General features: G+C 48.6%; 3 protein-coding genes and 2 long non-coding RNA genes across 5 annotated transcripts; 2 read left to right on the top strand and 3 right to left on the bottom strand.

The window, feature by feature from the left end:
* Nucleotides 1–60,995: 60,995 nt before the first annotated feature.
* On the bottom strand, nt 60,996–79,083 carry DOK2 (docking protein 2). Its single transcript, XM_083629504.1, has 5 exons — nt 78,534–79,083; nt 75,132–75,413; nt 70,989–71,103; nt 67,002–67,180; nt 60,996–64,583 (listed from the first exon to the last, which is right to left on the bottom strand). Exons 1-5 carry the CDS (start codon nt 78,594–78,596, stop codon nt 63,762–63,764), a joined length of 1,461 nt encoding a protein of 486 aa, XP_083485630.1. The 5' UTR covers nt 78,597–79,083; the 3' UTR covers nt 60,996–63,761.
* A 9,897-nt stretch (nt 79,084–88,980) lies between these two features.
* On the top strand, nt 88,981–136,405 carry XPO7 (exportin 7). Its single transcript, XM_083629316.1, has 28 exons — nt 88,981–89,265; nt 98,466–98,612; nt 99,787–99,880; nt 103,522–103,688; nt 104,072–104,137; nt 105,236–105,340; nt 106,951–107,116; nt 109,415–109,488; nt 109,746–109,865; nt 111,423–111,569; nt 112,609–112,781; nt 113,701–113,894; nt 115,154–115,259; nt 116,453–116,588; nt 118,017–118,090; nt 118,936–119,016; nt 120,292–120,355; nt 122,665–122,773; nt 123,064–123,170; nt 127,349–127,437; nt 128,336–128,443; nt 129,562–129,644; nt 130,551–130,765; nt 131,629–131,767; nt 132,236–132,396; nt 133,609–133,707; nt 133,838–133,965; nt 134,968–136,405. Exons 1-28 carry the CDS (start codon nt 89,248–89,250, stop codon nt 135,059–135,061), a joined length of 3,264 nt encoding a protein of 1,087 aa, XP_083485442.1. The 5' UTR covers nt 88,981–89,247; the 3' UTR covers nt 135,062–136,405.
* Nucleotides 101,281–101,676, top strand: LOC310769969. The gene is made up of 2 exons (XR_014551901.1): nt 101,281–101,494; nt 101,528–101,676. It is a non-coding gene; the product is annotated as an uncharacterized lncRNA (long non-coding RNA).
* On the bottom strand, nt 132,988–133,436 carry LOC310769966. Its single transcript, XR_014551898.1, has 2 exons — nt 133,125–133,436; nt 132,988–133,081 (listed from the first exon to the last, which is right to left on the bottom strand). It is a non-coding gene; the product is annotated as an uncharacterized lncRNA (long non-coding RNA).
* A 1,606-nt stretch (nt 136,406–138,011) lies between the features above and the next one.
* PBDC1 (polysaccharide biosynthesis domain containing 1) lies at nt 138,012–141,856 on the bottom strand. The gene is made up of 6 exons (XM_083629744.1): nt 141,804–141,856; nt 141,635–141,700; nt 141,472–141,531; nt 138,928–139,068; nt 138,732–138,843; nt 138,012–138,416 (listed from the first exon to the last, which is right to left on the bottom strand). The coding sequence occupies exons 1-6, from the start codon at nt 141,837–141,839 to the stop codon at nt 138,298–138,300; spliced, it is 534 nt and encodes a 177-aa protein (XP_083485870.1). The 5' UTR covers nt 141,840–141,856; the 3' UTR covers nt 138,012–138,297.
* Nucleotides 141,857–142,107: the final 251 nt, after the last annotated feature.

Genomic DNA, 142,107 nt, shown 5'->3' with positions numbered 1-142,107 from the left:
AAAATATTTACAGTGCAGAACCACAAGTTCATGTCTGCCTCAGTCACTAGCAGAATCCGGGAGTGGTTGTTTCTGGGTCCTCCCAACATAACATAACATAACATAACATAACAGCTTAGTCACCCCCAGCCTTTTCCTTCCTTCTTTGTGTTTACACCTCTGTGCAGGGTGGGCGACGGAAGAGGCGTGCTTCCCTCCTGGCCGGCTTGACAAGGAGCGGTGATGAGGCTCCCGGCAGCATCCTCTGGTCCCTTCCCCTCTTCCCCACTAGAGGTGTGGCTTTCCCCACCACAGGAAGAGGAACTGCTTTGAAAGATTTTTGGCGTTTCCCTGTAACCCAACTGCCCCTCTGTTTCCCTTCCCTATTCCGATGGTAGCCCCCTGACAGATGATATTGAATATTACCGTATTTTTCGCTCTATAAGACGCACCAGACCATAAGATGCACCTAATTTTTGGAGGAGGAAAACAAGAAAAAAAATATTCTGAATCCCAGAAGCCAGAACAGCAAGAGGGATCGCTGCACAGCAAAAGCAACAATCCCTCTTGCTGTTCTGGCTTCTGGGATAGCTGCGCAGCCTGCATTCGCTCCATAAGATGCACACACATTTCCCCTTACTTTTTAGGAGGGAAAAAGTGAGTCTTATAGAGCAAAAAATATGGTACTTTATTTGATATAAGTTGCTTATTTTCAAGTTATGTTTTATTATCGCATTTTTGTATTGGATTGGATTGCTATAAGTTGTACATTCTTTATTTCTTCAGCTTCAAATCAATCAATCAAAATGTTTATTTGGCTTTACGCCCATCATGAAACACAACACAACAAAACAAATCAAAACAAATCAAATAAAATAAAACAGTGGACTCGTACAAGCCACAAGTAGTATAACACAGTTCACAACTCACAAGGACAGATATTAGCCATTCATAAGAAAAGTTTAAGATTAAGATTAGAAATTTTAGGCACTACACTAAAATCAATATCTGATGTCATTATAGAAAATTCTTATAACTATCAATAATCAACTAACATTCCATTCCGTCTCTTGTACGAGAGGACGGCTGTTAGGAATTTAGCAACCTGTAGGGTAATATAAGGATCCTCATCTTGAAGAACCCAGGCAAGCTGTAGGTCTACTGATTTGTCAGCCATAGGCTGGATTATGGAGTTTAGTATACTAGCACGGGCTGAACTGTACAAAGGGCAGATAAACATAACATGATGTAGAGATTCAGATGTTTTCATTTCACACACACACATTGAAGGGACTTGGCCCTTAGTGAATCTATGTCTCAGCACGTTTGTTGGAAAGACATTAAACCTAGCTCTAATGAAGGCATATCGGTGAGACGCGGCCATAAGCGATGTTAAGTAGGACGGAGCGCGGTAGATAGGGGTTATGCCGATATTTAACGCTTCAGCTTGTAAACTGCCTTGGGTGTTGTAAAATAGAAAGACGGTATACAAATTAAAAGTGAATGAATGAATGAATAATAAGAGCCTGCTGAATCCATCTACTCCGACGTGCTTTTTTCACAGTAGCCAACCAGCTGCCTGTAGGAAACGTGCAAGCGGAATCTGAGGACCAGAACAAGACATCCCTCCTGTGGTTTCCAGCATTTGTTACTCAGAAGCATTACTGCTACCTCTGGCAGTGGGGGCAGATCATAGGTATCCTGCCTAGTAGCCATCAATAGCCCTCTCCTTCTCCATGAATTATTTGCAAGCCATCTAAGTTGGCACCCATCGCCGTGGGAGGGAGTGCCATAGTTTTAGCTATGTGCTGCATGATGCAGTGGCGTAGCGTGGGGGGTGCAGGGGGGGCCAGCCACACTGGGCGCAACATCTGAGGGGGGGAGCGCTAATCTAGTGGAAGAGTCTCGAGTGCTAAAATCCACGGGTTAGGGGGCGCAAATTACTTGCCTTGCCCCGGGTGCTGACAACCCACGCTACGCCACTGGCATGATACAAGCCTTTCTTTCATGTGTCCTGAATCTTCCAGCAGCAACACTGAGCAAATTGCTCATGGAAAGTATGGAGTGAATGACTAATAATAATAATAATAATAATAATAATAATAATAGTATTTTATTTATATCCCGCCCTCCCCAGCCGAAGCTGGGCTCAGAGCGGCTAACAACAGTAAAATAATACAGCATTCTAAAATCAATTCATTATAAAATCAGTTCAGATCAAATTGATGGCAACCATTGGGCTAGAGTTCTGTGAGGATTACCAAAGGAGGGAGTCAGGCTGTGCCTTGGCCAAAGGCCTGGTGGAACAGCTCCGTCTTGCAGGCCCTGCGGAAAGATGTCAAGTCCCGCAGGGCCCTAGTCTCTTGTTCCACCAGATCGGAGCCACAGTCAAAAAAGCTCTGGCTCTGGTTGAGGCCAGCCTAACCTCCCTGTGGCCCAGGACCTCCAATATGTTTTTGTTTGAAGACCATACCAGGAGAGGCAGTCCCGTAGGTACGTGGGTCCTAGGCCATATAGGGCTTTAAAGGTTAAAACCAGAACCTTAAATGTGATCCTGTACTCCACTGGGAGCCGGTGCAGCTGATATAGCACCGGGTTAATGTGATCTCGCAGCGAGGACCCCGTAAGGAGTCTCGCTGCGGCATTCTGCACCCACTGGAGTTTCTGGGTCAGTCTCAAGGGCAGCCCCACGTAGAGCAAGTTACAATAATCCAGTCTGGAGGTGACCGTCGCGTGGATCACAGTGGCTCTGTGAGCTTTCTGTTTCATGTTGAGAACCGAACCTGAGATGGCCTCACCCCATTTACTGAGTGAGATTGTAAGAGAACTGGCAACCTTGCCCAATCTGGCGCCCTTCAGATGTTTTGGACCACAACTCCCATTGGCCTCAGCCAGGATAAGTATTCTGGGATAGTCCAAAGTGTCTAGAGGGTGGGGGGAGGTCTCTTCTCCACATCCCTGGTCTGGCATTGTATCTCAAGCCCTTCCCAGAAGGAAGGGGTGAAACCAAAGAATGGGGAGGAGCAAGGCACATTCAGGGCCTGCCAACTGGAAAGACATCAGCCTGCTCGTTTCAGAGCCAGTTCCCGAAGGGAGGCTGCAAACTCAGGAGTGATTTTCCTGCTGACCCTGCCAGGAAATCTGATTCATGGTTTCATCAATATAGTGCATTTATACATCAGGAGGGAGTAATGGGGATGATGCAAAAGGGCCTCTTGCAAAACCAGCTTGCACAGGCTCCGCAGCCAGCTACATCCAGCCCCACAGGGCTCTTGGTTGCATGTGCCGCCCAGCCCATCCCTGCCCATGCACCCTTCATGAGTCAGAAGTCACCAAATTGCTCAGGCAGCAGATCTGAGCTTCCTTTTCACAGCTTGCGCCCAGCCGCTTCCCCCTCGCAGCAGCCACTCAGAAGCACTCCTTGCACGTTGGAATCAGCAAAAGCATAAGAAACATCTCCTTGAGCTTTGAACAAAGGCACCAGGGGGTAGTACCAGCTGTCAGGGCATGGGCCAGTAGCAGTGGGGAATTCTGCTAGCAGTCTAGGCAGCTTTCGGAAATATATTCCTGCCGCAGGGTAGCTTCAAGGGGGGCTGAGTGAGCAAGCAGGTGGAAGGCTGCCTGGTCAGAACCCAGTTTAAAGAGAAAGACCCCTAAGAAGGGTGAGTTTTGGAGCCAGCCATCCACAGACAGCAGTGATCAGGGAGTAAACGGAGCAGGCCTCCCAGCCACAATCTGTCTCGAGATGCATTTTGCCTCTAGCTAAACTGTAGTAAATATTTCTCAATTTGCATATTATTAGCATACACAGATTTTACGCGAACCACTGCCTTCGATGCATTTCCATAGGATGCCTCAGTGGCCTCCCCAAAGATTCACCTTCAGGGAGGAGAGATTGATGGCCGGAGGGGGAGGAACGCCACACGCGGCAATCTTTTCAGCAGCTGCAAGCCTCAGCCTCTGCTATATTTTAATGCACCAATATTTCTCCAGGATTATGCTCAGTCACTTCTTGGCCTGTTATCACTCAGCTGGGTATTTTATGTGGCTGCAACAAAGGCAGGCTGTTCCCACCACTTGGGCAGCCAAGAGCAGGAGGCATCTGGGCAGCGTTGGAAAAGGCTTCCAGCAATGAAGAAATAAGGCACGCTGCTTGCAGAGAATGTGTGAGGCTCGCCACCCAACTGGGCAAAATTCCTGCACCGGAGTGAACGGTTCTCACACATCATGTTTCTCCTCCCATGGAAGTTTGTTTGGCCAACCATGGATCCTCCTCAGGGAAATGCAGTCTGAAGCTAGATGGACCGATGGTCAGATTTGGTATAAGGCATAAAGGTAAAGGGACCCCTGATCATTAGGTCCAGTTGTGGCCGACTCTGGGGTTGCGGCGCTCATCTCGCTTTACTGGCCGCGGGAGCCAGCGTACAGCTTCTGTGTCATGTGGCCAGCATGACTAAGCCGCTACTAGTGAACCAGAGCAGCGCATGGAAACGCCGTTTACCTTCCCGTCGGAGTGGTACCTATTTATCTACTTGCACTTTGACGTGCTTTCGAACTGCTATGTTGGCAGGAGTAGGGACCGAGTAATGGGAGCTAACCCCGTTGCGGGGATTTGAACCGCCGACCTTCTGATTGGCAAGTCCTAGGTTCTGTGGTTTAACCCACAGCGCCACCAGCATCCCTTGCACCACCGAAAATAGGGATGTCCTATTCAATTACAACAACAACAACCCCAGCCACTCTGGGGAACTTCCAACATATATAAAAACATAATAAAACACCAAACATTAAACATTTCCCTACACAGGGCTGCCTTCAGTTGTCTTCTAAAGGTTGTATACTTATCTCCTTGGCTCAGGGGCTGCATGACTCCATACCCTCCAACATTTCCCTGATGAAAATACAGACGTCCTAAGGAAAACTGGGACATTTCAGGAACAAATCAGAAACCAGAACAGCTTCTGTAAATCCGGGGCTGTCCCTGGAAAATAGGGACACTTGGAGGGTCTCACAAGGCAGAGCCTATGCTCCTATTCCTTTAGTGTGGATTTCTTAGAAGAGGTCACAATGCCTCTCTCGGAAGACACCAAAATTAAGTCCCACAGAAGGTCTGATTGGGTGTCCCCAAATCCCTAGGCAAGTTGATACAGGTTTGCTTGAGGATATGTACACACTTGTGCATGCGCACAGACACACACACAGGCTTCTGGACTCTGCAATACCTTCTTGAAATATGAATCTAACCTCCCCTCCCCTTTTTTAAATTAAAGAGCGCCAACCTTTTCAAGGTGTTTGTCATTAAGCAGACTGATTTTCCATCTGCCTACTTTCAGACTGGTCCAGACAAGCTGATAAATTCGGCTTTAATACTAGGCCATGAAAAACGTCTAACTTTGCCAACATTTAAATAAATGATCAATGGCCAGCTTTTTGCTCCCTTGGAAAGGACAGCAAGCGCACCAGACGAAGCTCTTCCAGCTGGGCCTGGACTATACCTCGAAGTGAAGAACCAGGAATTGATGTCGGTCATCTCTAGCTAATGGCATATTCAGCCCCCGTTTCTGAAGAGGTTCCAGGTCTGAACTGTGATCTGCTGCGCTCATGCCAAAGTAATCCTAATTTAATGCACCCGGATTCACTCGCTGGAAATTTCAGCTGGTGTTCAGCTCAGCGTGTGACATGGTGTGCAAATCGCATGGCCAGAGAGGATGTGTGTCTTTGAGGACCCAAAGGATGCAGTGTTCAGATGGGCATCCCTAAAAGGGGGCCCAAGAGAAAACACAACAGATGCTTCCAGCACACAAAAAATAATACACACCTGCCACAGCCGTGACAAGCATCCTTGAGGCTCGCCGTTTCAAGGGGCACTTGGAGAAAGCTGAGAGGGGCGGCAGATTTGCGTTTTGTCCCCCAGTGGCGGGTTGGCACCAGCAATCAAAGCACCCTCTCCACCAGCAGATGTTGCAGGGGGAGAACTGAGGAGCTATGGAGCCTGGCACTCCCTGCCCCCAAGGGCTCTGCTGCTGCGCTTGGGCTGAGGTGCCTCAGGGACAGGCGGCCAAGCACCAGACTCCTCTCCCCTGCCGAGCCTGGGCCTGGAGGGCAAGGGGGACTCTGGCTCCAGAGCCAGCAGCAGAGACACCTGGAACCCAGAGCCAGCCCTCCTCTCCTCAGAGCTGCCTGGGGCTCCTTCTCTTACAGTGGGCCAGCCTGCAAGACCAAAGTAAGAAGGCAGGCACTGGAAAAATCTGGCCTTGGCTGGGCTCTGGACCAAGCCAGACCCATCTGGACCTCCACCCTCTCAGCCCCCTGATGGGGCAGGCAGGTCAGTGGGTGGACAAGCTCTTTGACTCTCCTCCATAAAGTGAGCACAGCACGGCGGAGGTCACAAGGAGCAGGAACTGCTCTCATCCCACAAGTGAAGCTGGGGGCAGGCAGACCCTCCAAGTGTCCTTATTTTCCAGGGACATCTCTGATTTAGAGAAACCGTCCCGGTTTCTGGTTTGATCCCAGAATGCCCCGCTTTTCCTTAGGATGTCCCTATTTTCATCAGAGAAATGTTGGAGGGTATGGAGTTATCCAACCCCTGAGCCATCTGAAGGAAATCCTGTATAGGGAAGGGGTTTTTTTAACGTTTAACTTTTTATTATGTTTCTATGTATGTTGGAAGCTGCCCAGAGTAGCTGGGGCAACCGAGTAAAATGTGTGGGGTAGAAATAGTAAAATTATCATCATGGAATGGGACTGTTGATGGCCTGGGACTCGGGCTCGGACTTGGAACTGGAGGAATCTCAGTTCGCACCGGATCCTTTGCCTCAGGTGGCATCTGAACCAAGTCTGGGGCCTGATCCTGAAGAGTCCCAGTCTGCACAGGTTCCCCTGCAACAAACACCAGCTGGGCCGAGTCAGGGGCCTGAGCCTGCCCTGGCTCCAGATGCGGGGATTACCTCGTTGCCTTCAGCTGGGCTATCACTTACAGCTGCTCCATTACCAGTTGGGTCAGGAGAAGCTGAGGCGGCCTCTGGGTCTAGTAACCCACCGATGTCTCCCGAGCTGCAAAGACTCAGGTCTGAGAGAAGAAGAGACCTAAGTACTCACAGGAGGAGTGCTTGCCTTCGGGCGAGACAGAGAGGTGAGTTACTGGGGGACCAGGACCGGCCATTACCCTGGCAAAGAGTAAAGGCTGGCGGACCCCGCCCCAGGTTGCAGGAGCAACATTGCTGTTTGCCAGAACCTGCCTGTGATCCTGTTCCTGACCTTGCCTGGTTTTCCACCTCGTGTCTTCCTTGGCCCTGCAGAACTGACTCCTCATGGAACCCCTGGATCCGGGACCAGACCTGGACCACGCTACTCGGGTTACCCCTGGGCCCAGCACAGGGACATCCCAATTTTCATCGGAGAAATGTTGGAGGGTATGGGCAGGCAAGAGGCTGCACCGTCTTCCAGCTGACCTCAAAATGTCTTGGACCAGCCCTGGATAAGTGGTCGCACAGCATCGACATGCGCCAGCCTCCTCTGGACAGAGCCCTTCCTGGGACAGGCGTGACCCGCCAGTTCCCCTGCCTCCTTGCAACCCCTCCCCGCTCAACAGCAGCAGTGCTGGGGCACATTCATCATTCCCCCTTCCACGTGGAGCCATCTGGCTGAGGCTGGCCCTCCTGCCACACCACGGAGGATTGTTAACACAAAGCATATGCCGCCTTTGAAATTAATAATAATTTTCACCCTCGCCAGCTGCTAGTAATTGGCTTCACTTTCGCACAGATAACGGAGAGCAGCAGTGTGGAAATCCAGCATCTCCTCTCATGACGCAACAGCCCATTCAGGGGAAGGCTGAGGCGCTCTTCCAAGGGAGGCCCAGCCGAGACAGGGCGATCCCTGGGCCACAAAACAAGAAGCCTCTGGCCGCACAGGCAGAAGCATCAGCCACTCAGGCAGCACACCAGGCCCCCTGACAAGTATGCAAACCTCCTCTGGGTTTCTTTCTTGCACTCAGGGTTAGCAAATTTATTTATTGCATTTCTATCTCACCTTTTTCTCCAAGGAGCTCACAATGGCTTCCTTCTCATTTAACTCCTGTAACAACCCTGTGAAGGGGGTTTAGACTGAGAGAGGCAGTGACTGGACCAAGGTCACCATCCAAGGAGCTTCATGGGCGAGTGGAGATTTGAACCGAGTGCTCTCCCAGGTCCTAGTCTGACACTCTGACCTCTACGCTGTGGGATGTAATCCGCCGGGAGCAGTCAAGTACAACATTCCTTGTAATGCTAGAGAAGACATGTCCAGCCAGCCAAAACCTCCTGTTCCTCCAGGCTGGCGCATCCTTCCTCTTGCATGTGACTAGAAGGTGGGTGTGACCTAACCTGTCCAGGTAACAAAAGGACGAGTCACGCAGCACACTTTCCTTCCCTTTCCTCTTTTCCATCTTCCTTTCATCATGTGAACTACAGGACTGGTAGCCTGCAGTCACTAGGTAAATCTCCCTTATGGGGTAAACCTGTTTGTATATATTTGAAACTTTAAGCCTGATTTGCTCTGCCTGATCGCGGGTAAACTTTATTTTTGTTACTTATGAATAAGAGTGTGGTGTCTTTATTCTTTTTGAAGGGATTCAAGGGAACTTACCAGGAACGTGTAATTCAATCTAAGACAGACTAAATTAAATAATAGACAGAGGCTCACACTAGCCTGCAACCAGCTATCTGCTGTGCATGTAAAAAGGGGAATATAAACTCTGGTAAGTAAAAGAACTTGCTAGTGCAAGTTAGGAAGGATATTAATAAATAATATATCCTCTCCTGCCTCCCTGAACATTCCCACATACACTACCACTGGCTCTCTGCTTTGGGCCAGCCTGAATGGACTGTGGCTTCTGACCATTTGCCCTTGCCAGCATTGGAGAATTATAGAAATCAGAGGCTGAAATTTTAAATGGGTGCAAGAGGGGTTGAGCAGCACGTGAAGCTTGGAATGTGAAGGTTGTGTTTGCAAGAGAACCACGAGAGGCACAGGAGCACTTTTTTTTAATAAATTTTTATTGATTTTCCAACATATATTAAAACACAATACAACTAACAACTAACAACACATAAACAAACAAACATATAAACACGTATAATTTCATAACCTCTTTTTCTTGAACCTTGTTTCAACGACTTCCCCATACCTCCCTTTTCTGCATCCCTGTTTTAAACTTTTCCAGCAACCCCTAATTTCAATACTTATAATTCAGTTTCTAATCTTTTTCCTCTTACCCAATTATTTATCACTGCAATTCTGTTTTACATTACCCATGACATTTTAGCACTCATTAATTTTACAACAGTTCTTAAGATAAACTTTAAATTTCTTCCAATCTTCTTCCACCGTCTCTTTCCCTTGGTCACGGATTCTGCCAGTCATCTCAGCCAGTCCCATATAGTCTATCACCTTCGTCTGCCACTCTTCCAGCGTGGGTAGTTCTTGTGTCTTCCAATACTTTGCTAAAAGAACTCTTGCTGCTGTTGTAGCATACATAAAAAACGTCCTAGCTTTCGTTGCCACCAATTGGCCCACCATGCCCAGGAGAAAGGCCTCTGGTTTCTTGTGAAAGGTACACTTAAGTACCTTCTTAATTTCATTATAGATCATTTCCCAGAAGACCTTGATCCTTGGGCACGTCCACCAAAGGTGGTAGAAAGTACCTTCAGTTTCATTACATTTCCAGCATTTATTATTGGGCGTATGATAGATTTTTGCAAGCTTGACTGGGGTCATGTACCACCTATAAATCATTTTCATAATGTTCTCTCTTAAGGCATTACATGCCGTAAACTTTATACCGGTAGTCCATAACTGTTCCCAGTCAGCAAACATAATGTCATGACCAATGTCTTGTGCCCATTTAATCATAGCTGATTTAACCGTCTCATCCTGTGTATTCCATTTCAACAGCAAGTTATACATTCTTGACAAATTCTTAGTATTGGGTTCCAACAGTTCTGTTTCTAGTTTTGATCTCTCCACCTGGAAACCAATTTTCGGCACAGGAGCACTTTTAGACTGGGGAAGGGCAGACTCTGGGTGCAAGCAACGCTAGGCACCCAGTATGGAGGGGGCAGAGACAGCCAAGGCTCTTTTGGCCTGCCCGGCTCCTGCCTCTGCCCACTTTGGATTTGGCGCCATCCTGGGTTTAACTGGTTGCTTTAGGGCCAAGGAAGAATGTCTGGCCTTGCAAGCAGTTTTTTGCCAAGAGGGAGCAGGTGGGTTATCTATTAAAGGTGTGAAGAACCTCGGGCAGGGGCGGACTTTGGTCTTTGAAATTTCAGTGGTGCCCTGTGCAAGGCCAACATTTGGTGCCCCCTGCTTCTCAACTTCTGTTCTGTATGTGCACTGTGGGTATGTTCAGGGATGCAGGAGAGGATATATTATTTGATTATAGCCTTTCCAACTTGTGTAAACAAGTTCTCAATTTAGCAGAGTAACATTCCCCTTTTTAAACTTGCAGCGGATGCGTTTGCTCAGGCTCGCTAAAGCCTCTATAATAACTGTTCTGGCATTTTCCCCTTGTTCCCTCATAAAAGCTAAGACACGACAGTCTTCTATAAAAGTATAAAAAGAGTTTACTCACATTCTGCTCACAATCGGATCCCAGAAGGCAGACTTAGCTTAGAAAGTTACATACACCTGGTAGCGATCTCATAAGGAGACAGTCCCTCTGTCCTCTCTTGGCTGGAAGCATCTTTGGCTAAGCAGGTGTTGCTTCTTCAACGAAAGTAGTCACAGAGAGAGAGATGGCTGCCTTGCCCTGTGCTTTTGTTGTTACCTGCACAGGTGAGGCCACGCCCACCTCTAGTCACATGCAGAGGAAGCTTGTCCCAGCCCAGAAGGAAACAGGAAATTTACCTGCTGGCTGGACAAACATTCCTCCCCATGTGTAAACATGTTCACTCTAAGAATGTTGTATTTGGCTGCTCTTGTGTTTCACATCCCACATGCTCCACATCATATTTTCAACACCCCAAGGTGTCCCCTCAACTCGACACCCAGTGCAGGGAAACCAGTCACGCTGCCCTAAATCCACCTATGTCTCAGGCCCAGGGGTCAGGTGAGCTGATTCTGAAAAAAGCTGGATTAGAGTTGCTGGAACATCAGCAAATGTCCCTATCTGTTTTGCTATTTATTCATTGTATTTAACCCCCCTTTTTCCCCTCCAAGGATCTCAAGGTGGCAAACATGGTTCTCCGCCTCCTCCCCTGTGAGGTTTCTGGCACTGGGCTTGTGGGTTCCTCTTTGAAAACTCTGCAGGAATCCACAAATGCATCACACAGGGCATGTCGTAATTTCTTTTTCAAAAATAGCTTTTATTATAAAGGAGATTATGAAACAACATGCAAGAATCTACATTGCCTTGACATTTTGCAATTTCAACTGCTGTAGCAATAGACGTTCCCAATTGACGGTCAAAGGATGACATTTGAGTATGACATACCTTGTTATCTGTCATACATTCTGCAATACTGTACTAGCTTCCAAGATTGTGGGAATATCTCCCCCCCACCCCCTAAAAATATGCACCAATAGCTGCTTTACATCGCCCCCGCCCTGCCAAATCTCATTTCCAGATATTGACAGGCGTATTCCTTCCAAGATCTTTCTTCTATGTCTTTTAGAAAGATTTGCTAGTGTTGCTTAGTAAATAATTCTCCTCCTCCTTCTTCATCCCACCTTTTGATACACACCTGTCAGGGGTTCAGGAGCAGAGGGAACGGATGGCGAGGAATCGGAAGGAGAGGTTAGCGATGATAGCCGTCCGAGATCTCTAAGTCTGTCCAGCGAATCGGAGGATTCACAGAAAGGGGCTCCCGTGGGCAGAGCTGGGGGGTTACCAAGAGGGGCACCCCAGGAAGAAGGGACCAGAGGGGATTCAGAGAGCAGCAGCTGGAAATCCGGACCAGCTACTCCACCAGAGAGCAGCAGGGGGGAGGAGTTCCAGGCACCAGCGACAGGCAGCTCTCCGGCAGCAGCCACGCCTGCGTCAGAGAGCGAGGAAACGGTAGAGAGGAGGGTCGGAGACAGCGCGCGCGCGCCAAGTTCAAATGTACCAGAGGGAGGCGCAATGAGCAGCCCGGAAAGGGAGCCAGGTCCTAAAGCCCGCCGAAGGGAGGGGGAGGAATCCGAAGGGTCCGCATCCGAGGCATCCAGGAAGGAAGGAACCCCGGGGGGTGGTAGGACCCAGAGGCGAAAGGAGAGACGCAAAAGGTGGAGCAAGGCTAGGGTCTTGAACTGGTGTACAGGAGGCGGAGATTCAGATGGGACTTCGCCGATCTAGGGAATAGACGTAGAGACGCACGCTAAGATGTGGAAATGGAAACTATACTTCAATAAAGACTTTATTCCGTTCTACCGGCTAGCGTTGGTCCTTTGTGAGCCGGGACCTAGAGGCAGTCTCTGACAGTAAGTCCCATCTCACAGAAGTTTTCATCAGTTCTCTTTGACTCAAGCGGCGTGTGGGGAGCGAAGCAGGGAGGAAAGAGGACTGGTGCCTTTGGAGCTCACAAAAGTCAAGCGACATGTCTACTGAAGAGCAAATTGCTTCCCTGCGAGAAGCGGTAACGCAGCTCAGCGCAGAGATAATCGCCTCCAGGAAAAGAGAGGATGAAGCGGCTGCTGCATGCCGAGATCTCCAAGCCAGGTTGGAAGTGCTTACTAAGCAGGCACAAACGGGTTCCAGATCCGAGGGAATCGGGTTGGGAAGGACTGGAGGCAGCATTGTATCTCACTTTGATGGGAATTTGCAGCAGTACCCCAATTTCCGAGCAGACGTGCAGTTTGCGCTGAAACTGCTGGAGAAAGAGTTTAGAGATGAGCAAGAAAAAGTGGGGTTTATCTTGTCTCATTTGCATGGAGAGGCGAAAGCATGTCTGCGCAATCTGTGGAGAGATATGGACCCAGCGCTCCAGAGTTCAGCTGCATTCATTAAAGCGATGGATTCTTGCTTTCTATCGAAAATAGACATTGACATTGCCCGTAAGGACATATTTGAGCTGAGACAAGGGAAAGCCAGCGTGAGGCAGTATCACTCCCGCTTTTTTGCATTGGTCAATGCCTTGGGGTGGGACAAGGATTCCCCCCCCGTTAGAGATCTTTATTGGGAAGGATTGAACCCCCAAATCAAGGATGAGATAGCGCGGGGGGAGAGACCCAAAAGCACCCAGGAAGTGGTGGACAGATCGCTTGCAGTGGGGGTGAGGCTGGAGGACCGCCCTTGGGACAGAGGAGAAGGGCGTTGGGGACGCACACCAGCCAGAGTGCCCTCCCTCTTGCCCAGGGATGTCGCGCGTGCGCAATCAACGCCTCCGCAAGCAGGGGGGGAGGAGCCGATGGAGATCGGCGGTGCTAGAGCTCATTCAGCCACCAGAGCCTTAACACCGGGAGCAGTCAAAACAAAGCAGCCTAGAGGGAACAGGAAGTGTTACATCTGTGACAGTTCGAAGCACATGGCGAAAGAGTGTCCCCAGAGGCTCCACAAGCACACTGCAGCTTCAATGACAGTAATGGGAGCAACTCAGCAAAGTGAACCACGGCAGGGAAACGGAAGCACTGGGGGCCAGCCAGGCGAGTCAGTGAAGAAGTCCCCAGAGATTTTGAAGCCCACGGATCCCCTCCCGCCCAAACCAGTGGTGCAGCTCACCGCATCGCTCCAGCTGCCCAGTGGTCTCACTTTAGAAGTGCCGATTACGATTGACTCTGGCAGTAATGCGGACTTTATCGCACTGGAATTCCTTCAACAACACAACATAGCGCTACTGCCAGCCACACTGCCCCTGAACGTGGTCACAGTGGATGGCAGGGAACTGCTAGGGGGGCAGGTGGTGCAGCAGACACCACCTATGGTGATGCAAATTGGGAATCACCGAGAAGTCATCAGCTTCAACGTCACCCAATTGTCGGACACGCCCATAGTGTTGGGCATGAGTTGGCTGGATAGGCACAGCCCGGCATTAGCGTGGTACCAGCGGCAATTGACCTTCTGCTCTTCCTACTGCGCAGCGCACTGCATCCAGACCTGCCAGGAAGGAGAGGGGCGAGAGGATGCACCGCAGCTACACCTAGGCATGGTGCAAGCGGTGCCCAACAAGTACAAGGAGTTTTTGGAGGTCTTCTGCGAGAAGGAGGCGGACAAACTGCCCCCCCACAGACCCTATGACTGCAAGATTGATCTCCTGCCGGGGGCAACGCTGCCAACAGGGAAACTGTATTCCATGTCTGAGGACGAACTGCAGGAACTTAGGGAGTTCATAGACCACAATTTGAAGCGCGGGTTCATTCGGGAGTCGAAAGCTGTAGGGGGCAGTCCAGTATTCTTTGTGAAGAAGCGAGACACGCCCCAGAAGAGGCTTGTAGTTGACTTTCGAATTTTGAACTCGAAAACCAAGCCCTCGTCCTTCCCCATGCCCAAAATAGACGACCTGCTCGCGACGGTAAGGAAAGGACGCGTTTTCACCAAGTTGGATCTGCGAGGCGCGTACAACCTGATTCGTGTGCGGGAGGGCGACGAGTGGAAGACGGCCATGTTCACACCACTGGGCACCTACGAATACAGAGTTATGCCCTTCGGATTACAAAATGGCTCTCACTGTTTTCAAGCCTTTATGCATCACGTGTTGGCGGGACTCCTTTACAAGAAATGCGTATGCTTCCTGGACGACATCCTGATATTTTCTGAGTCGCGAGAAGCGCACGAGAGGGATGTCAGGGAAGTTCTGCGGAGACTAAAGGAGCACAGGCTGTACGCCAAGCTGGAGAAGTGCCAGTTCGACGTGACGGAGGTGGATTTCCTGGGCTATAAACTGTCGGACAAGGGGCTCGCCATGGACAGCGCCAAGGTTCGCTCAGTATTGGACTGGAAAAGCCCGCGCAATAGGAAGGAAGTCCAGCGGTTTGTCGGCTTTGCCAACTTTTATCGCAAGTTCATCAAGGGGTTCGCTATGCAAACGGCGGCCATCACTGACACGCTCAGCTCCAAGAAGAAGAAGTTTATCTGGACGGAGGAAGCGGAGCAGTCCTTTCAGAAACTCAAGCGTCTCTTCGCTTCCGAGGAGCAGCTGCTGCATGTGAATCCCAGCAGACCGATGAGGGTGGAGACGGACGCCTCAGACAGAGCCGTGGGAGCTGTACTGTTGCAACAAGACCAGCAGGGGGACTGGAGGCCGTGCGCCTTCTACTCAAGGAAGCTCAGCAAGTCGGAGCAGAATTACACCATCTGGGACAGGGAGTTGCTAGCCATCCATGCAGCGTTCAAAGCGTGGCGGCACTTCCTTATCGGAGCCAGACACACAGTGCAGGTACGCACGGACCACAAGAATCTAGAGTACTGGCGCACGGCGAGGTTCCTGAATCAGAGGCACATTAGATGGGCAGAGTTCTTCGCGGACTTCGACTTCAAGATAGAGTACATCCCGGGTGACAACAACATCATGGCGGATGCCTTGTCCAGAAAGCCGCAATACCTCGAGGAGGAGGCACCGTCGGCAGCCAAGCACATTTTCGCACCGGAAGCGTGGGCTTGCGCCTCGGCGACCGTGGATCTGGACGCCGTACGTCGAGCGTTGCAGGAGGACCCCTTCGCGCTAGCCAAGATGGAGGAGGTGCACAAGGGCACGGTGAAGGACGACGAGTTCCAGATCAGAGACGGTTTGCTCATCCGCAAGGGAGCACTCTACGTGCCGGGGAATGACCTCCGCGCAAGGGTGCTGCAGCAGCTACACGACGCCCCCACTGCCGGGCACTTTGGCAGAGAAAAGACTGTAGAACTAGTGACCAGAGACTTTTGGTGGCCCAAGATGCGGGGGGAAGTAGCGGATTACGTCTCGAGATGCGACACCTGCCAAAGGGCCAAGTCAGTGCACAAACCGCCGGCGGGATTGCTGGAACCGTTGCAGACGCCGTCTGAGCCGTGGGAACGGGTGGCCCTGGACTTTGTCACGGATCTGCCCAGTTCGAGGGGAAAGACGGCAGTGCTTGTGGTGGTGGACATGTTTACCAAGATGGCACACTTCATTCCGTGTGCGAAGGTGGCCACGGCAGAACAGACCGCCAAACTGTTCATAGACCACGTGTTTAAGGTCCACGGTCTGCCACGATCTATTCTATCCGACCGGGGGCGGCAGTTCATCTCGAACTTCTGGCAAAAGTTGATGGGCATCCTGAACGTCAAGATCAATCTAGCGTCGGCGAGACACCCGCAGACCAACGGACAAGCGGAGAGGGTCAACGCCATCATGCAGCAGTACCTGAGATGCTACGCCAATCAGCAGCCTAACACGTGGGTGGACTACCTGCCCCTCGCAGAGTTCGCTTACAACAATACGAAGCACGTGTCGACGGGGGTGACGCCGTTCTTCGCCAACAACGGGAGGCATCCCAGAACCTTCCCAGGTTTAGAGAGAGTGGGGGAGGGGGAGCCGCAGGCAGCGGAAGAATTAGCGTCAGAGTTGCAGGAAGTCCACGAACAGCTTAGGAGGCAGTTGGAACTGGCAAAGCACGCATACAAACTGCAGGCTGACAGACACAGGAGAGTAGGGGAAGACATACAGGTGGGAGACTGGGTTTGGTTAGCAGCGCAAGCAGTGCCGACCAGATCGTTGGCCAAGAAGAAGCTAGGGCATAAGCAGCTAGGGCCTTACCAAGTCCAGGCACAGGTCAATCCAGTGGCCTTCCGGTTAGCGCTTCCGGAGGGTTCCAGAATGCATCCGGTCTTCCATAGATCGGTGCTCACGCCCTACAAAGCACCGCATAGATTTCACGAGCCAGGCACAGCACCAGATCCGCCCAGAGAAGGACCCAGGGAAAGGGGGTCGCCAAGAGGGGAGCGCATCAACGAAGCCACAGAGATTTTAGACTCGAGATGGGGGGAAGAGGGAGTAGAATACCTTCTTGCCAGAGAGGATACCCCGGCCAGCGCCAACAGTTGGGTGCCGGGCTATGCCTTGGACGAGCCTCTTCTCAAGGAAGAGTTCCATGCCATTTTCCCACACAGGCCCATGCCAGCCGAGTATTTCGATGACTGGCTCTTCACACCCACACTTTCAGGCAGCACGTTCCAGGGGTTCGACTCGGACGAGGAGACGGCACCACACATACGCTCTCCGGAAGGTTCACCCTCGGGTTCTGCCTCAGACCGCTCCTATTGGTGGGATAATCAACCAGAGGAGCAGTGGCGCAGGAAGTGGCTGGGGGGTCCCTGGCAGGCATCACCCTCAGAGGGGAACGGGGGAGAGAGGGACATGGACGTGTTGGGGGAGGACGTGGGATTTGAACACGAAGGCAGGGAGATGGAAGCAGAGGAGATCGACGTCGACGAGCGCACGGAGGACGAGCCAGACCTGCCCGATGTAATGTACGACACGAGGGAAGAACTGTATCCGGCACTCACCCCTGCCACGACGGAGCACCCAGAACCCACACCGGAAGGAGGGGAGGGGGGAAGGGGGGGCTTCGAGGGGGGGATGGATGTCAGGGGTTCAGGAGCAGAGGGAACGGATGGCGAGGAATCGGAAGGAGAGGTTAGCGATGATAGCCGTCCGAGATCTCTAAGTCTGTCCAGCGAATCGGAGGATTCACAGAAAGGGGCTCCCGTGGGCAGAGCTGGGGGGTTACCAAGAGGGGCACCCCAGGAAGAAGGGACCAGAGGGGATTCAGAGAGCAGCAGCTGGAAATCCGGACCAGCTACTCCACCAGAGAGCAGCAGGGGGGAGGAGTTCCAGGCACCAGCGACAGGCAGCTCTCCGGCAGCAGCCACGCCTGCGTCAGAGAGCGAGGAAACGGTAGAGAGGAGGGTCGGAGACAGCGCGCGCGCGCCAAGTTCAAATGTACCAGAGGGAGGCGCAATGAGCAGCCCGGAAAGGGAGCCAGGTCCTAAAGCCCGCCGAAGGGAGGGGGAGGAATCCGAAGGGTCCGCATCCGAGGCATCCAGGAAGGAAGGAACCCCGGGGGGTGGTAGGACCCAGAGGCGAAAGGAGAGACGCAAAAGGTGGAGCAAGGCTAGGGTCTTGAACTGGTGTACAGGAGGCGGAGATTCAGATGGGACTTCGCCGATCTAGGGAATAGACGTAGAGACGCACGCTAAGATGTGGAAATGGAAACTATACTTCAATAAAGACTTTATTCCGTTCTACCGGCTAGCGTTGGTCCTTTGTGAGCCGGGACCTAGAGGCAGTCTCTGACAACACCTCTTCAGGTTATCTCCATCGCTTTCTGTTGTTTGCTTCCTGCTTTCACGTCAGCCCTATTGTTAGTTTCCCAGTCAACCCACTGCAATTGGTGGTTGCTCCTTGGTCTTTTGAAACTGCGGAGTCTCCACACTAAGGACTCATCCACACTTTGCTTTGCTCCACATTTCTAGGAAGTTGTTGTTGTTTAGTCGTTTAGTCGTGTCCGACTCTTTGTGACCCCCTGGACCAGAGCACGCCAGGCACTCCTGTCTTCCACTGCCTCCTGCAGTTTGGTCAAACTCATGCTGGTAGCTTCGAGAACACTGTCCAACCATCTTGTCCTCTGTCGTCCCCTTCTCCTTGTGCCCTCCATCTTTCCCAACATCAGGGTCTTTTCCAGGGAGTACATTTCTAGGTACAGGTCCACGTTTTCCCAGTCTGCAGCTGACCCTTTTTTTTTAGCCCTGCACTTTCTCAGCGGAAAACCCAAATTGCTGTTTGTTCCAATTCAGCATGAAAGAGCAGGTTTCATGGGGAAAGCAGTGGAGCAAACAAATGTGCTTGGACACCAATCAGGAAAGGGAAGACCTGTGCCTAGAATGTGTATTTGCGAATAAGCCCCAACATTGCTTTATTCTATCAGTATGAGTCGTCCCTTGCTACAAATCCTGCATATTTCTGTTTTAACTTTGCAGCCTTTCCTACTATATCCACACTCAGGCTGTGGACAAACACGGTATCTCTCTCTTTTTCTCTCTCTCTCTCTCTCTCTCTCTCTCTCTCTCTCTCACACACACACACACACACACATATATTACACATATAATTTATTCATTTCTACAACAGCATTACATAAAACTGGTAGCAAGAACCACGAAACAAAATGAAAGGCAGAAACAAAACCATTCTTCCGTCGCAAGATTGGATTTGGGAGCTGCATGGTCAGGGAGAAAACAATGCTGTCCAGGGGTTGTAAAGACTGCAGAGAGAATAATTGGGTGCACTCTTCCCACCTTGGATCAAATCTATGCTTCCAGGTGCCATAAGAAAGCTGCAGAGGTAGCGCAGGATAGTGCACACCCCAGAAATTATCACTTTCAGCTTCTGCCTTCTGGAAGAAGGTCCAGGGTTATAAAGACTAGACGAGCCGCCTAAGAAACAGTTTTTATCCAAATGCGATTTTGGTTTTAAACGCAGTGTAAGGTAGTCCCTGTGGGAGTATATTGTATTTAATTATGGGGTATCAGAGTTTTAGGGGGTTAACCAGGCTGGGATAGCTGGGATAGCAGGCTTGTTGGTTTTTGAATGTCTGGTGTAGATTTTTTTCAATTTCGCTGTTCTGTATGGGACAATGACAATAAAGAGTGTCGTATCGTATCGTATCGGATGGAATGCATCCATAGGATGTTCTAGAAACCAATAAGATTTGGAGGGTGACAAATTCCTCCAAACAGATTTGTATTCAGATGTCAGAAACAAACAATATGGCTGTGTATTTGCAGGACACTGATAAAGGAGGATGAGTGGAAAGCCATGCAACTTGTCTACATGGGTGTGGAGCAGAGCTCTCAGAGGCAGGGAAAAACCAGCCCAAGCAGAATTTGGAAAGTTAAGAATTATAGGGGATTGGCAGTGGGGGGCAATGTACCAGCTAATTCTTTACTTGACCCAGAGAATACATGAACAGTTTAAGAACAGCGCAGCATGCCAGGGGATGTGCTCGCTGGTTTCCCACTGGGGCATGTGGCTGGCCACTGCAAGAACAGGGGGCTGGACTGGATGGGCCATTGGCCGAATCCAGCAGGCTCTTCTGGTGTTCTTAGAGTGTTGAACTAGGACCTGGGAGACCAGGGTTCAAATCCCCACTCAGCCATGAGGCTCTTTGGGTGACCTTGCACCAGACACTCACTCTCAGCCTACATCTCACAAGGATGTTGTGGAGATTGAAGAAGGATGGGGGAAATTTAAAAATTCTGGGAAATGATATATAATGAGTTGAAGAAAATGTTCCAATTAACATTTGTTTAAAAACCTGAAGCATTTCTGTTAGGGATTGTAGGAAAAGACTTGCCAAGGAAACTTAAGAACATTTTCATGTACAGTGGTACCTTGGGTTACATACGCTTCAGGTTACAGACTCCGCTAACCCAGAAATAATACCTCGGGTTAAGAACTTTGCTTCAGGATGAGAACAGAAATCATGCAGCAGCGGCACAGTGGCAGCAGGAGGCCCCATTAGCTAAAGTGGTACCTCAGGTTAAGAACAGTTTCAGGTTAAGAAAGGACCTCCGGAACAAATTAAGTACGTAACCAGAGGTACCACTGTATGCAACAACGGTGGCAAGAGTCTTGGTAGCACAAGGATGGAAGAATGAAGAAATCCCAACCAAAGAAGTGTGGCAAGAGAAACTGATGGATTATGCAGAATTGGCGAAACTGACACACAAACTGCGTGACAAGGACAACTGTTACGTCAAAAAAGAATGGGAACCTTTTACACAGTACTTAAAGAAACAACAAAATGAATTGGATTCCTTGGCAGGTTTTGAATAAACATACACAAATTTATTATTAATAACACATAGATAAATTAAGGATTTTTTATAACTTTATAATATGCTGAGAAGTACATGTATTGAAAAACCAGAGAGAGGAGCTGAGGGAAGTCTGGGGGGGAGGGGGGTTCTTTTTGGGGGGAGGGAAAATAGGGGGGTTAAGGATGATACGTCCTTTGATTAAATGTTATGTTGAAATTCCTAATAAAAAAACTTTTTTAAAAAAAGGACGGGGAGAACCATATACACCACCTTGGGTTCCTCAGAGGAAAACGGCTGGATATAAAGGCAATAAATAAATAAATATGAATCCATTGCCAACATTTCAACGAGTTGATTTAGTTACACAACCATAGCACCGGTTCTTGTGAGGCTCTGTTCAGGCGAAGGGATGCTCCCCTTTGGAAAAGCTGCTCTGAGGTGTAGCCCAGATCTTACTTTCCGTGGCAGATGAGCCCTGAGGGGGAGCACACGGAATGTCTCCATGCAACCACATCGCAGACTGTGGAGGTGGGTGTGAGTGGAGGCTGCTCAGAGACAATTGCATGATGTGGCTGACAGATTGTATATAAGAGGAATCTCTTCAATTTGCATAATTTGCCTTAGTTTTGCAAAACAGCGCAGAGCTTGAGAGCGGAAACAAGCAACCCAAACCAGGTACTACAGAGACAGGCCAGGGGTGCAGGGCTGCCATGTGGCTGCAGCTGTCTGCATGGGCAGAGGAAAGGGGTGCGGTGGGTGCAGTCTCCCCGGGTGTCACCACTGAGGGGTGTGACAAAATGCCGGGCGGCACTCACCACAGGGCCTGCAGCGCACCCAAGCCTCTCCCCCCCCCCAGCTGGAGGGAGGCTGAGTGTAAGGAGGGAGGCAGACTCCGTAGGCCCCACAGCGCACCCTGCCCCTATGGGTGCCTCGCACACCGCCCCAGGCACCCAAGCGGCTTCCTCTGCTGCTGGCTGTCTGGAAAAGTTGAAGACCCATTTATACTAGGGTTACCAGATGTCCCAGTTTCCCAGGGACAGTCCCCAGCTTTGCGAATAAGTCCCCGGACAAATTCCATCCCCGGATTTCATCTAATGTCCCCGGGAAACACAGCAGCGGCCGTCTCAGCAGCCCAGAGCAGTTGGCTCTGGCTGGCTTCAGGAGCTGCTCGGAAGTCCCCATGTGATGGTGGTACAGGGGCTCTAAGATGCAGCTTCTGGGCTGCCTCCACCTTCCCTGACCCCAGCAACTAAGCTGTGAAGGGAGGCTTTATGCTGCCTGTTGGAGCAGCCTCCCAACTCCTACTTGCGTGCAAGCAGGAGGGGGCAGGAATCTCTCAGCTGTGAAGGGAGGCTTCACGCTGCCTATCAGAGCTTGCTTGCAAGCAGGAGGGGGCAGGGGGCCGCTCCAATGGGAAGGGAGGCATTGCGCTGCCTGAGAGCTCCCTGCCCCCTCCTGCTTGCACGCAAGTAGAAGTTGGGATGGGGCTGCTCTGAAAGGCAGTGTGAAGCCTCCCTTCCCAGCTGAGGGATCCCCACCCCCTCCTGCTCACACGCAAGTAGGAATGGGATTGGGGCTGCTCCGATGGGAAGGGAGGCATCGCACTGCCTGAGCCTCACTGCCACCGCCACTCTCGGCCCTCCTTCTCCGCCTTCCCTGCCTGACCCACTGCACACCACTTCACCACCACCACCACCACCACCGAAGAACCAACAACTCAGGGGCTGCCCAGGCTCATGGAGAAAGGAGATAGAAGCCTCGGAGGAAGGGGAAACATGGCCGTTGAGGTCAAGGCCACCCCTCTGCCACCGCCATCGCTGCAGCATCACCGTCCCAAACATGTAGTAATTAATTAAAGTGTCCCCCGATTCATTGGGGGGAAAACTGGTAACCTTAATTTATACCCAACATTTCCAGAATTGTGAAGGATTCGTTGATTGCAGAGTAGGGCCCCATCCTCCTCCTACATCCTTAAAGAGTGTTGTAAGTTTGGGGAGGTGGCCACCTCATGAGAAGAGAAGACTCCCTGGAAAAGACCCTGATGTTGGGAAAGATTGAGGGCACAAGGAGAAGGGGACGACAGAGGACGAGATGGTTGGACAGTGTTCTCGAAGCTACCAGCATGAGTTTGACCAAACTGCAGGAGGCAGTGGAAGACAGGAGTGCCTGGCGTGCTCTGGTCCAGGGGGTCACAAAGAGTCGGACATGACTAAATGACTAAACAACAATAACAACAGACTGGACGACGACCTGAGTCCCTTCCAGCCCGGGGAATTTGCATGAGCTGAGCTTGGACGCAAACTGGAAACTGGAGACGTAGAGACCTACTTGGTCTGTGCTAGATCCAAAGCTATGACTAATGGAGAACTAAGATCTGTGGGGTATTAATGCTGTCGGCTCCTCCATCTTATGCTCAGGTTCATAGACTCCACTCGCCTTCATTCCAAGGAAACCAGAACTTGGTTAAGTGCCTGGAACCACTGGAATCTCATGCTGCTCAGAGATTGGGGTGACGTGGAACAAAGAGGCTCTGTTTGCAGAGGAGGGAAACGTGTCCTTTTGCCTGTCTCCTCACCGCTCCCCTGGTCTCCTCATTCCTCAGCATCCTCCCCCAGCCCTCCTCCCCCCCCCCCCCCGACTCAATCTTTTTCAGCAGTTCTTGTCTTTCCCTCTTAGTCATCATTAGGGTCAGGCTGATCCCGTTAATGGTATTTCCATAATTGAACAAGGAGGATGGCTGTGCAATATCTCGAGAGCTGAAATACTCTCCAGGGCTCCATCAGCTCAGCTTTAATGCAGTTTATTGTTATTTTAGCCTTCGTCAAGTATTCAGCAGGAGCTGGGGGGGAATATGCCAGGCTGACGGGCAGTGAAACGCGGAAACAATTAGCCAAAGAGCTCTTGCACTCGTGCAAGAGGGCAGCGGCGCAGCTGAACTGCCAGTCTAGGACTAGCTCCCTGCCCCTGATACGACCAAACAGCTCCAAGGCCCATGACCTCCCAGGCTCAGCACAAGGACGCACCTGCCACTCACCTGCAAGGGCTCTCTTGTCACATTCTATCTTCCAAGGCCATCTCGGCTCAGATTCAAGGAACCTGGCACCAAGCTGATCCAAGAGGAGGCCACAATCCAGATGCCAAGTGCATATTCAGTCATCTTGCAAGGCACAGATCTCTCTTGTCTTACCTGTGGGGAGTGAATGGTAACGTTGGATGGGATTCCCAAGGGTCATCTAGTCCCATAGCTAAAGAATCCCTGACAGTCACCCAACCTCTGTTCAGAAACCTCCAAGGAAGGAGAGTCCACCACCTTCTAAAGAAGTCTATTCCACGGTCAAATAGCTCTTACCATCACAAAGTTCTTCCTAATGTTTAGCTGGACTTTCCTTTCTTGTTATTTGAATCCAAATAACACAGGGTTTGGGATCACCACTGTTGAAGGGCGAGGGAGGTATGGTGGTGGGGGTAGATACTACAGGTGAAGCGTTATGAGATGTGGTGATGCTCGAACCCCTTCCAATCTATGCCCTATCCCAAGGGACGAGGGTAGGGTGAGCAGGGATTACCCACCTCCGTCACTGGTATTGTGCAATGCCAGGTCTATAGGCAATAAACCCGCCACCATGCAAGACTTTTTTATCTCTCTGGGGGTTGACCTGGCTTGTGTGATGGAGACCTGGGTGCGTGAAGGTGAAGTAGCCACCTCCCTATTTTTATATGCAACGGCTGCAGCTCGGACTTTGGGGGCAAAGGGGTGGAAGGAAGAAGAAGTCCCGACAATAATGGATTGGCATAACAAGCTACAAGAATTTGCTGAAATGGCGCAGTTGACAAATAGGCTGAGAGGCAATTCAAAACAAAAATTTATGGAAAAGTGGGATAGATAGAAGATATATGTTCAAAAATACAGTAAAGGTTCACTATCTATGCTAGCATTCGATTGACGTTGGAGAGATACTGAGTTGAGAAATAAGACCAAGGGTACATATTGATAGAGAGCCAGTGTGGTGTAGTGGTTAAGAGCGGTAGATTCGTAATCTGGGGAACCGGGTTCGCTTCCCCGCTCCTCCACATGCAGCTGCTGGGTGACCTTGGGCTAGTCACACTTCTCTGAAGTCTCTCAGCCCCACTCACCTCACAGAGTGTTTGTTGTGGGGGAGGAAGGGAAAGGAGAATGTTAGCCGCTTTGAGACTCCTTAAGGGGAGTGAAAGGCGGGATATCAAATCCAAACTCTTCTTCTTCTCTTCTTGATATAGGAATGTATGTACCCTTGGTCTTATTTCTCAACTCAGTCTCTCTAGGGAGGCAACCAGAACTGTACAAAGGCTGGATCTCCTGCAATTTTTTCAGGTGAAGAGAAGGACCAGAGACTTTCCTCCTGTTTCACACAGAGAGGTCCTTGGTGACATCACTTCCAGGGGGGAGGGCAGAGGGAAGAGACAGGCAGCCCTGCCCTCTAGAATTCCCTGGTGTGCTTTCCATCTCACATTTTGAGTCAGCATTTCACAATTCAGAACACAGTGGTAGCAAAGGCTGCAGATGACCCCTAACTTGAATTCCCAGCTTCAGTGGGCTGTTATCAGCTGCTACCTGGGCAGAAGCCAGAGTCCACCAGCAAAATATCCAGGGTTTTGCAATAGCAGAGATTGGGTGGCAGCAGGAGGTCACCCACCCACCCTCAAAATGAAACGGTTAGCAATAAAAGCAGGGATCCTTTCTCTTTCTGTTGTTATTTCTTCTGAAAAGCGTTTAGATCAGGGGTCAGCAAACTTTTTCAGGAGGGGGCCAGTTTGCTGTCCCTCAGACCTTGTGGGGGGTCGGACTATTTGGGGGGGGGGGGTAATGACGAATTCTTATGCCCCACAAATAACCCAGAGATGCATTTTAAATAAAAGCACACATTCTACTCATGCAAAAACACCAGGCAGGCCACACAAATAACCCAGAGATGCATTTTAAATAAAAGGACACATTCTACTCATGTAAAAATACGCTGATTCCTGAACCGTCCGCGGGCCGGATTTAGAAGGCGATTGGGCCGGATCCGGCCCCCGGGCCTTAGTTTGCCTACCCATGGTTTAGATGTTTAAAGTGCAACACATCTGCAGGTAAGACGAATGGGGCTGGGGTGATGGCTTCAACAGGGGTCAACTGAGTGCTGAAACTGGGCTGGGGGGTGATGACTGATGGGGCTCCAAGCTGAGGGGGTTTGTGGTGAGGAGCTGAATATCAAAACCAGATTTAGCCCAGGGTTGGGCGGCAGGCATTTCTGAGGCTTGAAAGGCCCTTGCCAGAGAGGAGGGATGAAGATCATAAGATCCCCCTGGAAGAAGGTTGAGGGGGGTTGCTGCTCAGGAGCAACCCCTGAGTAGGAATAAGCTCCAGGGGTGATGAACCCCAAAGCACCAGAGGGCGAGAATGGCAAGTGCCCGCCTATTATGGGGCGGCTTTCATGGAATCAGAGCAAAACCCCAGTGGTCGGGAGACCTCCTTGGATCAATAGGTGTTTGGGGTGACCGGCTAATGAGCTAAGAGGTGTTAAATGAGCAGAGGAGGCCAAGGGGATCGATGGTGAATGTGAAGGAAACGCAGCTGGGCCTTGGCAGCCCTCACAGGAAATACTTGTCTGGGTGTTTACGAAGCTCCAGTAATTGCCAATTAATTTCACTCAAGCGACGATAAAGAAGGGGCAGGAAATGGCTGCTTTCGGCAAGGACCTGGGCAAGAGCCCCAGAGGCGAGCTGACATCAGTGAGGTTTCTCTCCATCCCCTGACTCTGGAGAGGCCTGGGTCTCATGTAAATGGGAATAAGAGAGAGGGAGGGAGGGAGGGAAGATATTATCCCCTGCCAGTGAGTGGCACAGAAAGCAGGACCCTCTGAGAGGGATGAGGAGGTGTCGGGCCAACTGGCCCTTCTGCATATGATTTTTGCATTGGCTGGCATTCCTGCAATTCAAGGGGTTGGACTGGATGCCCTTTGGAGGTCCCTTCGAAAAACAATTCTAGGAGTCTGTGATTCCTTGGAGGTTTTTAAACATAGGTCATGTGGCCAGCATGACTAAGCTGCTTCTGGCGAACCAAAGCAGCGCACGGAAACGCCATTTACCTTCCCGCCAGAGCAGTACCTATTTATCTACTTGCACTTCGTGCTTTCGAACTGCTAGGTTGGCTGGAGCAGGGACCGAGCAATGGGAGCTCACCCTGTTGTGGGGATTCGAACCGCCTACCTTCTGATCAGCAAGCCCTAGGCTCTGTGGTTTAACCCACAGTGCAACCTGTGTCCCTTGAGAACCAAGGTACCACTGTACTATTTTTTCCAGTGTGGGGGTGGACAGGGAAGAGGCAGAGGAGAAAGGTCAGGTATGCTCGCTAGCAGCACCAACCTGATAGCTGCTGTTCCTCTGCAAGGAAAAGCTGGGAGGGGGGGCCTCCCTTACCTAACATTTGTCTCCCCTGGTATATGAACCCTGCGATCTGTCCATTTCAATTCTCTCCGTTTTTCCAGTCTGAAAATACTGACATTTCTGCAGGAAGATTGTGAGCTTTTTCAAAATCCTCTTTGCCATGGAGAGGTGCCGGCCTTCTCCATCCCTAGCTAGCCTGCCCTTTCTCTTGGTTTGAGGGGAGGGGTCAGATGGGTGGGGGTACGGGAGGCAGGCAAAGCCCTTCTGTACCCTACCGTTGCCCCCTTGCAATTGCCACGTCTCACTGCAGGGAGTGGGAAAACAAAGCTGTAATCTGCGTACGGGTGTCAGGGCACAGAGGTGGCTGGAAGGCCAAGGTGGATGAGAGAAAAAGTGAGGAAGAGGCGGCAGGATGGAAGATTATAAAACATGCACAGTGTTCTAAGAAAAACTGCTCCTTTTCCCTTATGGGGTACCCAAGAGCCCATATACAGTCCTTATGTAGGTTCTCTATCGGTAGGAGAATATAACAGAGGCCAACCAGAGAACATTGAGAAGCAAAGCAGCTAGTAAGCCTATTAAACTGTTGCAACAGGGTCCCACGCAGGGAGGGACTCACCCCACGCAGGGAGGGAGAAGACGAACGCAGAACATTGGTGTGCAAGCCCTTATATAGACTTGAAATTGCCCACCCTATAGCTCAAGAACCACCCCCCAATACATCATACATACATCACAGAAGGGGTGGTCTACAGCAGAATCCTGTCTGGCAGGAAACCTGTTAATGGTCACTGATTGCTCTACCTGGGCAGCCTGGCCATTCTTTTGTGATGAAAAATACTTTAGTTCCTGAGTCCAGGTCACAGGCTCACCCTGTTCATACACAAATGTGCCCTTAAGGCAGGATTTGTGAGCACAGAGACAATGGGGCGGCTTTCCCCATTTCCATCCAAACTGCAGAGGAATATTTGAGGTCACTGAAAGAGTCAAAATGGCTTCAGGACTGTTTTCCTGTACTTTTTCAGGCATGTGATTTATATATTTATGTATGTGTTTGCCTGCTACATTCATGAACATTTATTTTATATCTTAGACCTTATAATTCTCATAACACATGGAATGGACAAAGCACACAGAGAAAAGCCTTTTCCTCCCTCTTTCGCAACATCCAATGAAGCCAAATGTCGGAAGATTAGGGCTGATCGCCAAAGAATTGATGCTTTTGAATTATGGTGCTGGAGGAGACTCTTGAGAGTCCCATGGACTGCAAGAAGATCAAACCTATCCATTCTTAAGGAAATCAGCCCTGAGTGCTCACTGGAAGGACAGATCGTGAAGCTGAGGCTCCAATACTTTGGCCACCTCATGAGAAGAGAAGACTCCCTGGAAAAGACCCTGATATTGGGAAGATGGAGGGCACAAGGAGAAGGGGACAACAGAGGACAAGATGGTTGGACAGTGTTCTCGAAGCTACCAGCATGAGTTTGACCAAACTGCGGGAGGCAGTGGAAGACAGGAGTGCCTGGCGTGCTCTGGTCCATGGGGTCACGAAGAGGCGGACACGACTAAACGTCTAAACAACAACAACCAGTTGGAAGCAGTAATGTTTATGAATACCAGTTGCTGGAAACTGCTGGAGGGAAAAGGGCTCTTGCGCTCGAATCCTGATTGCAGGACAGTCATCTGTTTGGCCACTGTGAAAACAGGATCCTGGACCAGATGGGCCTGATCCAGCAGGCTCTTATGTTCTTATGGTACGTTCTTAGATTAAATTATTTTTCTTGTGGGAAATCAATCTTGGCTTTCAGAAATTGCCCTTATTCTTTGTTGACGAACATTCACAATTATCATGGCCTCTAAGAAAAGAAAAGAGCCACTTTGTCTCTTGCAAGAAAGGAGTAAGATCCTGCCTGGGGAAAGTGTTTTGCAGATGCTCATACATTAAATATGTAAAGAAGAATCCTAGCTCCTTCCTAAGATAGGAGGTGGAGTGGGAGGCGGCCCATCAAATCTTTTCCAAATGGTGATGAAGAAGAAAACTTGTTTTGCTTGTTTTGTTTGCTGGGGGGGTCACCTTTTTAACTGACTCCTACAGGGCAGACACCTCCTTTGAGTGGAAATATTTCAGCAAGCCATCACAATGCCCCCTTGAAACCTGAGGAGCACATGATGGTCACCACAGTAATTTGTGGTTCCATCTTGCTGAAGTCCAACACAGCGGTTCCCAATTAGGGGTCCGGGGACCCCTGGGAATCCGTGGAATGCATCCAGGAGGTCCATGGTCCCATCCCTTGCCTCCCGCTCCCCAACTAAATTTCTGCCATTTTTGCATGGTAAAACGTAAAGGTAAAGGACCCCTGACAGTTAAGTCCAGTCACAGATGACTCTGGGGTTGTGGCGCTCATCTCGCTTTACAGGCCAAGGGAGCCGGCATTTGTCCGCAGACAGTTTTTCTGGGTCATGTGGCCAACATGACTAAGCTGCTTCTGGCGCAACGGAATACCCAAACCAGAGCAGCACACGGAAACGCTGTCTACCTTCCCGCCAGAGTGGTACCTATTTATCTACTTGCACTTTTTGGCGTGCTTTCGAACTGCTAGGTTGGCAGGAGCAGGGACCGAGCAACGGGAGCTCACCCCGTCGCGGGGATTCAAACCGCCGACCTTCTGATCAGCAAGCCGAAGAGGCTCAGTCTGTTTTAGCGCAGTGTGATTTTCCAACAGACTGGCCAAAATCAGTTTTGAAATCGCACTGCGATAACGACTTTTACCCAGCAATATATTGCTCCTCATGCAAGGGAGAACAGAGCAGCCGATTTCAAGGCACTGCCAATACTGCACCATGATCTCAGCCAGTGCCAGATTTACCTATAAGCTAAACAAGCTATAGCTTAGAGCCCTACTCTCTTGGGGGTGCCCAAAAAAATGTAAAGGGGAAAAACGGGATGTACATTTCCAAAATATAAGATAAAAACAAATAAAATAAAACCTACATACAGCAACAGTGTTTTGTGTTGTGTAGGCTCCTATGATGTAAGTCATGGGCCCCGCCTGCTAGCCTGCTCCCTCAAATATCACTGGTTTACTCCTTTCTATATATAGGGTGCCTACATTCTGCATGGATTGGTTGCATGGCAGCATGTGCAAATGGCTTTAGATACCTACAGTATTAGGTCCATAAATTACCATATAGCAGGGGTCAGCAAACTTTTTCAGAAGGGAGCTGGTCCACTGTCCCTCAGAGCTTGTGGGGGGCCAGATTATATTTTGGAAAAAAATAATGAACAAATTCCTATGCCCCACAAATAACCCAGAGATGCATTTTAAATGAAAGCACACATTCTACTCATGTAAAAACACCAGGCAGGCCCCACAAATAACCCAGAGATGCATTTTAAATAAAAGCACACATTCTACTCATGTAAAAACATGCTGATTCCCGGACTGTCCACGGGCCGGATTTAGAAGGCGATTGGACCAGATCTGGCCCCCGGGCCTTAGGTTGCCTACCCATGCCATATAGCATATATTCAACAACAACATAAACAGCGACAATTTGTTGTTGACAAAGGACAGCTGGACATATAGAGGGCCCCATTACGTTCAGTAGCTTAGGGCCTCATCAAACCTAAATCCGGCCCTGATCTTGGCCAATAACGCAGCTGATCTGAGCTGCCTTCCCTCATGCTGAGGGAAAACAGGGCAGCTGATCACTCTCAATTCAAGGCAATTGGTGCTACCTTCCCCTGGCATGGAGGCAGTGCAGCTTTTCTCAGTTAGCAGGAAAGCAGCAGAAACCACAGTGGAGGTGCCTCTTCGCTGGCTGTCCCACTGAGGCCAGCTTGATGCATTCCCTATCCCCATCCTTTCCCACTCAACATACCGTGGAAGATGACTCTGCTTATTCTCCCTTCCCCATCCAATCTTCATGGCTCATCCCCACACCTGATCTCTAATTTCAGACATTGTGATATATCGGAATATCACGATGTTTGTTGTTGTTGTTGTTTAGTCGTTTAGTTGTGTCCGACTCTTAGTGACCCCATGGACCAGAGCACTCCAGGCACTCCTGTCTTCCACTGCCTCCCGCAGTTTGGTCAGACTCATGTTTGTAGCTTCGAGAACACTGTCCCACCATCTCGTCCTCTATCATCCCCTTCTCCTTGTGCCCTCCATCTTTCCCAACATCAGGGTCTTTTCCAGGGAGTCTTCTCTTCTCATAAGGTGGCCAAAGTATTGGAGCCTCAGCTTCAGGATCTGTCCTTCCAGTGAGCACTCAGGGCTGATTTCCTTCAGAATGGAGAGGTTTGATCTTCTTGCAGTCCATGGGACTCTCAAGAGTCTCCTCCAGCACCAGAATTCAAAAGCATCCATTCTTTGGCGATCAGCCTTCTTTATGGTCCAGCTCTCACTTCCATACATCACTACTGGGAAAACCATAGCTTTAACTATACGGTCCTTTGTTGGCAAGGTGATGTCTCTACTTTTTAAGATTCTGTCTAGGTTTGTCATTGCTTTTCTCCCAAGAAGCAGGCGTCTTTTAATTTTGTGGCTGCTGTCACCGTCTGCAGTGATCATGGAGCCCAAGAAAGTATAATCTCTCAGTGCCTCCATTTCTTCCCCTTCTATTTGCCAGGAGGTGATGGGACCAGTGGCCATGATCTTCGTTTTTTCGATGTTGAGCTTCAGACCTTATTTTGCGCTCACGATGTTTAGCTGCTGATATATCAGGATGTTGAAAACCAGATATCGCTCATCCTTAGCCTCTTTTTAAGCATACCTGACATCCTCTGCTTGTTAGGGGCTGCCCCCCGTTTCATTCAAAAAACTGCTTTGCAGAGGTAACTACCACATCGTTATCAAAATTTTCAAAAGAAGGGGGTCCGTGGCTTGGCCTTTGAAAAACAGGGGGTCCTCTGTAATTAGCTAATTGGGAACCACTGGTCTAGCCCTTAATAAGAGCAAGGTGGGAGCAGCCTCATTAGAATGCATTCGCTGAGATTCCCTGATTATTTTTCTTCCTAGTTCCACAAATGCAAAAAATATTTGGGAGGAAAATATACCAGATGTTTCCATCTTATTTTGGAACATAGGAAGCTGCCCTGAGCTGAGCCAGACCCCCTGGGTCCTCCAGCGCAGTAATGTCTCCCATGCCGGGGGGGGGGGTTCAGTAGGCCTGGCACAGGCCCCAATTGGCCCCAGCACCTTGTTTATTTATTTATTTCATAAAATTTATAAATCATTTGATTGTAAAACAAACAAAAAAAACTTCTTGAAGCTGTTTACAAAAAGAAATTAAAAATGAAATTATCAGTAAGAAAAATTAATTTGAGACTTTCATAAAGTTAAAAATTAGGATTTAATTAAGTAAGTTTGATTTAGAACGGTAAGGAAAGAGAATAAAATAGTTAATAGCTGGAAATATTTTTAGTTTAAGAATGATATTGGAAAGCTGTTACATGCAGATACAATGAAATTCAGAAGGGAGGGATTTGGGGAAGTCAATTAACAATGTAAATAAAATTGGGTTTTTAAGGGATATGGGATTAAGATTGCTTTTTTATTTTTGTTGTTGTTTTGTTTTTGTTTTTTAGTATTGTATTGTTTTTTCTTTGGTATGTTTTTTTCTCTTTTTCTATGTCATATTTGTTATAATTGTGGAAAATTTAATAAAAAAATTGGGGGGAATAAGACTTTCATAAAGTTAAAATAGCAAACTAAAAACAGATTTTAAATGCTTTTTGCAGGTGGCAAAAACAGTACAGTGAAGGTGTCTGCCTGGTGTTAACAGCATACCCTACAACATTTCTCTGATGAAAATAGGGATCTCCTACCATATCCTCCAACATTTTGGGATCAAATTAGCAAGTGGCGATAGCGACGGCAAAGAGGACATTCTTCACCACCTCTATTTGCACAGAAAACAGCAGCAGGAGACTCTTTCAGGTGGTTTGCAATTTAACGGAACCACCTGCACCATCGGGGCCTGGTAAGGCCCCCAGGACCTCTTGCAATGATTTTGCAAAGTTTTTTGCAGATAGTCGCTCAGATTCAGAAAGAGGTAGACTCCACCATAGGAGCAGCGCCGAGGCGAGAGTGTGCTAGAGTCCTGTCTAGTCAAGTTGCGTGGGATCAGTTCCAATCTGCTACCTCCGAGGATGTGGACAGGCTGCTAGGACGAGTGAAACCAACCACCTGTCTCCTGGATCCTTGCCCGTCCTGGCTAATAAAAGCAAGCCGGGAAGGGCAGGGCGATGGGCTTCGTGGTGTGGTGAATGCTTCCCTCTGTGAGGGAGCCTTCCCAGACCCACTGAAAGAGGCAGTCGTTAAACCGCTTCTTAAACATCCTGATTGTTGCTTGGCAAGGGAGGCTCAATGGACAGGAGGCTCATTGCTGTCAGCGAGCCGCACCTTCACCATTCACAGGTGCACCTTGATTTTGGATCATGCTACTAGCCATGACTGAGGCTCATTCTTCCTCCACAGTTGGAAGAATCAATGCTTCTGAATTAAGGTTACCAGATTTTTTTCAATGAACCCGGGGACACTTTTCAACTTCAATGGATTTTGTATGGGGGGTGGTTTGTAAATTCGGGGACTGTCCCTGGGAAACTGGGACGTCTAGTAATCTTATTCTGAATACCAAGTTGCTTGAAACCTGTGATGGCCTGGGATTCGGACTCAGATGCTGAACCTGAAGGGATCCCAGCCTGCACAGGATTCCCCGCCTCCAGAACCAGCTGAGCTGGAGCTGGGGCCTGAGCCTGAAGGGTCCTCACCTGTACTGGGTCCTCAGGTGCAGGCACCAGCTGAGTCTGCTCTGGCTCCTGAGGTGATGGAGGACCCATTGCCTGCAAGTGCTCCACTCTCAGCCCCGTCAGAGGAAGCTGAGGTTGCCTCTGGGTCCAGTAACCCTCCAGCCTCTCCTGAGCTGCAGAGGCTCAGGGCAGAGAGGCGGAGGGAACTAAGTTCCTGCAGGAGGAGTGCTCACCTCCAGGCCAGGAGAGGTGAGTCACCTGAGGATCAAGGCCACCCTATGCCTCGGGGCAGATAAAAGCCGGCCAGCCCCAGTCCCAAGTTGCGGGGGCAATATTGTTGGTTGCTAGTTCCTGCCTGGAACGCGGGTGGCGCTGTGGGTTAAACCACAGAGCCTAGGACTTGCCGATCAGAAGGTCGGCAGTTCGAATCCAAGCGACGGGGTGAGCTTCCGTTGCTCGGTTCCCAGCTCCTGCCAACCTAGCAGTTCAAAAGCTTGTCAAAGTGCAAATAGATAAATAGGTACCGCTCCGGCGGGAAGGTAAACGGAGTTTCCATGCGCTGCTCTGGTTTGCCAGAAGCGGCTTAGTCATGCTGGCCACATGACCCGGAAGCTGTACACCGGCTCCCTCAGCCAATAAAGCGAGATGAGCGCTGCAACCCCAGAGTCAGCCACGACTGGACCTAATGGTCAGGGGTCCCTTTACCTTTACCTAGTTCCTGCCTGAACCCTGTCCTGCTTTTCTGCCTGAGCTCCTGACCCGCCCTGGCTCCCTGCTTGCAAGCCTGTTCCCGACTTCACCCGGCTCCCTGCCCTGCACCCAGCTTCAGCTACTACGGACTGCCTCCACGTTGCACCTTTGACCACGGACCGGATTTGGACCTCGCCTTTCAGGTAACCCATGGGACGAGCACAAAATCATAGGAGGGGAATTGTGCTCAAATCCTGCTTGCTGGTTTCCCACAGGCATCAGGTTGGCGACTGCGAGAACCGGATATTGGACCAGATGGGTTCCCTTTGGCCTGATCCTGCAGGCTCTTGTTAGGTCCTTAGGGTTGCAGTGCTCTCGCCCTCCTTTTCTACCTGTGGCTGCAGCACCCATCAAGTTCTTTGTCCTGCTAGGAGTTCTTCCTCCCCTCCTCTTCAGCAACAGACAAACCTGAGTGTCAGGGAGGCAGAGCGAGAGGAAAACCAGGCCTCCCCAATTATGCAATTCTGTGAGTGGAGGCCTCTGTATTGCCTCGCCCTGTCAGTTTGACTGACATAAATCCCAGCATCAGGGATGGGGATTGTCATTTAGCACCTCTAATACCTCCTGGGTAATGTCATTACCGCCTCCTCCTCCAGCCACTAATGCAGTTTGGAGCTGCACCGTGGCGGCACCCGGGACTCGGCGCCCGCCCGGAGAGAGCATGTGGTAACAGAGTAGCTGCCTAATCTGAGGAGACAGCCGAGAAGGGGAGGGTGGGGAGGCCGGAGCCTCCGAGTGGGAAAGAGCAGTGGCCATGCACGGGCAGAATGAAACCCACCGGTTCACACTCAGAGGTCCCTTGTTTGCAAACCACTGCCCCATAGGTTGGCTCCCAGGGGCAAATGAAAGCACTCCCTCCCTTCCTCTCCTGGGACCACCAATGGTTTAAAGATGATCGAGGGGGCTGGAAACCAAGCCTTGTGAGGAATCATGCTTGAGGGAGTTGGTTAGGCTTAGCCTGGAGAGATGTTATGAGAGCCATCTTCAAATATCTGAAGGGCTGTCACTGTCACGGTCCGGTCTAGGGGCGATCGAAGTCCTGGCTGAGGACGTCGGGACAGGGGGCAAGATGGCGGGGTGGGAGCAGGAATGAGAGTCCAGAAGCCAAGGGTCAGGAAGCAAGGAGTCATGAAGTCAAGGGTCCGAGGATGAAGAAGCCGAGGTCCAAGGATCAGGAAGCAAGAAGCCAAAAGCAGCAAGGCAGGAAATGCGTTGCTGTGGCAAAGAGCCAAAGGGAAATGCTGACCTTATATCCCTTCCCGGCTCTTGCCACCAGGTGCTGTGAGTTACCAAGCGGCCTCACCTGTGCGGCCGCGCCTTGCCTCTCCAGGACAAACCTTCCTGCCCCAGTCCTGCAAAGCCCTACTGGTCAAAGGGCCCGGCTCCTGCACCTGGAGGAGAGGATCTGAACTAATAGATTTAAATTACAGGAGAGGAGATTCTGGCAAAACATTAGGAAGAATGGACTTCCTTGGGAGGTGGTGGACTCTCCTTTTTAACATAGGTTGGGTGGCCACCTTTGGGTGATCCTTTAGCTGTGATTCCTGCATTTCACGGGGTTGGACTAGATCAGGCACCCCCAAACTCGGCCCTTCAGATGTTTTGGGACTACAACTTCCATCATCCCTAGCTAACAGGACCAGTGGTCAGGGATGATGGGAACTGTAGTCCCAAAAACATATAGAGGGCCAAGTTTGGGGGTGCCTGAACTAGATGACTGGCAAGCCCAGTTAGTTCAGTTGCAGCGTGGTGCTGACAATGCAAGGTTGCGGGTTCAATCCCTGTAAGGGCCAGCTGCATATTCCTGCATTGCAATGGCTTGGTCTAGAACCCCTGGGATCCCTTCCAACTCTATGACTCTTAGGGTCCCTTCCAACTCTACAATTATATGCTTCTATGACCTGTGGTCTGCTTCTTAGATTGCGAGTTAACACCCATCATTGCCACCCTTCCCTTCATTCATATGCCAGAGTAACACGTTATGTCCTCCTCCTCCTCTGCCATTGGGGTTAGCTAAGGTTGAAAGAAGTGCTAAGGCAATATCTCTCCAAGATTCCCAGGCAGGGCCTTGACACACCCACAACTGACAAATCTGAGGTGGTTTGGGACCCTGTATTTCTCTGTATTTCGACAGTGCAGGTGGCGCTGTGGGTTAAACCACCTGTGCCGCTTGGGCTTCCCGATCGGAAGGTTGGCAGTTCGAATCCCCGCGACGGGGTGAGCTCCCGTTGCTCGGTCGCTGCTCCTGCCAACCTAGCAGTTTGAAAGCACGTCAAGTGCAAGTAGATAAATAGCTACCACTCCAGTGGGAAGGTAAACGGTGTTTTCCACGCGCTGCTCTGGTTTCACCAGAAGCGGCTTAGTCATGCTGGCCACATGACCCAGAAAAAATGTCTGCGGACAAATGCCGGTAAAGCGAGATGAGCACCGCAACCCCAGAGTCATCCACGACCGGACTTAATTGCGAGGGGTCCCTTTACCTTTATTTCCCTCTAAATGGTTGTTTGGCTTACCATTCACTTGCAAACCCAACTGTATTGTTCCCAAAACAATGAAAAATAGAAGAAGAAACTTAACCAACCAAAGTGTAAAGGTTATGAAGCACCTGTTGTTGTTGTTCCCCCTCCATTTACAAAACAGAACATAGCGAACTATGGAACTCGCCGCCACAGGAGGCAGTGATGCTCACAAATCTGGATGGCTTTAAAAGAGGATCGGATAGATTCATCGAGGGCTGTTGATGACTACCAGCCAGAATGACTTTGCTCTGCCTCCAAGGTCGGCGACAGCAATGCTCCTCAATTCTAGTTGCCGGAAACTGCAGGAGGGGAGAGTGTTGCTTTTGTGCTTGGGCTGAGAGTTTCCCACAGGCATCTGGTTGGCAACGATGAGAACAGGATGCTCCCCCAGATGGGCCATTGGCCTGATCCAACAGGCTCTTTGTATTGTTGCAGGAACACCCCCCCAATCATTCAGTTTGTAAAAACACGACATACACACACTCACACACGACATACGTGACGTTTCTGTTATAAATTCATAGTAAATCAACTGTACATCGGATTCACACCGGTCCACTTTTTTTTGCTCCATGAAGGAAGGACTATCAAAGGGGAATGGTTTGATACAGGATGGCCATAATCCCTTAACTGTACCAACAGGTACTCAGGAGCCCTGCCCATTTGGCATGGCAACCTTGATGGTGCCAGACAGAAGACCATCAAGGACACAACGGACTTGGATATGGGAGTGGATTCAACACGGACTGGAACAAAGGACAATGATCAGATCTTCCCTCTGGGGGCAGGAAACTGCAAACTCCCCTTTGTCCTCTGGAAATGACTCATGGGGAGGGGGAAAGGAGGAACCAGCCAGGTGACAAGATACTCAGGTTACTTCCACAACCCCTCCTTCAATCCCTCCTTTTTGTGATGTGTCAATGATGTAGTTGTGATGTAGTTCTAGGGGTGTAACTTGGGGGATTAGTAACTAATAAAAGTTGGGGTCTTCTTTTGTTCTGGGCTTCCATTTTGTTTCACCTGGTGGCAGGTGGGAGTCCTGTCGCGACAGTCTTCAATGAAGATCAAGCCTACTGGCTGCTGTTTTGCTCTGGTATTCCTGGCTGGTGTCCTTGTTTTTTTGTCCAAGGGAGCCCTCCGATTTCTCCGTTAACAGTGTGTTCTAATGCTCTCAACCCCTGTCCTCCTCCTCCTCCCTGCCTGGAATCATTTTCTGCCATTTCGATGGAGGAGGTGGCTCTCATTCAAGAGCAGCAGCGATAGCACTCTCCCCACAATCTGATCGAAGCCCTGGGCTTTGCTCTCTCACTCTCTCTCACATACACATTTGTTCCCCAGCTGAGTGGCTCTTGCCAAACAACAGCCTCTGGATGTGGAGCTGGGCTAAGTCTCTGTTTTGATGAGCCAAGCTCTGAAATGCATTAGGCTCAGTGTAACACAATCCGAGTGGGAACCCTCTAATCAGGTTAGGTTCCTCACCTGATGACAAGCAGCGCCTCTCTGAGGGCCTTTTCATTTGCAGGCTCCTGTTTGCTCTTCTGCCAGCCCCGGTTGCCTCTGCCTCATAGCCTCCAGGGGTGTCTCAGCAACACTTAGCATTCTGGGGCCCTTCCAGGCTGCTGCTTTTTTGCATTCGGTGACATTAATAGCAGCAAACTGATGCACAAAGTGGATCTGGCGCTTTTGCACAGCAAAACTGCTCCCCTCCCCCCCCCCAAAAAAGAACCCCATGCTTTTTCTAAGAAAGGAAGTGGTGGGAAAATGGCTGGACAATTGCTTGACACAGCACAATAAGACCTCCCCTCTTGAAGCATTCGAGGAACTTCAGTTGCAAGGTAAAGGTAAAGGTAAAGGGACCCCTGACCATTAGGTCCAGTCGCGGACGACTCTGGGGTTGCGCGCTCATCTCGCTCTATAAGCCAAGGGAGCTGGTGTTTGTCTGCAGACAGCTTCCGGGTCATGTGGCCAGCATGACTAAGCCGCTTCTGGTGAACCAGAGCAGCGCACGGAAACGCCGTTTACCTTCCTGCCGGAGCGGTACCTATTTATCTACTTGCACTTTGACATGCTTTCAAACTGCTAGGTGAGCAGGAGCTGGGACCGAACAACGGGAGCTCACCCCGTCGCTGGGATTCGAACCGCCAACCTTCTGATAGGCCAGCCCTAGGTAGATATAAGAAATTAGATATATTAAGAAAAAGTTTAATTATGATAAAAGTGTGTATTGGCAATAAGTAATATGAAATCAAAATATGGAATAGACGGGAGGTTGGGTCTTTAGTGTTAAGACCAATTTATGTTTTATTGTTTGTTAAGAAAATTATGTGTCTATGGTTATTCCTGTGTGTAATTTGGTATTTGTGTTTTTTCTTTCTTTTTTTCTTGCTGTATCAATAAATTATTTTTTTTAAAAAAAAGACCTCCCCTCTTGTAAACCAGAATGAATGCTCTGCAAACAGCCATCTGCAAACCGTTCAGGATGACAGCTCCAGGCTCCATAAAGATCCTTAATATGAACCTGCCCAGGTTTTGAGGTCTTCAGGAGAGTCCATTTTCTCGGTTCTGCCACTCTCCCAGGCGCACTTGGTGGGGACGCAGGAGAGGGCCTTCTCGGTGGCTGCTCCCAGACTTGGAACTCCCTCCCTAGAGAAGCCAGACTGGCCCCCTCCTTGCTGTCCTTCCACCAGCAAATGAAGACTTGCTTTTTCCAACAGGCTTTGGGAAGCGACTGCATTAAATGAAAGGGCTGGCGCTGTTCTGTTTTTATTGTAATTATTTGTATGTTTTTAATTCTTCTTCTTCCTTTGGTGATCACTCGTAACCAAGTAAGATTGTCTTCCATAAACACGGTTTTAACAATGAGTCCATAAGTGACTGTGGAGGCCAATTCTAGACCCACACATCCTTCCACAGTGGGGACATTGGTGTCCGGGCAGGAGTTGATCACTGTGTGGATTTGCCAAGCGTGCCTTCCTCTTAGCACGTTTCTGCCTTGTGTCCTGAGTTCGAGTGTCTTCAAAGCCCATGACACCTTTGGTAAAGGCTGTTCTCCAACTGGAGCGCTCACAGGCTAGTATTTCCCAGTTGTCAGTGTTTATACTACATTTTTTTAGATTTGCCTTGCCTTGTCTTTAAACCTCTTTCATTGATCACCAGCATTACACTTTCCATTTTTAAGTTGGGAATATTTATACCCCGCCCTCCCCAGCCAGGGCCAGTCTCAGAATAGAGTACAGAGGTACTTTAGGATGCAAACAGGATCCATTCCGGAGCCCCGTTCGCATCCAGAAACAAACGTAACTAGTGACGGCACGTCTGCGCACACGAGCGTCACTTTTCGCCGCTTCTGCACATGCATGTGATGTCATTTTGAGCGTCTGCGCATGCGCGAGCAGCGAAACCCAGAAGTAATGCACTCCATTACTTCCGGGTTGCTGCGGAGTGCAACTTGAACACGCTCAACATGAAGCATATTCAACCCGAGGTATGACTGGTCATTCAACCCGAGGTATTGCTTTGGAAGATGATCATCAGGCACCCGCACAACATGACCAGTCCAACGAAGTTGATGGTGAAGAATCATTGCTTCAACACTGGTAATCTTTGCTTCTTCCTGTACACTGATATTAGTTTGCCTGCCTTCCAAGTTTACACACACAAACACATATAATTATATTAATGTTTAATTGTTTTTTAATGAAGGGAGGACATGTAAACCCCCCCCCCTGCACACCCGACAGTTGGCTCAGAGTACTCTTGGGAGGCAAGACTGACCAACCCCCTACAGGAGACACCGGGATGCATTAATGAGAATGAATAGCTGCAAATGATGGATGTGAATGAATAGCAGCACATGGTGGCTATTAATTAACTATTGACGGTTTTTGACTGGCAGATCCTCATTCTGAAATGTTTTTATCTGCCACGTTTGTTTCCATTATTTTTTGCTCTCGCGTTGGTTTTCTTTTTATGGGATTCTTGCAGACCACACTTGCCTCAGAAGGGCGGGCTGGAAGTTTTCTGCATTAATGAACACATGATGAACAACAGCACCAAAGGTTGGCTTGGTTAAGAATTAGTGATTAATTGTTAACCATGAACACCTGCTCTCCTCCAAGTCAGCCAGACTTTCAGAGTTGACAGGGAGGGGGAGGAATGAGGAGGGCCTGCTCCGTGGGTAGGCAACCTAAGGCCCCGGGGCCAGATCTGACCCAATTGCTTTCTAAATCCAGCCCGCAGACGGTCCGGGAATCAGCATGTTTTTACATGAGTAGAATGTGTCCTTTTATTTAAAATGCATCTCTGGGTTATTTGTGAGGCATAGGAATTCGTTCATATTTTTTTTCAAAATATAGTCTGGCCCACCACAAGGTCTGAGGGACAGTGGACTGGCCCCCTGGCTGAAAAAGTTTGCTGACCCCTGGCCCTAGTCCTTTTTTGCGGCTTGTACTTCCTGTAATGTCTGTTCCCCCCTGTTATGTACTGAGTTGAATAGGATCCAAAATGCAGCAGTCTGATTGGTCTTAGAACAATAGGCTCCAGAATGCAGCAGTCTGATTGGTCCACAGGAGCCACCCAATCCAGCTCCAGGTGGAAGGGAATCCGCAACCTGACTGGCCTACAGGAGAATCCCGGAATTAGCCAATCACGTGGGGCCCATTGTGTAAATAATGTATATAAAGCAGACATTCTGGGGGAACATCCATTCCTCCTCACCACTATGAGCTGAATAAAGAGCATGAAATCCACTCTCGAATCCAAGTATATTTCTCCACCACCCCCAGGCAAACTTTGAGCACAGACAGCTCACTTGCTCCCCGTCACCCAGCTAAATGGCTTTAAAACTATGGATGGAGGCAGCAGTGCTTCTGAATGCCAGTTGTGGGAAACCACAGGAGGGGAGAGGGCTGTTCTCATGCTTGAATCCTGCTTCCTGGTTTCCCACAGGCATCTGGTTGGCCCCTGTGAGAATTGGATGCTGTCCTAGATGGCTTAATCCAGCAGGCTCTTAAATGATGGAACATGTTCACACAGGAAGCAGGGATGGCCACCAACCCCTGGGCAGCGACAGCCTCTGCACCCATCTTCCCCTAGAGTTTTTTTTCCTCTTCTGTGTTTTACCTCTTCTGGAGTGTTTTACCTCTTCTGGATTTAAATTTCTCCTCGCAATATACCAAGTCCACAAAATAAGCCGGGGGAAGTAATTAACATAGCTTATCCATGTTGTGGGATAACATGTTGTTGTTGTTCCGCTGCTTTCCCAGAGGAAATTTGTGTTTTACCACTTTGGGTTTATCCAGACTTCCTCATCTCCCGACGCTTCCGACTCTGTCGGAATAAACAGCAATTCAGGTTTTCCCTGATTGCCATTTGTTCCAATCTACTGCTAAAGAGCAGGTTTTCCCTGGAAGGAAGTCTGGATGAACCCCTTAGTCATCTCTGAAATGCACACTATCAAGATGTCAGCTGTCTGACAGTGGGAAGGACTTTGTCAGAAAATGGCGGCCTCTCCTTTGCTGGAGATTTTCAAGCAAAGGTTGGGTGACCATCCATCGCGGGTTCTTTAGCTATGATTCCTGCTTTGCAGGGGGTTGGACTAGATTACTTTTTGGGTTCCTTCTAACTCTACAATTCCTTGATTCTAAGATTCTGTCCCCATGCAAAGCATTCCGGGGAACACACACGACCACACAGAGATGTTAGTTGAAAATGTGCTAAGCGCAAGCAGTGAGCTTAGACCAGGAGTCAGCAAACTTTTTCAGCAGGGGGCCGGTCCACTGACCCTCAGACCTTGTGGGGGGCCGGACTATATTTTGAAGGGGGAAAATGAATGAATTCCTATGCCCCACAAATAACCCAGAGATGCATTTTATATAAAAGCACACATTCTACTCATGTAAAAACACGCTGATTCCCAGACTGTCCACAGGCCGGATTGAGAAGGCAGTTGGGCCGGATCCGGCCCCTGGGCCTTAGTTTCCCTACCCATGGCTTAGACCTTTGGTTCACCAAGCCCAGGTTCATCTATCTATATTCCATCTTGGCTCCTTCACAGACGTGGACCTGCCCGGACCTATTAAACTGCGTCTTCAGACCTTGCCCTGGTACCAGATTTGCCACTCAAGGCCTTACGTTTTCTTACGGAGTGTTTTGAAGAAAATTTGGGAATGACCTGAAAAGCAAATTGCCAGGGGTGCAGTTGTCCTCTAGTTTCAGTTTCTCTTAGTATCTGAACGTAAGTACAGTGGTACCTCGGGTTACATACGCTTCAGGTTACATATGCTTCAGGTTACAGACCCCGCTAACCCAGAAATAATACCTCGGGTTAAGAACTTTGCTTCAGGATGAGAACAGAAATCATGCTCCGGCAGCGCGGCAGCAGCGGGAGGCCCCATTAGCTAAAGTGGTACCTCAGGTTAAGAACAGTTTCAGGTTAAGAGCAGAACTCCAGAACAAATTAGGTTCTTAACCCGAGGTACCACTGTAATGAAACTGACGCAGAAGGTTGAAGAAACTGGCCCAGTCTATGATCAATATAATTGCAATCAGCTTTCTTTTACTAGCCCTTGAAAGCCTTCGCAATTTTTGATGAAAGTTTCAATGTAACATTTCCAGTATAAACATTCTAGTTATACAAGTTGCAGTGAAATAATTAAGTTAAAATAATTTGCTTATTTCCCAGTGCCATAGAATCCCAGATTAAACGAAGCTAAAAAAAATACCTGTGATCAGTGTTTTTCCTAGAAAAAAAGGTGCTGCTGCTGCGTACCAGTGTGTACCACCAGAAAAAAGCACTGCCTTTTAGACGTCTGCAGCAGTTTCTACCCCAATCTTTTCTGTTTCTTTCACAGTAAGTTTCCTTGCTGTTAAACTGATGCATTATAGGTCACAAAAGGACAAAATGCCTTTAACAAAAAACAGATGACTTCTTGATCAGAACAAAATGTTAATCTAGACAAAACGTTTCCCTGATTTTTTTTCTTCCTTTGGCCCATCATATAAGGGACATTTTTAATGCATAATATACATTCTCCGTCTGATTCAAGTTACAGATACAAAGGCGTATGGAGACAGGGACCTGCTTCTGCCTGCCGTCCAACATGGCAGAAATTCAAGAGGAGAGCAGTGTATGATGAAGAACATTGAATTGTCAAGGTCCCAAGATCTTGGATGGATTTTTTTTTAAGTCCAATGCTACTGAGAAAATTTAAATGCTTGCCACAGCCATGTGGAATTGTGGCTCCTTTGTGACTGTGGGCTGCATTCTAACTAGCTTCTATTCAGAGTAGGTTTACTGTAGGGTTACCAGACGTCCCTGGTTCCCGTATTTGCAAATCTGTCCCCGGACAAATCCCGTCGCTAGAATGTCCCCAGATTTGCAAATCTGTCCCCGGGAAATGTGGCAGCGACAGCCTCAGCAGCCTGGAGCCAGTCTGGTAGCACAGTTGGCTCTGGCTGACTTCAGGAGCTACTCACTGCTGCCGCCACTGCCGAGGGGGAACCGGGGACATCCAGCAGTACAGATCTCTTGCCCCCTTCCCCCTTTTATTTTGACAGATTGCGTGACGCTTGGGAGTCGTGGGCGGGTGGCCATTGCCCAGGAGGGGAGCAAGGTGTGCGGTTTCTCTGCCAGGCAAGGTGCAAAGCCATTCTTTCGCACCCTGTGAAACATAAATGTGCAGAGTTTTTTAAAAACTGGGCAACGGCCACCTGCCCGCTTCTCCCAAGCCTCTCCTGATCAGTCAAAACAAAGGGGGGAGGGGGCAGGAGATCAGGGAAGACTTGGGAGTCATGGGCGCGAGGCGCGCCATTGCCCAGTTTTTAAAAAACTCTGCGCATTTATGTTTCACAGGGTGTGAAAGAAGGCCTTTGCACCTGTTATGTACTGAGTTGAATAGGATCCAAAAGGCAGCAGTCTGATTGGTCCTAGAACAATACAATCCAGAATGCAGCAGTCTGATTGGTCCTAGAACAATACAATCCAGAATGCAGCAGTCTGATTGGTCCACAGGAGCCACCCAATCCAGCTCCAGGTGGAAGGGAATCCGCAACCTGATTGGCCTACAGGAGAATCCCGGAATTAGCCAATCACGTGGGGCCCACTGCGTAAATAACGTATATAAGGCAGACATTCTGGGGGAACTTCCATTCCTCCTCACCACTATGAGCTGAATAAAGAGCATGAAATCCACTCTCGACTCCAAGTATATTTCAGCACCTTTATACAATATGCATGTGTGCTTGGGCCCGGGGTCTTTTGCCTCACCATCCCCACTACTGACTCCCTGTTGCTACTCAGCTTCCCCTCCCCCCCCCAAAAAAAAGTGTCATTGAAAAAAATCTGGTAACCATAAATTCTACTGACATTAATGAAACCTAAATAACCCACATCTATTAACTTCAGTGGGTCAACTCTGAGTATGACTAGTGATATAGCAAAGGAGGGGAGATTGCAGGACTCATGAGGCTTTACCAGTTAGGAATGTTTGGAACCCAAGGTCCATTGATGGCATGAAGACGGGTATTTGTTTACCTTTCCGGGTGGACACATCTTGCCCCATAACTTTCTTTCTCAGAGGGGCAGAGACTTACAGTGGTACCTCAGGTTACATACGCTTCAAGTTACAGACGCTTCAGGTTACAGACTCCGCTAACCCAGAAATAGTACCTCGGGTTAAGAACTTTGCTTCAGGATGAGAACAGAAATTGTGCGGCAGTGGCAGCGGGAGGCCCCATTAGCTAAAGTGGTGCTTCAGGTTAAGAACAGTTTCAGGTTAAGAACGGACCTCTGGAACGAATTAAGTACTTAACCCAAGGTACCACTGTACATTTTAAAAAATGAAAGCTCTGAGTCTTTACTGCCCATACTGCCCATAGGCGCAGGATTAGTGCCACCTGGCCTAAATTGTTGGTGCATCATGAATGCACCACAGTAGCAAGCAAACAAGATGTGCAAAGTGAAATGACAAGGATTGTGTGGGTGGAGAAATCAGCTGAAGAAAAGAGGGAAATGGCATGGAACAAGAGACAGGTCGAAAACTGAAGAGGATGACGGACAAGGGAAAAAGAGGTGGTGGTGATGCTCCAATCATTTGATTGTATAGCTCAGCTTACCCCAACCTGGTGGCCTTCTGGAGATTTTGGTTTTGTTTTTCTTCCAATTTTTCAAATATTTTATTCACTATATAAGTACTTAGGGACGCGGGTGGTGCTGTGGGTTAAACCACAGAGCCTAGGACTTGCCAATCAGAAGGTCGGCGGTTCGAATCCCTGTGACGGGGTGAGCTCCCCTTGCTCGGTCCCTGCTCCTGCCAACCTAGCAATTCAAAAGCACCTCAAAGTGCAAGTAGATAAATAGGTACCGCTCCGGCGGGAAGGTGAACGGCGTTTCCGTGAGCTGCTCTGGTTCGCCAGAAGCAGCTTAGTCATGCTGGCCACATGACCTGGAAGCTGTACGCCGGCTCCCTCGGCCAATAAAGCGAGATGAGCGCCGCAACCCCAGAGTCGGCCACGATTGGACCTAATGGTCAGGGGTCCCTTTACCTTTATATAAGTACTTAGCAGCCTAATCCCATGCATCTTTGCTTGGAAGTAGGTATTGATGAGCTCAGCGGGACTTACTTTCTTTTCTTTTTTAAATAAATTTTTATTGTTTTCCTTATACATACTTTTATAATACAATACAGTAAATCACTTAAATACTTCTAGCTCTGCCGAGCTTGCGACTTCCCTCCCTCCCTCCAGCGAGTATCCCTTATTTTCTTATATCGCGTATTCTATTTTTTGACTTGTATCTGTCATACATTGTAAGAGCTATTTCAGTCCTGCCAGTGTTTTTAAAGTTTTACAATTATCCTTTATATACACCATAAATTTACTCCAACTTTCTGGAAACCTCTGATCATCCTGATCCCGGATTCTTCCCATCAGTTTCGCTAGCTCTGCATAACTCATCATTTTCGTCTGCCACTCCGCAATAGTAGGAATTTCTTGTGATTTCCAGTTTGGGGCGCGAGCATGCTTCTTGCTGCTGCTGTGGCGTACGTAAAAAGTATTTGATCAACTTTCTTAATTTCTTTCACCATCAAACCTAACAAAAACGCTTCTGGTTTTTTGGGGAAGGTATACTTAAATATTTTCTGGAGATTTTGAACTACAATTCCCATCAGCCCCAGCCAACAGAGCCCCATCAAGCTAGGGCTGATGGGAGTTGTAGTCCAAGCCATTTGGAGAGCACCAGGGTGGGGAAAACCTGGCTTAGGCAATCTTAAACAAACATAACACATAGATTCTGCTCTGTGTTTGTTCCTCTTGCCCGTGATCTCCTGGAAGCACTGGGATGCTATTTGATTGTTTGTGGTGATTTCTGGGTAACAAACACATTGATGGAAAGAGATGCTGCGATATGGCACCTCCAGCTCATTTCCAGGCTAGAAACCCCTATGCCATAGCTGTCAACCGTCCCTTATTTGGCGGGAAAGTCCCTTATCCCAGCGCCGTGTCCCACTGCTGTCACTTATTGATGATGTCCCTTAAATTTCCTGGGTTTCAAAGGAAGCAGCTCCTCTTCCTCCCTCCCTCCCTCCCTCCCTGCTGGCCAGGGAGGAGGGAGGCTCCAACTGTGTTGCTTGGCTGCGTTGCTCCCCCAATAAGGAGTCTAAGAACGACTAGGGGGTGAAGCTTGCATGCCTTGTGCCGTTCAAATAGGCCACGTTGCCTGGGGACTTGCCTTTGCTCAGCGCTTCCCAGCGGAGAGGTGACGGTGGTTTTCCCTGCTGCATCCCCTTTGCCGGGTTGCTGCGCTGTGGGAACCACCGCTTGAGGCTTCGTTTGGCTGCTGGCTGGGCTTTCTGCCTTTGGCTCGGAGGAGCTCAGAAGTTGAACATACCTGTGCTCTGAAAATCCCTTATTTGGGCTGCTGATCCCTTATTTTCGAGGCTGCTGGTCCCTTATTTTCAAATCTGTAAGTTGACAGCTATGCCCTGTGCTGTCTGGGATGGTAACAGGACCACCTTGGAAGTGGCTGGATGTGGAGAGGCAATTTCACCTGCCCTCCTTGACTTGTGAGGGGCCATCTCCGTACTTCTTCTACCCCTCTGCATTAATGGTGCCCCTGTGCCAAGATACACCGTGAACACAATATAACTTCGGCCCCCGGTGACTCTCGACAAACATCCAACCAAACGAAGTGCCCTCATTTGACTGTGAAATGAGAAAAAGAAATGAGAACATCATTTCAGACCAAAACCTCTGAGGATTATTATCGCAGCAATTTTTTCAAAAAGTGACCAGCAGCAACAGACCTCCGGTTTGGACCAGAAAATGCCTTTCTCTAATTTGTGGTCCCTGGAAGAGAACTGCAAGCTCCATCCTCATCTGCACAGGGACGAGGAGAAGCCCAGGGCTCAACAAAATGGACATTTGCTTCCACCAGCCCTCCTTTCTCCTCTAATCTTGGAGTGAGGACCATTCACTCGGGGGGGGGAGGTGTTAATTTTGGTTCTGGGGAGGAAGTAGCATCCAGTCCATCTGAAATATACTCGGAGTCGAGAGTGGATTTCATGCTCTTTATTCAGCTCATAGTAGTGAGGAGTGCCAGTTCCCCCGAGATGTCTGCTTTATATACATTATTTACACAATGCGCCCCATGTGATTGGCTAATTCCGGGTTTCTCCTGTAGGCCAATCAGGTTGTGGATTCACTTCCACCTGGCGTTGGATTGGGTAGCTCCTGCGGACCAATTAGACTGCTGCATTCTGGAGCCTATTGTTCTGGGACCAATCAGACTGCTGCATTCTGGACCCTGTTCAACTCAGTACATTACACCATCCCTCTCACATTCCTCAGAAGAGCAAGGGGACTTCTCTTCCCATTCAAAATCCCACTGACACACACACAGCAGGGTAAATGTCAATAATCCTCCACACACACACACACACACACACACACACACACACACGTCTGGACACATGAGCAGGATATGTCCAGATGAGTCTGACACAAACACACACAAAGACCCCAACAACCGTTTTAAGAAATTTTATGTAAAGGAAGGCTTCAGCCGGCAGGAAGGGGAAAGGTGCATGAATGTTTTTGTCGCTAAGTTCAGAAAAAGGCCAAAGAGCTTCAGGCCTTCGCAGAAGTCCATTGCCTTCTGGGTGCACCTGAATGTTCTTGGCCTCCCAGAGGAAGGTGCCACTCATCCACATGGAATCTATTCCCCCTAAGTTCTGAGTTGCGACGACAAAATCTGCATCAATCATTTGGTTTCCCATAGCATTCTTTTTCTTAAAAAAATCATCTCTTTCTCTTGCAACATCTCCTTTGGTGGCAGTGTGTCAATCAACTCAGCGTAATTGTCCCAAGCTAATGTTGCATATAGAGTTGAAATTCCTATTTGAGAAAGCAACAGGCTCATTCTCTTATCAACACTGCGCTCTCCCTCTCTCTCCCTCTCTCTCTCTTTGGTACATTGTCTTCGGCTAAATGTAATTTTCAAAGCAAATGTTTGTTCTGTTCTCCTTTTCTTTTTCCTCGTTCGGCCATAGAATAAATCTGTGCAAGCTTGGAGACCCTCTGGATACGGACGTCTCGGGATTCTGAACAGCCTCCTTGTCTCCATGCACACGCCCAGATGTACACAGGAACCCAGCTGGCAAGCACTTGGGTCCCTCACTCAGAGTCATGCTGCATAATTGGGCAAATGCCACTTACAGCGGGAAATTAACAATCAAGCAGCATACCAGGGCTTAGTGGGAAAGAGGGTGCAGTTTATTACAAGAGCAGAAGAATCCATTAATTACCTAGGCTGTACTCAGACTGCACTGACAATTGCTTGTTTATTTCTAAGGGGTGGTAAAAAAAGAGGAGCAAATAAAGGGAAGGGGAGGGAGAGTCAAAGGAAGAATAGAAATAGGCGTCAGATTCCAAACAAGCCTTGGCAGCAGCGAAGTGGCTCCTTGTTGAAGAAGGTAAAAGTGTAGACTTGCACACTTTATCATAAAAATATTAGAAAGACCTGCTGGATCAGGTAAGTGCTCCATCTGTTTTGGGGGGACAGGAGGCGGGTGGGTGTGGGGGACTCCCTGGTCCTGAATGGGGTAACTGTGCCCCTGAAAGACCAGGTGCGCAGCCTGGGAGACATTTTGGACTCACAGCTGTCCATGGAGGCACAGGTTAATTCTGTGTCCAGGGCAGCTCCATCTGGTACGCAGGATGAGACCCTACCTGCCCGCAGACTGTCTCGCCAGAGTGGTGCATGCTCTAGTTATCTCCCGCTTGGACTACTGCAATGCGCTCTACGTGGGGCTACCTTTGAAGGTGACCCGGAAACTGCAATTAATCCAGAAGGTGGCAGTTAGACTGGTGACTGGGAGTGGCCACTGAGACCATATAACACCGGTCCTGAAAAACCTATATTGGCTCCCAGTATGTTTCTGAGCACAATTCAAAGTGTCAGTGCATTTAAAGCCCTACACAGCCTCGGTCCTGTATACCTGAAGAAGTGTCTCCACCCCCATCATTCAGCCCGGACACTGAGGTCCAGCACCAAGGGCCTTCTGGCGGTTCCCTCACTGCGAGAAACAAGGTTGCAGGGAACCAGGCAGAGGGCTTTCTCAGCATGACTAAGCCGCTTTCTGGCGAACCAGAGCAGCACACAGAAATGCTGTTTACCTTCCCCCCAGAGCGCTACCTGTTTATCTACTTGCACTTTGACGTGCTTTTGAACTCCTAGGTTGGCAGGAGCAGGGACCGAGCAATGGGAGCTCACCCCGTCACGGGGATTCGAACCGCCGACCTTCTGATCGGCAAGTCCTAGGCTCAGTGGTTTAGACCACAGCGCCACCCCTGTCCCTGTTATGGGGGTTAGATCCTCCTAAATGTGTTATGAGTTGGGGAGCAGATCTCCCTAATTCTTAGATTTAGTCAATGTCAGGAATAAACCAATGCTTGCAGTATTAAGGGAAGTTGCTATACTGTACGCTAAATCTAGCTGGGTCAGAATAAGGCAGGCCAAACCGGTATGGCTGGCTGGAGAGGGGTGGATCCCTCCCCACCACATACACACCTGAGTGAGTAGCAGAGGCAAAGGCCAATGGCAGCAGATGAAGGGCAGGTTTAGGATTTCAAGTTTGAGTGACTTAGGCTGGCGGGAGGCCCTTAGAGTGGGTTAACAAGAAGGAGAAACAGGGGCAGAGCTCCATGTGAGTTGGGGATGATGGGGTGGAGGAAATAAATTACAAAGGGTGGCTTTTTGCTGTCCTTGGAGTCCAATGCTGCGCTCCCGCAGGAAGCCAGCCCCTCTTGAGTTGTGAATGCTCTGAACTCTCTCAATCTAGACGTAGGTTGTAAATATGTGAAATCAACCATATTTCATAAAGACACTGCAGTCTCCGCTGAGCCTCATTGTCTCAAAAGGGAACACAAACCCTGGTAAGCGTTTCTGCAGCCCCTGGAATCTCACACCTCCCAGCAGACATTGGGGTGGCATGTCACAATATATAAAGCACCTATTTGAATGCTTTTGAGTAATGCTTGCACATTACTTAAGAAACCATAACCATTACTCAAAAGCATCCAAATAGGTGGCTGACATATAGAATTGCACATTGTCACAGAGTGTGTGTGTGTATGTGTTTTAAGTTACAGTGAAAGTCACGAAATTGCAGTGAACGACAGAGAGATGATCACTTGCAACAGTAGAATGGGAGGGAGAAAGCTCCCTTCAAATAATTTTGCCCTCCTGTGCAAAACAAATGAAAAAATGTCCAGCTTAACTTCTGGATTGTTGCATCAGCAATTGGGCCCATATGGCATAAGAGAGTCTGATTGTTTTACTTACTTTATTTCATAAAATTTATATACTGCATGATTGTTAAAAATCCCAAAATCCTCAAAGCGGTTTACAAAGGGAATAAAACAATACAATTGTTAGTAAAGAAACCCCATCAATAACTTAAAACATAAAATCAACAATAAGCCAAAAACAGATGCATCCACACTCTACGTGCCTGGGTAGGCTTGTCTAAACAAAAATGTTTTTAGCAGGCTTCCAAAAGAGTACAGTGGTACCTATGGTTGCGAACGGGATCCTTTTCAGAGCCCCGTTCGCAACATGAGCAGAATGCAATCCGCGTCTGCGCATCTGCGCATGAATGGGTCACGATTCACCGCTTCTGCGCATGCGCGTGATGTCATTTTGAGCATCTGCGCATACGCGAGCAGCGAAACCCGGAAGTAACCGTTTCCGGTACTTCTGGGTCGCCGTGGGACACAACCTGAAAAGATTTAATCCGAAGCGTCTTTAACCCAAGGTATGACTATACAGCGAAGGCGCTTGCCCAATGTAAATAGGCAGGGAGTTCCAGAGTTCAGGTGCCGCCACACTAAAAGATTGAGTTCTTAGAAATGTAGGACGGGTGTTATGTGACAACTGTAGCAGTTCCAGTTCCACCAATTGAAGCAGTTGAGGTGGTGTACATACCAATAGTATGACTTGGCCCAATAGCAAATTGGCAACCAGTGCAGTTTGTCAAACGCAATGAGATACACGTTTACCATCGTAATGCTGGAACTTTTGCTAATTAACCTGACGGCAGTCTTGTACACACTTAAGTGAGCTCTAGCTCAATGGATGGCGCTGTGGGTTAAACCACAGAGCCTAGGACTTGCCGATCAGAAGGTCGGTGGTTCAAATCCCCGCGACAGGGTGAGCTCCCGTTGCTGGGTCCCTGCTCCTGCCAACCTAGCAGTTCGAAAGCACATCAAAGAGCAAATAGATAAATAGGTACCGCTCTGGCGGGAAGGTAAACGGCGTTTCCATGCGCTGCTCTGGTTTGCCAGAAGCGGCTTAGTCATGCTGGCCACATGACCCAGAAGCTGTATGCCGGCTCCCTCGGCCAATAAAGCGAGATGAGCGCCACAACCCCAGAGTCGGCCACAACTGGACCTAATTGTCAGGGGTCCCTTTACCTGTAGCTCAATGGGACACATTTCTGAGAAGATGTGTATAGAACTGTGCTGTAAATAAAGCGGCAGAGCCAGGAGGGATACTTTCCCAGACCATCCAAAAGCGTTCCTTTCGCTGTCAGTCACATATCCACACACCGGAGCCCTTGGAATCAGGAACGCGTCCATCTCTGCTCCCCTGTGCTGCCGCCCCGCCGGCACCTGACATTTCAGGAGCGCAGAGTCTGGATCTCGCCGGCAACCAACTGCCATCTCAGCAGCCAACGAGGCCCATGGGTGGTGCAGGACAGCTGATACCTGCCTCTTTCCCCCGCTGCAGCAAAACCCCAAGTCCCCAGAGAGTTGTTTCGTTTTTATGGTGAAAGCTTTCGGCTCCAGCAGCATCCAGGAAGGAAATTCAAGCTCTCAGCACGACAGGAGCCCCCGCTTCAGTATTGCTGCGTTAATTGCTTAAAACAAAAATCCCCTCAAAACTATAACCTGAACTTAAAAGCGAGCTTGGGGGCGGGCGGGGGGGGTGCGGTTTGAATCCTTCTCCTTCTGCAAAAGAGCCCTTGATGCCAAACCCGGTTGGTCCACAGCGAGGCCCCCTGCTGCTCTGCTCTGCCAAGGAAGCCACTGGAATCAGGATGACAATAAAGCAAAGTGTTTCATTTATAATTCAGAGGCAGCTGGAAAGTGGTTTTTAAAAACGGGCTGAGGCAGTCAAAACTCTGGTCTCTTGACATGCTTTCCAGAAGAGGCCCCTTGGGGAGGACGGTGACTTTCAGAAGAGTCACTCGGCCCCCTACACGACCCATCGCCAAGGCCTCAGCCCTTGAGAGGTTCTCCCCTAGGACAGGCCCTCCTGGGGTCAAAATGCCAAGCAGCGCTCTGGCCTGGGCTTGCCAGAGGTCATCTGGTCCTTTGGGGTGAAAGGGGCGCTGGCCCACTAGCCACAGGCAGCCCTCAGCCGGCCCCCACCTGCCTGCCCGTCAGGGATGGAGACAGGTGCGCAGGTCAGCACAAAACAATGAATCACCCAGTGAAGGTAACTCTTCATTCAAGGAAATAAACCACAGCTCAGGCCTAGTGGGCTCAGCAATTCTTTCTAGGAGGTCTCGCCCCAGTGAAGCAGCTGCAAGGACCAACGGTCGTCCCCCCTTCATGGTTTCTACTAGGACTCCTCCTCTCCAGGGTCTTTCCCACGCAATCTGAGGCTGCATCTGCATGCAGCCACCCTTTCCTCTGCCCATTTCATTTCTCCGTGTGTTCTAGGAGAAAGGAGGGGAGGGGAGCTGGTCGCAGCAGGATGGGGAGTGTTATGTACTGAGTTGAATAGGATCCAAAATGCAGCAGTCTGATTGGTCCTAGAACAATAGGATTCAGAATGCAGCAGTCTGATTGGTCCTAGAACAATGCAGCAGTATGATTGGTCCGCAGGAGCCACCCAATCCAGCTCCAGGTGGAGGTGAATCCACAACCGGATTGGCCTACAGGAGAATCCCGGAATTAGCCAATTACGTGCGGCCCATTGTGTAAATAATATATAAAAAGCAGATATTTTGGGGAAATTTCCATTCCTCCTCACCACTATGAGCTGAATAAAGAGCATGAAATCCACACTCGACTCTGAGTGTCGCCTATCTCCACCTCCTCTCCAGCCCCAACAACCACCTGGGAGTCTGAATTGTGCTCTGCTACAGCCTCTTCCTGATCACTAAACCCTGTTACCTCTTCTTTTTCTTTCTCCTCCCAATCTGCTCCTTCTTCTGCCTCTGACCACTCACTGTCTGACCACCAATCCCTTGGCTCGGAGCCTTCTTCCCATGGGGGTTCCCCAGGGGCGGTGCCTTCTTCCCAGAGACGGCAGTTTCTGAAGGAGAATGCAGGGGTCGACGTTGCGCGGTGCATGCCAACGTCATGCACGTGGTGTCAGGACGTCGGAGGAGCCTCTGAGGCATCCGGTTGGCCACTGTGAAAATAGGATGCTGAGTGGTGCCCATTGGCCCGATTCAACAGGCTCATGTTCCTCTGTTCTTAAAAAAGTGCAGGGTGGTATAATTTGAGGGTGGGCACTATAGAACAGGGCAGCAGCGCCCACACTCTACCTGGCCCACTCTGGGTGCCCCTGCTCAAACTGAGGGTGCAAGAGCTGGCTTAACTCTAGCTTGCCCCTTCTCTCTCTGGTCAGATCGCACCCAGGAAATCAGCTCAGTCCCAGCTGGGCGGGCACAGCCTCCTCTGGCAGTGCCCGAGGCAGAGGAATCCGACATGGGTGGCCCAGCTTTCCAAGATGCTCTGCTGGGCTCCTAGGATCAAAGATTCCTGCTTGGGCGAGTGCTTCGTTCAGGAGCAACTCCTGAGCTGGCAGTGGGGCAATGCTGCCCTCCTGTGGCAGGACTGCTGCACTCCACCAGCCTCCTGGCACACACTTTCTCAGCTGAAACTAGCCGTGGAGCAGACCTGTCTGCCTGCTCAGAGGTCACTTGGGGCTGGGATATGTGGTACTTACATTTGCCAGTGGCCAACCAGTGCCAAGGCAGAAGGGAAACCGAATGAGACCCTGTTTCGTTTTTCTCTTTTAATCTTTAATATTATTACATTCAATTGAATCTCCTTAATACATCAGTAGGGACATGGGTGGCGCTGTGGGTTAAACCACAGAGCCTAGGACTTGCCAATCAGAAGGTCGGTGGTTCGAATCCCCGCAACGGGGTGAGCTTCCGTTGCTCGGTCCCAGCTTCTGCCAACCTAGCAGTTCGAAAGCACGTCAAAGTGCAAGTTTGTACTGTTCCAGCGGGAAGGTAAGCAGCGTTTCCATGCACTGCTCTGGTTCGCCAGAAGCAGCTTAGTCATGCTGGCCACATGACCCAGAAGCTGTACGCCGGCTCCCTCGGCCAATAAAGCAAGCTGAGCGCCGCAACCCCAGAGTCGGCCATGACTGGACCTAATTGTCCAGTTAATACTTCATTGACATAAGAACAGGAGTCTGCTGGAAGAAGCCAAGGGCCTGTTCCAGCCAGATGCACAAGGGGAATTTGCTCTCCTTCAGTGGTTTCCAGCAGAAGGACATTCAGAAGCACTTCTGCCTTCAACAGTGAAGGTAGACTATAGCCGTCATGCCTAGTAGTCATCAATAACCTTCTCCACTCCATGAATTTGTCCACTCCCCTTTAAACGTCATCTCAGTAAGTGACTGTCACTGCCTCCTTTGGCAGTGGGTTCCATTAACTCTGTGCTGCACAAATAAATACTTCCTTTTCTCTGCCCTGAACCTTCCAACATTCAGCTTCACTGGAGTCCAGGAGTTCTAGTGCTATGTGAGAGGAAGGGGGGGGGGATCTCTCCACTTTCTCCATGTCATACATGATTTTTTAAAGAAAAAAATCTATCGTGTCACTTCTTTCTGCCAGAGTGGTGTATGCTCTGGTTATCTCCCGCTTGTGCTCTACGTGGGGCTACCTTTGAAGGTGACCCGGAAACTACAATTAATCCATAATGCGACAGCTAGACTGGTGACTGGGAGCGGCCGCCGAGACCACATAACACCAGTCTTGAAAGACCTACATTGGCTCCCAGTACGTTTCCGAGCGTGCTGACCTTTAAAGCCCTAAACGGCCTTGGCCCAGTATACCTGAAGGAGCGTCTCCACCCCCCATCGTTCCACCTGGACACTGAGGTCCAGCACCGAGGGCCTTCTGGTTCCCTCATTGCGAGAAGTGAGGTTACAGGGAACCAGGCAGAGGGCCTTCTTGGTAGTGGCGCCTGCCCTGTGGAACGCCCTCCCATCAGATGTCAAGGAAATAAGCAACTATCTTACTTCAGGTTACATATGCTTCAGGTTACAAACTCCGCTAACCCAGAAATAGTACCTCGGGTTAAGAACTTTGCTTCAGGATGAGAACAGAAATCGTGCTCCGGCGGCGCAGCAGCAGCAGGAGGCCCCATTAGCTAAAGTAGTGCTTCAGGTTAAGAACAGTTTCAGGTTAAGAACGGACCTCCGGAACGAATTAAGTACTTAACCCGAGATACCACTTTATTATTATTATTATTATTATTATTATTATTATTATTATTATCCTTGCCTTATCTCTAAACTAAAAAGTCCCAAATGAGGGGACTCACTCCATCCATAACTTGACTCTATGACTCCAAAATTTAACCCTCTCAGGTTCCAGGTATTTTGGTTCTGGATGTTCCGCGTTGCCCCTGAGTCACCAAGCATATTTGGCTACCACCAACCGTGTCCGAGCAGTTGTGTGGTTTTTTTTGGTCCTTCCACTTTCCCTGGGAAAACTCAGTTTACTGCCAAATCTGAACAAACGGCAATTGGGTTTTCTGTGGATTGCTATTGTTTCTGATTCAGTGGTGGGCGGTGGATATTCCTACGGAAAGTAGCAGGACACACAGAAAAAAGAGAGACCTGGAAAGTGTGGGGCAAAGGGTCAGTTTGGATAAGCCCTAGATGATCCCCGAAAGCTTTCTGCTTCTCCATGAAACGGTCCAATCCCCTTTTAAAGCCATCCAAATTGGTGGCCATCACTATTACCAGTGGGAGCAAATCCCAGAGTTTGTGCACTTGTGGGATCTCTCGTACTCTGGAAGCTCACAGTTTGAATGGCAGCACAGAAGATACCCAACAACGCAAGAGCATAATTGTAACTGCTCTGGTCTGCCACAAAGATTTTTCCTCGAGTCTGCTTAGTTAACGAACCATGATAATTTCCCCAAGAAATATGTCACTGTATTGGGGACGGATGCTTATATATGCTTCCTTTAATTTGCACTGAAATTGCTAAGTACTGGGACTCCCAGATTTTATCCAACCTAGTTTTTTGGTTTTGATTTGGCTGCGACTGAAAATTCTCTGCCACCATCAGTGGGTGTGAGACTAGTTCTCTCCAGGTTTGTAGGACCTCTTTGATGAACAAGCTCCCAACTGGGTCCCGGGGCCGGATTTAGGTTTGATGAGGCCCTAAGCTACTGAAGGTAATGGGGCCCTTTATATGTCCAGCTGTCCTTTGTCAACAACAAATTGTCGCTGTTTTTTTTGTGTTGAATAGATATGCTATATGGTAATTTATGGACCTAATAGGTATCTAAAGCCATTTGCGCGTAACAAAATATGTATTTTATCAAAGTAAAACTGAGTAAACAAAGTAAAACAAAGTGAACTGAAATACAATTAAGAGTACAGTGGTAGTAAAGGTAAAGGGACCCCTGACCATTAGGTCCAGTCGTGGCCGACTCTGGGGTTGCGGTGCTCATCTCGCTTTATTGGCTGAGGGAGCCAGCGTACAGCTTCTGGGTCATGTGGCCAGCATGACTAAGCCGCTTCTGGCGAACCAGAGCAGCACACGGAAATGCTGTTTAGCTTCCCGCCAGAGCGGTACCTATTTATCTACTTGCACTGGTGTGCTTTCGAACTGCTAGGTTGGGAGGAGCAGGGACCAAGCAACTGGAGCTCACCCCGTCACGGGGATTCGAACCGCTGCCCTTCTGATCGGCAAGTCCTAGGCTCTGTGGTTTAACCCACAGTGCCACCCGCGTCCCTTAGTACAGTGGTACCTCGGGTTAAGTACTTAATTCGTTCCGGAGGTCTGTACTTAACCTGAAACTGTTCTTAACCTGAAGCACCACTTTAGCTAACATGGCCTCCTGCTGCCGCTGCACCACCGGAGCACAATTTCTGTTCTCATCCTGAAGCAAAGTTCTTAACCTGAAGCACTATTTCTGGGTTAGCAGAGTCTGTAACCTGAAGCGTATGTAACCTGAAGCGTATGTAACCTGAGGTACCACTGTATATTAATAGTGAAATTTGGGGGAGGGGCAAGAGAGTAGGGCCCTAAGCTATAGCTTGTTTAGCTTATATGTAAATCCGGCACTGCTGGGTCCAGTGGTGCTGAATGTTTAAATCCCATTTCCACAAATTGCCGACAAAACATGGGGCGCTCAGTGCCATCATCAAGGCTGAGCCATAAGCAGCAGGTAAAGATAAGCCAGGCAGCAGAAGTTGCACCAGGTCAACTTGGTACCCTCAAGGTATAGTGGAGATCAGCTTCTGTTGGTAATGGAATCAGAGGTCAGGGCCAAAGAGCAGGCAAAGGATGCAGGGGCACCCCACAGCTCTGCAAGATCTTTGCACTCCTGGAACAGGAAGTCTTCTTTACCCTTTCCTGTCCAGCAGGATCCAGTGGTCAGCCGGGGAGTGGGTGCAAAGTCACTCCAGGGCCTGCAGCTCCTTCACTGCCTCGGATGGTAATGTTAGAATTCCTGCTCCATGATTGCAGTCATCGGATTTTTGTCTATCACATGACAGTAGAATGGTACCTCGGTTGAGAACTTAATTCGTTCTGGAGGTCTGTTCTTAACCTGAAACTGTTCTTAACCTGAGGTACCACTTTAGCTAATGGGGCCTCCCACCGCCGCCACGCCGCCGCCACGTGATTTCTGTTTTCATCCTGAAGCAAAGTTCTTACCCCGAGGTACTTTTTCTGGGTCAGCGGAGTCTGTAACCTGAAGCACCTGTAACCCGAGGTACCACTGTATATGTTTTGACTCCAGAGTGGGAAGTGACGGAGACAGAATGTTTGTGTTACTGTGTTCCATAAAGTGGGACTATTGTCCTTTGTACTTTTTTCTCTTTGCTGTCTGATGCTAGAGAGAGAGGGAGCCATGTTGCAGTGCTCCATGTGTGTTTATATGTAAATAAAGTAGATTAGCAAAAATGCTGAGTTGCTGAGGTCTGTTATGCAACTGCGCAGACTCTGCGGATCCCTAAGTATGCTGGTGTCTGTTGGCATTGGTCGCTGTGATGTTCGGGCTGAAGAAAGCTTTTGAAGCTCCTGAACGATCACCCAGGAGGGAGGGAACATGCCAGTCTGGCATGTGTCTCTGCCAGGGTCCTACTCGAGTGTAGGCTGAACTCCTGACAGGTAAATGCAGCATCCTGCAGACCTGCAGCTCACCACCAGGGACACACATATGCCAGGCTATGGGTTCAAGTCCTACTAGCTCCTGACAGCCACCTGGCCATAATCTTGAAAAGTACTTTCCATAGAAAGAACTGGGATTGGAGCTCAGATTTAATATGCAATAGCTAAAGTGTGCAAGGATACAAGATGATATCATAATATATGCGAAACAATAAATACAACTTTAATTAACACAACGAGAAACAATATTATGTAGAGAAGATCGCACATGGGTGAAGGGAAGCAATGGGTCGGGGTGAGGGAGGCATAGGGCAATACTTGGAAAATTGTTAAGGATACATAGGTGATTTAAGAGGCTAAGAACAAGGAGTTAAAAGAAGAAGACTAACATTAAAGAGTAGAAAAACAAGGGAATTTGAGAAGAATTTGGTACAAATGAAAATATGTGAGTCATGTTTTTGCTTGTATTGTGGTTTATTTTGGATGTAAAGTCTTCTGTTGAAGGGACTGTACATAAAATAAAATAAAAATAATCTTGAAAAGTATTTCCTGAATTGTTAGGTTTATGGAAGAGGAAGTAGAAGTGGCAAAGACTGTCAGGTGTGAGTCCAAGTTTCCAAAGTGGTTGTTACCTAGGTCAGGAGTCACCAGCATAATACTCCATAGCTGTCAACATTTCCCTTTTTTTAAGGGAAATTCCCTATTCCGAATAGGATTCCTTGCAAGAAAAGGGAAAAGTTGACAGCTATTTAATACTCAGTGGGTGGGATGTGCATGCAGAGCCCCTCCCTGGTGCCCTTGGGGCCTCCCCCCCCCCTTGAAATGAGGCTTTAAAGAACCATTCTACTGTAGATGTAGTGAGTTTGCAATATTAATTTTCTCGTTAATCATTTAGTATTTATTGATGATTTAAACTATGTTTTATGGGTGCTTTTGGCTGATTTGTATATATATGAACACTGCCTTGATTTTGTTTTTTAATGAAAATGTGAATTATGAATGCGTAAGTAAATAAACAATGACATCGGAGGATTGGGTGCTTTGAAGACCCAAAGTCGGAACTTCAAAGCACCTCGCAGGCCCTGCTAAAACAGAGGGAGGAAACCTTTGTTTTAGCAACTGTTTAAACCTGTTTTGCTCAGGAAGGAGTTTGCATTGAATCCTGCCAAACTGAGTAGGATTTAACCCCTGGGTGGACAATCACTGAGTGCAGCCAACAAATAACTGAGCCTCGCTCATCAGCTGATATCCCTGACCTATCAAAGTGACATCAGCTGACTGACAGCTGGATGGTGGCTTTCAGAAAATGGTCTCATGTGCCTAATTTGAGTTCCTTGGCCCATGGATCATACATTTCCCACCCTTCACTTACTTCTTTATTAGTTGCTCTCCACAAGATCCTCTTTAAAGCTCCAGGTGGCTTGGGGCCAAAATTTCTGAACCAACACAAGGGCCTTTTCTTTGAATTTGACTCTTACAGGACGATTGTTGACATGGGACGGAGACTTTCTATGGTGGCCCGTTTGTGTAATGCCAACATGACTGTCCTTTCAACAACAAGTGAAGACGTAAAGGTAAAGGGACTCTGACCATTAGGTCCAGTCGTGACCGACTCTGGGGTTGCGGCACTCATCTCGCTTTACTGGCCGAGGGGGCCGGCGTACAGCTTCCGGGTAATGTGGCCAGCATGACTAAGCCGCTTCTGGCGAACCAGAGCAGCACACGGAAACGCCGTTTACCTTCCTGCCGGAGCGGTACCTATTTCTCTACTTGCACTTTGACGTGCTTTCAAACTGCTAGGTTGGCAGGAGCAGGGACCGAGCAACGGGAGCTCACCCCGTCGCGTGGATTCGAACAGCCAACCTTCTGATCGGCAAGTCCTAGGCTCTGTGGTTTAACCCACAGCGCCACCCGCGTCCCAAGTGAAGACATACCTGTTTACTTAAAGACTTTTTATAGGTGTTTAATGCTTTTTAGCTTTCTCTGCTCTTTTTAGCAGTCTCTTTCGAGAGTTAGGAACTCCACAGAGATCCCCAGAAACACCACTCCAGAGGGGGAGAAAGAGCGACATGCTAAGCCATCAGAGTGGGAGCAGCTCAGAAGAGTGGAAGAGAGACCAAGGCCTCTTGGTGGCTCAAGGCAGAACTTGGCTTCACCTCAGGTCAGCTGAGCCACAAGTGGAAGGCAAGCGCGGCCAAGGAAGGGCTTGCAGAATGAAAAACCTTATGTGTGTTTGCAGAGCAGCTATATATCTTAGTCTTCACCCTTTAATATATTTCATATAGGAAAGCCGTACTGGCGCATAATGCATCACATGGCACACAGCCTTCAAAATTGCAGCAAGCCTGCTCTCTCTCACTCAGTTGGATCTTCTTGCAATAATGATGGCCAGAATACTTCCTTTTTAAAAAATGTTTAAAATTTTTATTTTTTTACCAACAACCAAACCAGAAACAATGAGCCCCCCCCCCCCCAAGGCGGCTGATACATTGGGTATACATAATCAATAATAACATATCCAAATCAACCATATGTACAATTTTATATACGTTAATACTCCTCCATCCACAAGGTTTATTTGACTTTTAACATTTTAATTGCCCCAAATTGTTCAAACCTACCCAAATAATTCAATATCTTCTCAAACCAATCCTCCTCTTTCTCACTGACCTTAAACTCTTTCATTCTGTGTATCTTCACAGTTAGATATGCTAAAATTATAATATTCAGTTTTTTCCTCCATTGGTTCACCCCTAACTCTTCTGCATTTTTCCCATTACTCGCTATAACCTGTCTGGCTGCAGTTACCATCCATTTTACCCATTTACATTCCTCTTTTGTTTTTAACTCGGTGCAACTCAGACTAATAAGAACCATTAATTTATATATTCCCACCTTCCTACCCAGAATTCCCAATATTTCTATACCAATCTGTTTCCAAAATTCATTAACTAACGGACAATCCCACCACATATGACTGTACGTTCCCATCACTCCACATTTCCTCCAACAATTCTTACTTCCAGATTTTGTAATATGATATAACCTTACAGGTGCATAATACCATTTTTGTACCAACTTCAACCCCTGTTCCTGGATTATCCTAGAGGTCGCAACAAAGGGTCAGCATACTTCCCCTATAAACATGCCGTATTTTTTGCTCTGTAAGACACACCAGACCATTAGACGCACCTAGTTTTTGGAAGAGGAAAACAAGAAAAAAATATTCTGAATCCCAGAAGCCAGGATAGCTGTTCAGCGATCCCGCTTGCTGTCCTGGCTTATGGGATAGCCGTGCGCAGCCTCTCCCGGGCAGCAGGATGAAGGCTCCCCTTGCCCAGGAGAGGCTGCGTGCGGCTAAGTCTCCCCCAAGAGCCGCACTCCCTTTAAAGAGCGTGCAGAGTGTGTGTGCGGCTCCTGGGGGCTTTTCCCTGAGGAGGGAGAAGGGCAGCCCTTCTCCCCAAAGAGCCGCACACACGCTCCGCGCGGCTCTTTAAAGTGCGCACTGAGCAGAGCCTCCCGTCTGCATTCGCTCCGTAAGACGCACACCCATTTCCCCTTACTTTTTAGGAGGGGAAAAGTGCGTCTTATAGAGTGAAAAATACGGTGCTTGAGCTCTGAGAGGAGGGCAGGCAGGGAGGCTGCACCCTGGCTCATCTCCCACAACAAATGAAACAAAGCGATCCTCTCATTTCCCATCCACCCCCTTCATTTATTCCATCCATCCTCTCCTTTCACTGTGCATTTTTCTTGTTCTTGAGGCTCAAGATCACCTGCTCATATGCACTTTCTCCAAGCCCATTTTGATCTTGCACGGGGGCATATGCTGCCGCCATCTTAGGCACAGAGTAGTCATCCAAGCTTGGGTTGTAGGGGTATTCATGGCCGATAGGGTCCTCGGGAGTGGCCTGCACCTTCCAGGCGTCCCCTGTGAACTCCTGGGGCTCATCGTACACCAGGTGGGCCAGAGCCTCTGGGTCATCATAGATGTGGTGCAGCCCCAGAGAGGCAGGGGACAGGCCCAACCCTCTGGTCCTGCCATGCAGGCCCGCTGCCCCCGGTGGCTCCTCGGTGCTAGGCAGGGGGAAACAGCTGCCACCTGAGCTTCCCAACGACTTGGAGATGGCATCAAATGGCTCCGAGTACTCAGACATTGATTCCTGCTGGGGTTCTCGCCTGGGGTGGGCATCAGACCCCTCCATGTAGGGGCAGTTGGTGCTGGAGAGAGGGCAGCTGGCCGTGGGCTTGACTAACCTGCCCTTCGCTGGTCTTCCTTGCCAGGTGGACTCGAAGGAGAGGGATTTGGTGCCCGCAGTACGGAATGACTGCCCTTCTACCAGCACAGTGGCTTTCCCTCCCTGGGCACCTTCGACAGGCTTGGCAGGACTGGCTGCGCCGGCAAGAAGGGTGGCACCTGAAGATGCACAGGTGGAGTTCCTCTGAGCATTGATGGCGCCTTCAATGACCTGGATGATCTCGCTGCCCTGCTTGGTGGCAAATTCAAAGCTGCCTTCTCCAGAGGCACATCTCCGCCCAGCTTCAAAGGAGAAGATGGCCTAGGAGAAGAAACACAAGGTCTCCTGGGGTCAGTCTGTAGGGAGGGACAAGTGGACCAGCAGCTTGAAATGCTCCTCTCTGCTGGGCAAAGTCAGGTGAGACCTAGGCCCATCAAGGTAAGCAGAGAGTCAATGGGACCAGGAGGCTGGGAGCTGGGAGCTCCCATAACAATTCTCCATCTTCTAAGAACTTAGGAAGAGCCTTCTGGATCAGGCCAGGGACCCATCTAGTCCAGCATCCCCTTCTCACAGTGGTCAACCAGATACCTCTATTAGGAAACCAGCAAGCAGGATTTGAGCCCAAGAACCACACCACCTGTGGTTTCTGGCAACTAGTATTCATCAGCATTGCTGCCTCCAATTGAGGAGGCAGAACAGAGCCACCATGGCTGGTAGCCATTGATAGCCCTCTCCTCCAATGAATTTATCCAATGCTCTTTAAAAGCTATGCAAGTTGGTGGCCCTCACTGCTTCCCGTGGGACTTAAAATGCTCCTGTCTGCTAGGCAAAGCCAGGTGAGACTTAGGACCGCCAAGGTTGGGTGGCAGATATTAGGTAGGACCAGAAAACTGTGAGATGAGAGTTCCCATCACAGTTGTGCTGGTCCAGGGGGGAGGTTACCGTGGGGCGAGGTCCAGGACCTGAGTTGAGGGTCAGCAGACAGTCCTCCTCGGGCGAAGTGGGGTCCACAGCGGGAAGCCGGGCAAGGACAGGAACTCTGGGGGAAACAGGACTGGATGCTGGCCGAAACAGCTCATCAACGACGTTGCTCCCACAACCTGGGACCGGGCTGACTGGCCTTTATCTTCTCTGAGGCCAGGGGCGGTCCCGGCCCCCAGGAGACCCGCCTCTCCTGGCCTTAAGGTGAGCACTCCTCCTGGGAGAAACCAGTTCCCTTCGCCTCTCTGCCCTGAGCCTCTGCAGTTCAGGAGAGGCTGAAGGGTTACTGGGCCCAGGGGGAGACTCACCTGTAGGCACTGAGTCCTCAACCACCTCTGGAGCCAGAGTGGATTCACCTGGTGCCTGCTCCTGAGGATCCGGCACAGGTGCAGGCGCTTCAGAATCAAGGCCCTGCCCCAGTTCAGCCGGCCCTGGAGGCGGGGACTCCTGTGCAGGCTGGGATTCCTCAGGTTCAGCCTCTGAATCGGATTCCCAGGCCATCACAACAGCCCTCCATCTTCACATCTGGTTCAGCCCCAAGACATCACCCTAAAGAACTCAAACACAGAATTGTAGAGCTGGAAGAGGCCCAACAGGTCATCTAATCCAAACCTCTGCAATACAAGACTTACTTCCTCTGCATGGTTCCTTCCCTGGGATTTGGGAAGCGAAAAACTCAGGGCATCCTGCAGGAGGCAGAGTGGAGGGGGGCAGGAAAGCCCCACCCAGCTGACACAAAACTTCCTCCAAAGACAGGAAATGTTTCTGCAAAATCATGTGTGATGGCCTGGGATTCGGACTCGGATGCTGAACCTGAGGGATCCCAGCCTGCACAGGATTCCCCGCCTCCAGAACCAGCTGAGCCGGGGCTGGGGCTTGAGCCTGAAGGGTCCTCACCTGTGCTGGGTCCTCAGGTGCAGGCATCAGCTGAGTCTGGCTCCTGAGGTGATGGAGGACCCATTGCCTGCAGGTGCTCCAATTTCAGCCCCGTCAGAGGAAGCTGAGGTTGCCTCTGAGTCCGGTAACCCTCCAGCCTCTCCTGAGCTGCAGAGGCTCAAGGCAGAGAGGCGGAGGGAACTAAGTTCCCGCAGGAGGAGTGCTCATCTCCAGGCCAGGAGAGGCAAGTCACCAGAGAATTGGGGCGCCCTATGCCTCGGGGCAGATAAAAGCCAGCCAGCCCATTCCCAGGTTGCGGGAGCAACATTGTTGGTTGCTAGTTCCTGCCTGAACCCTGTCCTGCTTTCTTGCCTGAGCTCCTGACCCGCCCTGGCTCCCTGCTTGCAAGCCTGTTCACCCGACTCCCTGCCCTGCACCCAGCTTCAGCTACTATGGACTGCCTCCACGTTGCACCTTTGACCATGGACCTCGCCTCTCGGGTAACCCACGGAACCAGCACATCATGATTCCCCCACTACCACCCATTTCCCAGACTTGGGTCCCATCTCAGCTGCCTCCTGCGCTTCTCCAGGGGCGTAGCATCTCCTACTGCCGCCCGAGGCGGGAGCACACTGTCAGTGGAAAAGCAGGTGAGCAGGACATCCCCCCCTAAACAACCAGGAAGGGGCAGCAAGGAGGCAGGCAATGGAAACACATCTGGAAAGGAGGCACATCTGGGAGGCATGGTCAGTGGAAAGGAGGCAATACCAGGCCAGTGGCAACTTCCTATCCACACCACGAAGTCTGCTTAGGAACAGCAACTGTCTGGCATTGCACACCTGAAATGTGCTGCGCCGGAGACAAACACCCCACAGCCATTACCTTGTCATGACCGAATCTCCGCAGGAACTTGTACGGCCAGGTGTAGATCACTTCCCCCGCTTGCTTGTCCCGCAGCTCCAAGGCATCTGCTTTGGCACAGAGAAAGAACGTGCCCCAGATCCGACAGCGCTCAGAAGCCTCGGTTGCCCTCACGGCCACAGGAAACTGCCTCTCAGCAGCTGGAAGGGAACATAAGAACTTAAAAAGATCTTGGCTGCGGTATCAGGCCAATGGCCCATCTAGTCCAGCATCCTGTTCTTACGGTGGCCAACCAGATGCCCTAATGCAGGCATAGGCAAACTCAGCCCTCCAGATGTTTTGAGACTACAATTCCCATCATCCCTGACCACTGGTCCTGTTAGCTAGGGATGGTGGGAGTTGTAGTCCCAAAACATCTGGAGGGCCGAGTTTGCCTATGCCTGCCCTAGTGGGACACATGCAACTGGTATTCAGAAGCACTACTGCCTCGGACAAGGGAGGTAGGCATAGGCATCGTGGCAAGTGGCCCCCATTCTTTCCCTGTGGCAGCACCCAAACTTTGGAACTCCCTGCCTATTTACACGGGGCAGGTGCCTTCTCTGTGCTCCTTCTTGGCGCCTGCTAAAAATTTTTTTGTTTAGAGAAGCCTGCCCAGACATGTAGTATTCTGCTATATGTTTTAGTTAACTGCTGAGTTTATCTTCTGAATGTTTTAAATAGGTTTTTTTTTTATTGCTTTATTCTATTTGCAAATCTGCTTTGAAATGCTTTCTCCGTCTTTTTTACAATTGAGCAGGGCATAAATTTAATGAAATAAAATGGCATTCCGTGTCATCGCAGGCTTCTTTCCAATGTCCTGCCCCCAGCCCGCTTTCTAAGGTGCAGGTTCCGCCCAAGGACACTGAAGGTGTTGTCAACAAAAATTGGACTTATTCCCTTATGGGGTACACAAGAGCTCTTATAGAGTCCTTTGTAGGTTCTCCATCGGTAGGAGAAAATAACAGAGGCCAGCCAGAGAATATTGAGAAGCTAGTAAGCCTGATCTTTATTAAAGCTGTTGCAACAGAGTGCTCCCCTCACATGCAGGAGGATGGAGAAGGACCCAGAACAAAGGTGTGCCCGCCCTTATATAGACTTTTGGAATTGCCCACCCTCAATTGCCCACCCTCAAACTCCACATCACCCCCAGAAACATCATACATACATCACAGAAGGGGGCGGTCTAAAACAGAATCCTGAGTGTGTTGTTTATCTCCTGTCTGGCAGGTTACTAAAGGTAAAGGGACCCCTGACCGTTACGTCCAGTCATGGACGACTCTGGGGTTGCGGCGCTCATCTCGCTTTATTGGCCGAGGGAGCCGGCATACAGCTTCCGGGTCATGTGGCCAGCATGACTAAGCCGCTTCTGGCGAACCAGAGCAGTGCACGGAAACGCTGTTTACCTTCCCGCTGGAGCAGTACCTATTTATCTACTTGCACTTTAACGTGCTTTCAAACTGCTAGGTTGACAGGAGCAGGGACCGAGCAATGGGAGCTTCTGTCGCTGGGATTCGAACCTTATAACTACTTAATTTCTGAATCCAGGTCACAGGTCTCAGGCTCACCCTATTCACACCTTAAATGTGCCCTTAAAGCAGGATCTGTGAGCACAGAGGGAGGTTTTTTTCAGTTCTTCCCTGCTTGCAGAGAAACATTTGGTCAGTTTGGGAGAGTCAAAATGGTTTCAGGACTGTCTTCCTGTACTGTTTCAGACATGTGGTTTATGTATTTATGTACGTGTTTGCCTTGTACATTTAATTTATATATTTGAGGCCTTAAATTCTTATAACAAGGACAAGTGGGGGGAGGGAGGAGGGCAGGAAATGGGGAAGGGACGATAAGTGCCTGGCGAGCATCAGGCAGCCGTATCGGTGTGAGCCCTGCACGGCCCACAAAACCACAGTCAGGAAGAGGGCGAGCGAGAGCTAAGGCGAAGGCAGATTTTCCATGACGCCACCTCGGCCAGAGTGAGCACTGTACATGCCAGTTCTTGGAAGACAGGCTCCACTGTGGTGCACGCTGCACACATGCCTGTTGTTGTTGTCGTTTAGTCGTGTCCGACTCTTCGTGACCCCCTGGACCAGAGCACGCCAGGCACTCCTGTCTTCCACTGCCTCCCGCAATTTGGTCAAACTCATGCTGGTAGCTTCGAGAACACTGTCCCACCATCTCATCCTCTGTCATCCCCTTCTCCTTGTGCCCTCAATCTTTCCCAACATCAGGGTCTTTCCCAGAGAGTCTTTCCAGGGAGATGGCCAAAGTATTGGAGCCTCAGCTTCAGGATCTGTCCTTCCAGTGAGCACTCAGGGCTGATTTCCTTCAGAATAGATCGGTTTGACCTTCTTGCAGTCCATGGGACTCTCAAGAGTCTCCTCCAGCACCATAATTCAAAAGCATCAATTCTTCGGTGATCAGCCTTCTTTATGGTCCAGCTCTCACTTCCATACATCACTAGCATGCATGCCTAGCCCCCACCTTTGAGCACAGAGCCCCAAGGAGAACACAACATCGTCTTGGTTCAAATTCTGGAGCTCTAAGAGTAGTGTTGGGCAGCTGGAGATGGAGAGCTTGTCCTTTCGGTCTTTCCCCCGACACAGAATCATGGAATTGTAGAAGTGGAAAGGACCGCCCCCCCCCAAAGGGCCATGTAGTCCAACCTCCTGCAATGCAGGAATCTCAGCTAAACTTAAATCTGCTTGCAAGTGTTGTAAACAATTTGTTTACAAGGCCTCTCCTCCTCCCAGAGGGGAGGGGTTGTGAGCGGGAGCAGCTTCCCACTGGGGCAGGGAGGCGTGCTCAGTTCCCTGCTCCTGATTGCTTCTGCTGCCGCGGTCAAGCCTTCCAGCCGACCAATAGGGCCAGCTGGTGGGCGGGGCTAGCCGCATTTAAACAGCACTCAGCTCCCAGTCTGTTCCTGCTTTCTTCGGATCTCCCGCCCTCCCTCCCTCTTAGGTCAGCTTCTTCTTTTGCGTATTGACCTTGCCATGGACTTCAGTTGGTTGCCTTGGTTGCCCAAGGGGCCTGGTAGGACTCTTTTATCCATTTGGCAAATTGGCACCAGCCTCTTGGATTTTTCGCCTACCTCGTAGCAATTCGTCACAACTTTCTAGTATTGGCGGTTAGGCATTGGAATATGTGTGCTGTGTTGGAGGATTGGGTATGGGCCATCATCTACCCCTCCTCTTCTGGGTATTCTGTTAAAGGAATCTGGTGGTTGTGGATCCTGTCCGATGCCCGGCTGGTGGCCAGGGCCATGGCACGACCCCCGGTGACGTCATTGGGGAGCTTCCAGTTGTATTTGCATCAACAAGCTCCTCCCATTGGTCCTGTATACCTGAAGGAGCGTCTCCACCCCCATCATTCAGCCCAGACACTGAGGTCCAGCGCGAGGGCCTTCTGGAGGTTCCCTCATTGCGAGAAGTGAGCTTACAGGGAACCAGACAGAGGGCCTTCTCGGTAGTGGCACCCATCCTGTGGAACGCCCTCCCCTCAGATGTGAAGGAAATAAGCAGCTATCTTATCTTTAAAAGACATCTGAAGGCAGCCCTGTTTAGGGAAGCTTTTAATACTTAATGCTGTATTGTTTTTAATACTCGATTGGAAGCCACCCAGAGTGGCTGGGGAAACTCAGCCAGATGGGCAGAGTATAAATAATAAATTATTATTATTATTATTATTATTATTATTATTATTATTATTAACCCTGATATGACTTCCGGCTGTTCGGGGTGGAGTCTGGTATTGCTGTTTCATCCAGTGCCTAAGCCAATACTACTCACATGCTGTAACCAATAAATGTTGTGGCCTAATTTTGCCCATTAACCTAAAATAATGTGTCTTTGTGTCTTATTATACTCCTATGCAGGTGGCGGGTCCTCGACTCACAACACAAGCACCATCTCTCGATGGTGGCAGCCCCTTCCTCTTTGCTCCCTGCCCAACTCGGGGTCTCCTGCTCTCCTCTCCTACCTTTGCAGGTGGTGCTGTACAGGGAATTCTCTGCCATGGAGAGAGCAGTGGGAGGCGTGGCCTTGCCCTTCAGGAGTTCCTTCTCCAGCATCACTTTCCAGTCTTCAGTGCTTCTCTAAAACCCAAAGAGAACATATTGTTACCAGAAAACAGTGGTGTGTGTGGTTTCTACAGCCCAGCTCCCCATTAAGGGACTCAAGGGTCCCCAAAGTTCCATATCAGAGGAACCTCAGAGAAGCATCAGCTGAGACAGGATCCTGTGAAAGCAAGGCAGATCTTTATTTTCCTGTTACAACAAAAGTCTCCTCCACACCTTAGGTAGGAGGCGAGGACCCTGAACAAAGGTGTGAAAGAACTTTTAAAGGCTTCAGAAATTTCCCAGCCCCTTAGTCAAGGACCACCCAAAAGCATCCTACACGGATCACAGAAATAGTTACAGATAGGTAGCCGTGTTGGTCTGCCATAGTCAAAACAAAAAAATTTTTTTCCTTCCAGTAGCACCTTAAAGACCAACTAAGTTCTTGGTATGAGCTTTCGTGTGCATACACACTTCTTCAGATACCTCTTCAGATACCTCTATCTGAAGAAGTGTGCATGCACACGAAAGCTCATACCAAGAACTAACTTAGTTGGTCTTTAAGGTGCTACTGGAAGGATCACAGAAAGAGGCAGTCTACAACAGAAATTTGAGAGTGGCTTGTCTCCTGTCTGTCAGGATATCTGATGATGTTTTTTAGCTGATGGCCCTATCTTGATCAGACTGGGCCATCCTTTTGAAATGGTAAATATCCCGAATCCTTTCACAAATTCACACCTATTGATACAAAGGAGATGCTCTGTTGGCTGGTCTGCTCTGCTTAATAGATACTTGCCAGGCCAGTTTTGCAGAGGGATAAGCCCCTTCATTCCAAGCAGTTAGTTGTTTTTCACTTGTAAATCCTGTAAATAAACAATCTGGAAAGGCGTTTTCCTGCTACCAAAGAGAAATACTTGAGGTGAGAGTCCAAATGGCTCCGGGATTGTTCTCCTGCACCATTTCAAACTCTGGCTTATGTACCTATGTGTATGCACCCACCCTGTGTATTTATGAACATTTATTTTATTGTTTTGACACCTTAGAATTAGAGAGGTTTGTTTTTGTTTTTGTTTTTGTTTTTGTTTTTTAATAATTTTTATTAACTGGCCAATCACATCAAATTAAATCACATCACATAAATTCCAAATTACAAAGCCAAATTTTTAAATTTTGTTTAGGGAACCCATACTTCAAGATCCAAAGGGGGATTCAGATCATCTTCTTATTACTGCGTTAATGTCCAAATCAGTCCCAATCAGTCCAAACAAAATTCATAATTCTATCCAGTCTTATCTTGGTGTTTCCACATCATATCTTGTTCATATAATTTCTATTTTTCCTTTACGATCTCTTCTGTTAGTCTCCTTAAGCCGATAAGCAAAATAATAATCCTGTGTGGATTATTACACCCACATAGAATTAGAGGGGTTTGTGCATGCTTTGGTTGTTTCTCACAAATATAAGAAGAGCCCTCTGCTGGATGGAGCCAAAGGGGGCCCATCTAGTCTGGCATCCTGTCCTCGTGGTGGGGTGTTCCCTCAGCCTCCTCCCCTCTCATTGGGAGTCCTCCAGGCAGCCACTGCTGCCATCCTGGTCTCTGGGCTATATCCCCTGCCCCAGAGAGAGGTACCCCACAGGGGCCTGGGCCAGCCCCAGAGGCACCATTTGCCTGGGGAGCTTATAGCCAGGGCTGCTGCAAAAAACAGTTGTGCAAGCCTTTGGGAGGCAGAGACGCCAGAGGACATCTGAGGAAGGAGGGAAGGAAAGAGGGACAGAGGCCAGTGTTGCCCACTGCACCCCTGACCATCATTCAAGGCGCCCCAGGGTACCACAGCACACTGGTTAAAAACCATTGGTTTAGACTAACAGCGGTTCTCAACCTGTGGGTCCCCAGATGTTGTTGGACTACAACTCCCATCATCCCTGAGCTCTGGCCTTGCTACCAAGGGATGATGGGAGTTGTAGTCCAACAACATCGGGGACCCACAGGTTGAGAACCGCTGCACCTCAAAGGGAATCCCGGAAGCAGGATATGAACACAACAACAGCCCTCTCCCCTCCTGCAGTTTCCAGCAGCTGGTGTCCAGAAGCATTGCTGCCTCCGACTGTGGAGGGCAAAGCACAGCCATTGTGGCTAGGAGCCATCCATATTATTATAAGAATTCTAAGGTCTCAAATATAAAATAAATATTCTTAAATGCACACATATCTACAGTAAATATATGAACTAAGTGTCTCAAATAGTAAGGGAGAGCAATCCTGAAGCCATTTTGATTCTTCCAATGACCTCAAATATTCCTCTGCAGTAAGGGAGGCAAATGAGGAAAGCCTTCTCATTCTCTTTTTGCTTGCAAATCCTGTCTTTAGGGCGTATTTGTGTCTGAATAGGGTGAGCCTGTGACCTGGACTCGGGAACTAAAGTATTCACAAAAGAATGGCCAGGCTGCCCTGGTAAAGCAATCAGCGACCATTATCAGGTATCCTGCCAGAAAGGATTTCTGCTGTAGACCACCTCCTTCTGTGATGTATGTATGATGTTTTGGGGGGTGGTCTTGGGCTACAGGGTGGGCAATTTCAAAAGTCTATATAAGGGCTTGGGCACCATTGTTCAGGGTTCTCCTCCCTCTTGTGTGGGGTGAGCGGGGGATCCTGTTGCAACAGTTTAATAAAGTTGAAGCTTACTAGCCGCTTTGCTTCTCAATATACTCTGGTTGGCCTCTGTTATTTTCTCCTACCGGGCTATACGGGCTCTTGGAAACCCCATAGGGGAAAAGGAGTAGTTTTTGCCTTTTAACAATAGCCTCCTCCATGAATTTGACTAATCCTCTGTTAAAGCCATCTCTGGTTTCCAGTCAGAATTCCTAACAAGTGTTTTCCCTATTTTCCCTAACATAATGTCGCAATGTATGGTTGCATAAGTTTTGTTTAAATCAGTTCTCCGGAGCTTTTGCTTTAGTTTAAACAAAACTCGATACATTCCCTAGTTCATTTTGCTTTCTTCTTACTCTTGCAAAAAACACAACCCTCCCCCGCAATCTTTCCCTTTAACTGACTAACTTTGTTCTTTATGACATTGTCTGTTGCTGTACACCTGTATTGAAGCTACTGCATGGAACTGTACTAAAAGCTGGTAAGATAAAGGTAAAGGGACCCCTGACCATTAGGTCCAGTCGCAGACGACTCTGGGGTTGCAGCGCTCATCTCGCTTTATTGGCCGAGGGAGCTGGCGTACAGCTTCCGGGTCATGTGGCCAGCATGACTAAGCCACTTCTGGCGAACCAGAGCAGCGCACGGAAACGCCGTTTACCTTCCTGCTGGAGTGCTACCTATTTATCTATTTGCACTTTGACGTGCTTTCGAACTGCTAGGTTGGCAGGAGCACGGACCGAACAACGGGAGCTCACCCCATTGCGGGGATTTGAACCGCCGACCTTCTGATCGGCAAGCCCTGGGCCTGACCATTAGGTCCAGTCGCAGACAACTTTGGGGTTGTGGCGCTCATCTCGCTTTATTGGCCGAGGGAGCCGGCATACAGCTTCCGGGTCATGTGGCCAGCATGACTAAGCCGCTTCTGGAGAACCAGAGCAGCGCACGGAAATGCTGTTTACCTTCCCGCTGGAGCAGTACCTATTTATCTACTTGCACATGACGTGCTTTCAAACTGCTAGGTTGGCAGGAGCTGGGACCGAGCAATGGGAGCTCACCCCATCATGGGGATTCAAACCGCCGACCTTCTGATCAGCAAGTCCTAGGCTCTGTGGTTTAACCCACAGCGCCACCCGCGTCCCTAAAAGCTGGTAGTTTTTTAAAATTAATAAAAACTGTGCTCTAATGAAGACAAAAAAGCCAACTCTGATTGGGGGTCATCACCACTGCCTCCTGCGATAAGGCGTTCCACAGTTTAGCTATCTGTAAAGAAGGATATCATTTCGTCAGTCCTCTGACAGACCATGGGCCAGTGAAAGGCAGTTTCTAAACTGCTACTCACACGGGATATTGAGGTGCAGCTTTCCACACCTCCCTCTACATGAGACATGACCTGTACTACTGAGTGCCATTTTCCTCACAGTGAAAGCATGTTTGCACAGCTCCAGGATCCAGGCTTCTGCCTCGGCCTTCTCAGCAGCCAGCAGGTAGCATTTCTCGGTGGTCTCCAAGAAGAAAGGCGCTGTCTCCTTGGGGCTGCCGGTCTCTCCACCTGCCTCAGCCACCTGCACACAGTCCTCCAACTTGATGAGGCGCCTGCTGCTCTCCCCTTTCTTGGCTTTCTCCGCCGACTCCAGGAGCTCAAGGCGGGCCGGGGCACACGCGCTTTCCCTGTACAGGACAGCCCAGAACTTCCGCCATTTCTGAGGGGGAGAAAAAACGCACACGAAGGCGTGTTTCTCTAGTCATAAAAAAACCTTTGTATACTGCAAAAGCAGAGACATCACCTTGCCAACAAAGGTCCGTATAGTTAAAGCTATGGTTTTCCCAGTAGTGATGTATGGAAGTGAGAGCTGGACCATAAAGAAGGCTGATCCCTGAAGAATTGATGCTTTTGAATTCTGGTGCTGGAGGAGACTCTTGAGAGTCCCATGGACTGCAAGAAGGTCAAACCGATCCATTCTGAAGGAAATCAGCCCTGAGCGCTCACTGGAAGGACAGATCCTGAAGCTGAGGCTCCAATACTTTGGCCACCTCCTGAGAAGAGAAGACTCCCTAGAAAAGACCCTGATGTTGGGAAAGATGGAGGGCACAAGGAGAAGGGGACAACAGAGGACGAGATAGTTGGATAGGGTTCTCAAAGCTACGAACATGAGTTTGACCAAACTGCGGGAAGCAGTGGAAGACAGGAGTGCCTGGCGTGCTCTGGTCCATGGGGTCAAAAAGAGTCAGACACGACTAAACGACTAAACAACAACAACAACAAAGTTTGAAAGAAGTGCTAAGGCGATATCTCTCCAAGATTTCCAGGCAGGGCCTTGACACGCCCACAACTGACAATTCTGAGGTGGTTTGGGACCCTGTATTTCCCCTGTATTTCCCCATGGTTTACACATTTATTTTATATATATATAAGACCTTAAAATTCTTATAACAATAGCAAGGGTGAAAAAGAGCAAATGTGAAAGTTCATGGGGAGAAGTAAACTGGGGTCTCTCTCTCTCTCTCTCTCTTTCTCTCTCTCTCTCTCTCTCTCTGTGTGTGTGTGTGTGTGTGTGTGTGTGTTTAATCCCTGTGTTCAGCTCCTGCCTATGGAAAGGCTGGGCTCTATCTAGCCTGATCCTTAAAAGACTCAGGGCGCAGCCTGCGCCTTGAAGAAATTCGCCTGTTTTCTTTCTCTTCGTTAAGAGTATTTTTCATTTGCCCTTTATCAAGCAATTCCCTGGGTGAGTTACAATAATTTATACATTCGGAGGCAAAGTGGGGCCAAATTTCAGAGGGAGCAGAGCAATTTTTAAAGGGTTTACAAAGGACGGGAGAGGCAAGATATCTGGTGCCTGGTGGAAGTGATCCCTGAGTTTCTAGCATAAAGCAAAAAAGGAGGTTCGAGGCTGGAGAAGGACTAGCCGCTCTTTTTTTTTGCTAAATTGTATTAATTTATTAACAACAACAACAACAAGAAGAAGAAGAAGTGTAAGCATAACAAAAACAAAAAGGAACACAAAATGTAAACCATAAAGCATCACAGCCTGTAAGGACAAAAATACACAGATCCAGCAGAGCTCCAAAGGAATAATAAAGTATTAACTCATACAAAGGTCCCATTTACAAATCATAAATATGTATAAATATAAAAGCATTCCCCACTTGTGAGTTCCATCATTATTGAGAAGAAAGGTTCTAGTCTTAAATGTCTGAGCCAGACATTTACATACACTGGTGGCAGTGCCGAAGTTACGTATAAGCTAAACAGGCTATAGCTTAGGGCCCCATTCTCTCGGGGGCCCCCAAAAAATTAAAGGAAAAACAACAACTGGATGTACATTTCCAAAATATAAGATTTAAAACAAATGAAATAAAACCTACATACAGCAACAGTGTTTTGTGTTGTGTAGGCTCCTATGATGTAAGTAATGGGCCCCTCCTGCTCCCTAAAATATCACTGGTTTGCTCATTTCTATATCAATTACTTTGAGAAAATACATATTTTGTTATGTGCAAATGGCTTTAGATACCTATTAGGTCCATAAATTACCATATAAGCATATATTCAAAACAGCGACAATTTGTTGTTGACAAAGGACAGCTGGATATATAAAGGGCCCCATTACCTTCAATAGCTTAGAGCCTCATCTAATCTAAATCCGGCCCTGACTGGTGGCAATGAATGACCTCAACTCTCAGAATTGGCATAAGAAATGAAATAATGCTCTCTGTCTCTTTCTATATATATTTTCACACTCTGCCCTTTAGATACTTTTAGTTTATGATGTATCTATTCAAGAAGGGCAATTTGCCAAACCCTTGAACACCAGCAATCCAAATTCTTAAGATGAAAGGCCTTATAGAGTTTGTCAATTCAGCGCTGAGCTGCTGCTAAGAGAGATGAGAAATCAGTTCTTTGCTTTTCAAATCCTGTTCAGTTTCCATAGACAGGTTCAACAGAGCCAGGAGCAAAGATGGAACAATAATTTGTTTGGGTATCTCGGACTCGAAAAAAGGCTTTGCTAAAGAGAATTCATTAATGCATGAAACATTATTTAAAAACAACAAAAAATTACGATCTAAAATGTATAACCTTTTGCTAGATTTGGACATGATTGACGTGGAAGTGAAAGAGACAATGATTAAATGGGTACGACTTCAGCCACACAATGTATTTAGAGCAAAGGGAGAAACTTTGGCAAGAAGATATAAGGTTTACCGCCTGTAGTACAATAAAAGAAAATTTCATCAAAATGTTCTACAGGTGGTATTTAACACCAGTCAAATTAGCAAACATCTATAAACTGAAATCCAACCTCTGTTGGAAATGCAACAAGGAAGCTGGTACAACACTGCATATGTGGTGGAGCTGCACCCCAATTAAGTACTTCTGGGGAGAAATACATGAGGAGTTGAAAAAAATGCTTAAAATCCCATTAACGAAAAAACCAGAGGCTTACCTACTGGGCCTTTTAGGAAAAGAAATACCAAAATCGAAAAAAAGGATTTTCTTATATGCGACCACCACAGCCAGGATTGCAATAGCATCTAAATGGAAAGCTAAAGAACTACCTACCAAGGAGGAATGGAGTCTCAAATTAAATGAATATTTAAAATTGGCTAAATTAATAGCATCCATACGACAGCAATCAAATCAAAAACTAAAAAATGAATGGGAATGCTTTGATGATTATGTGACAAAATATTGCTCTCAAAAAGACATGCTAATATGCTCAGATTAAGAATGTAAATGCAGCAAAACAATAATTTGTTTGGGTATCAAAGAGATCTTAGCGAACACCTTGTTCCAACATTCAGCGAGGAGAAGCCAGTCTTACCTTCCCAAAGGTCTGGTGCTGGAGCAGGTAGAGCAAGCCTTTCTTCACCACTGTCTCTTCCATAGTCAAGGAGGAGCAGCGGCAGCGGCAGGTGGGGACTCACAACATCTCCTTGGTGCCACTCCTGGCCTCTCTGTGGGTGCACTGCACGCTCAACACTGCTCAACAAGGCTCCGTTTTCCTTCCTCCACCACCCTTTCTCTCTCTCTCTTTCTAAAAAGCGTTTTTACGTCAGCTTCCTGTGGTTGCGGTCTCATCAAGAAGGACAGAAGCTGAAGACACAGATCACTGTGCCATATGTACACAGAGAAAAGTATTTCTCCCTCTCGCTCAGCAGCAGAACTCCTAGACACCCAATGAAGCTGAAGGTTGTAAAATTCAAGGCAGATGGAAGGTAGTACGTCTTCATGCAGTGCATACATGTGGCTTAGGGTTTTCGTATCTATGGGACTGCCTCTCCTGGTCTGCCCCGCAGAGGACCTTAAGGTCCATGAATAACCATAGTTTAGAGGTCCCGGGCCCTAAGGAAGTCAGACTATCCTCCACCAGGGCCAGGTCCTCTTCAGTGATGGCTCCAACCTGTTGGAATGCTCTGTCCCATGAGACTAGGGCCCTTCAGGATTTAACCTCCTACCGTCGGGCCTGTAAGAGAGTGCTATTCCACCTGGCCTTTAATTTGAATTCAGCCTGATCTTTTATTTCCTTTCTCTTCCCTCCCCCTCCCCTTTTATGAAGATCACCCGCTCTGAGACCCCACAGCTAATTCTCCCCTGGCCTCCTTGCTGGCCCGACTAGGACCAATTCAGCCAGATAGCCCTGTGGATTATCTGATTGATTTTTGGTTTTTATTGTTATTCATGTTTTTATACTGTATTTTATGCTGCTTTTATAATTAAGTGTTTTGAATTTGTTGTTAGCTGTCCTGAGCCTGGTTTTTGAACCGGGAAGGGCAGGATATAAAATAATAATAATAATAATAATAATAATAATAATAATAATAATAATAATGGAACTCACACCCACATGAGGAAGTGGTGGCTTCCAACTTGAATAGCTATAAAAGAGGATGAGGCAAATAGGCAAATTCATGGAGGAGAGACCTATGGACTAGCCATGACAGCTGTGCTCTGTGTCTACAGTTGGAGGCAGCAATGCTTCTGAAGGCCAGTTGCTGGAAACCACAGGAAGGGAGGGGGGCCACTAGGTGGCGCATCGGAAGATGGCTGACAATAACATCTCTCCGACCCACACGAGGTAATTTGGAGGCTATGATGGGGGTTATTAGCCTCCTTAACCCCCCCAGGATTGTGGGGGGGACGGCCCTTGCCTGCTGTGCCCTATACCACCCCCGAATTTGTGGGGGTGGGGGCACTAGGCACAAAGCCCTCCTGTGGGATTCCGGCACTCCTGGACGCCGTCCCTGATTCGCGCCGCTAGTTGCAAGCATCTTCAAAAGAAACAATTTGGACGAGATAAATTGCACATGCTTCAAGGAAAAAGGGGAGTAAAGACTGCTGACAGAAGAGATCTCTGATAACAAGACAAGAATAAAATATGAGAAGATACGTCAAGATACGGTATGACTGAGGGGGAAGGGGGGAAAAAACCTGCCTTCCTTTTTCTTATGTGATTTAACAAGAATCCCCTCCCCTAATGAGTCAGAAACTAAGGACTTAAGCAGTGGATTTAAGGCTGTGTGGAGATAAACTTTCGAACCAAAGCAATGTTTCAAGATGAAGCTGGAAAGCTAAGAGTTTTGGAATGACGCAGTTAAAAATGCCGTCGCCATTTTGGGAGGCATTGTTGGAGCTCTTGGGTCTGGGAGGAGAAAGAGAGAAATAGAGTTGTTTACATATCGTGGATCAACTTCTCAGTGGGACTTAAGAGCGACAAATGCCAAATTTATGATGGAAAGAGCGATGTTATCTACAAAGGAGATATATGGAAACCATCTGGACTTAGTGGAGGAACGGGAAATCCACACAGGATTATTATTTTGCTTATCGGCTTAAGGAGACTAACAGAAGAGATCGTAAAGGAAAAATAGAAATTATATGAACAAGATATGATGTGGAAACACCAAGATAAGACTGGATAGAATTATGAATTTTGTTTGGACTGATTGGGACTGATTTGGACATTAACGCAGTAATAAGAAGATGATCTGAATCCCCCTTTGGATCTTGAAGTATGGGTTCCCCCAACAAAATTTAAAAATTTGGCTTTGTAATTTGGAATTTATGTGATGTGATATAATTTGATGTGATTGGCCAGTTAATAAAAATTATTAAAAAAAAAAAAACCACAGGAAGGGAGATTGTTCTTGTGCTCGAATCCTGCTTGCTGGTTTCCCACAAGCACCTAGTTGTTCACTGTGAGAACAGGATGCTGGACGAAATGGGCCATTAGCATGATGCAGCTGGCTCTTCTGATGTCCTTACGTTAGTCCTCTAAAAGACAGGGGGCTGGGCTGGAGGGTCCGTGGGATCCCTTCCAATTGTACTCACGGATCCTCCTCCGTCCACAGCGCCAAGGGATTCTGGCCGACTCCACAGGCAACGCTGATCTCCGTACCCCGAGAAATTCACACAGGAGTATTTCAGTTGACGCAGAAGAGCCCTGCAGCTGCATCAGATCCAAGATTTCCACAACGGTGAACCAGGAGCCACAATGGGAAACCCACCAGTGGATCCCAACACAAGATCCCTCTCTGACAGTTGCTCCAAAACGACTGGTATTCAGGGGCAGATTGTCTCAAGAAATTAAGACATAATGTAGCCATCATGGTTGGTAGCCACCAACAGCCTTATTTATTGTTGTTGTTTAGTCATTTAGTCATGTCCGACTCTTCGCAACCCCATGAACCAGAGCACGCCAGGCACTCCTGTCTTCCACCGCCTCCCACAGTTTGGTCAGACTCATGTTTGTAGTTTTGAGAACACTGTCCAACCATCTCGCCTCTGTCGTCCCCTTCTCCTTGTGCCCTCCATCTTTCCCAACATCAGGGTCTTTTCCAGGGAGTCTTCTCTTCTCATGAGGTGGCCAAAGTATTGGAACCTTAGCTTCAGGATCTGACCTGCCAGTGAGCACTCAGGGCTGATTTCCTTAAGAATGGAGAGGTTTGATCTTCTTACAGTCCATGGGACTCTCAAGAGTCTCCTCCAGCACCATAATTCAAAAGCATCAATATGGAAGTGAAAGCTGGACCATAAAGAAGGCTGATCGCCAAAGAATTGATGCTTTTGAATTGATGCCTTATTACCCTCCCTGAAATTGTCTAATTCCCTTTTAAAGCCATCACCACATACAGTGGTACCTCGGGTTACAGACGCTTCAGGTTACATACGCTTCAGGTTACAGGCTCCGCTAACCCAGAAATAGCACCTCAGGCTAAGAACTTTGCTTCAGGATGAGAACAGAAATCGCACGGCGGCAGCAGGAGGCCCCATTAGCTAAAGTGGTGCTTCAGGTTAAGAACAGTTTCATGTTGAGAACGGACCTTCAGAACGAATTAAGTTCTTAACCCAAGGTACCACTGTATAATAATAATAATAATAATAATAATAATAATAATAATAATAATAATATACCCCAGCCAGCCACTCTGAGCAGCTTTCAAGTTCCAACCTAATATAAAAACACAACTTAGTGAACAGGGGGCCTGTACACTTAAAAAAAACACAAAACACCAATCCGTGCCCCCAACTCAGCATCTAAAAGACACAACACAAATAGGAAAGGGAGTGGGATGGAAAGCTAGCGAAATCAGCCCCCCAGTTAAGAAAGATATGGAGTTCTTCTCCTGTCCTTGAAGCTTTTAGAACGTAAACAGAGGAGGGAGGTGACAAATGTGATCTGCTGGCCTATACGCAGTGCCCTGCTGCTTTCCCTCTGCTGCAGAGTCATTGCTGACCCTCAGTCTAAATAGTTTTATTTGAATTCATGATGCCTGTCTGACTACTACACGCAGTGCTGTCAAATTCCCCAAATATTTTTCTGCAGGCTTCTATATATCCATGGACTGCTGCCTTGCCTTGGTAATGGACTGGATGAGAGCCAACAAACTGAAGCTCAATCCAGATAAGACGGAGGCACTGTTAGCGGGCGGTTCCTTAGACCCGATGGATGGGAGGTTGCCTTGATATGGTTACACTGCCTTTGAAGGAATGGGTGTGCAGCTTGTGAGAACTTCTGGAATCCTTTGCTGTCACTTTGAGTCCCCGTGGCAAAAAAAGAGTGACCAATAAATAATAATAATAATAATAATAATAATAATAATAATAATGCACAAGCTGTAAGGCAAATTGCAGCAGGCATTGCTCCCTGTGTACAGATGACAAGGGGGCACTGCATAATTTCCTGAGCTTCACAAAGAGAATTTCTAAATATATATATATTTAGATGTATAATCTTAGCATATAGCTTCTGATGTTAACTGGGGGAGGCGGGAGGCTTGGAGAATGATATTATTATTATTATTATTATTATTATTATTATTATTATTATTTATACTCCGCCCTCCCCAGCCAAGGCCGGGCTCAGAGCAGCTTACAAGCAATAATAAAAACAAGATGAATGATCACAACTTAAAAATAAAATACAACATTAAAATAATGGAACATTAAAATATTAAAATGTAGCCTCATCGCAGGAGGAGAAGGAAAAGAAAAAAGAGAGGGAGAGAGGGAATCAAATTGGCTCCAAGCCAAAGGCCAGGCGGAACAACTCTTTCTTACAGGCCATGCGGAAAGAAATCAGATCCTGCAGGGCCCTGGTCTCATGAGGCAGAGCGTCATACCTCAGGTTACAGACGCTTCAGGTTGCATTTTTTCGGGTTACGGACCGCCAAAACCTGGAAGTACCGGAACAGGTTACTTCCGGGTTTTGGCAGTTGCGCATGCACAGAAGCGCTAAATTGAGTTTGCGCATGCACAGAAGTGCTAAATCGCAACCCACGCGCCGCTGCAGGTTGCGGACGCTGCGAGTTGCGAACGTGCATCCCGCACGGATCACGTTCGCAGCCCAAGCGTCCACTGTACTTGGTTTTCTTCACCAGCTGAATCGAAAACATGTTAAAGGGTGGATTGGCTGTTTGAGCCCTGGGCCTGTGAAATGGCCTGGTGGGAAGCCAGGAGGTCAGAAAGGGATCAACGGAAGCAGCTAGTGGGGGCATCTGGAAGGAGGAGTGGGGGGGCTCTCTGAGAGAGGGGGTCCCACTCAAGGGTCATAGAATCGTAGAACTGTAGAGTTGGAAGAGACCAAAAAAATTGTCTAGTCCAGCTCCTGCAATGCCGGAATCCAGAAACTACAAAGCTTAGAGGTGACATTGCCATACCAGAACACACACACCCCAGTACTGCTCCCTGGCTCCAGACCGCCCCCCACTCTATCTTTATCCTAGAGGTGGCCAGCATGTTGCAGCTGCCCAATGTTGTTGCACTACAACTCCCAGACTGCCTGGTGCGGATGGGAGTTGTAGTCCAAGGGCATCTAGAGAGCACCAGGCTGGCAAAGGCTTTAAGGATCTCCTAGAACACACACAAGATGATGGCATTTCTCTGCCCAGAAACAGCCTCTTATTTATACCCGCCAAGTGGATAGGACAGAAAGTGTTACAGGTCTCCCAGGAAGAATATTTAATAGCTGGTTGTTTTCATTCCCTGCTCGCTCATAAAGCAAATGCAGCCCACACTTCACTGGAAAGGCAAGCCTTTCTCCTCCGCCCTGCTTTACTCATGCCCTCCCCTTCCCGCACTTCCGCCTTCGCAACCAAGAGAGGTGTCCTGCCAGGAGGACCCAGAGGGCCAACCCACTTCTGTCATGCTCAGGCCTCAAAAGAAGGGTGGGGCATCCCTAAAGGGACTGGGTGGCGCTGTGGTCTAAACCAGTGTTTCCCAAGCTTGGGCCTCCAGCTGTTTTTGGACTACAACTCCCATCATCCCTAGCTAGCAGGACCAGTGGTCAGGGATGATGGGAATTGTAGTCTGAAAAACAGCTGAAGACCAAAGGTTGGGAAACACTGGTCTAAAGCACTGAGCCTCTTGGGTTTGCCAATCAGAAGGTCAGCAGTTCGAATCCGCACAATGGGGTGAGCTCCCACTGCTCTGTCCCAGCTTCTGCCAACCTAGCAGTTTGAAAGCATACCAGTGTGAGTGGATAAATAGGTACTTCTGTGGCGGAAAGGTAAATGGTGTTTCCATGTGCTCTGGCACTCATCATGGTGTCCCATCGCACCAGAAGCTGTTCAATCATGCTGGCCACATGACCCGGAAAGCTGTCTGTGGACAAACGCCAGCTCCCTCGGCCTGAAGCGAGATGAATGCTGCACCCCATAGTTGCCTTTGACTGGACTTAACCATCCAGGGGTCTTTTACTTTTTCTAGAACATCCCTCCTCTGTCCCATAGCCAATGCAGTGGTACCTCGGGTTAAGTACTTAATTCGTACCGGAGGTCCGTTCTTAACCTGAAACTGTTCTTAACCTGAAGCACCACTTTAGCTAATGGGGCCTCCTGCTGCTGCCGCGCCGCCGGAGCACAATTTCTGTTCTCATCCTGAAGCAAAGTTCTTAACCCGAAGTTCTATTTCTGGGTTAGCAGAGTCTGTAACCTGAAGTGTATGTAACCCGAGGTACCACTGTAGGTGCTTTATAGCTATAGTTTGGAGCGGGGGTCAGCAAGGTTTACCTTGCCTGGGCCGGTTCACTCCAGCAGAGATCACTGCGTGGGCCAGATCACACACATGCATGAGTGCGCGCGCCAGTGATTTTCGGCATCTGCGTCAGTGCAGATGCGATTTTCGGTGTCTGTGCAGACGCAGACGTGATTTCCGACGCCACGGAAGCAAGTCCCCGTGCCACGCTGCACCGGTTTAGCGCAGCGGGTGGGGACTCGCAGAGCAGGCAGCTTGGTTTGGGGCATCTCGTGGGCCAGTTAAACGACCCCCATGGGCCGCTTGTGGCCCATGGGCCTTAGGTTGCCGACCCCTGGTTGGGAGGGTAGGGATCCCCCCTATTTAATGCAGATGTGTAACATGATAGTCCAGACCAAAATTAGAGGGGAATGGCCTCTGACACTTATTTTACACTGGGACAAATTTCTGAAATTGTGTGTGGCATGGAGAAAGTGATAGAGAAAAGTTCCCACCCCCTCTCTCACAGCAATAGAACTTGTGTTTAATGAAGCTGGAGGATTCAGGACAGATAAAATTAAGTTCAAGAGTAAAATCTTCTTGTCTGGGCAGCCCAAGACCTTCATACACGCTGCCCAGGCTTGCGCCCCAGGGAGGTCGCTTTGATGCTGCTAATGCAGCAGTTGGATTTCACTTCTGGAGGCGCACTCCATTGTCTTTTGAGACAGATGGATGTCAGCCAGCACATAGTGAAACTTAACTCGCTCTGCAGGAGGCAGTGATGGGCACCAACCTAGACAGCTTTAAAAGGGGATTAGACAAATTCATAGGGAGGGCTCTCAATGGCTACTCAGCATGGTGGCAATGCTCTGCCTCCACAGTTGAAGCCAGCAAAGCTTCCAAATACCGGTTGCTGGAAACAACTAGAGGGGAGAGTGTTTTTGTGCTTGAATACTGCTTGCAGGTTTCCCATTGGGACAGCTGGTTAGCTACTATGAGAACAAGGTAAAGGTAGAGGGACCCCTGACCATTAGGTCCAGTCGGGGCCGACTCTGGGGTTGCGGCGCTCATTTCGCTTTACTGGCTAAGGGAGCCGGCGTACAGCTTCCAGGTCATGTGGCCAGCATGACTAAGCTGCTTCTGGCGAACCAGAGCAGCGCACGGAAACGCCGTTTACCTTCCCGCCGGAGCGGTACCTATTTATCTACTTGCACTTTGACGTGCTTTCAAACTGCTAAGTTGGCAGGAGCTGGGACTGAGCAACGGGAGCTCACCCCATCACGGGGATTCGAACCGCCGACCTTCTGATCGGCAAGTCCTAGGCTCTGTGGTTTAACCCACAGCGCCACCTGCGTCCCTATGAGAACAAGATGCTGGAATAAATGGGCTGTTGACCCGATCCCGCAAGCTCTTCTCATGTTCTTATACACAAAGTGATCCTGTTGTCAGTTTATAACTACAGATGGAGAAAGGATTGCTCCTAAAACTTTTTACTGCACTTGGCAGGAAAGAAAATACATGCTAGGGTAGCAATGCCATTATGTTAGTAGGACCCCTGCTGGTGCAAGCGGGAGAGGAAGGGAGGGGTTGTGAGGTGGTGAGTTGACCCTGCCTGACCCCTTAGGGTTGCTCAACTGCCTCCTGTTCAATCTCCTCCACCCCACAGCCAGTCAAGGCCCACCACCATGTAGGACCTAGCCAGGAAGCTTTGATCCTATATACAGTGGTACCTTGAGTTACAAACACCTCTGGTTACAAATGCTTCAGGTTACAAACTCCACAAACCTGGAAGAGGTAGGTAGCTGTGTTGGTCTGCTGTAGTCAAAACAAAATTAAAAAATTCCTTCCAGTAGCTCCTTAGAGACCAACTAAGTTTGTTATTGGTATGAGCTTTCGTGTGCATCCACACTTCTTCAGATACTTCTGTTTCAGTGTATCTCAAGAAGTGTGCATGCACATGAAAGCTCATACCAATAACAAACTTAGTTGGTCTCTAAGGTGCTACTGGAAGGAATTTTTTTTTGTTTGTTTTAACCTGGAAGAGTTACCTCGAGTTGAGAACTTTGTCCCAGGATGAGAACGGAAATTGTGTGCCGGCAGGACATTGGCAGCAAGAGGCCCCATTAGCAAAAGCTTGCCTCTAGTTAAGAACAGTTTCAGGTTAAGAATGGACCTCCGAAACAAATTAAGTTCGTAACTAGAGGTACCACTGTACTGTACATCTCTCCTGTCCCCATGGACTTACCCACACTTAGCTTTTGCCCTGCCTGTTTCCAGGCAAGCTTTTTTGTCTTGTTCCAGGGCTTTCCCCACAAGAACCCATTCTTTAAAGCCAAAGCAAACGTCAATTTGGGTTTTCCACACATTGGCATTTGCTCTTATTGAGCTTTAAAGAGTGGGGTTCTGCAGGAAAAGCTCCAGAGAAGGGGGGAAAGGGTGCTTGGACACAGAGGTTTTACATTGCAGATTGTGCCTGGGAAGAGTGAAGAAAGGTAAGTGTGGATAAGCCCCATGTCTACAGAGTTTTAGAGAGAAGGAGCAAGAGCCAGTGGGGTGTAGTGGTTAAAGTGTCAGACTAGTATCTGGGAGAGATCCCGTTTCAAATCCCCATTCAGCCATGAAGCTCACTGTGTGAACTTGGAAGATCACTACCTCTCAGCCTCAAGTACCTCACAATGGGAACCACATATGCAGGGGCAGACTTTTGTAATATGGCCCCCCAAAATGGATCTTCTCCATTTTGTACCCCCTCAGTTCAGTGCACCCTGCGCACAGGAACCACCCACACCGCCCTAAATCTGGTGCTGACGTACTCCACTGCAAACTCCTTAAAGGTAAAGGGACCATTAGGTCCAGTTGGAGCCGACTCTGGGGTTGCGGCGCTCATCTCGCTTTATTGGCCGAGGGAGCCGGCGTACAGCTTCCGGGTCATGTGGCCAGCATGACTAAGCTGCTTGCGCACGGAAACACTGTTTACCTTCCCGCCAGAGCGGTATCTATTTATCTACTTGCACTTTGATGTGCTTTCGAATTTGTAGGTTGGCAGGAGCAGGGACCAAGCAATGGGAGCTCACCCCGTCGCGGGGATTCAAACTGCCGATCTTCTGATCGGCAAGTCCTAGGCTCTGTGGTTTAACCCACAGCGCCACCCATGTCCCTTGAACTCCTTAGGATGTGGTATAAATGCAATAAATAAATACGACTTGGGGTACTGTGGGAAATGCCCTTGGCACAAACAAGAACAAGCCAAGGGTAAGGGGTAAAATGGGAAGTGGTGCTTCTGAATACCGGTTGCTTGCAACCACGGAAGGGGAGAGTTCTCTTGGGATCAGATCCTGCTTGTGGGTTTCCAACAAGAGGCCCCTATCTGATGGGCCCCTTGTGAAAAGAGGAGGCTGGGCTCCTTGATGGATGCTCTTTTTATGTTCGTATTTCGAATCTGACCGGCCCCTGTCAAAAGAGGCTGCCTGGTCTGACCCGCTTGACTACAACTCCCATCAGCCCCTGCCAGCGCGGCCGTACGACGCTAAGGATGACGGGAGATGTAGTCCAAAAATACCTGAAGGGCGCCCGGTTGGAGAAGGCTCCCTCAGACGCCTCCTCCCTGTCCCCACACCGCCTGCCCCTCAGAGGCTGGCTGTTTCACACTAGCTCCCTACCCCGCGCCCTCCATGGAGGAGCCCTGCCCCGCGCCACGACGCGCGGCCCCTTTAAGAAGCCATGTAAACAAAGTCCGATTCCACCCCGCGCATTCCCCCGCCTCGGCGCGCGCGCGCGCAACAGTTTCCCCCGCCCCCCTCGCTCCTGCGCGGTGACGTCACTGCGGCGCGACCGGCGGCTCCCTCCTCTACGCCGCCGCAGAGCAGCCGAGCCATTCCGAAAGCCCGCGCGGCGGCCGCAGCGGCGGCGGCGTCCCTGGTTCGTTCGCAGAACCTCGAGGCCCCCGCTTGACGCCGAGTGCGTGAGGAGGGCCGGCGCCAGTGCGCAGGCGCGGCAGCCCTGGCTGGGTCGCCTGCGGTGGGAGGGGGCGAGAAGCGGCGGCGGCGGCGAGAGCGGCGGCGAGAGCGGAACATGAATGGAGCAAAATGGCGGATCATGTGCAGGTGAGGGGATGCGCGAGGGAGAGCGGGGCTCGGCGGGCAGGCCGCGCCGCCGGGCCAGAGACCTGAGGGGGCTCTCGGGGCCTAGCCTGGCGGGGGCCACCCGGGGGCCGGGCCTAGCCTGCCGGGGGCCGTGAGAGAGAGCGCGCGCGGGCCGAGCTCGGCGGGCGCCTCCTGGGCCTGCGCCGGAATGGAGGAGGAGGAGGAGGACGGGCGCCCGGGAGAAGTTCGCGGCCGGCCCTTCAGCACCCGCTTCTGCCCGGTTCGAGGCGCGTGGCTCCCCGGTCACGGCCCGGAGCCCTGGGCCCGTCTAGCTCAGGGCCGCCTGCACTGGCTGGCAGGCAGCGGCTCTCCAGGGTTTCCAGGAGGGCTTCCCACCTGGAGATGCCGGCGGGGGCTGAGACCGGGGGCTTCCCGCATGCAAGGCAGGTGGTGTGGCTCGTGGCCAGGCGGAGGGAGAGGCGCGGGCGAGAGAAGCGGGGTCGGATCCGGTCCGGGGGTACTTCAGCGGGGTTTGATGCTGAGGAGTCGGAAAGGGCTCCGGCTCCCTCGGATCCAGCTTTCTGGGTTTGGGAAGGGGGCCAAAGGATAGAGCACTTCTTAGGCACTTGCCTCGGCTGCACTTGCTTCCACGGAAGGGATAGCAAAAGCAACCTTCTGCCCTGTCTCTAGTCCCAGGTAGCGCAGCGTTATGCCGGGGTTTTTATTCTTCTTTTGCAAACTCTGCTTTGGTCAGTCCAGCCTCCTTGCTGCCCTTTTTGCCAGGACTGTGCTGTGGTTTAGGAAGAATGGAGAACTTGCAGGAGTTGCTCGGAGGGGGATGTGGACCTTGGGCTCCTCCAGGGTAGTGGCTCTAGGCATAACATCCCCCAGCCTGCTCCTTCTGGATTTGGTACCTCCAAGTGCCACAAGGGTGAGCTGTTCATTTGCTGGTAACTTGGCTGTGCAAGTTCTTGGAGATGAAATGCTTTGGAGTCACTTCTGCAGAGAAAAATGGCTCCCCGCTCCTCCACCCCCCCATCATAGGTTGACATGTCTTTTTTGAAAGGCATTTGTGTAACTCCTTATATTTATGCCCCCAGGAAGAGCAGCAGACTGGGCCTCCTTTGGGGGAGGCATGTGTGTACCATCTCCCCTCAGATTTACAAGTGGCTATGGTTGACACCAAGTGGGAATGCGAGGGCCTGTCTGTTGGAATGCATGAAGTGCCCCAAGTGTTTCCCAGATAGATTTCTTTTCTTTTTTCCATTTTCCTTAGTTTTGCCATTAAAAAGAATTAGTAATGGTCTGATTAAATGTGAACTTCGGCTGTATGTAGATCATTCTTTCTAGCAGAATAGTTAAGCTATAGAACTCACTCCCACAGGAGGCGATGATGGCCACCAAACTGGATGGCTTTAAAAGAAGATAAGACGAAACAGCTATTGATGGCCACTGGCTATGAGGTCTATACTGTGCCTTCACAGTTGGCGCAGCAGTGCTTCAGAATACACTATAGGAGGCAAGAGTGCTCCCTGTGCTTGGGTCCTGCTTGCAGGCTTTCCTTTGGAGCATCTGATTGTCCGCTCTGAGAAGAAGACACAATGGACAATTGGCCAGATCCAACAGGCTCTTTATACGTTCTTACGTTAATCTTTGGATATATTCACTAGTCATTTGTTTTAACACACCATATGCGCAAATGTAAAATAAGCTTCTCAAGTTTCATAATGGCAAAATATCCAGTTTTCTGTTAGGTTTGTTCAGGCTGCTTTTATACCAGGTGCGCTTTCTTGTCCATTGAGCCCAGGATTGTCTACTCTAGCTTGCTGCAGCTCTCCAGTCTTCAGTTCCACCACCTGATTCCCTAACTAGAGATTGAACTTCGCTCTACTATCAAAAGTTTTGAGTTACTGTCAACTGGGATGATAATTTAAATTCATTCCAATGAATGTATTTATTTATTGCATATATATCTCACCTTTTCTCAAAGGAGCTCAAGGTGACATACATGTTTCTCCCCTTCCTCTTTTTTTTTAATAATTTTTATTAACTGGCCAATCACATCAAATTAAATCACATCACATAAATTCCAAATTACAAAGCCAAATTTTTAAATTTTGTTGGGGGAACCCATACTTCAAGATCCAAAGGGGGATTCAGATCATCTTCTTATTACTGCGTTAATGTCCAAATCAGTCCCAATCAGTCCAAACAAAATTCATAATTCTATCCAGTCTTATCTTGGTGTTTCCACATCATATCTTGTTCATATAATTTCTATTTTTCCTTTACGATCTCTTCTGTTAGTCTCCTTAAGCCGATAAGCAAAATAATAATCCTGTGTGGATTTCCCGTTCCTCCACTGTCCAGATGGTTTCCATATATCTCCTTCGTAGATAACATCGCTCTTTCCATCATAAATTTGGCATTTGTCGCTCTTAAGTCCCACCGAGAAGTTGATCCACGATATGTGAACAACTCTATTTCTCTCTTTCTCCTCCCAGACCCAAGAGCTCCAACAATGCCTCCCAAAATAGCGACGGCATTTTTAACTGCGTCATTCCAAAACTCTTAGCTTTCCAGCTTCATCTTGAAACATTGCTTTGGTTCGAAAGTTTATCTCCACACAGCCTTAAATCCACAGCTTAAGTCCTTAGTTTCTGACTCATTAGGGGAGGGGATTCTTGTTAAATCACATAAGAAAAAGGAAGGCAGGTTTTTTCCCCCCTCCCCCCTCAGTCATACCGTATCTTGACGTATCTTCTCATATTTTATTCTTGTCTTGTTATCAGAGATCTCTTCTGTCAGCAGTCTTTACTCCCCTTTTTCCTTGAAGCATGTGCAATTTATCTCGTCCAAATTGTTTCTTTTGAAGATGCTTGCAACTAGCGGCGCGAATCAGGGACGGCGTCCAGGAATGCCGGAATCCCACAGGAGGGCTTTGTGCCTAGTGCCCCCACCCCCACAAATTCGGGGGTGGTATAGGGCACAGCAGGCAAGGGCCGTCCCCCCCACAATCCTGGGGGGGTTAAGGAGGCTAATTACCCCCATCATAGCCTCCAAATTACCTCGTGTGGGTTGGAGAGATGTTATTGTCAGCCATCTTCCGATGCGCCACCTAGTGGCCCCCTCCCCCCCCCGGTGTACAGCTTTCCGGGTCATGTGGCTAGCATGACTAAGCCGCTTCTGGCGAACCAGAGCAGCGCACGTAAACGCCGTTTACCTTCCCGCTGCAGCGGTACCTATTTATCTACTTGCACTTGATGTGCTTTTGAACTGCTAGGTTGGCAGGAGCAGGGACCGAACAATGGGAGCTCACCCCGTCGCAGGGATTCGAACCGCTGACCTTCTGATCGGCAAGTCCTAGGCTCTGTGGTTTAACCCACAGCGCCACCCGCGTCCCTACAATATGTATAGGGCCTTCTGAAACCAAAGGCGAATAAGAGGTGACATGATAGAAGTTCATAAAATGGCTCAGCTCTGCCTCCACAGTTGGAGAAAGCAATGCTCCTGACTACCAGTTGCTGGAAACCATAGGAGTGGAGATTGCTCTGGCGCTTGCAGGTTTCCCACAGGCATCTAGTTATCCACTGTGTGAACAGGTCAAGATGCTGGACTAGATGGGCCCCCTTTAGCCTGATCCAGCAGACTCTTGTAGTGTTATTATGAAAGAGGAGGTGGAGTGCTTGCTACATCTTGTTTTGATATTTACCTTGGAAAAAACTCCAGCTAGTGCTTCTTCAGTGCTCTCCTGCTCGCTGTCTCATGCTTCCATCCTTATCTAGTGTGCACAGGGCTCCTTCACTGCATCGCTGCTATGCTCAATACTACTTTATCTAGGTTCAAAGGCCTGATATTGTCCAGCCATAGTAAGGAATAATCCCCACCCTTGGGTTGGCCGAACACATGCCTTCATTGGCTGGCAGCTGGGAAATGAGCGTTTGGCAAGTCTGAACAGGATGGTGTACAGTCTTCTGTAGCTGGAGGGGTAGACACAGAATGGGGCACCAAGGGGATTGAAATGTTCTGAACTCTTGTCATTTGGAAAGGAGAACAGCCATCCCTAAGAATCTCCAAAAGCCATCTTAGGGTGTGTTTGAATGAATCAGTCTTTTTAAGTGGCCACATACTGAGTTTTTCTGTGGCTCTCAACATTGCAGTTTGTTCTGTATGGTTTCATTGGGGTTTTTAATAGTGTGATCTGGCCATCTAGCGTTAAGTAGTTTATTTTAGAACTTTTTGTGTAGATGTACATAAGCCACGGGACGCGGGTGGCACTGTGGGTTAAACCACAGAGCCTAGGACTTGCCGATCAGAAGTTCGGCGGTTCGAATCCCTGCGATGGGGTGAGCTCCTGTTGCTCGGTCCCTGCTCCTGCCTATCTAGCAGTTTGAAAGCACGTCAAGTGCAAGTAGATAAATAGTTACCGCTCCGGTGGGAAGGTAAACGGCGTTTCCATGCGCTGCTCTGGTTCGCCAGAAGCGGTTTAGTCATGCTGGCCACATGACTCGGAAGCTGTACGCCGGCTCCCTCGGCCAATAAAGCGAGATGAGCGTCGCAACCCCAGAGTCGGCCAGGACTGGACCTAATGGTCAGGGGTCCCTCTACCTTTACATAAGCCACACTGTGATTGTTATACCTAAAAGGCAGTCTAAGAATTCCTCAATAATAATAATAAATAGAGTTTCATATCCGCTGCCCTCATTCTTCAAATAATGAATGCAGAAAGATGGAGAGGGTTTTTGCAACCGAGAGATTTATTCAACTTGGGAAATACAGGAAGACTCCAAGAAGCTGGGCTGCGTTAGCACAACCTGCACTTTACCTACGCTGCTGTCTAGCCTTCCAAGCTTGAGGTTGCACCTTCCAGAGAGGAAGGTGAAATAGCAGAGCTATTATTAGTTGCTACTCACTCTATTGTCTGCTGGCTTCCTAGACCAGGATGAGGTTGCATCACTATGTCCTTTTTGCCTCCAGCTCAGTCCACGCTGGCTGTGGCCGCCACACTCAGGCACCAGTTATTCCATCCCCTTATAAGAGCATACGAAGAGCCCAACCAAATAAGGCCCATCTAGTCTAGCGTCCTGTTCTCACAGTGGCCAACCAGATGCCCCAATGGGAAATTTGTAAGCAGGACCTGACCACAAGAGCACCTTCTTGCTGTTGCAGTTTTCAGCAGCTGGTGTGCAGAAGTATAGTTGCCTCCAACTGTTGCTCTGGATCACAGGCCCCAAGGAGTGGTTTGATGCAGGGACACCAAAGAAGGATGTCAAAAACACCAGGATGGCCAGTTATAGTTCTTTATTAAAGAAATTTGTAAGCTTCATAAAATTTGTAAACAGTGTGCAAAGCCTCACAGTGAGATTTTGTCATGACTTCTTTGCACCCAAGCAAACATGTATACATCTTTTATTCACAAAGCAGCTTACATCAGTTTACCCAGAACCTCCCATCACACCTGGTCCATGAGGCCATAGGTGGCAGCTATACAAAGCTTCTCCCCTGTCTGGGCCTAGAGCCCAGCATCCCAAGTCCTACAGATAAGTACAGCATCAAAACAAGCCAATTAGCATATATCAAAGCAAGTGAATACATGAGCTCATTCTTACAACAACCACCAATTATTTTGGGGTTATCTTGACTACCAAGATGGCACTTGCAGGCCTTCTGGAACCTTTCACCTTTGGTTCAACACATCTGTGAAGGCAAAACATAGCCATTATAGACCAGTAGCTATGGATAGCTCTCTTCTCCAGTATGAGTCTCTGCCCATTCCTTGTTCCTACACCCCAGTTTGATCCTTCTCTTGCACTCCATTCTCTTCTTCTGACCTTTAGACAAGAGGAGAGCCTGCTAGATCAGCCCAGTGGCTCATCTTGCCCAGGATCCTGTTCTCACAGTGGCTGGCCAGATGCCCGTGGGAAGCCAGAAGCAGGATTCTCCCACAAGAGCACTCTCCTTTCCTGTGGTTGCCGGCAACTGGTATTTGGAAGCATTGCTGCCTCCAGCTGTTGAACATCTGGAGGCTGCAGTGCTTCTGAATACCAGTGGCATGCCATCTGAAGCCTAAGTTATTAATTGGTTCGTGGCAGCATCAGCATATTCCCTCTCCCGCTGTTTTCCGTGTCTTGCTTTGCTTCTAGACCTGGCTTCTAGCTGTCTATCTCAACTCTCAACTGGTGGAATCCCAGAGTTCATTTTGCTGCCTGTGTGGAGATTCCACATTCCAACGCACATGCAGTCTTGAAGGCTTCTCCAGCCGTCCTTCCCAGAATGAGGCATTGACCTTTTTCTGTGCTGTTAGTTCCTCAAAATCCTCCTGAGCACAGCTACTTGTCTCAAGATGTGACAGACCTGCTGAGTCTGCCATGTTTTGGGATGTCAATACAAAATAAATAGTGGGCAGGGCACAGGGGAGACTTCTAGCCCTGCCTGTTGATGCCTTGGAACAAAAACTGGTTGACATCTGCATAAAACCCCAGACAATACAAGACATTTGGTTTTTCATCCCCTGGCTTTCAGAACCAGCATTTCAGAAATAAATGTATGCTGTGCAGCTTTGAGAATTGAGCATTTTTTGAAAAAAATGTCTAGACTTTTAAAGTGTCAGGCTCCTGGGAATTAACTTTGAGGATTGCTGTTACAAATGAAATGTAAGCACATAATGAGGATGGGTGTTAGAGAGTGAAATAGACCCAAATGCTGGTGCATATATAGAAACAACATACGCCCTTTTTCTCTGTAGCAGACAACCCTGTATAATGTACCAATCATTCTTGGCACTCTTGATGTTTAATGTACAGAACCAACGTGTGTTGGAAATTCTCATCTGTTGATATCAACTGATGTTAGAATTCCTCAGTCATAGTAAATCTTGGCATGTTTGAAGTACTTTTGCATTCCAGGCTGTTGATCTTCAGTGGTGTCCAAACTTTTTTCAAAGAGGGCCAGATTTGATGAAATGAAGGGCTATGAGGGCCGACCAAAGGGCCTTTTTTTTAGGATTGAAGTTGTTATTTCCAGATTAAACCAACCGACGGGCTGAATTAGGCCCCCGAAACGGACTTTGCCCATGCCTGCCTTAGATGATTTATTTCCTCATGGGCATAAAGTTTATAAATAGTATTGTGCAACATAATGTGAATTAGATTTTGGGAATCACTAAGGAAACTGTATTCCACAACATACATGGAGAAGAGAACCACGTTGATTCCATTGCTAATCATTTCCTTAAAGGTAGAGAACTTGTCTCTTTTATACACTCTTTGTTGTTTTCTCACATTTTTTCTTTTAAACCTGTTTGGGAGACAGATCTTAGAAGAGTAGTGGATAATGTGTAGTGGGGGGAACCATGCCTTGCTCCCCCATTTAAATCAGCCTCCACAAATATCCAAGAAAACGCTTTTAAAAATAGCCCATCAATGGTTCTTTACATATAACTAGAATCAGTTCTCCTGTGTGTTGGAGGAGATGTAACAAAAGTAGACCCTGTTCACACATGTGGCAGTCTTACAAGTGTGTGCACAACTTTTGGGTTAGAGGTCATGAAGGACATTTCTGAAATAATAGGTGTACTAGTGCCTTTAGACCCCAAACTGTGTCTTCTATCAATTTCTGATAAATCAAATATGGACTTAATATATACAACACTTTTTTTTTTGTTCATAACTGCTTGTTTGGCCATATTGCAGGGCTGGAAGGAATCCTGGTTTTTCTTTAATCATTTGATTCAACAAAGTAATGTTTATTTTCATTTCTGAGAAATGAAGTTATAAATTGAGGGTATCTTGGGGTTCAGCTAAGCCTATGGATTTTGCCTCTGTTAGGTGGCCATTTGTTATTTAATAGGACAGGCCGATCATGGCGGTGGCAAATCTTGATGAAATGTTGCTTTGTTTGGTATTCATAACATTTGTCTTGTACTCTCTCTGTATCAGGTTGGCTTTTGGTGTAACATCTAAATCATTGTGTACTTGAGAATGTACCTTATTTTATCAGGTAATGGCTGTGAACCCTGGATGTGTGGGGAGGTTGGTACTTTCCTCCCCTTTATATAATTTCATATTTTCTACTGGATTGTTACTTCACTGTCATGATAAAGTCTTGAAAAATTAAATGGTAAATGGCTATCTAAAAATGGTCAAATGCAGTAAATTAGTAGAATGAGAACTGTGAAGCCTCAGTAAAGGTAAAGGGACCCCTGACCACTAGGTCCAGTCGTGACCAACTCTGGGGTTGTGGCGCTCATCTTGCTTTATTGGCCGAGGGAGCCGGCGTACAGCTTCCGGGTCATGTGGCCAGCATGACGAAGCCGCTTCTGGTGAACCAGAGCAGCGCATGGAAACGCCATTTACCTTCCCACCAGAGTGGTACCTGTTTATCTACTTGCACTTTGACATGCTTTCGAACTGCTAGGTGGGCAGGAGCAGGGACTGAGCAACAGGAGCTCACCCCGTTGCAGGGATTCGAACCGCTGACATTCTGATCGGCAAGTCCTAGGCTCTGTGGTTTAACCCACAGCGCCACCTGCGTCCTGTGAAGCCTCAGTAATTAGACACAATTGTCCATTTTTTAAACAACTTGCACAAATTAAATATTTGGCTTATTCAGGTTCACATTGTGTATCCAGGCCTACAAACATGGTTGGCAGAACTACCTAAAGGAGCCCACTGAACTGGAGGCCTTGAAAGTCCTGATCTCAGGACGGAGCTGGTATTTAATGTGGTGGTGGTATTTAAAAGGTTCCTTGCAGGTTTCCCTTTGAATTGCTATTACAGTGGTACCTCCGGTTGCAGACAGAATCTGTTCTGGAGCTCAAGTTGGATCCCAAGGTTTCCGCAACCGGAGGGACTGTTTCTGCACATGTGCGCACGGCGGTAGAGTGCCTTTGTGCATGCGCGTGCAGAGAACCTGGAAAAATATTTCCAGGTTTGCCACATATGTATCCCGAAGGATACGTAACCAGAGGTGAACGTAAGTAGAGGTACCACTGTACTTTCAAAGGGCTGGAATAGGGGAATGAAAATCTGGTGTTTGCTTCCCATAAGGTGGCAACACAGTTCTTTTAGAGTGTGGTTTTCACCCCCAAGCAAAATGTCAGGGTTTCAAGATTAGTGTTTCGCTTCCCCATGGCTGCATTTTTCCTAGCAGTTGCCCTTAAAGGAAGTCCCACCAGAAATATAAAATAAAATAATCAAGCTCTCCTGTTTGGTTTGTTACAGAGTCTAGCCCAGCTAGAGAACCTGTGCAAGCAACTGTATGAGACAACCGACACCACAACACGGCTCCAGGCGGAGAAAGCCTTGGTTGAGTTTACCAACAGTCCGGACTGCTTGAACAAGTGCCAGCTTCTCCTTGAAAGAGGGAGTGTACGTAGGCAGAGAAACCCACCACCCTGCTTTCAAACCACCTAAAGTGTTCTCTTGGTATTTGCCTGTGCTCATGGCTTGGTACAGAAAAGTACTGCAGGGGTCCTGCTGGTGTAGTCTCTCCTCTGCTCTGCTTACAGCCATGAACTTGAGAACTGATCCCTATTGGGTCTCCATTGGGTCTCCTTCTGCTTTCATTTGGAGTAATTTACACAGAACCCTTTCTCAGGGCTTTCTATTTAAAATACTTCTAAAGCACTATAAAGGAAGTTGAGTGGAACTATTTCAGAATTAATGTGGTCCACTCTTGAATGATAGTTCATAAGATTCATTGCAGACCAGCATGAGAATTCAGACACCTCCAGCAGACTTCCACAGTTCCTAGCCTTGAACACCTCCTGTGATAAATCCTTGTGCTCTTCTTACACACTCTTTCCTCCAGTATACACGACAGTCTTTCCTGTGAATGCATCAGAGGATCAGACCCTCCTGTCTGCCATGGACTGGCTGAATGCAGAGGAATGGTGGAAGGCACCAGCTGGGGTACACCCAAGGAAAGAGAGGGCTCAGAGACGCGGGATTGGTGGTGGGATGACATTGAATGGTCAGAGGGAGCGGACTAGGAGGAGGAGGTGTCAGAAGCTGAAGTGGTAATGGTTTAGTGAACAGGAAGAAGCTGTGGCAGAGAGCAGTCCAGAATCGGGCAGAAGCAGAGGCTGGAGAGGAGGGGGACTAAGACACACAGTTGAGGCAGGGAGTCTTCCGCCCAGGTCTCCTAGAACCCATAGAGGTATGAAGAGGCTGGAGCAAAGACAGACAAGGCGAATAAGTCTCAAGTTGCTTGGGAAGGACATGGGGGGGGGGGAGAGGAGATTTAGAGAGCTGTGGAAAGGTGGGGACCTGCAGTCCTCACTACTGCCTCATTGGGACAAGGCCTACTGGGAAGATTTGCTGTGTTCACTAGGCCAGAGCTGCTTTCATTTCTTTGAATACAGAGTTTACTTCACTGACATATTGTAAATTATTGCTGACCGGCTCCCAGTTCATGCCTTAACACTGCCTCACCATTGTGAACATACTTACATCCTTGACCTTTGACAATCACTTGGGAAGCTTTGTCCTGTCCTGTTTTTGCCTACAATTTAACCATTTGCTTTCTGTTTGTGTTTTACAGTCGTCTTACTCCCAGTTATTGGCAGCTACATGCCTTACGAAACTGGTGTCACGCACAAACAACCCTTTGCCCTTGGAACAGCGAATAGATATACGTAAGTAGAAGAAGAGAGCCAGCATGCCCAAGACCGAAATCAATTACATGAGGAGTTTATAAGATGTCCATGGTATTAAAAGAGGGTGCCAAAATCTACAGTTGGGCAAACCAAAATATCAAAAACGTGCAGCAAGCTTTTGAGTTCTCCCAAGCTTTTCATCAAACAAGATGTTACACAGGGGAGAAAAGTGAGGAGAAAAAGGGTACAAGCACAAGACATTGTGTACAAGGTACAAGCATTAAGATCAGCTTGTAGGCCCAGGTCCAAGATAGTGGTGACTAGCTGAATAAGTCTCTCCCAGGTGTTGCAGATACTAGGTTGCACACCTAGGATTCTGGGATAAAGAAACAATGGCTGCTCCTCATCACTAAGAAACTGACGTTGGGCGTGTAATCCAAACCAGTGGTGATAAACCTTTGGCCCTCCATATGTTCTTGTACTGCAGTTCCCATCAGCTCCATTGATCCCAATGGTCAGGGATGATGGGGTTTGTTGTAGTATAGCAGCATCTGGAAGGCTGCAGGTTCCCCCTCCCAAATCTTAAATGAAGCACACATGTTCCCAAGCAGAACATCTAAACTTCAATTTATCTGAGAGAGAGGGGTCAGCCAATGTTACATCATCCCCAAATCTGAAGTGTGTAACCTGCTAAGTGTAGCACTTGGGAGGGACTTATTCAGCCTTAATTTCTGGCTTGGGGCTGAGAAAGCAAGCTGACATTAATGTCTCAACAAATGCCTGATTTTTGCATTTTATTTTTCTTGTCCCCCCCTTATCCCGTGATCTGTGTAGCATCTTAGCTGATGAAGAGTTCTGGAGAGTTGTTCATGGAGTTCAGTCGATTATGCTTGGCACAGTCCTGTGACAACTGGCTGGTCCTAGTAACAGTATTGCCAAACTGGATTTTGGAGTTTTTCTTAGAGACCAATGCAGCTACTTTTTGCTTTTTAAACTTTTGAGAGTGCTCTGTACCTTTCCTGAATGCTAGCCTTCAGTAATTGTAACAACTATTCAGTCATTTAGTGGCACGATGCTTAATCACCATGCTACTAGTATGTGACTTTTTTGGCAAAGTTTTTTTTTTTAAAAAAAAATATCATTTTTTAATGTATATTAAACAGAGAGAACAATTATAACAACAGATAAAAATTAAAAGATGGAAAACAAAGCTATAAAATAGGCACATAGAATGTGTACAGTAGCACATGGGTTAAAATAACAAAGTAAGTAAAGAATATCAGCCTTCTCAGTATTATCAAGTATAGTTCCAGATATGTTAGGCTTGTGACAAGCGTCTTGAAAATGACAATTTCCCTGTATATGTCATAAAAAATGCCAAATTATATCATAAGTGTCTGGAGGTTCTAGTCCTTATCGGAATCTCAAATTATGCATTACAGTGGTGCCTCGCAAGACGAAAAGAATCCGTTCCGCGAGTCTCTTCGTCTTGCGGTTTTTTCGTCTTGCGAAGCAAGCCCATTAGCGGCTATTAGCGGCTTAGCGGATCAGCTGTTAAGCGGCTTAGCGGATCAGCTGTTAAGCGGCTTAGTGGATCAGCTGATAAGCAGCTTAGCGATCAGCTGTTAAGCGGCTTAGCGGATCAGCTGTTTAGTGGCTTAGCGGATCAGCTGATAAGCGGCTTAGCGGCTTGGGAAAAGGGGGGGGGAGGAAAAAACCCCCGCAGGAACTCGCAAGTCATTTTCGTCTTGCGAAGCAAGCCCATAGGAAATTTGTTTTGCAAAGCACCTCCAAAACGGAAAACCCTTTCGTCTAGCGGGTTTTCCGTCTTGCGAGGCATTCGTCTTGCGGGGCACCACTGTATAGCTATATTCCAGAGTGAGTGGTACCAAGTGTTCACTGGGAAAAAAAATGGGCTGTTTTCCATTGAGTTGCAATTACCATTTGTGCTTCCAAGATCATATATAAGGCCAATTCTTTTAAATCTTCCATTCTTCAGGATGCATTTTGTCAAAACTACAGTTGCATGTGGCATGTTTTCCCAGGGGAGTTATGGGTTGGCTTTGTCATATGACATAATTATTTAAAACATGTTTACCTTTCCTTTCCTTAAGAAGTCCAATGCAACCTGCTAATGTAAACTGAAACAATCGCTTGTCAGACTTTTTAAAATGGTTAACTATTATTAAGTCCAATAAGCCACCCATAAAGTGTTAAAACAGCCTAGAAACACAAGCAGCCATTCAAAAATAATTTAACCACAACAATTATGTACAGTACAATTGCATCTTACGTGGAGGCTCAATTCCTAGGGTTCCACATATACTAAAATACCCAAGCCCTTGAAACCCTTAGCCCCACAAGCACATAGTGACCCAAGTGGACCTGGCAGAAAAATAGCTTTTAAACTCTCTTCCTTGCTTGGAGGGCAAGGGCTACTTAGTGCACTAACTCCAGCAGGCTAAAGATGCTTGCACAAAATCTCGTAGGAACTCTGATGTCCCCATGAGATCTCGCAAGAGCATCATCCCAGAACCAGTGTGCCAAGAGGGCCTTACCCCACAAGCAAGGGGGACAGCTTAAAATCTCTGCTTGGAAACCCCAAGTGGACCCAGCACTAAAAAGCGCTTTAAAGCTCTCTACCCTTGCTTGCATTTAACTTGCTAAGTTTCAACCAGGCAGCCTTCAACTATGTGAGGTTGAAATCACACAAGTTAAATATGCACAAGTACAGTCATATCTTGGTTTTCGAACAGCTTAGTTCTCTAACGTTTTGGCTCCTGAACGCCGCAAACCCAGATGTGAGTGTTCCTGTTTGCGAACTATTTTTGGAAGCCGAACGTCCGACGGGACTTCCGAGCTTCCTGCAGCCAATCAGAAGCCATGCTTTGGTTTCGGAACGTTTTTGGAAGTCAAATGGGCTTTCGGAATGGATTCTGTTCGACTTCCAAGGTACAACTGTACAGTGGATGCTCGGGTTGCGAACGTGATCTGTGCAGGAGGCACGTTTGCAACCTTCAGCATTCGCAACCCGCGACCCACGCATCTGCACACGCAAGGGACCCCTGACCATTAGGTCCAGTCGTGGCCAACTCTGGGGTTGCGGTGCTCATCTCGCTTTATTGGCCGAGGGAGCCGGCGTACAGCTTCCGGGTCATGACTAAGCCGCTTCTGGCGAACCAGAGCAGTGCAAGGAAACGCCGTTTACCTTCCTGCTGGAGCAGTACCTATTTATCTACTTGCAATTTGACGTGCTTTCAAACTGGTAGGTTGGCAGGAGCAGGGACCGAGCAACGGGAGCTCACCCCGTCGCAGGGATTCAAACCGTCGACCTACTGATCGGCAAATCCTAGGCTCTTGTGGTTTAACCCACAGCGCCACCCGCGTCCCTCATGCCTGTGTAGAAATTACAATAAATGTCCCGCTTACTCCTTGGTTTGATATTATGTAGTCACCAGGGACACCCAACAGGCACAGCTATAGAAGCATAGAATTGCAGAGTGGGAATGGACATCAAGGGCCATCTAGTCCAAGCCCCTGTGGTGGCTTTTCTGTGTTGCTGCAGCGGGGGGGGGGGGGGAGTTGTTTCAAAAGGTCAGCTTCAGGAGATGCTTTATTTATCAGTTTTTGGCTCCTGCCTTTGCCATTCTTCTTCATCTGGATGTTTCCGTGTCTTTCAGGAAACTACGTGCTCAACTACCTTGCCACCAGACCCAAGCTGGCAACTTTCGTTACGCAGGCACTAATTCAGCTCTACGCCAGGATCACAAAGCTGGGCTGGTTTGACTGTCAGAAAGATGAATATGTTTTCAGAAACGTCATCACTGACGTCACAAGGTTTTTACAGGTTGGCCGTTTCCTCCACCCCACCCGTCCCACTTGGCGTATGTAGTGGTTTCACCAAGAGGCTTCCCGGGATGCCATCAGACAGTCGTCACCAACCTAATGCTCTCTAGCTGTACTGTAACTCCCAGCCAGCAAGGCTATTTGGCACTGGGGCTGATGGAAAACCCTTCAAGGTGGTTTGCAACAATAAATTAAAATAATGAAACACAATAATAGAGAGTACCCAAAATGTTAAAACCAAAAACCATCAATGCACAGTACAACATCACTTCTGCCCAAGGGATCTTAATTGTCTCTCTCTCTCTGTATGTGCAGTAACATTTGTCATCTTGCTGCTTTGACCTCCCTTGTCATTCAGTCTGACTCTGCCTGTTCCTTCTCCAGGACAGTGTAGAACACTGCATCATAGGAGTGACAATCCTGTCTCAGCTAACAAATGAAATTAATCAAGTAAGTGCCTCAGCCTTCGCCAGTAAACTCAGTGTCAACGCTTCTCCTTTGGATTGCTGCTGTATGTTATGCACCGATTTCATGTCCTTTGGTGGTAAGAAATTGAGCACTCCCTCCAGAGATTAGTCTCTGCTATCTCAGGCTTCGTTTACACCTCTTCCCTATCCAGAGACTCAGAAGGGCACTGCTTTCTATGAAAAGCATTAAGTGATGGTGACCCAGAGTTCTTCCTCAGCCAAAAGTCCTCATTTCTTCAGTAAGAATGGCAAAGCCACTCTTTGCAAAATTGCAAATAATCACCCTCTTCCTCCAGCTTCTCCTTTCCAGGCATTTAGATGGCTCAGCCTGCACCCCATGCAAAGGAGACAGTCAACCTCCGTCGGGAAACTTGGGCATTCCCTGAATGCTGCCAGGCTGTCACAGTTTTGTTCTGCAGAACTGTAAATCTTTGAACGGTCTTCTAAATTCTTAGCTGGGATTCCTGCGTTGCAGGCTGTTAGACTAGATGGCCTTTGGGTTCCATTCAAACCCTAGAGTTCTATGAAATTAGTGCTCTAGGTGGTTAAAGGGTAAAGGGACACCTGACCATTAGGTCCAGTCGTGGCTGACTCTGGGGTTGCGGCGCTCATCTCGCTTTATTGGACGAGGGAGCCGGCGTACAGCTTCCGGGTCATGTGGCCAGCATGACTAAGCCGCTTCTGGCGAACCAGAGCTGCGCACAGAAACGCTGTTTACCTTCCTGCCGGAGTGGTACCTATTTATCTACTTGCACTTTGATGTGCTTTTGAACTGCTAGGTTGGCAGGAGCAGGGACCGAGCAACAGGAGCTCACCCCATCGCAGGGATTCGAACCGCCGACTTTCTGATCGGCAAGTCCTAGGCTCTGTGGTTTAACCCACAGCGCCACCCGCATCCCCCTCTAGGTGGTTAGCATGCTTTATTTACTGGCAGAGGGCAGTATATGGAGTGTTCTGCTGTTTCGTGTTTTTCCTTTATTGAGATGGTTACTTTGACTCTGCACTCTTTAACAGACACTTGAGTTCTAATGATCTCTTTCTCTCTCTCTATCTCTCTTTCTCTGCTCCCCACCCCACCCAGGCAGACACTACACACCCACTGACCAAGCACAGGAAAATAGCCTCTTCATTCCGAGATTCATCTTTGTTTGATATTTTCACTCTCTCGTGCAATTTACTAAAACAGGTGATGTGAGAACAACTTTTTTTGGTGGGGGGTGGAACTTTGGACAGTGTTTTCTTCTAGCTGTGGGTTTAGGACCCTGAAATTGCTTCTGTGAAGAATGCTCTGTCAAGCAAACACCTGTGTGGTTTTAAATTAGCTGAGCTGTATCGATGAGAAATTTAGTTGTCCTGAAAAGGGAACTAAATAATACTAATACCTTTATTGTCAATGTACAACCTGTGTACAATGAAATTAACCAAGCCTCCCCCCCCCAAAACACTCGATCTCATTGCACTCTGTGTGCTTGTCGCACAACACACCAACCCCGAAAGTCAGTTGCACTATTATTATTTTCTGTTCAGCAGCGTAACAGCCCACGGATAGAAACTGTTTGTTAGCCTCTTGGTACAACAGATTATACTTCTGTATCTCCTGCCCGAGGGTAGAAGATTAAAGAGGAGATGCCCGGGGTGTGAATCATCCCTGAGAATTTTTCTCGCTCTCCTAAGGCAACAATCCCATGCGATGTCATCTAACGGGCTCAGGGAACAGCCCATGATATCATGTGCTGTGTTCACCACCCTCTGTAAAGACTTTCTGTCCGTGGCTGTCAAGCCAGCATACCACACTGTGATACAATACGAGAGGACAAGAAGCAGTGTTGGGTTCAAATCCCCACTCAGCCATGAAGCTCACTTTCGGCCAGTCACTCACTCTCAGCCTCACCTACCTCACTGGCTTGTTGTGGGGGTTAAATGAGGAAGGGGAGAATCGTGTACACCACCTTGGAGAAAAATGTGATGTGTGAATGCAATACAGTGGTACCTCGGGTTAAGAACTTAATTCATTCTGGAGGTCCGTTCTTAACCTGAAACTATTCTTAACCTGAGGTACCACTTTAGCTAATGGGGCCTTGCGCTGCTGCGTGCGATTTCTGTTCTCATCCTGAAGCAAAGTTCTTAACCCGAGGTACTATTTCTGGGTTAGCGGAGTCTGTAACCTGAAGCGTTTGTAACCCAAGGTACCACTGTAAATAACAAAAATAAAGCAGCAGAAAATTGAGGGTAGGCACTGAATAAAAGTCATGTCTTTTTACATGGTTTTGTATGTTTTGTAGTATTTTATGCACTGAGACTTGCCAATGTTTTTGTTTATTATAGATTAGTAATTCTTTATTGTAATTGATAAGTGTAAACTGTCTATTATTTGCTGATGTTTAATTTTACTGTTTACTATGAAATTCTAATGCATTATTGACTATTGCTTTATTTAAGTTGTTTATTTTAAAGTTATTGTGACTTTTTATATTGGATCAGATTGTTATTATTAGTGTTGAGTGTTTTATTATGTTTTTATATGTGTTGGATATAAAACCCAACCAGATGGGCAGGGTATAAATAAATAAAAGCATTATTATTACTTATTAAAACTGAGCTCCACAGGAAATAAAGCTCCACTTTTTCTTTTACTGTAAGATTGGGACATTCCAGTGTTTCTGGTAGGGGAGCCCTGAGATGAAACCTTTTTGCTTTCCCACTCCAGGATTCCCTTTTCCTTTAGGCTTGGCAGCTGTCTTGAACTCTGCCCATTAACAGATGTGGTTTTTCATTCTATTTTTCTTCTTTTGGTAGGCTTCAGGGAAAAACCTGAACCTGAACGATGAAAGCCAGCACGGCCTCCTCATGCAGCTTCTCAAGCTCACACACAACTGCCTAAACTTCGACTTCATTGGTACATCCACAGATGAGTCCTCAGATGACCTTTGCACCGTGCAGATCCCCACCAGCTGGAGATCAGGTAAAGGGCCTTTCTTCCCTGCTCTGGCCCAGCCGTGAGAGGCCTTGGGAAGTGAGCTGTGTGAGGGGAACGTGATCAGTAGCAGGTGTGACTTTGCAAGCTGTGCGCAGCCTTCCCATCCTCTTTGAGTGACCAGAGTGCTGACAGATCCCCAATTCAAGTATTCCTGTTTTGGGGCTATTGAGAGTTTTACAGTGGTACCTCGGGTTAAGTACATAATTCGTTCTGGAGGACTGTTCTTAACTTGAAGCTGTTCTTAACCTGAAGCACCACTTTAGCTAATGGGGCCTCCTGCTGCTGTCGCACCGCCGGAACATGATTTCTGTTCTCATCCTGAGGCAGAGTTCTTAATCTGAGGTAATATTTCTGGGTTAGCGGAGTCTGTAACCTGAAGTGTATGTACCCTGAAGCGTATGTAACTCGAGGTACCACTGTGTCCAAAACATCCAGAGGGCCCCAGGTTGGCACAAGTGAAGTTCTTTGAATGCTCCACACTGTAGCTTGTATGGATAAAGATGAGTATGGAGCTGTAAAATGCCTAGAAATTGGTGCCTGAGTTTTGATTTTTTTAAATACAGTCATACCTCGGGTTGAAGTTGCTTCAGGTTGAGTGCTTTTGGGTTGCGCTCCGCGGCGACCCAGAAGTAACGGAACGCATTGCTTACGGGTTTCTCCTCTCGCGCATGCGCAGACAGTCAAAATGACGTCATGCGCGGAAACAGCAACACGCGCAGACACGGGTTGTGTTTACTTCAGGATGCGAACGGGGCTCTGGAACGGATCCCATTCATATCCAGAGGTACCACTGTACTTACTTTCCTATTCCCTCCCTGTCCCCTTTCCCTTCCATGTGGTGAATGAATGGATGGATGTTTAGTGCAACTTTTACCATCCTAGTGCCTCCTCTAGGTTTTGGACTGACACTCGCATTGACCGCAACTGGCCAGCAATGTAGTGGGGGCAGTGTTGGGAGCACAGACCCACATGCTGAGGTTGATGGGAATTGTAGTCCAAAACTTACTGAGTGCACCAGGTTGAAGAGGGCTAGTTTAGTAGAAGCTTCGAAAACAAGAAGCGTAAGACGGCACTTTTAAACAAGGCTGTACTTGATAGTTGCTACTCGGTTCATGCCAATTGAAAAAAATTCTCTCCAGAATGACTGCCTCCCTCAATGGGGAACCAGCATGGGGTGGGGGGAACCTTTCAGCAGAAGCATTCTGCAAATAGCATTGGTTTTCTTTTTGTTGTTGTCTTAGAAAACAGTTTGCTTCTGCATGCTAGTTTCATTCAGCAGCAGCGGCTGAATATTAGAGAATTTTCTTAATGTTTGTACAGTGGTACCTCTGGTTGCGAACGGGATCCGTTCCGGAGGCCCGTTCGCAACATGAAAAGCCCGCAACTTGAAGCGCCATATCTACGCAGGTGCGCAACGTGATTTGGTGCTTGTGCGCATACGCAAAGCGCGATTTAGCACTACTGCGCATGTGCGAGCAGTGAAACCCGGAAGTAACCCTTTCTGGTACTTCTGGGTCGCCGCGGGACGCAACCTGAAAAAACGTAACATGAAGCAAACATAACATGAGGTACGACTGTATTGAAGTCTGAAAGCTCTGTGTTTCCAGTCTCAGCTCTGGGTGGGTGGTGATGTTTAAAATTTCTATACCGCCTTCATCTGAGGATCACAGGGCAGTTTACAACAGAAAAACACAGAAATACACCCCACAGTAACAAACAAACACACACACAGTTTAAAAGGCCATGGTTTGTTTAATTAGGCAAAGGTCTGGGAGTAGAGGAATGTTTTTGCCTGGCGCCTGAAGCTACGTAACAAAGATGGCAGGTGAGCCTCCCTAGGGAATGCATTCCACATGCAGGGAACCACTTTTTATGTATGGATAACTGCTTCCTTGTGACACATCAGCTTTAAGTCATGCGCATTTCACACTGAATTTAAGCCAATCTATATGTGACATGAGAAGAACCACTCATGGATCTCCTGAGGTCTTTCAGCATCTTTAAAAGCAGTTAAGAGGGGGGATTAGGGCCGTGGTGCTGCAGATTGGCCTCCAGTTTTAGAATCACGTTGGAAGGGACCATGAGGGCCATCTAATCCAACACCCTGTAATGCAGGAGTCTTATAATGATCATAATGATGATGAAAGACCCGTCAGTGCCGAGGGCGTTGGTAGGGATGCTGCGCTGAGCAAAGCTGAAGGCTTGAGATAGTCACGAGTGCTGGGTTGAACCACTTTGCCAGAGTTTGGGTATCCACAGTGATGTGTTGTTTGTTTCTTCCAGCCTTTCTAGATTCCTCAACTTTACAGCTGTTTTTTGACCTGTACCATTCCATCCCTCCTACGTTTTCACCTCTGGTGAGTGTGGCATTCCTGATTTAGTGGGCAGGGGCATACGTTCCAGGGGCATACGTGCCCTTGAGAAGATTCACAGGGTGGGTTTGATCACCCTGTTGGGAGATCAGGAGGAAGTTTTCCTCCCTCCCTCCGCAAAATGGTAACCTGCTTGTTTGCATTGTCTTTCCGCAACCTATTCCAATGCAAGTGTGTATTTGGTTTCTATTTTATTGCAGACAACTTATGGTTCTCCCTCTTATTCACCCTCCTACCTTTAGGTCTTATCGTGTCTAGTGCAAATCGCCTCTGTACGTAGGTCCCTATTTAACAATGCAGAAAGAGCAAAGTTCCTGTCTCATCTCGTTGATGGTGTCAAGCGAATACTGGAAAACCCTCAGGTGAGTCTGTCAGAACTCTGGGTGGGAGTCAACTGTGTGTGTGTGTGTGTGTGTGTGTGTGTGTGTGTGTTGTCGCAAACTGCCTCTTGAAGCTTGGAAACAGTGGAGATCCAGAGGCCCATGGAACTGAGCAGCAGGTGGTAAACTAGCTGGCAACCAGGGCAAAGCTTAAGAGGGTGAATAAACAGAAAGCTTCATCGTACACATGGTTAACTGTGGGCAGGCAAAATCGGAGGAAAAAGAATAAGTGGCTGTAACTGAGAAAATGTCCCAGGATTGAGATCCGTCAGTATGTGTGTGCGTCATACTGAAACCAGCAACATTATGTGCCGAAAGATTTTTTTGGCAAGTCTCTGTGCTGAGCTCTGCAACCTATAGTGCATACATGTGTGTGTGTGTGTGTGTGTATTGCCGTGTGCACTCTTCAGTTTTTTAGTAACTCCTTCCATATCCACTGACCGTGCTCTGTTCTCATTGGACTGTTATTCCAGTTGTTGAAAACCACTGGAGAGGAGAGTGCTCTTGCACAGGTTTCTGATTGAAACATCTGGTTGGCCATTGTGAAAAGAGGGTGCTAGACTAGATGAGCCTTTGGCCCAACCCATCAGTCTCTTCTTATGTTTCCTCCTCCGCCCCCCACTTCTGCAAACCTTTCCCCCAAGTTGCTGATTCCTTCTTGTCTGTGGATGGTGCCCTTTGTGGTAGATAAAGGCAGGAACTTGGAACAAGGTCTCTCTTTGTATATCTGTTTGTTCTGCTAGATAATAAGAAGCTACAAAAAGATGCAGGTCACAAGAACCTCAGCCAACTCCAGGCTTCATAAATTTCACCCGGCCATTACCTGCCATTCTTGGTGCACAACAGGTTTGAGCGACATTGCTGTGCCCCATCTGAAGACAAGGGCAGCTGTTGACTCCACACTGTGTGCCAGGCTGGTTCACGGTGGTAGGATGCCCACCACCATTGCAGAGCGAGTCAGAGGTCTTAGGTGCTCAGCTACCGTATTTTTTCGCTCTATAAGACGCACCAGACCACAAGGCGCACCTAGTTTTTGGAGGAGGAAAACAAGAAAAAAAAAATTCTGAATCTCAGAAGCCAGAACAGCAAGAGGGATCGCTGCGCAGTGAAAGCAGCAATCCCTCTTGCTGTTCTGGCTTCTGGGATAGCCGCACCGCCTGCATTCGCTCCATAAGACGCACACACACTTCCCCTTTTCAGGAGGGAGAAAGTGAGTCTTATAGAGCAAAAAATACGGCATTTAGTGCCTGAACAAATTAGTGTTTCGGATACTGTACTTAATGGCAGCCCCTACCACCGGCAGTGTTGGGCTGCTGTTGCCTGGACTCTCAGGTAGACCCATTCAGTGCATGCCACACTGATGAGCCTTCACTAGTCCCCAGCCATGGGAACAGATGTTTTTTGTGCTATGCCACACTATTATGTCGTGAACTGCCCTGTGATCTTCAGATGGAGGGTGGGATACAAATTAAATAATCAATCAATCCTGTTTACTGATTCCTGTGCCATGACCCATTTCGAAATTTGTTCCTTTCCCAGAGCTTGTCAGACCCAAACAACTACCATGAGTTCTGTCGACTTCTGGCCCGCCTGAAAAGCAATTACCAGCTCGGGGAGCTGGTGAAAGTGGAAAACTACCCTGAGGTCATCCGCCTCATTGCCAACTTCACAGTGACCAGCTTGCAGGTGAGAAACTGCGTGGTTTGGCACTGTGTGTGTGTGTGTGTTGCGGAGGGAGGGTTTTCAGCAGGGGGAGAGCACCCAAAATCACACTGCAACCTTTGACCTCGTTAGGTTGAAACTGAGAGGGGAGTGGTGGGCTCCCCTCTCAGAGTCACCTGCTGTGGGTATATAAGGTGCATAAGGTAATATTGTGCCCCCTTGTCATTATGCAGAATTGCCTTGGTTTGTTCCTCGCTGCACAGCATTTTAGCTCATTCAGAACAGAAAACACTTCCAACCATGCAGACCACAGCAAGGCAAAGCATACCGTCTGTCAGGGCCACCAGTCTTCGAAACATCCCCTCTCCCCATGTGTGGGAAACGTACTGACGTTAGGTAGCCTGCATGTGAGGGAATTTAGAAAGTGTGTGAAAGGATATTGTTAGGAGAATCCGCTTACTGTATGTTTCTGTAATGTTTGTGTGTGTGGGGGGGGGGGGAATCTCAGCCTTGGGCCTGTTTCATAGAAAGTAGACACTGAATTCTTCTTGCTTAACCCGGCACCCAGCTCTGATAATGCAGGCATGCTTTTCCTCTGAGAATGTGACTTAATTTCTACGCATGTGTAAAGCTAAGGTGAGGGAGTGCCTCTGTATAAGCTACTCTTGTTCAGACCAAATAAAAGCTACCGTAAACATTGCAACTGGAGTGGTGAATAGAAGAAAATCCGCTACCTTGGCCAGCGTGGCAGAATCTTGTTTAATTTTATAAAAAATGGAGGAGCTTCCTTTTTTGTATTCAGGTGCTGAGATGCAACACACACACACACACACCCAAAAAAAATAAGGACGTTCAAGGTCCCAAGTACTGACTTTAGGTTCCCCTTTAGAAGCATACAGGTGTCCAAAGAGATCTGCACTGTGCTGCTTACTCTACTTACAAATGTTGACGGCTGTTTGCTTGAATGGCTCCCATGTCCTTAAGCCCAAAGGCTGGGGGTCGGGGTGGGGGACGCTGGCCAGCCCGCAAGTGGCATTCCGTTTCCTCCCCTTTGTTCCTACAGCACTGGGAATTTGCCCCGAACAGCGTTCACTATCTCCTGAGCCTGTGGCAGCGCCTGGCAGCGTCCGTTCCTTACGTCAAAGCCACAGAGCCACACATGCTGGAGACTTACACGCCTGAAGTCACCAAAGCTTACATCACCTCCAGGCTGGAGTCTGTGCACATCATACTGAGGTAAAGAGGCCAAGGGGAAAGTGGTGCTCAAGGAGTGGAGGGAGAACAGCCTGCACAAGCCCTTGTTTGGTACCTAAGCAGTTCAGGACCCACTTATCTGAAGGACCCCCGTACCCATACGTACCTACACAAGCTCTAAGCTTGGCCCTGCGGCTGCTGTCCAGTGCACTGGTAAAAGCTGTTAGGTTGGTGAGTACCAGCAGCTGCGCCTTTTCTGTGGTGGCCCCCTAACCCTACAACATCCTTCCCAGGGAACTACACATGACTCCCCTCCCCCTCTCATAGACCTTTTTTCATTCTGGTCTGTGTTGGGGTGATTTTAGGGTTGCTGTGTTTTAAGAACTTGGTTTTATCTGCTGCATCTGCTTGTTTGTTTTTTAAATGCTTTACAACCTGGGGATTGTGGAGGTTATTACCCACACAAAAATATGCTGTGGCTATTTATTTACTTATCAGTCTTATTTGTAGCCCCCTCTTATTTGAATGTTCTCAGTCCCAGAGTAGGGAGCAAAGTAATTTTTTTTAAAAAAAAACCTTAGAAAAATGATATAGAAAAATTACAAAATCATGTAAACAGGACCAATGAACAGCTAAACAATTCTATAATAAGGTAAACAGGTAAAATTGCATCAGCTTAAATGAGTGAGTGAGTGAGTGAGTGAGTGAATGAATGAATGAATGAATATTTCCAGTTTAACAAAATGTGGGCCTCAGGCTCAACAGAGCTGCCAGGTAGTGATTTACAGATGGATTTGCTGGCCGCCTCCAGAGAGTTGCCACAAAACAACAGCATAGTTGGCCTTGCCTTACAGCCTAGAGGTGAGAACTGAACTGCTTTCTTTGGGAAACAAGCTTGATCCACCTTCTGGGAGCAGTGTTTCACTCTCTCTTCCTGCCTTGCTGCTTGCTCCCCATGCAGAGACGGCTTGGAAGATCCGCTGGACGACACGGGCCTGGTGCAGCAGCAGCTAGACCAGCTGTCCACTATCGGGCGCTGTGAATATGAGAAGACATGTGCTCTCCTTGTGCAGCTGTTTGACCAGTCAGCTCAGTCCTACCAGGAGCTGTTGCAGAGTGCGACGGCCATCCCTGTGGATGTGGCTGTGCAAGAAGGTGAGGGCCCAGAGATCAGCTGCATCACTCCCGTCCATCACAGCAAAGAAGATTTCGGGGAAAGGGGTTGTATAGGGTGCTGCTGCTCCTTCACCCTTTAGCCAACCCAGTGTACTTTAAGATTGTGACCCTTTGTGCATATTTTAATTAGTTTGTCATGGGTATTTGCTGTGAATTTTTCAGGTTGTAAAGTACTTTGAACAGATCTTGGAAAAGGGGACATAAATTGCTTTCCTCCAGAGATTTTGTCAGCAAAGCAGATACGGCATGCAGCAGGAAGGGACTCTGTTTTGCTGCCCTATCTTGCATCATTTGCTGCAAATTATAGTATGTGTTGCAGTAATGGAGCAGTGGAAATGGCAAAGGACTTTGGGGCAGTAGGAGAGTAGGTGGCAAGTTTCATCTATATATCAGAGGAAAGGGGCATTAGAACCTACTAGATGCTGGTTGAAACTGCTGAGGTTAAAGAAAAAAGAACAGCATTTGTTCAAAGGTTACCTGTGGTTAGGAGGAAGAAGAAATTAAAGTGCTGACATAATCTACCTTTGAAGGTGACCCGGAAACTACAACTAATCCAGAATGCGGTAGCTAGAATGGTGACTGGGAGCGGCCGCCGAGACCATATAACACCGGTCTTGAAAGATCTTCATTGGCTCTCAGTACGTTTCCGAGCACAATTCAAAGTGTTGGTGCTGACCTTTAAAGCCCTAAACGGCCTCAGTCCAGTATACCGGAAGGAGCGTCTCCACCTCCATCGTTTTGCCCGGATACTGAGGTCCAGCGCTGAGGGCCTTCTGGCGGTTCCCTCGCTACGAGAAGCCAAGTGACAGGGAACCAGGCAGAGGGCCTTCTCGGTAGTGGCACCCGCCCTGTGGAACGCCCTCTTACCAGATATCAAAGAGAAAAATAACTACCAAACTTTTAGAAGACATCTGAAGGCAGCCTGTTTAGGGAAGCTTTTAATGTTTAATAGGTTATTGTATATTAGTGTTCTGTTGGGCAGGGTATAAATTAAAAAATAAATAAATCTGCTATTTAAAGCCACTGCTTCTAACTATAAGATCAGCAGTGCAACAGATTGTCAGGAAAACAGTAGAAACTCACTCCCCCCTCCTTTTTTCAGAAGTAGAGTGGTTGAGATATTTTTAGTATGGACTGTAGATGCAAGGGAATCCCACCTTCCCCAGTTGTTGGACCTTGATCTTAGCTTTTCAGGGAAACACTTCTGTGGATCAGGACTCTTGCTCTTCTGGTTTCAGGACGCCTGACGTGGCTCGTCTATATCATTGGGGCTGTGATTGGTGGCCGAGTGTCATTTGCCAGCACAGATGAGCAGGACGCAATGGACGGCGAGCTGGTTTGTCGGTAGGAGCCGTTGGATTCCCTAGCAGCCGCGTGGTGAAAACACTAGAATATGGAAAGGGCCATGATGAAGAGCTGTTATCTGGGATTGGTGGCTGGCTGGGTGCGTGGGAGAATTAGTGGCACAGCTCTGCGGTTGCTCTTACCTTCAGGATTATCACGAGGGCTGTGTACTGCACAAGTTTGAACTCTGAGGAGCGTCCATTCCAGAATTAGTGGAAGCAGAATAGATTATGCAAATCTCCATCTTATTGCGCAGAGACTGCTTGCACATAGAGGGGTTCCTCTTGCCAAATACAAGTTGTGCATTCCGGGGTAAAACATAATTAGGAAAGTTTAGGAAACGCTTCTAAAACAGCAGAAAATGTTGGGTGAGAAGCATTTTGAACTTGACTGAATACTTAAAATTCCACACATGTCAAGGATCCCTGATAGTCTTTTAAGCCCTTGTAGTGGATTTTCTTCAATTAATCCACGCCAGTTGCGGCATTCATCTCTGATCACGCATGCGTGCTTTTCCTCTGAGATTGTGACTTAATTTTTCTGCTTGTGTAAAGTTAATGCACAGGAATGACACTAGATATGCCTGTGTTTACTCACAAGCCTTTGAACGCTGCTTTTGTGAGTTCCCAATGGTTGCTGTTGTTCTGACCAAGTAAAAGCTGTTTTAAACGTCACCACTGGAATGGTTAATCAAAGAAAAACCACTACACCCTCTTTGGCTCAATCCTACATAAAATTTTGGGCAGTGCATTGAGTCATTTTCAGCCTGCAGAGAGAGCACAGAAGCCTAACTGAATATTCCCCCTGCCCATTGATACAACTTGTTCTTGCATGCTGCTAGCTGGTGGTTGGACACCAGTGAACTGGAGCAAGTCCTGCGTCTCAGAGGCACCTTCCAGTGGTGACTATCATGGCCGCAGGCTGCCTAACTGCCCGGTGGCTGCATCTTTAGCCTGGTTTCCAGTGACGCAAGTTTCTGCCCTATAGTTAGCCCCCTCTCCTTATGTCGAGAGTGTGTGCAGAGTTCTGCAGCTCATGCTGTTAATGAATGCCTGCATTCATCTAACATTGGGGTAACAAAGAGGCACCCTTTCCTCATGGCAGGGGCAATCTCAAACTTGCTGGCTAAGTACTGAGCCTCTGTGATGTTGCATGACCTTCAATTCCCACCCCATCACTTGTTGCCTCTCTAGGGTTCTTCAGCTCATGAATCTAACAGACTCACGCCTGGCTCAGGCCGGCAATGAGAAGCTGGAGCTTGCCATGCTGAGCTTCTTTGAGCAGTTCCGGAAGATCTACATCGGAGACCAGGTGCAGAAATCTTCCAAGGTAAATGCCTCCTCTGCCTCCTGGTGGCTTTTATGTTTTCGGGCCTACCTGCTCTCATGGCATAATGAAAGGCTCCACTTGCGACTGCTTTTTTGTGAATTGCTGGCTGTTGGAAGTCGGCCACGGTTAAGGCTAGTGGCCAAAGCAGAAGTCAAATGTTTTCGTCTTGCAGCTTCTCCGTACCCAAATCGAGAGGTGCAGGGTGCTTGGAGGAGTTCCAAGTGAATGCAGCTGCCTCCAAATGGGGAATGCCGGGGTGGGATCTGGGCTAGACAGAGGGCAGCATGGCTGTGAAGCCCAAAAGAGCTACCCCACAAGCAGCAGGAAAGAAAGCCTGAGCTCTATATAGTTATTGATGGCTACTAGCCACAATAACTATGCTCTGCCTCCACGGTTAGGCCGAAACGCTTCTGAATACCAGTTGCTGGAAAGCACTGGAGGGGAGAGTAGCTCTTGTGCTCAAGTCTTGCATAACCACAGTGAGAACAGGATGCTGGACTAAATGGGCCATTGGCCTGTTGCAGCAGGCTCTTGTATTCTTAATAACCTCCAGGCTTGATTATTGTAACTCGCTCTACGTGGGGCTGCCCTTGAGACTGACCCAGAAACTCCAGCGGGTGCAGAATGCCGCGGCGAGACTCCTTACGGGGTCCTCGCTGCGGGATCACATTCACCCGGTGCTATACCAGCTGCACTGGCTCCCGGTGGAGTACAGGGTCAGGTTTAAGGTGCTGGTTTTAACCTTTAAAGCCCTATACGGCCTAGGACCCTTGTACCTACGGGACCGCCTCTCCTGGTATGCCCCGCGGAGGACCTTACGGTCTTCAAATAAAAATATCTTGGAGGTCCCGGGCCACAGGGAGGTTAGGCTGGCCTCAACCAGAGCCTGGGCTTTTTCGGCCGTGGCCCCGATCTGGTGGAACACTCCGTCACAAGAGACTAGGGCCCTGCAGGACTTGACATCTTTCCGCAGGGCCTGTAAGACAGAACTGTTCCACCAGGCCTTTGGCCAAAGCACAGTGTGACCCCTTCCTTCGGTAATCCTCATGGAACTCTAGCCCAATGGTTGCCATTAATTTGATTCTGAATTGATTTTAGAATGCATTTTAATTAATTGACTGTGATTTTATGTAAACTGTGTTACTTTTATTCTTGTTAGCCGCTCTGAGCCCGGCTTCGGCTGGGGAGGGCAGGATATAAATAAATAAATAAATAAATAAATAAATAAATAAATAAAATTATTATTATTATTATTATTATTATTATTTGATTCTAGGAGGCAGGTGCCATACTAAACAGCCGTTGAGTGTTGAGTGTTCTTTTTCCTGACCTGCTAGGCTTCTGTTTCCTCCAGGCACCTTTGTTCTTAAAGGAAAAACAACAATTTCTTCTGAAGCCTCTAAGCTTGACTTTGTTTTCCACTTCTAGCTATATCGGCGGCTCTCGGAGGTCCTTGGGCTGAATGATGAGACCATGGTCCTGAGTGTCTTCATAGGGAAAATGTAAGTGTTCTGACTCCTTGCCAGTTGCGCTTGTCCATCATACATCTCTGAAGCCCTTGAGCCTCTGCTGGGATGCTCAGAGAGTAGAGCAGGAACACCTCCTGGCTACAGGCTGAACCTTGGGCCTGAGTTTTGCTGATGGGCTGCTCCAGAGATGCACCTGTCCTCCTCTACACCTTCCCCCACATGAGATTTCTCCTCCCAGCAGCAGTTTTACCTGGAGAGGAACTCACCTGCCTAGGCAGGAGTGAAAAGGCATGCTCTGTTTTGCATGCCAGCCACCTTCCAAGGCAGGACTTTTCTGCCCTTGCCCACCCCCTGGTAGCATTGCTTAGTTTTAAATGGTTTAAGGCTCCCTTCTTGGAAGTGTGGCCTGGGATGAGCCAGTCGAGCTCCTGAGGGGCCAAGGGGGTCAAGCACTTCCCTCCCTAGCCCCCAGGCAGAATCAGCCCTTGACTGCCCACCTTGAGGCCTGTGGCTGCTGGGTGAGACTCTTCACAAGGGCTTCTGGAATTCTGCAGCCGGTGGTGGAAGGGGCAGGTTGCCTCACGGCAGAGGGGCATGTTGTCACTGCCGCAGGATTCTCTTGCCCTTGCTGCAGAAATCGGCCCAACAGTGCCACAGCATTCCACGGGCCCTGAGTTTGGGCCAGTGTAGCTTTGGGATCCAAGTAGTGAAGATTATCTGAAGGATAATTTTCTAGTCAACCAAATGTAAGTACTGTGACTTTACGCTGGTATTTTCTGGCTTGTGTCGTTGTCTGTGGCTTTAGGGGAGGATGGAGATGGGTGAGAGAAAGGAGGGGCAGTCTTGAATCTGATCGCATTTTTTCTCTCCCCTTCTAGCATCACCAACCTGAAGTACTGGGGGCGGTGTGAGCCGATCACCTCCAAGACACTACAGCTTCTCAACGACCTCTCCATTGGATATCCTTTTCAGCAGACTGCTTCCTTGGGTTTGGGCACCAAACGGACACGTCGTCACAGTTGCATGCAGCCAGGCTTCCTTGCTTTGATGTCCTTCAGGGCTCACTGTCCCATTTCCAGCCTGGCATTGATAACTTTGGTCTGCCTCAAAATCATCATCCCATTTCTCATTTTGCCCAGAAAAAAATGGCCCCTACCCTCTAGGCGATTGATTCCAGCTAAGTACTAGGGTTTTGTAGAGAGCCAGTGTGGTGTAGTGGTTAAGAGCAATAGACTCGTAATCTGGTGAACCGGGTTCGATTCCCCGCTCCTCCACATGCAGCTGCTGGGTGACCTTGGGTGATTCACACTTCTTTGAAGTCTCTCAGCCCCACTCACCTCACAGAGTGTTTGTTGTGAGGGAGGAAGGGAAAGGAGAATGTTAGCCGCTTTGAGACTCCTTAGGGTAGTGATAAAGCGGGATATCAAATCCAAACTCTTCTTTTGCACTAGAACAGGTTAAGTTCATTTTCTTAACTCGCTTTGTATTTGTAAAGTGCAGATAAATTGGGGAAGAAGCTTAGCCTAGTTGGGTAGGTGCAACTAGGATTTTAAAAAGCAAACTATTAATCAATCATTATGGGCTGGAAGAGGACCCAGAAGTTGCCTTTTCAACTCCCAGCCCAATGCGGATTAATCTCTGCAGTCCTGACCATAACTAGGGAGCAGATCTACCACATGAATGTACTTGCAGAGCAGGTAACTTGCACGCAGCAGAAGAAAGGTGAAAATCCCATGGTAGCTATGTTCTGCCCCCACAGTTGGAGGCAGCAGTGTTTCTGAAAATCCATTACTGGAAACCACAGGAGGAGAGAGACTCTTGTGCTCAGATCCCGTTTGCCAGTTTCCCACAGGCATCTGGTTGGCCGCTGTGAGAGCAGAAGGCTGGACTGGATGGACCATTTGCCTGATCCAGTAGGCATTTCTCAAGTTCTTAGGGTCACTAGCCAACCTGACCTATGGGTCAGGGACGGAGTGTGTGAATGCATGAGTGCATGCAACTGCAGATATTGCAATAGGCATCTTCGACATTAAGGGCCTAACTCAATCAGTCACGCTGGCTGGGGCTGATGGAAGTTGTAGTCAGAACAATCTGGAGAGTACCAGGTTGAGGAACCCATCTTCCCGGGTTTGCATGAGGCTACTTTGTTGGCAGTCCCAGGAACCATCCTTTCATCCTCCCAGGGCTTTCTAACCAGTTTTTGACTGGTGCTGTTTCCTTAACATTGCTTCTACCTACAGCAGCGTTAGGAAACTGGTGAAACTCAGCGCTGTGCAGTTCATGCTGAACAATCACACGGTAAGATTTCAGCCATCTCTGGTGCTTCACTGAGGTTGAGTGAATTTGCACTGTGAAAGGTGTCCCTGGTTGTTCCTTAGGATGAAGTCTTCCTGGCCCGGGTAGCTTCTGTTCCCAAGGTCTCTGCTGAATACATGGCAGCTCTCATGTCTTCTCTCAAGGGTTGTTGCTTGTGCTGCGCTGCCCCCCTGTGGTGGCTTTTCATGCCGTGCTTCTAGATGGCAAAATTCTCCTACATCCATGCATGAATCATCATGGGAGGCCTCTGTGCTGACAATCTGAGAGACAGACAGAGATGGAGAGAGACTGTAACTTGAGGAATTGAGGGCAGCAGTACTAGCAGCATCTGTGCACGTAGAGTGGGAGAAGCGCCCCCCCCCCCGATTCCCATGCTACACCCCCAGCATTCTAGGCTCAGTTTCTCAGTAGTCTTTGTAGATATGCCACAAATGAGTTATTCTAGATCAGTGGTTCCCAAACATTTTTGAGGTCCCAGCCCTTCAGTTCCATAAGCTTATCCGCATTGTCCCCCCCGCCCTATAGATAACATACAGAATAGTGGTTTGCACAGCCCAGTAAGGCAGATAATAGCACAATAAAATTCAAAACAGTAACCATTAACTGTACATTTATCCAAACTATTTAGTTCAGTTAATTAAACAAAATTGGTGAACTCGATCCACTGATGCCAGGTTTTCAAAGCCTATCACTCATGTACACCTCCGGTGCCCCTCTGCTGCCCTCCTGCCTCTTAGCACCCCCCAGGTCATCCCCCACACTCTGGAAGGAGCCATACCACCCACCTTGGGAACCACAGATCTAGAGGCTGGGCTACATGTTTGAAACACGGCCGCCCTTCAAGATTGCCAGAAGCCTGCTGTTTTGTTCTTGGGCAGAACCCATTGTCCTTCCTACAAAGGTTTGTCCCCAAATCCACATGGCAACGGAGCTCTGGGATGTCTGCTGTGACTGTTTTGGACCCTTAAATCCAGCCTGCAGACCTGCCCTTCTGTTAGTCCCTTGTAGGATAATGGCAACCTGAAAAAAAGAGAGAAACCTTTCAGTTTATAAAAGCCTTGTCTTTCTGCTTGCCTGGAAATGACTATTGCATCCCCAGGTAACTAGGCAGGCCCCTTAGCCCCCTCTCCATGAGTTTCTAATCTTGTCTGTCATCTCCTTTGTACACATCTCCGCAACCCTGGATCTGAGATATCAAAGCATCCGAAATACAAGCAGAAGCAAGAGAGAGACCAGTTCCTCTTGCTGTGTAGAGCAGGGGTCAGCAACCTTTTCCAGCCGTGGGCCGGTCCACCGTCCCTTAGACCATGTGGGGGGCCGGACTGTATTTTTTTGGGGGGGGGAATGAACCAATTCCTATGCCCCACAAATAACCCAGAGATGCATTTTAAATAAAAGGACACATTCTACTCATGTAAAAACATGCTGATTCCCAGACCGTCTGTGGGCCGGATTTAGAAGGCGATTGGGCCGCATCCGGCCCACAGGCCTTAAGTTGCCTACCCCTGGTGTAGAGAGTATGCAAAATGGTTTTTTCTGGAGTGTATGAGAGTTGCTTTGAGCCTGGGATTAAACTATTTTAAATAAACACATGCCCCCAGCCCTTGTGAAGAGAAGCGTGTCAGGATCCTTGCCTTCTTCTTTCCCATTAGAGTGTATGGCTAATGACCTCTGGAAGGTGCTAAAGAGGTCTGTTTTCTAGGCTGTTCTAGTCCTTTTGGGTAAGGGTTTGCATAGCTTTTTGCGGTTGTTAATTTTCAGGATACAGACCGGTTCAAAGTTGCTTCGCCTGTTACCTTTACAATGCTTGGGCATTTGACTTGAGTCATCCACATTTGACCGCTGTGCCCCACAAGCTCATGGCAGCTCTGCCTTGTATGCACAGGTCCAGGCCTTTCTATGGCTGGCTAGTATTGGCGATAGCATTTCAAATGCTAGCTAAAGTGCTACAAATTGTGCAAGTAAATACTAAAAAGAGGGTGTTTTGCTATGATTTCCCGTTATTCACACTTCTGTTGACCGTTCAAATTGAATTTCAAAACCACGCCTAAATCATGACACTTCAGTAAGTGAAAAATCCTGTGCATTGTAAGTAATCTAGTGGAGTTACACGCACTTGACAGCTGGGATTGATGACCAAATTCTAGTCAAGCTGCCCCAACTGCCGAAAGCAGGGTAAGGAAGACAGTGTGCTCTTGACTGGGCAGTGTGAGCACAAGCCAGGCACAAAACCTGCCCCTTCACCCCCTGACCAGCTGCTCCTCAATAACCTAATTTTTGTTCTTCAACAGAGTGAGCACTTTTCGTTCTTGGGTATTAACAATCAGTCCAACCTGAGTGATATGAGATGTCGGACAACTTTCTACACTGCACTTGGGCGCCTCCTCATGGTGGACCTAGGTATTGCACTCTGTTCTTACGGGCCCACTAGACTCTTCTAGTCTTAACTAATCTAATTATTGGTGGGGGCAGTTAATAAGTTAACTTCCTGTAAAGCAAACAAATCTGCTAGGCAGGGGTGGGGAGGAATCTGAATATTGATCTTTATCTTGTACACATTAGCACCCCAAAGTTCACTAGACAGGCCAATTGAAGAGAATTACTTCTGCTGACGGCGAGCCCAGATTTGTGGCGTGTGTTGCTGTGCACAGGGCTGTAGAAGATAACAGTCCTTCATGCCTCTCTTCCAGGGGAGGATGAGGATCAGTATGAGCAGTTTATGCTGCCCCTCACAGCTGCCTTTGAGACGGTGGCGCAGATGTTCAGCACCAACACCTTCAATGAGCAGGAGGCAAAGGTAAGGAAGGTCCCACTCTCGCTCCCCCAATCTTCAGCCACCTCCTCGCACAAGCCTTCAAACCACGGAGAGCTTCTTTCGCCTGCTTGGCAAAACATTCTGGACTTCAGCTTAACCTATCCGCCAATGGCCCTGCTCACTGAGACTGATGCGAACTGGAGTCCCAAACTTCTAGGGGGGCGCCTGGTTGGCAAAACCTGGCTTGGAGGCTCTCTCTCAGCTTGTGTGTGCAACCTAGAGGGCTCTTCCACATACAGTCTCTAGTGATGGCCAGCCTCCTTCAGAATCTGAAGCAGGGATTACCTGTCAATGGAGGATGGTATCCTTTGACTTGGGCTCGAGGCAGGTCTTCTACAAATCAAGCATACTGCATCAGGCCATTAGGAGGAGGCTCTCCGTCAACACACACACCCCTCAAATTCCTGGTCATGCCTGCTGTTGAGGCTAGACAGCTAGACATTTGGAAGGGGGGGGGTGAACGAATTCCTATGCCCCACTAATAACCCAGAGGTGCATTTTAAATAAAAGGACACATTCTACTCATGTAAAAACACGCTGATTCCCGGACCGTCCGCGGGCCAGATTGAGAATGCGATTGGGCCGCATCTGGCCCCTGGGCTTTAGGTTGCCTACCCCTGGGCTAGACGTTTGTCAGAGCCCTTCTGCCTCTCTGAACTTCCTCGTTCTCTTTTGGCTACCAGTATATTTTTTTTCTCCCCTTCCTCCTCCTGCAGTGCTTAGTTAGGTGGCTGCCTGTGTTTGCATACAGACCTCATTGAGCTTTCACTGCATACAGACCTCATTGAGCTTTCAGGATGCTACCTGCCACCTGGACTGTAAAGCCATCAGGCTCCTTGTGCAATCCTGTCCTGAAAAGAGCAATGGCCAGTCCTTAATTTCATTCAGTGGGAAGTGGGCAGACAACCACTCAGCAAACGGACTCTCATTATGGGTATTTATTTATTTATTTCCCTCCCATTTATACCCCAGTTGGCAACAGAGGGGGGCTGTCCCTGGCTTTTTCTCTTATCTGGCCCTGATCATTTCACAGGACTCTTAAAACTGTCACAGGCAGCAGATGCTAGCCTGTATGAATCTTTTTTTCTCTTTTCTTCTCATCCTACGACAAGATGGTGGTGTGCTTAGAATGAATTTATGGCTTAAACACTGACTCATGGAAACAACCTCTAAAACAAACCTTTCTGTGGTTCCTGCTCAGAGTTTCAAACTATTCGGGGAAGAAGTTCTCAATGACATGCTAATTGAGACATTATTCTTACTCTTATTTTATTTGTACCCCGCCCATCTGGGGGCTAGAGGATTGCAGAATCGGGGCGCAGCGTTGATGTCAGATGACACCATCGCTCCTAGAATAAACCAGAGTCCCAGCCCCAGCCAAATGTGCCCTTGACAATTCACACCTTCCCTCCTGCGGGAAGGGGAAACGCAGGAGAAGGGGATCATCCTAGCAACAGTTTTGGCCGTACATTGACTCCAGCAAAAGGAAGGCACCAGTTAATGTCACCAGTGTCCGGGTCTTCAGAAAAATACACCCCAGCCTCCCTGGTAATGCAATATCTGCTTGATAGCCACAGTACAAAACAATTCCAGATTCTCAGAAATGTTTGGGGTGTACAGTAGGGGTGTATGTTTGCTTTTTGAAATGAATTTTAAAAAAACAAAGTGAACGAACCCCATTTGCTTTAAGTATAAAAACAAATGGTAATTCAAAAGAATGAGTTTTAAATGGGGAAAAGCCATTTGTTTCTTTTGGGATAAAAAATGGAAACTGTCTGGAACAGCTTGTACTGGTTGCAGGGAGCGGGAAAAGAGCAGTCAGGCACTGTCTGCACCTTTTAAAGTTGACTATAAAACGGGCCATTTGTCCTCTCCATTTGAAATTTGGCAAGTCTGATACCGTTAAAGAGTTGTAGGATGCTTCTCAGTTTTATGGCATTTGGATGGAAAGCCCTGCAATTAGACAGCAAAAGACTAGCTAGGTTTGCTACCGAAAGAAACGGGAACAAAAATGTGAGATTAACTAAGTCAAATGCACCTGCTCCAGTTCAGTAATGGAAAACAAATAACAAAACAAATGGCATTTTAAATACTGAAAACAAATAGAGTAACTAACTGAGATATGTGTCTTGTTCACCTCTTGATGTATACGCCCAGTATTTTTCTTGCCTGGGAAAACGTTGACTTAGAAGGCAATTGTGCATCTTGAGCACCTTTTCATCTTGTGCACTGGAGGCACTCTGCTCCATCACAGGAGCCCAGGCAACCACCAGATTTACCCCTTCTGATAGTAAAGCATACCTGCATGTTCCAATGTATCTGAGGCACTCTAGACTTCTTGGGAATCTATATCGCCAGCTCTGAGCCCACTTTCAGACTGTTGCCTGTATTGCCTTCACAAAGCTTATCCTTCTCTTGGGACGAACACAGAGACCAGGGTTCAGTTGCTGTGATACAACATCATCAAGGCTGCCTGGCTAAGTCACCAAGACTGGTGAATGGCAAAGTACACCGTTCATTTGAGGTTCCCAACAAAGCGTGTCAAAGAAATAGGTGCACCAACTTTCCCATCATCCCGCCTCCCAAGCAGAGACCTTGGGAAGTCCTGGTAAGAAGGAAGAGGTTGCATCGTGGAGGAGATGAGCTGGCTGCCTAGCCCTACTCCATAGTGGCCTGTACTCTTTGCTCCAGGAGAGTTGGGGCTATATTAGTTCCTGGCTGTCTTGCTGCTGCTGGCGTAAGCCAGTTGTGGCTCTTAGGGCTTCTGTAATTTGGATAATCTCTGCTATTGTATCCCTGACCTGTTCATCTTAGAGGCTGTTGCATCCCTCTCCTTCCTTCCCTAATCTTGAGGGGTTTAGTTTAACGCCAGTTATTCAGACTTTTTGGTTGGTCTCAGTGGCGTTGTGCCAAGCCTCCTCCTGATGGATGCTTCAGTTTGCTTGCCTTTTGGGCACAAGCCCTGCCTTGAGAGTGAGCGAGAGGGCAGGAAGAATTCCCTCTGGATACCCTCCGTCCACCACAAGGAACATTCATAGCACCGTATTTTTCGCTCTATAGGATGCACCGGACCATAGGACGCACCTTGTTTTAGAGGGGGAGAACAGGGAAAAAATAATTCTCCCCCTCTCTGCTCAGCGCCCCTTCAGCGAAGCGGCAGGAGAAATGGAGCCCCTTCCATTTCTCCTCCCGCTTGGCTGAAGGGGCGCTGCGCAGCTCTTCAGTGAAAGAAACCTGAAGCCTGCAGAGCGCAGCAGGAACGCACGCTGCGCTCTGAAGGCTTCAGTGCGCACCGACCCCTCTCGCTCTCCAGGCTTCAGCGAAAGCAACGCGAAGCCAAGGAGCGCGGAGGGAGCACTCCCTCTGCGCTTCGGAGGCTTCGCGTTGCTATCGCTGAAGCCAGGGAGCCTGCATTCGCTCCATAGGACGCACACACATTTCCCCTTACTTTTTGGAGGGGAAAAAGTGCGTCCTATAGAGCGAAAAATACGGTAAGTCCCACTGTTCTTCTTTGAGTGGTATCAAATGAGACAATGGGCCTGTAGATGTAGGTGTCTGGCGACTCTCCAGGGAAGTTACCACCAGTGAGATGCACGCAGTGTGCTCCCTGTCTTCCCACTAAGGGGGGAAGATGAGCAATGAGCTGAACTGTGTTCCGATGCTGTTGCTCAGGGAGTACAGCACGATCTCATCTTACGTGCAATTGACTCACAATTTCAACCTTGCGTGGTTGAAAATGGGCTATTTGAAATTGCACAGTTTAAATGCACACAAGACAGAGAGTTTAAAAGCTCCTTTTGCACCGAGTTTTCCTGCCACGGAAGGAACTTGCTTAATGGGCAAGTCCTGCTCAGCACGTGGGCTCTGGGATACTCTCGGGGAACTCAGATGACCTGCAAGAGCATCCCAGAGCCCTTGCCTGGTAAGCAAGGTGGATTTTTAAAAGCTTTCCACCTTGCTTTGGGGGCAAGGCCTGTTTGGCCTTGGTCTGGAAGGCAATGATACTTGTGCAGGGGTGGTTCCAAGGAGTGGTTTTAGTGCACATGGTTTTGCATGTATGAACCATCCTCAGAACGTAATCCGCGCACAAGGTGTGATCATACTGTATCCATTTCTGCAGTTGCTTCTTCCCCCTAACCCACACTTCTCCCTTCACACAGAGGACGTTGGTTGGCCTGGTGAGAGATTTAAGGGGGATTGCCTTTGCCTTCAACGCCAAGACCAGCTTTATGATGCTCTTCGAGTGGATGTATCCTTAATCCTTATGTATGTCCCTTTACTTCTTCCTGCCACTGCTGAAAACTGCCTTGTGTTGCCTTCAACCCTTCTGATGATACTGCAGCTCAGGTGACGGGCTCTCAGCTGCTTCATTGAGAATTGACTCCCCTACCAGACCTTGGGCTTAATCTGCTCTATTTCCATGGAATAGCAAAACTGCCTGATCTTCCCTAATCAAGAAGCAGGGCTTGCGGGCCACAGAGTGCCACCTGTAGAATTCCTCCTGTCTTGACATCTGGAGAGGCTGCATGACTGTGGCCAGGGAAGGGAACCCACAAATAAGGTGCAGACATAGTGGTGGCAGTGGGATCCCACCAGGATCGCAGCCAAAGGGATCCAGTAAAGGGACCCCGGACCATTAGGTCCAGTCGTGGCCGACTCTGGGGTTGCGGCGCTCATCTCGCTTTACTGGCCGAGGGAGCCGGCGTACAGCTTCCGGGTCATGGGGCCAGCATGACTAAGCCGCTTCTGGCAAACCAGAGCAGCACACGGAAACGCCGTTTACCTTCCCGCCGGAGTGGTACCTATTTATCTACTTGCACTTTGAAGTACTTTCGAACTGCTAGGTTGGCAGGAGCAGGGACTGAGCAACGGGAGCTCACCCCGTCGCGGGGATTCAAACTGACGACCTTCTGATCGACAAGCCCTAGGCTCTGTGGTTTAACCCACAGCGCCACCCACGTCCCTCCAGTAAAGTACTCATCCACTTTTCAGACTTATTATCTGCACCCTAATCTGGCAACGTCAGGTGTCTTTTGTGAGTGCCCATGCCCTCCTACCTTTAGCCAAATAACACCCTGAGTTTTAAGAACCTGAATATTTAAAGTCATCCTGGAAGCAGTGTTGCCTCCTTAACTTCTGCCTCACAGCTACCCATCCTACATGCCAATCCTGCAGCGGGCTGTTGAACTCTGGTACCACGACCCAGCCTGCACCACACCTGTGCTCAAGCTGATGGCCGAGCTGGTGCACAACAGGTAGGTTAGGGGAAGAGGATTGGAACTGCCAGGGCTGACTTGCCTAGGAATGCAAGGGGGCCATTCTTATATCTGCAGGGGCCTTGCTGGGATAAGGGGAAGAGAGGGGATGAGGAGTGGTTTTAACAATCCGATATTGGCAAGAGAGTTAAACAGGTTGTTATTTTTGTGTCAAAGTGCTGTTAAACAATTAATAAACACTGCCCTTCAGTTAATAATTTCCAGGGTACCACCATCAACTTCTCTACGAGATCACCTTGCTCCATATACACCCACTGGGCTGCTTCAGTCAGTGGAACTGGCACCACTACAGCTGCCATGTAATACCTATTCCGCATTTGTAAGGACTCACTATTTTAGTGTGGCAGCACCTACACTTTGGAAATCCCTGCCTTTTGACACCAAGCAGGCGCCTTCATTATACTCTTTTGGTGCTGGCTTTAAAAAAAAATTTTTTTTTGGTTTAGACAAGCCTTCACAGATGTTTAGAAAGCTGTTGTGAGTTTTAATCTGTTTTTCGTTTATTGTTGTTTGAACTTTTTGAAAATCTTTAATTACTGTTGTCATTTTTTCTTACTATTAATAATAATAATATTGTTTTACCTTTTATGTTTTATCCTCTTTTTTTTACAAACTGTGTATAAATTTTATGAAATAAATCTGAATAAGCAGACTTGACAGTAACAAAGAGCAATGCAAGAAACAGTCACAGGAGAACATTTAAACATTTGTTTATTTTATTTATTTATTTATTCGGATACCACCCTTCACCCAGAGATCACAGGGCAGTTCACAACATAAAACTCACCAGAAGCTTAAGTGTAACCACAGGAACCAGGTCAGTTCTCCCTGGAAACAGCATAGAAGACCCCCTGCCCTCTGGTTGCCTCTGTTGGCAGGGGCCTCTGAAGATCTGGACAAACCAGAAGTAGTCCTACGAGCAGCTGTGGAATTCTGTGGAATTCCACAAGAGACCGTGATGGCTTTTTATTTTTGGTGGCTTTTTAAAAGGATAGCTAAATTCATGGAGGATGGGCCTATCATTGGCCATTATATGAGCTCCAACTCATTTTCTCCCCATACTTCAGCCAACTCACAACTTTGTTGCTTCCTTCCAGATCCCAGAGGCTGCAGTTTGATGTCTCCTCACCCAATGGCATCCTGCTCTTCCGGGAGACGAGTAAAATGATAACTACCTATGGTGGGTCTCTTTCGAGGGAACGGGTGTCACTTGATGGGCTGCACTAGGTTGCAGTGGATGGCCAAGAGATGCCCCACTCCGTGACTGGCCTTAAACAGGGGGAGGCAGGGAGGCAGCCTGCAACATTCTCCAGTCACAGACTTCCTCTAAAGGAGCAGATCTGCTGTCTGAAGTCCTGGAGCAGGAGGGAGAAAAGTCCTTGCCAAAAGACAAACAGCCAGGCCATGGCTCTTCCCCCAGAACTTCCTCACCCTCTGGCACTTTTCCCAGGTCGCTGTTGACAGTCTCACTTTTTCTTCTCTTAATTATGTATTTTTCACTCTATAAGACGCACCAGACCATAAGATGCACCTAGTTTTTGGAGGAAAACGAGAAAAATATATTCTGAATCTCAGAAGCCAGAACAAGAGGGATCGCTGCGCAGTGAAAGCAGCGATCCCTCTTGCTGTTCTGGCTTCTGGGATAGCTGCGCAGCCTGCATTCGCTCCATAAGACACACACACATTTCCCCTTACTTTTTAGGAGGGAAAAGGTGAGTCTTATAGAGCAAAAAATACGGTACATTCTGTGCTAGGTTATTCACATGTATTTTTGGATTATTTTAGAGTAGAACCAAAGTTCATAGCGAGCAGCAACAGAGGGCAAACTATGCTGTTATAACATTTAAGAACAGGAGTAAATTAAAAAGCACCTTTCTGTATCAATATAAAAATTGGTATTGGCCTCACCCCCTTGTGAATGCCACATGTTGAGAGTGAAGTAATGGCCTTCTGCACATTCAGTGTGGCTTTTTGACTTCCACTTCTCTCTTGACCTCCTGAGAATAATATACTCTGGGCTGAGGTTAAAGGGGAAATGTACTGAGCAGAGTTGAGATAACTAGCCTTTTAAAAAATGCTTTTGCAGGAAATCGCATCCTAACCTTGGGGGAGGTTCCGAAGGATCAAGTGTATGCCTTGAAGCTCAAAGGGATTTCCATCTGCTTCTCCATGTTAAAAGCTGCCCTGAGCGGCAGCTACGTCAATTTCGGTGTGTTCCGTCTGTATGGGGACGACGCACTTGACAACGCCTTGCAAACCTTCATCAAACTCCTGCTCTCCATCCCCCACAGCGACCTTCTGGTGAGCTTGTCCGCCTGGCATCAGGCCCTCAAACCTTCCCCCACTTTGGGGCACCTTGGGCAGCATTCCACGAACTCCTCCCATAAGAGCAAGGATTATCACTAGCACAACAATACTTCTCCCCGCACAATCCTCAAACCCGCTTGAGAGTTTGAGGAGCCCCTGGAACAGGTTTGCAGGCATGCAGGAGAAGAAGTTCTGTCGCACTAGTGATAATCCTTGCACTGGTGGGATCCTGGCTCAGCGCTGCCCCTTGTGTTACTTACGCTGCCTGTGCACAAGTGTCACAGTTGGTTTCCAGTTACTCTGCGCCACAGATGGGCAACCTGCTATCAATGTTTTCCTTCTCAGAGCTTTTGCAGTTAAGATTCCACCTTTTGCGTGCCTTTATGTATTTCCCCCCATGTTATTTTTGACAACCTGTGCTACAAGGTCTGCACTGAATCCTGCATGTTGCTACTAATGCCCCTTGCTAGACAAAACCATGGGGTTAACATGGCGTCATGGGATCCAAATGGGAAGTTGGTCAGTAGATGCTGAAGAACGAGAAAGTGTGCTGTGGAGAATAAAACCACAAATTCCTCCTCTTACCTACCACCTCTCATTGCAAACACACACCTTGAAATTCTGGTATTGAAGGTTCACAGTACATGGGCTAGTGCCTTGCACAAGCTCAACAATCAAAAAGCTGTATTTCCCCTGTTACGGGAGAGATGCTTTGAAACACTGCTTCTGACAGCAGGGTTGCAGTGGGGTTGTATAAGCACTGTGCTCTTGCTCCCTGTAGCAGTTTTGGGACGCGCCAGGATATGACTCTTCACATCTCTCATACCCACATTCTCCTTTCCTTTCTTTGTTTGCAGGACTACCCTAAACTCAGCCAGTCCTATTATTCATTACTGGAAGTACTCACCCAGGACCACATGAATTTTATAGCTAGCCTGGAGCCGCACGTAATCATGTATATTCTTTCTTCCATTTCGGAAGGTCTCACAGCACTAGGTAAGTGTATCCATGTTCTCTGTGTGTCTCCTTGGATGTGCCAGGGATGGGCAGGAGCCTGAGGAGTCGGGGGATGTTTGGGCAGAGGAAGCAGGTGGGCAGGAAGATCCAAGGGGCCAGTGACCTGTGGGGTGGGGTGCCTCCCTGTGAGGCAGCTGCCAGTGGTGGTGGAACAGGGGTCAGGAGGAGGAGCCTGGGCAATTGAGACGCATCACAAGCCTGCAGCCATAGGCAACTAGACAGATAATTAAAGATACAGAATGATGGTGCCAGGCGAGCCTCCTTGGGGAGAGTGTTCCAGTAACGGGGAGCCACTGTTGAAAAGGCCCGTTCTCATGTTGCCACCCTCTGGACTTCCTGTGGAGGAGGCACACAAAGAAGGGCCTCAGGTGACGATCACAGTCAGGGTCGGTTCATATGGGGTATTGGGAGTCACCCCACTCTTCCCCTTCTTTCCTGTCTTTGTAGACACCATGGTTTGCACTGGCTGCTGCTCCTGCCTGGACCACATTGTCACCTATCTCTTCAAGCAGCTCTCCCGCAGCACCAAGAAGAGGGCTGCCCCCCTGACGCAGGAGAGCGACCGGTTCCTGCACATCATGCAGCAGCACCCAGAGATGATCCAGCAGGTAAGGGGGGGTGCAGGTAGTGGTGGCAGCCGGTGGCCTCCTTGGCTAATCCTGTGACACTCATAGAGCTGAATTGCTGAGGCCCAACATTGATTTATTTAGTGCATTTCCATTCTTTCGCCGAAGAATTGATTCTTTTGAATTCTGGTGCTGGAGGAGACTCTTGAGAGTCCCATGGACTGCAAGAAGATCAAACCTATCCATTCTGAAGGAAATCAGCCCTGAGTGCTCACTGGAAGGACAGATCCTGAAGCTGAGGCTCCAAGACTTTGGCCACCTCATGAGAAGAGAAGACTCCCTGGAAAAGACCCTGATGCTGGGAAAGATGGAGGGCACAAGGAGAAGGGAACGACAGAGGACGAGATGGTTGGACAGTGTTCTCAAAGCAACCGGCATGAGTTTGACCAAATTGCAGGAGGCAGTGGAAGACAGGAGTGCCTGGCATGCTCTGGCCCATGGGGTCACAAAGAGGCGGACACGACTAACAACAACAACAAATCCCATTCTTTAGGCAAAATGACTCCCAGAGGGGCTTGCATACAATCCAAACAAGACAGTCCCTACCTACAGGTTTACAATCTTATTTTAAAAAAAAAGTTCAGGAGCAGGAGGTGCCTGGTGGAGCTGGGCATCTAGCAAAGCAGATGGAACAAGCCCGGTTTCCTGTGTCTCCCACTGAGGCCATCTGGTGGAGAATGGCTGCCCCAACAGTTGAGGGGAGAGGAGACCTGATGGGGCTGGCAGCCTGTCACACCAGAGCTGATGATGTGCCTCAGCTCTCCTGCGCAAGAGGCCAGTTGAGAAGCACCTGCAACAAGATGCTAATTTGCAACCTCCCTACTCCTTCCTTTCAGTGCAAGCTTGAGAATTATTGTGTGGCTATTCTTGTGTGCACCTGCCAAGGCTCAGTTAAGGCTCCTGGACGGGGCAAGAGAGAGCCTGCGACCCAGCCCAGCAAGGGTAGTTACGTAGCTGATGCCCGTCATTACCTGTCATGCTCATTCAGGTCACACTGAACAGACTGGATGAGTCTTCTGGTGTGCTTAGGGGATGCACATTACCATGTTTCCTTGACTGACTGCCTACAAGCAGAGATGCAGCAGACCCTTCCCCCTTTCAATGGTTCCATTCAGTCATACGTCTTTTTCAAAAAAAGTCCCTGCGATCTCTGAAGAGTGTAACAGCTAGCTTGATTTTGCTCATTCCTTCTAGATGCTATCAACAGTGTTGAATATCATCATCTTTGAGGACTGCCGGAATCAGTGGTCCATGTCTCGGCCTCTGCTTGGTTTGATACTGCTCAATGAAAAGGTAAGGCACTTCTTAGAGAGTTGTTCAACGGCTGGGACTCCTTAAAAGGAGTGCTCAGGAGATGCTGACTCGTGTCAGCACAGTCCCTTGGATAACTTAACCAGCATCCCCTCTTTTCTCCCCCTTCCAGTATTTCTCAGACCTACGGAACAGTATAGTGAACAGCCAGCCTCCAGAGAAGCAGCAAGCTATGCACCTCTGCTTCGAAAATCTCATGGAAGGCATAGAGCGTAATTTGCTCACCAAGAATCGCGATAGGTCAGTATCTCTCCTCTGCTGCAGAGAGCAGACTGCATAACAGCTGGGGATGGAAATCTCCCCTGAGGCTGCCAGCAACTCAAGGCCCTCCAGGAGCCATCGCAGGCATCATGGGAGACTCTTTGCCTCCGGAGCTTCTCTCTGTAACGTTGCTCCACTGGAAAACATATGAGGTCATGAGCTCCTTAAGAGCTGCTTGGAATTTGCCGGGCAGCACTAGTGGCTCAGCGGACTTGGCTTCGGCCATTCCACCCCAACCATTAAGAATGTCTTCCCAACTTGAAGAGCAGTTCAGGGATAGGACAGCCTGCCTAGGGTGGCTGTGGAAACCCATTCCCAGAATATTTTGCGGGTACCAATTGGCCCAGCTTCAGGGAATGTGTGCGCACAGCTGCTATCAGCCTAACTTTCCAGCTGATTATTACAGAATTATTGTTCAAAACAGAGATTTTCAGAGAATGGGGATGTTAAAGCAAATTTAAGGGGAAGATCGGAGAGGGGTAGAACTTAATGGGAAGAGAGTCAGGGTCTAAAGAACCTCGCAAGAAACCAGGACACACATGATGACCCCTGCAAGTCTTTACCAAACGCCGACTTGCTGTGCCTCAAGAAAGGGCTATACACTTTTCATTTGCTTTTCTTAAACTGCCTTAAATGAAGCTACCAATTCACAACCCTGCAGCAAAATCGAGAGCTGTCCTTATACTTCACTGAGCAGTCTTCCAAGTGATTCTGAGAGTTCAGTTGTCAGTACACATGGTGACCATCTCGTGTGGGGGGTTCCTTTTCCCGGTCCCTGTGCGTGTCAGCAGAGCGCGTTTAAGTGCACCTCACCCCATTCTGCCTTCTTCCAAGCCCAAAAAGGCCCACACGATGGCGATCGCATGTCCATTGGACATATCTTAAAATGATTGCTGCCTGTATTTAATAGGTTGACTTAACATCTTGTGGTGGTGGATTCTGCCCACTTTCTAACCCAGCTTTGGCTTGTCTCCTTGGCAGGTTTACACAGAACCTGTCTGCATTCCGGCGGGAGGTAAATGACTCTATGAAGAACTCCGCCTATGGGGTAAACAGCAACGACATGATGAGCTGACATCTCGCGAGGAACCTCTCTCTGGCCCGGGCCGGGGAGGTTAACTTTTCCGATGGAAAGACAAAAGGGCATTTCTGATCCCTGCTGGTCCCTGGGGCTAGGCTGCAGGAGGAAGGGGTGTTTAAAAAAAAAAGTTCACCAGGGCAGAGGGGGCTCGTTTCCTTGGGGGCGGAGCAAGGGGGAGACCAGCGTATTTCCCTGGGTGAATGTTGGAGAGGAACCCCAGCGTCCTGCCGCAGCCTGCCTTGTATAAACATGTACATTTTTTCATAACATTTTGAACAAGGTTTATATTGACTCAAGTTTAAAAAAAAAAAGTGTGACTGAAATTTTTACAGAGTTTAGTGCACCAATGCTGAAGTGAGGGTTGTATGTGAGTGAGGAAGCTGTGTCTCCTGGCCGCCTGCCGTGTTCCTGGGCAAGGGGGTGTGAAAGTGCAGAGTTATATTTAGTAACCAGTGTAGAGAGAGAGGCACAAGAAGTGTAAAATTCCAAATGTATATTTTTCTTATACATCCCTTTTAACTTGCACCATCCTACCCCAATCTTCCTTCTCCCCTCCCCACCCCTTCTTGTTAGGAACTCAAAGCCATGCCATGCTCCATGCTGTTCCGTGAGTGTCCATCCCTTCTGCCCCATCAAACTGACACAGCTCTCTTCCCGCCTGGTCCCAGCTGGCCAGTCCAAGGAAGCCTGAGCTGCTCTGTCCATGCCTCCCCTCCCCAGAACATTGCACCAGGCTTTTTCCCTCCGTGTGTGAACCTCCTTGTTTCTCAGCTGCTGGAAAATGCATAGAGAATCTGCTTCAGGGCCTGAGCTAGTTTCTCTCCTCCCCAAAAGGCAGCCTCGGTGAACTGCCTTGCCTTGTAGAGCCTGGCCATGGGCTTCCTGAGGTCATCTCTGCTGCCTGTCTACAGTAGGGACTGCGGGGACTGGGCACAGGCTAGCTACCAAGGCAGGCCCAGCATGACATGTAACAAATCCCCTTGAGAAAAGTCCATTCCCCCTCCAAAAAAAAATGCTGCACCAATATCAGTTTTTCGATATTTAAATTTACTTAGAGGAAATAATGGGGGAAATGACCTGTTTGCCTTGTACTTCCCCATTCTTCTTGCTGCTAGTTCTGTGCCCACCCAAGCCCAGCCCTAACCTGCCCTGGTTTCTCTTCCCAGATAGCACCTCCTCGGTTTTTATTCTTTTTTGTTCTTTCTCCTCTGGCGACTGTGTGTTGGGTCCTTTTTGCGTGAGCAGATTGCTGGATGACTTGTAAGGGTGTTTGCTGCATACAGTGTAAGCATTGTGGCTGCAAATAAACTTCAGTGGTTTCTACTGAGCTGTGTGGAACCAGGCCAGAGTGTTACTCTTGTGTGACGTTAAATGACGGTAGTGTGCAATGACCACGAGCCAACAGGCGGGTGCCTGGGAACAAGAGCGTAACTTCTCACCAGCAGTAGGCAACCCTCTTAGCACCTGCTTGCTTCCTCATCCCTGCTGGAAAAATATAGCGGAGGGGCAAGAGGGGGGACGGGAGGAGAGGCGACGGTACCATAGCCATCTCCAAAAGTAGCCAGGTTAAGAGGATCTCACGCACAGCATTTGCAAACACAGTACGGTCGCATCTTGCATGCATTCAATCTGTGCAATTTCAATGATATGCAGTTGAAGGCCGCTGGCTGAAATCCTGTAACTTCAGGTGCAAGCGAGGCATAGCGCTTAACAGTGCAAAAAAGCTTTTGAGCTCTCTGGATTTCTGGGGAAGCAAAGCTCTCTAATGTGTGCATCAGTTCTGGAAGCCCTGGGATGCTTGTGCAGGGGTGGCTTCAAAGGGCTTGAGTGCACACATTTCTACATACCGTATTTTTTTGCACCATAACACTCACTTTTTTCCTCCTAAAAAGTAAGGGGAAATGTCTGTGCGTGTTATGGAGGGAATGCCTACGGGTGGCATGCCTATGGATTTTCCTCCTCTAAAAACTACGTGTGTGTTATGGTCGGGTGCGTGTTATAGAGCGAAAAATACGGTATACACAGAACCATTGGAACCAAACCCCCACATAAGATGCAATTGTGCAGTACAGGCTTGTTGCAGGGGACAACACTGGACTGCTTCTCCAAACTCCTTTTTTATGCTGCATATTTCGATACTCTGATAAGTTAGAGGAGCACCTAGGGGAATATGGTAGTAAACCTGATTTGTTGCTCTCCCCTGAACCCATCTTTTATCTCCACAGCCAACCCTTCACATTCAGGGCTAGAGCAGATGCACAATACAAGAGCTGCTCTTCAAGTTTATTTACAATGCTGCTTTTAAGCCTCAACTGTCAATACCCACACTGAGGAAGCCTTTTTCTTTTCTTTTGGCTCAGGCACATGCAAGGGTGGGTGCCTTAGGTACATGACAGGCACACTCATTCTAGACTAGGGGTCGGCAAGGTTTACCTCGCCTGGGCTGGTTCACTCCCGCAGAGATCGCTCCGTGGGCCAGATCGCGTCTGCGCAGACACGATTTCCGTTGCCGTGGAAGCGAGTCCCTGCTCCCCCAGTTTAGCGCAGCGTGCAGGGACTCGCTGAGCGGGCAGCTCAGTTCGGGGGCAGCTCGTGGACCGTTTAAACGACCTCCGTGGGCCACTTGTGGCCTATGGGCCCCAAGTTGCCAACCCGTTCTAGACAGAGGCATGGAACAGCATACCAGCACCCTACGAGATTTTTCTGAGATCATTGGTGCCAATTTGCTTTTTGGGAAACATGACAGTATCCTACATAGTGTGGGTGAATATCCCTGTCAGGATACAGGGCAGCTTTGAGTGTGTGACTTGTAGCTTGGTAACCATATTTAACATGGTCGTTTGTGTTGATTACCTGTGATCATCCCACAGCTTTTAAGTTTGTTGTATTTTGCGAATCAGTGAGAGAGGGTACAAAAACTAGGGACCAATTAGGACTCACCTGCTGCTGTTTTTCATTTTAGCTTTTAATGTTGAGTTCGTTTCCATAGTATTTGGACTCTTGACATTATCAGAGTCTGTTGCTTTGGCTGAGCCCACAAATGCGTCACTGTTAATCCATTATTTAGATCATTTTGGCACCTTAAACAACATTCCAGCAGCAGCAGCTGTGGCTCTTACACCTCTGCCTTGAAACAGGAACAGTCTGCAGCTCGGCTAGAGTTGATGCTGGTGCAAAGCCATGATCCCTGTCCATTCTGAATGTGTTGTCCTTTCTAAGAGCAGAACGTCTCACCCAGAGCTAACCTCTTCTGTGGCTGAGCTGGCTTTCTTGGCACTGTTGTAGACCACACTGTTGTAGCCTTCTCGGTTACGGGCTATTTCAATGGCGAAGAATTGGATCCTGGTTGCTAGGAAGAGAACTTTGTTTAGGATGGGCATAACACTTAGGGATCTCACTCCAGTTTCCAACTAATACACCTCACTTCCCCGCAAAGGAAGTGTGGAACAAAGGACTGGGAGGGAGGGTGCATGTGCAGTGGGAGGGGCCGTATTTTCCTTAATCAAGGATGCTCTTGGACTGACCAGCAAAGCCAGTCTAGGCATCAGCCTCATACAGGGGGCTGGACCAAATGGCTCATGGGATCCCTTCCACCTCCACAGCTATATGACTCTATGACCTGGCCAGAGGAAGCACAACTGAAAGCAGGAAAAAGTTACCTTACCAAATACTGTGTTCTCTTCTGTGTAACCTTTACTGCAATCCAGACGTAGAAGTGTGCCATAATTAAAGTCCTCAACTACTCCGTCAAACTGCAAGCAGAATGGACGCCATTTCTGTGGAGGAAGAGCGTTCGGTTATTTCCTGCCCCGCAAGAGTCTCAAGAGCAACCAGCCTCAAGCCTCACGCCCAGCACAAACCTCTTTAGCAGGTTCGGATTTAAGGTCCTCCGGGTCGAGCACATCAATCTTAAGATGGTTAAAGTCCTTCCTGAATTCAGTGTAGATCTGGTCGTCAGCTTTGGTAAGTTTCAGGAATTTGGGATCAACTGAAGAAATGAGCTACGCGTGGGGAAAGTAGGCAAGGTTAAGTGGGAAGAACAGAAAACAGGACTGCTACCACCACTCTTTCATCCAGGCCGTTAAGTGACTGAAGCAAGCCTTCTGCACACCAGCTTTGTGGTGTAGGACTCACACTCAAAGCACCTACAAAACATGGGAGGAAAAGACTTTGTGACAAGACCTCAGACTCCAAGCGGCTTTGACAAATATGTGGCCAATCCTGCCAACTAACTGACACCAAAGTCATAAAATGCTGAAGCTGTGGGGCTAGGAAAGGGTTGTCCTGTATTGCTCCCAATGCCCTCTTAAGGTTGGGGGTGCTTTATGCAGCTTTATGCCCAAGGTGTCCAGAGCATGAAGGCTAAACCAGAAAAAATATATATTCCCTTTCCTGTGGAAATGGGAGCTCTTGACCACAATGCGGAGGATGCCCCACCTACATGCTGCACATGTTTCTGTGGCCAGAGGAAGCTTATATAACAGTTCCTCAGCCATGAAACTCTGAGCTCCTTTGCTGAGCATCAATTATGCCCTCAGAGAAGAGAGGAGATATTTTGCAATTGGATTCTATCTAACCCAGTGGGAGGGAAACTGGTGATCAGATTAGTGGCTGGGATCCCAGGGCCAGCCAAAAACTAGCCCTCAATTTATACAATGAACCAGTCACTGCTGAAGATATTACCCAATGCTAGCTGAAAAGCCAGCAGAAACACCTGCTCCTGAACTACCTGGAGAGCACCGCTGTCATACAAACATCAATTACCTGGATGTGGGGATGCCCTCAAGTGTGTACACTGAATTAAGTGAGCCAAGCAAAGTGCTTTGCCGCAGGACTGGCACCTGGGAGACCAGGGTTCAAATCCCTGCTAGCCATGAAACTCACTGGGAAAGCTTGGGGGTGGCCCATCACTGCCTCAACCTAACCTACGTGGGGCTTAAAGAGGGGGAAAAGAACCATGTGACCACCTTGAGTTTCTTGGAAGAAAAAAAGGGTGGATATAAATGCAATAAATAAGTGTGCTTGAGCACACACAGGCACTCTTTAGGCAGAAGCACAGCTCCCCGCCCCCAAATGCCTAAAACCTGCTCTAGGAAAGCAAATGGGACATTTTTGCCACTCTCCTGCTCCTTCCATTCCTCCACCTGGGAGCCTCCATGTCATCCTCCAGGGCTTGGAGAATGCACCTCTTTGCCTTGTCTTTTGACACTGGAAGCTTATGTTTCTTTGAAGTCACCTTGTTTTTATACTTGGAAGTTGCTTTTATACAGTGGTACCTCGGGTTAAGTACTTAATTCGTTCCGGAGGTCCGTTCTTAACCTGAAACTGTTTTTAACTTGAGGTACCACTTTAGCTAATGGGGCCTCCGGCTGCCGCTGTGCGATTTCTGTTCTCATCCTGAAGCAAAGTTCTTAACCCGAGGTAATATTTCTGGGTTAGCGGAGTCTGTAACCTGAAGCGTCTGTAACCCGAGGTACCACTGTATTGTGTTTGAACCCACAATGGAACCTTAGGGCAAAGGGTGATTAACAAATACAGTGGTACCTCGGGTTACATACGCTTCAGGTTACAGACTCCGCTAACCCAGAAATAGTGCTTCAGGTTAAGAACTTTGCTTCAGGATGAGAACAGAAATCGTGCTCCGGCGGCATGGCAGCAGCAGGAGGCCCCATTAGCTAAAGTGGTGCTTCAGGTTAAGAACAGCTTCAGGTTAAGAACGGACCCCAGAATGAATGAATTAAGTACGTAATCAGAGATACCACTGTAAGACGAATTAATACTGAGCGGGGGCGACCGGATTGAATCATAGAATCCTAGAGTTGGAAGAGACCACAAGGGCCATCGAGTCCAACCCCCTGCCAAGCAGGAAACCCCATCAGAGCACTCCTGACATATGGTTGTCAAGCCTCTGCTTAAAGACCTCCAAAGAAGGAGACTCCACCACACTCCTTGGCAGCAAATTCCACTGTCGAACAGCTCTTACTGTCAGGAAGTTCTTCCTAATGTTTAGGTGGAATCTTCTTTCTTGTAGTTTGGATCCATTGCTCCGTGTCCGCTTCTCTGGAGCAGCAGAAAACAACCTTTCTCCCTCCTCTATGTGACATCCTTTTATATATTTGAACATGGCTATCATATCACCCCTTAACCTCCTCTTCTCCAGGCTAAACATGCCCAGCTCCCTTAGCCGTTCCTCATAAGGCATCGTTTCCAGGCCTTTGACCATTTTGGTTGCCCTCCTCTGGACACGTTCCAGTTTGAGGGGCGATGCAGTGTCGGGTCCGTTGTCCCCTCCAAAGGCAGGGCCGGCTCCCCTCCTCCTCCTCCTCCTGCGGCCTAGCAAGGCAGAGGATCCCCCCCCGGCGGGGAGCCCCCCCCTATTGCCCCCCCCCGCCCATAGGACTCACGTTGAAGTAGACCTCGGCGTGCTGGTGGGCCTTCATGGCCCAGATCATCTCCACGGTGGGCTGCAAAGAGAGAGAAGGAGAGAGAGGAGGAGGTCCCAGGCTGCTCCCCGTGTCCCCGCGAGGGTCCGGCCCGCCCCCGCTCCCCACCCGGCCCCTGGCTCACGTCGTTCCCGTAGGCCTCGGCCGGCAGCGAGAGGGCGGCTGCGGCGGCGGCGGCTTCATGGGCGCCCTGCAAGGTGGGGGGGGGAGAGAAAGAGAGCCGGTGAGGATGCGGGACGGGGGGGGGCGACGTCGCCGCCATGGCAACCCGGCCGCCCCTTCCCCTCGCTCACCAGCGCGGCCAGGCCGCCTCCTGCGGGCGCCGCCATCTTGGTCGCGGCTGTGCGCAGGCGCAGGCGGAAGGGGCGGGGCTTGGCGCCTGGCGGCTGAGCGGGGCAGGGAGCTGAGAGCGTCCCGGGCGAGGAAAGGGGCGAGCGGGGTTTGCGCGATCCGGAGGGATCCGTCGCCTGCCCGGCCTCGCCTTTTGTTTCAAGGGCGCCCCCCCCACACACCTTCAGGCGGTCCAGGCGCGTCTCTGGATTCGTGGCCGAAGATGGGCACCCCCCTCCGTCTCCTTTTTTTATTACTATTAACATA

The sequence above is a fragment of the Podarcis filfolensis genome, assembly GCF_964270895.1.
Source record: "Podarcis filfolensis genome assembly, chromosome: 8".
Taxonomy (NCBI): domain Eukaryota; kingdom Metazoa; phylum Chordata; class Lepidosauria; order Squamata; family Lacertidae; genus Podarcis; species Podarcis filfolensis.
This window is presented reverse-complemented; position numbering and strand designations above follow the sequence as displayed.

Bases quoted from the DNA above. Each gene is read 5' to 3' on its own strand.
- DOK2 (XM_083629504.1), bottom strand. From the start codon at position 78,596: ATGGAAGAGACAGTGGTGAAGAAAGGCTTGCTCTACCTGCTCCAGCAC. The intron at 75,414-78,533 runs GTAAGACTGGCT...TCTCCCCCTCAG, and splicing joins AGCACCAGACCTTTGGGAAG to AAATGGCGGAAGTTCTGGGC. The intron at 67,181-70,988 runs GTAGGAGAGGAG...GTTCCCTTCCAG, and splicing joins GTACAGCACCACCTGCAAAG to CTGCTGAGAGGCAGTTTCCT.
- XPO7 (XM_083629316.1), top strand. The intron at 98,613-99,786 runs GTACGTAGGCAG...TGTGTTTTACAG, and splicing joins TTCTCCTTGAAAGAGGGAGT to TCGTCTTACTCCCAGTTATT. The intron at 116,589-118,016 runs GTAAATGCCTCC...TTCCACTTCTAG, and splicing joins AGGTGCAGAAATCTTCCAAG to CTATATCGGCGGCTCTCGGA.
- PBDC1 (XM_083629744.1), bottom strand. From the start codon at position 141,839: ATGGCGGCGCCCGCAGGAGGCGGCCTGGCCGCGCTG. The intron at 139,069-141,471 runs GTGAGTCCTATG...CCCCACGCGTAG, and splicing joins ACGCCGAGGTCTACTTCAAC to CTCATTTCTTCAGTTGATCC. The intron at 138,844-138,927 runs GTTTGTGCTGGG...CTTCCTCCACAG, and splicing joins AATCCGAACCTGCTAAAGAG to AAATGGCGTCCATTCTGCTT.